The 144,179-nt window shown below is 38.8% G+C and overlaps 3 protein-coding genes and 1 long non-coding RNA gene across 7 annotated transcripts; 3 read left to right on the top strand and 1 right to left on the bottom strand.

The window, feature by feature from the left end:
* The first annotated feature begins 20,450 nt into the window (after window positions 1-20,450).
* LOC148051439 (uncharacterized) lies at window positions 20,451-28,144 on the top strand. The gene is made up of 3 exons (XR_015699703.1): window positions 20,451-20,610; window positions 22,726-22,810; window positions 28,017-28,144. It is a non-coding gene; the product is annotated as an uncharacterized LOC148051439 (long non-coding RNA).
* Window positions 28,145-43,545: 15,401 nt separating this feature from the next.
* On the top strand, window positions 43,546-51,685 carry APELA (apelin receptor early endogenous ligand). 3 transcript variants are annotated; one of them, XR_015700145.1, is made up of 4 exons: window positions 43,546-44,009; window positions 44,513-44,623; window positions 44,768-45,163; window positions 46,967-51,685. XR_015700145.1 is itself a non-coding variant. In XM_087737990.1 (3 exons), the coding sequence occupies exons 1-2, from the start codon at window positions 43,928-43,930 to the stop codon at window positions 44,599-44,601; spliced, it is 171 nt and encodes a 56-aa protein (XP_087594116.1). In that variant the 5' UTR covers window positions 43,546-43,927; the 3' UTR covers window positions 44,602-44,623; window positions 46,967-51,685. The 3 variants fall into 3 exon arrangements, 1 of the variants encoding a protein (XP_087594116.1); XR_015700144.1 differs by having other exon boundaries at window positions 44,513-45,163; XM_087737990.1 differs by lacking the exon at window positions 44,768-45,163.
* Window positions 51,686-53,318: 1,633 nt separating this feature from the next.
* TMEM192 (transmembrane protein 192) lies at window positions 53,319-71,355 on the bottom strand. The gene is made up of 6 exons (XM_087737927.1): window positions 71,221-71,355; window positions 68,293-68,439; window positions 63,956-64,220; window positions 61,802-61,936; window positions 57,354-57,456; window positions 53,319-54,979 (listed from the first exon to the last, which is right to left on the bottom strand). The coding sequence occupies exons 1-6, from the start codon at window positions 71,260-71,262 to the stop codon at window positions 54,856-54,858; spliced, it is 816 nt and encodes a 271-aa protein (XP_087594053.1). The 5' UTR covers window positions 71,263-71,355; the 3' UTR covers window positions 53,319-54,855.
* Window positions 71,356-83,004: 11,649 nt separating this feature from the next.
* On the top strand, window positions 83,005-143,513 carry KLHL2 (kelch like family member 2). Of its 2 annotated transcripts, XM_087737432.1 has the most exons (15): window positions 83,005-83,170; window positions 86,167-86,292; window positions 90,738-90,844; window positions 95,398-95,519; window positions 120,098-120,260; window positions 130,743-130,852; window positions 132,277-132,393; window positions 133,433-133,582; window positions 134,481-134,598; window positions 135,239-135,436; window positions 136,181-136,282; window positions 137,207-137,335; window positions 141,627-141,767; window positions 141,932-142,075; window positions 142,721-143,513. In XM_087737432.1, exons 1-15 carry the CDS (start codon window positions 83,148-83,150, stop codon window positions 142,747-142,749), a joined length of 1,779 nt encoding a protein of 592 aa, XP_087593558.1. In that variant the 5' UTR covers window positions 83,005-83,147; the 3' UTR covers window positions 142,750-143,513. The 2 variants fall into 2 exon arrangements, with proteins under 2 accessions (XP_087593558.1, XP_087593560.1); XM_087737434.1 differs by lacking the exons at window positions 141,627-141,767; window positions 141,932-142,075; window positions 142,721-143,513 and adding an exon at window positions 138,243-138,573.
* The last annotated feature ends 666 nt before the right edge of the window (window positions 143,514-144,179 follow it).

Below are 144,179 nucleotides of genomic sequence, written 5' to 3'. Positions count from 1 at the left end.
TGTAGTCGGAAAGTGAGGGGAGGTATGCTTAACTTCTATTCAAAGATTTTTCCTCCCTCAGAAAAAGGAGGGCTTGTTCTGTAAGATCATCCTACATTTGTGAAAATACAGAAATCCATGCAAATGTAAACATAACAGCTTCCTTCCAAAGTCTGTTTCTAACTGAAGAAGATAAGCAGATGGTTTGGAACAACCAGGGTTCCCCTGTTCAGGGAAAAAAAAAGGAAATCCAAGAGCATTAATTGACGCCCTAGTAAGACAAATAACATGGCAACTGAGATACTTGAAGAAGGACACTGAAAAAGTACAGGATAGGAGTATGTCTTTGCATTAAAGATGGACGCTACTGAAAAATTCAGAAGTGCCTCACTAGATGTGTCATAAGGAAACTTCTGTAGTCAAAGCCTGTTCTGCACCTCTTTTGTTGTCAAAAGATTTCTATTTCCAAATCATAACCCTAAGGCACATGAAAATTAATTCAGAAAATTAAATAAAGCATGTATCATTACCATTATACTAAGCATAATAGTAGCTTTTGGAAGTACTACAAAATCCTACAGAAAACCTATATGCAAGATCAAGAAAACACTCATTGCATGTGTTACAAAACCCTTTTTTCTGGTATTACACGTTGTTCCTTACAATTAGAGGCCTACAGGCTAGCATCTGGCACAACCAGAGGTACAGGACACAGAGCAAAAGGCGACAAGAATGCAAACTGCTTGGAGATTTGTAATAGATGTGTCACTCTGAAGGAGGCTGCAGCATGTGTTTCTGGCTGCCCTTTTAGAAGAGGCTAAACCCACTGTCACAAATTATATAGAACATAATTTTCATGCCCCAGTGCCGCTGCTGCTAGGAATAACAGTGAGGAAGCAGTCCTCTGGTTTCTTTCGATTCTTTCTTGTGTGTAGCAGGTAAGCCTTGACTTCAATTCCTTTAACTATTTGACCTGTATCCTCTCAGGAACCAAACCACAGCTCCTTGAAGCAAAGCGCGATGTGCTTTACAGACTTTTGTTTTAAGAAACGTAAAAGATAACAGATTTATTGTAGAAAGGTAAAAGAGAGCAAGACATTAATAGCTTGTGATGCATTTGCTGCCAAAGAGAGACAGTCATTAGAAGAGCACAGTTTCAAGCAGAGTTCATGCAATAAATCTCCCACTGGAGGGAGTTCTCTAGTCACCGTGAGCCACTAGCTGTGCTACTTGGAGAAGAATTATCTTGCAAAGACCAGAAACAACACATGAATTCCTGGAAGCCTAGCTCTCAGCAGTGTCTGTTAGAATTGAAATCTCAAGTCTGAAGATTAAAATGCCTGTCTTGCCATTCACATCTCCATAGCATGACAAGATATTCCAAACAGAGGTGCATGCAAGGGAGTTCTTCTATTTACTTAGCAGATTTTTGCCTCAGGGAAATTTGATTTCATATGCACTAATTGAATTTTGGTGGAATAAATTTACTGGATTGCTCCACTTACACAGCATAATCCAAATGGCAAGACAGCAAGGAAGATACTAGCAAGAAATACTCCTTGCCCCATAAAATTTGTTTCTCCTTATCTATAAATATATATATTTTTTTCCAGAAACAAAAACAACTGTACATATAGAGGAAAACAAGAAGGATTGCCTATAATAAACCACTATTTTAACAAGTTACTTAAATTAAAATGACTGAAATTCTTTAAGATGCCTTTTTTCATACTGGCACCCCGATGCCTCTCCCTCCCCACTGGTACAAAGTCCATAACTCTGCCATTAATACAGAAATCTGGGGAAGGATTCTGTCTGTATTCATTAAGAGTGAGTTGTGGCATTCATATGATAAAAACAATATTTCAAAAAGCTCTAGCTATTATAAGGTAAATACCACCCTTCTGTGAAAGTAGAGATGACACACTGACTGTGTTAAACACCATACCTCAGTTTTTCAATGACTTGTTCTAGCCTGATGACTCAGAATACCCTGAACTCAATGCCTAACTATCTCTACAGGAGAGATGGTGGCTGGGAGGTTAGTCAATAAGAAATGTGAGTTACAAGCGCAGCTCTGAACTTCAGTGTCTCTCCGGTCTTAACACTTACGGTCTGCTGGGGTACATGAGGAACTGAGCCTCTGTGGCCATGCAGACAGAGAAGGAGCAGCCCTTTTTCTACCATAGGCAGTCAACCAGGATTTAGGAGGTATGGGTTGGCTTAAAGCCATTCTCAAACCTGAGAGGATTTGAATAAAAAGATGCCCTTTCCAGGAGGGTCCGTAATGCCAGACCGTGGGACAGGCTCTGATAGCTGCTGCTGGGAGTTTGCCACTGTGCAGAAAGGGTGCAAGCTCCGCTCTATGAAAGAGAGAACAAGCAAGAAGTAGCCTGGCTTTCTAATCACACAAGAAAAATACCTGAGGCTGGGGAATTTTGAATCCGATCTCTGCTTTGGAGACTGCTTAGGCATCTTGAATAAAATTTACCTGCTCATCAAATAAAACCTATACACATATACATAAAAGGTAGAAAGTGTATAAACACTAAAACGCAAAGTACTTTTGATGTCCTTGCTGAGGGAAGTGAGTTACCATCTAACTTTCCCTTCTGGGATGGGAAATAATAGGGAATAAAGCCCTTGCCACAGACCAAGGCATCAGTGACTGGTATGTCTCACAAGTGTCAGCTAACAGCATAAGTTTCTGGAGCCTTTCTCTCCCAGGGGGTGATTCCTCTTTCTGAAATATTTGACAAATGCAGCTTTGAGGCAGGGAGAGGTTGCTCTTACAAGAATACCTCAGCTCTTCATTAAGAGCATTTTCTGGGACGTGGCATGAGCCATTGGCCTACACTTCCCAGGAAAGGTAGAGACAGGGAATGCTATATCCCCTCAACATACACTAAACAGAGCAGTGCGTCAGGCAGAGTTGTCCTGCAGGGCAGATCTTAAAATCAGAGTGGAGATCATGCAATCTACATCTTAGGAACCCTCTATACAGTCAGAGCTTAAATAAAATACATTGGAAGCCAGGGTGGCCACATTGGCTATGAATACAGCTGACTAATTGAACTATACATTATGCAGGAAGACACAGAGCTTCTGCCTACCTTCCATGGATGGTGACAAGAAACAAGATGTATTTGAATTTGCCCTATCCTTTACATCATAAGCAATACCAGAGGGTACTGAAGTATGCCAGCAGTGCACACAGTTTCATCGTATATGTCTGGCTAACTGAATCTCAGTTTGCTCACATGGGGTGCAGAGACTTATAATGGGTTTTGTATTGACAAAAAAAGCCAAAAAGGAACATGAGAATGAAACCATATATTTTTAAGACCTTTTTTAACCTTGATATTTAGGAATAGTGACCATAGAAGTTGAGGTTGTCTGAGTTGATCACTTTGAAGATTCCTCTATAAACCCCTATAATGATTTGAGTACTGCTGTACTGGGCAGTGATAAATGCAAACAGTAAGTGCACTTAAGAACTTGTTATTCTCTGAAATGTTTAGCGTACTGTTAATATTTTTAATATGTTGCATATTAGGAAAGTTTAATGTTTCCATGATTTCTCTAATGAGAATTTTTTTTTATTACAAACTGCTGGTAAGACTTTTAAGGCCGTGGACTCACATGGTGTATTGGAAGCACGCAAGTCTGCAGACAAAAACCCTTCTGTTTCTCTTTCTTATAAAAATAAAGGCTCAAGCAAGCTCAGTGATCACACATTTACAAAAAGCAGATTATTTCTAGAAAAGTGACATGAGCCAAAACTTCCAAAATCCAGCCAAAGGGAACAACAAATGTTGTGTATCAGCTACTACTTTACAGAATGAAAAGGCTAAGGGCCAAGTCCTGAGCACCGCAAGAAATAAAAAAAGAGTAACATTGAGAGCATTGTTTTGTACTAGTAAGTAAATCTGATTACACCAGAGAACAAAATACTGAGGAAAAGGAAAGACTTAATCATGTAATACAAATATTCTTAACCAATTACCAATTCCTAAATAATTTTTACATAAAAAACTTTGCATTACACAGTAAAGTTTTCCACACATTTCCATGGAAGCATTCGAGCTTCATCAGTCCCCACCTGTATGTTACCTACAAAACCTGGAAAGTATAATTTCGGGAATAAAGAGACTTGGCTGTGCACTTGTTCTTATTAGGGAAAATCAAAGCACATAACAACAGGGTTAGATCTGCAGAAGAAAACCTAGGGAATTAATGTTTAACTAAATGCAATTAGCATTTTGTAGGCTTTGTTATGATCACCTCATTTCTTTAACAACTATGTTCCTTCTGTCTCTAGTGTTTGATTTTGCCCTGTGCGAAAGGTCTTTAAAAAATGTTCAGTATCTCCCTAATAAGAAGCCAAAACTCTACCTGTATTATAAAATATTCAGAAGCATCCTATCTACTTAAGTAGTGAGGCAATACTAAAATTTTGGTTAATTTGATAAAAAAGAATTTGGAATTTTGGAGTTTAGATTCCTTGTTTTAAAATCAACCATAAACGTGAGCTCATTACCACTCTGATAATGTAGCAATAAAATAAAGGTATTTTTCAATAACTTCTTTAAACACTGCAACAACACACTTATGCAACTTGTAATAGAAGTTACACTACATTATGGACACCGAATGTAGAAGTATTACTTGGGTTTCACAACAGAGATATTAATAATGTTTTTTAAATGGAATAAAATTACCTGAATGTATGAGACTCCTCAGTATGTGGCACATGTCCCTTTTACTGCTGGGAGTACTTAGAAATGAGGTTTACTGAAATCAATGGGAAAGACTCACTTGGGCTTCAGAATCAGAATCCATTCAGAGCCACTTTTAGGACTGACCACAGTCATAGCATGTCTCATTTAAGAATATTATCAGACCATAAGTGGCCATGACATCACTAGATATATTAGAGGATGGAGGCACATTCCAGCTTTCCCTTATTTCTTGCTTTATAATTGAAAGTTTCCTTATTACTTTCCTTCTGATGCAGTTTAAAAAATGCCAGATATCCATTTTACAATATCTGAAGTCGAGAGGCAGCTTTTGTTGACCTGGATGTCCCTTTCACAAATAAGTAATAAAACTATATGTGATTCATGCTCAAAAGAACAACTTTTAATCCTAAAGCCAAAATAGAAAATGTATGTTTAAGACCAGTATTACACCTAGTGGAAGATTAACGCAAGAAGAGGATATTCTCAAAATTTAAGTACCCCACGCATTCAATTGTTTGAAGATACTGAAAAGTGGGAGACTATATTATAATTATGTTCCTAATTTCATGATTTAAAATAAAGCATTTAAAAATGGTAGATAATGAGACCTGTCGATGTGGGAGGATTTTTATATTTAATATTCTTCTCTATACTATGTATATTTGCACATATATATATTTCTCTTAAAACTTATGGAGATTTGGGGAGGGTGAGCATAGCTTGCAGTAGAATTTGCAGACATACTGCTAAAACCAGGCTATCACTGCATAATGGAAACATAGGGTCTTTTTACACTTTGAAAAAAAAGCTGTATGGGACCACCCACAGTGTAGCTATTTAATAACAGTAGAGCCTACACTGGATTGAACTATAGGAGATGCTGCAACACAACCATCTGTATGGCAATACAGACATGGCCTTAGAAGTGAAAATTTGCAGGTAATTGTTGAATAATTAAATAAAAGATTGTATTTAATCTGAAATAATTATAGTGATTCCTTTGGCTGAATGTAATTTATATGCAATTTTAGTTGCTAGGAGTGTGAAAGTCTTTAAAGGTATAGAGGCCAGAAGAGGAAGAGATGGATGAAGGTGATAAGAAAGAAGACTAGAAAAGTTTTAAGATCATACCTGAGGAAGGACTTGGTTCCCTTAACTTTCTCTAAGAGTTTCTCTAAGAGATTCTTTCTCTAAGAGTTAATAAGTATTTGCTAATGGTCACTGTCAGAGAGCATACTAGGTAAGATGTACCTTTTAAGCTGATCCATTATGTCCTATACCCTGTATGCCGAGCACGAATCTGTCTACATCGGGTCAAATGCAATGCTGCGTGTAGCATTGAGTCCCAAATCCCACCATATGCTGGTCCATAGGATCCATCAGGGCTGCACAGGAGGCACAATCTGCCTTCTTAATGCTTTCCCAGCGGTACAATGTCGCCAGAGTAACATAAACTAACTCTTCTTTTCAGAAGACTCTCTTGTGCACCTTCCTCTGGGCAAGTGCACAAACCACAGCAGAAGCCTACTGAATTTTAATTATTTTCTGCACACTTGCCACAGGATAGATTGTGCCTTCAGCTTAGGTCATAATTTGGTGGTTAGCACTTTCTTTGGTGTATTTAGGCTCCCTTGAGGAAGGCACTGAAATGAAGTTTTCCACTTCCTGCATGAATGGTCTTAACTGCTAAGTGATCGTAAAGTAAGCGATGGCCGTGCTTCTGTTTCACAGGAGGACCTATGCCAAATTGCTTGAGGGTAGGGCAGAAAGCGTTGAAAAAGGCACACTACCAGGAAGGAGAAGATTCCCAGGGCAGCAAGGAGAGAACCAGAATGGATGCTTGGCTAATTATATCATTTAGCTGGCAGGAGGAAAAGCCATAGCAACAAGTGCTTTTCCTCCCTGCCTCCCATTCACTCAGCGTAGGCACCAGGGAGATGCTTCCATTCATAAACATCATCTGCCACTGCTCTTGTCAAGTGCAGATTGAATTCAGGATTTCAACTCAAAAATGGCACAATGAGCAGACCATGCAATGCCTTGTGCTGATCAGAATGAAATGGAGGTATTCAAAGACAGTTATATCAAAATCAAATACAAAATTCAAAGGGTCTGGATCATTAGCAGCAAGATAGTTTTCTTGTCTTGCTTTTTTTCTGAGAAAACTTCTGGAGAAACCTAATAGGCCTACAGCAAGTCTCTCCCCCCACAAAAACATTACCAGGGTGCTTTCATGTCACTCCTTTGCCTCCCAACATACAGGCTTTAAAGTTTACTAACTCCCTTGTGTGGCAAAACTCAGAGAAAATAAGCCACCTTTGAAAAACACTACAGGGGAGGATAGAAAAGAAAGAACAAACAGCCCTGTGTTTTCAAACTGATGATGTGGGAGTTAGAACTGAACATTAAGACTTTCCCAGGAATCCCTAAAGAATTGATATATATTATTTTAGGACTAAACTCAATCCATATTAGAGTCATAAGATTGCTTTTGACTTGTTGGCCAACATTCGTGGATTGAGTGACTTTCTTACTAAACTCAGAAGTATACAACAGTTTTCCTCTCCCTGGGAGGTAAATGTTGCTGATAAATTTATAGCAGAGTAAGTGCCAGAGAGGTTGAGAAGTCCTTCCCAGATTAAAAAAAAAAAAACTAACAGTTTGGGTTGGAAGAAGGCAATAAATAAGATTACTCCACCAGCTCCCGTTCTTTTCTGTCTACTAATTCTACTTTTCCCTTAGTAATATGATACACTTGCACCCCATCTGTGTGAATGGTGTTTAGAAAGGGCTTTTTGAGGACTATGTTTTGCAAGTAGGATAGAGGCTTCCCAGTTCTCTCTGTGTAGGAGAATTCATATCGGAAAGAATATAGGAAGAAAAAAGCTCACTTATCTCAAGGATCTCTCCTGGCTTTGTGCCCTAGAAAATTATTAAGAACTTGCAAAGCTACCTGTATGAGCATGTACTCAGACTCATTTTGTAGCTAGAAACATTTGCAATGTGAGTGTCTGAATTAGTTCACACTTCGTGGCTCTCATGTTCCTTTTTGTTCCCCTGAACTCTTGTTCTACCTCTGCCTTCACAGAATCCAGGCAGCTCTCGTCAGGCCAGTACTTAACAGTTCCTGTGAAGTACAGGCAGCTATAGAAGTGTAGATAAGTGACTTTAGGTAAGCTTTTGCACAACCTGGCTGGAATCTTGGAAACAGACCTCAAAATAAAATTTGTTTTCTTTTAGTTTCCTGTAGTCTTCACTATACAGCCTTGAATTTCATATATCTTTTGTTTGTGGCTGATGGTGTGGGAAGGAAGGGTGGATGTATATTTCTGTGAAAACACAATAAATCTGTGCTCAAACTGGTGTATAACAGAGAAGAAAAGGTTTTGGTGCATTGATTAAAAAAAACAAAACAAAACAACTCCCTTTCTCTAGATATTTTCACTACTAAATAAGACTCATACCTAGGGTGAAATAGAAAAATTATTTATAAACCATGTTTTAAAATGTCAGGTCTTTTAAATCAATATATTTCCTCATCATGATTGGATTTCATGCAGTTCCCATCTAAATACAATGAGGAATCTGCTAACCTCTAAGTTGAAGAGTTCTGTGTTCCCTGTTCCATGGCAAAGGATGCTCCTGACTTCCATAAACCTTCTCAAGAAGTCTTTCCAACCTGAGGGAAGCTAATGGATTTCTAAAAAAAAACCACCTCAAAAAAAACCCAACCCAAAAAACAAACCCCAAATTTCAAAAGATTCAGAGATTGTTGATGGGATTTCCATAGAAGGTAATCTAATGGGTCAGGAGGTGCAGGAGAAAGAGAAAATACTAGCACTCGGTGAGGCGGAATTAAAAGTGCAAAGGCAAAACAGGGCAAAATTAAGATAAAAAACATAGCTGCTTTTCAGTGACCTCTCCATATCAAAAAAGATTTGTAAAAAATGGAGACATGGTGAGGCAATTAATACCAAAGGCATCAGAAATTAATAGTGACTAGATAATCCCAAGCACCCCCACTCCATTCTACATTTCTATAGCTCTGTGTCACCTAGAAACAGTCTATGTTGCCAATTCCTCTATGTATGAACTTACGCTTGTGTATCTTAAGCACAGGGGTTTTGAAAACTTCTTTCATTGAGATGCAAACTAACAGCACTTTCCTTGCATGTGGTGCAAGTTAAGAATGCTCATAGGAACAGGTAGGATGGCTCATCTGTAACTTGTTACACTAACATAAATTGGCCATGTTTGATAGAGGCCATAGCCTAAATGAGACTCATGACCCCAAACAGAAAGAACAATTCAAAAAAAGATATGTTACCAAGACAAGAGCAAAGACCCGAGTCCAGCAACAGTGCAAATATAGGAGAAGACAATTATAAGGACAGGTTAAACAAATATTTTAAGTATTGGATAACTGTATTTCAGAAGGCTGTAAAAACAAAAGTGCATGTTTTAAAGGTAAGAAGACAGATGCTTAAGGACTTCAAGACCAGTCAATTATGGAGAAAGTACGGAGGAGTAGATGGAGATGAGGGAATAACAAAAAAAGAAAAGAAAAGAAAGAAAATCAAACTAGACTTCACAACATGTAAAGGCACCAGCATTCTTCTCAGGGAATGTAATATTTTTCCTAGCTGCAAATTTATGTAACAGGTCAAATATGTGTCGGCTTCATTTTCTTTGATGGTAGATTGTATAGCTCAGATATCAGAGCCTAAGTATGTTCAGCTTATGCAAAGACTGTAAGCCAATTTAAAAACAACTAATGGTGGTCCAAGAGAAAAGAACTGGAAACGGAGTAACTCCCTAATGATGAACTTCAGGGTTTGGATGCTATCAAAGCAGAAACTATAGTGTATTTTATAGAGCTAATAAAGGTCAAACATCTGAAAAGATGGACCAGGATGCATATGAAACTGTAACATGAAGGAAATTAATAGAGCTTCCCAGAGGAAAAGAAAAGTGGAAAGCCAAAGAAGTAAATTAACACTGGAGATTGAAGAAGTGAGAGCTTTGCATAGAAATGGTTTATGAGTGTATTTAAACACCTCTTACTTCCTTCTGCTATTAAAGAAAATTAAAAAGGCCCACAACAGGCTGAAGTTAAGATATTGCAGTGTGAAAATAAGGCCAGTGAGCTCCTCACCTATAGATAAAATGCAGGAAAAAAGTCAATTTTCAGACAAAAATAAAAAAGTGTGGCGAGACTGAAGACTAGAGATGCTGTCAAATAATCCATCAGTTTTCATCTCTGTTTCATGGTCTCAGACACATGGATACTATGGAGAAAACTGCAGCATTATAGTTTAATGATCTTAGCATGCCATGGCAAAATCGGGATCAGTTAGATCCTGACTTCGAATAAATAATAGAAAAGTGGAGGCTGTAAAAGAATGAAGGTAATGCTGATATGTAGAGCTCAGAATGAAATAGTGAGTTTATACTGTAGAGTGGCACCAGATTTTTTGGAGAGAATGGGAAGATTCTTTTAATAAAAGTCACAAGGCATACTGAAATATGGGTAAGACAGGCTGTTTTAAATTTGTTATGCATATTGTATTTCTTAGGATTATAATTAAAAGAATTAAACCACTGCTCAGATAATAAACCTGAACAAACATAATAATACTGTGCTAGCATTCATAGGTCATATAGATAGCTATACCCAAGTGCATTTATCAATTAGTAAAGTGACTTTTTTAACAAGGTAACAGAAGCAGGAAGTAGGGTACTCAGTTTATCTGTGACATTTCTTCCTATTTTACAATACAAGAAATATTTTAAAAGAAACATAAATGCCAATAGGATTTTGAGAAATCAGTATCAGACAGTTCTGATAGGAATATCCCATGATGGTGGCATTCTGAAGGAAAACAAATTCATTATCAAAAATGGAACACACTTGAAAAAATATAATAAAAAATAAATACACTTGGAGATAGTTAATGTTGGTAATACTTCTAGGAAGTTATCTGTCTGCTAATAATGGCAAAATGGATTTATAGGAATTTTTTTCAAAACTTTAGGGCCTACACGTATAAACAATTCAACAGATTTAAAACCAGTAAGATGAGAAGTGTTATAACTGTTTCACATGTTTACAGTTACTTGCTTATTTTATTCTGGCACAGTATATCAGGGATATAAAATTAAAGATTTTTGAATACTTACAAAAACATTAACAGCCAACTAAAGACAACCTTATGGAATCTTAGATTTTGATTTTGTAAACTCAGAAAATGTGTTCAGACTTACAGTTCTTATTTCTCTTGATTTCAGAAAATTCCCTACGACCAATCATGCTAATGAAATTAATGTTTAACAACACAACATTATTTATTTACTTATTTTAAAAAAGAGTACTTAACAGTACTTAAATCACACTGAAAGCCAACCAAATTGTAATCTTTCATAGTTCTGAAAGATTATTCCTTCTATTATCATGACATGAGGTTTTAGTTATGCTTTGGAATTAGACTTGGCAAATAAATCCCAAGTTCTGAAAAATTTTTGAATATTTTAGTTCTGGTGGGGAACACAGGTAGTTCTGTGCCCACATAAATATATTTTCTGCTAAAAGAGAGGTGCTATTTGACAGTGGTCTGAAAACAGTAATTCCTTTTCTTAGGACACCAAACAATCATGACATAACTTTCAGTCATAAAGAGCTTGAAATAAAGGGAGGAACATTCTTTACTTATTCCATATCTTTTCCACTGCCCATAGAGTTAATGTTCTGCTTTTGGCACACAGTTAAGTCTAATAAAGAAACAAGAACTTGGAAAACACACAGATGGCCACATACTATAAATTATGTAGTTGTCTTACGTGGGTGGTATGTAAAACATTGCTTCTTCACTCCCTCATATCAAGCCTGAAATCAGAAGATATTTGGTGCTTGATAAGGCTTTTACATTTTCTATTTTTAATGTATGTAAGAATTTTCCGACCTCCAAAAATAAGTCTTGTCAAGTAGGAAAACCTTTATGTAACATAATCTCTCAAAATTTAAAATGCTTATAATTAATTATGGCTCTATTCTCTCCAGAGGAAAGCTCCACACAGGAAGTGGACAAGAAAAGGATCAAATCCAACAAGAAAAAGACACGTTCAAGTATGACTGAAGTGGTTTAGAATATTACCCAGGCCCACTGTTGGAAATACTACTGAAAGAGGTAGCTCTGGAAGCTGGTCACCTGAAGATAGTGAGAAAAAGGATATGAGAAAGGAAGGACCTGATCGTCCATCAAATGGAATCCAGACGTGACAATTAGAGTTAATGAACCAAGACCCATGAAGCTGCTTCAGCACCTTTTTACAACCCGACTTCATGGCCTTAATAAAACTACCAGGGCTTTTTTTACAGAGCACATCTGCTCTAAATTCCAAAAGGACAAACTTTAAATTCAGAAGCTACGTTTGGTTTCTTCCATGTTTTTCAGTCAAGTATAAAGTATGTTTAACAGCCATGTATTTACTTTTCTATCTGTTTAGTCAACAGAACATCAGCATTAGAAGATAATATTTCTACAACGAAACTGTAGAGTACTATAGTAGTTACTGAATTTACATTAATATTAATAAGCTGCTGAAGCTGACTGAAAAGTATCAGGCAAATATTTTTTTTTAAATTCTCCAGTATAATGGCATCTATATTCAAGTATTGCTTTTGATTTCAGATATTTAGAAAGTTTATAGTATGCTTTACAAAAATTAGGTTGATTTGCTGCTCTTGAAAGGTGCCTCACTCAACCTTGATACCGAAGTCCTCCATTTCTTCATAGAGCAGGTATGGCTAATGAAGCAATGCCTCTTTCTCCCTAAAGTCTGGAAGATCTGCTGAACTTCAAAGGCTGAGGTTGGAACTGATCCTTCTTGACTCGCAGACAAAGCATTTCTGCAGTTATTCAGTTTTTGGATCCTACCCATTTGCTTAGGTCTCAAATACCAGTACTACACCAGCACTGCCTCTTCTGCCCACAAGTAAAAAGAAGCAAGGGGAAGGACAAAGTAGTTCATAGACGAATTGTTAGAAGACTCCCTTTTGCATATTAGCAGATGACTGCAAGAGCTCTGGGCTGGGCTACAAGGTATAACATATACAGGAAAGGAGAACTCATTTCATTCCTCACCACAGTGACAAGACTAAAAAATATCAAGCAATTGACCTTGCTGTATGACAAAGCTTCAGATGACCGTTGCTGAGCAGCCTAATTATGATGCATGCTTTCCAGATTGTCAGTGTTTTTCAGGAAAGTAAAAAGAATGTCTTATTCTGTCAGATAGCTAACATTAACCCCAAATCCCTGTTTTATCCCATATCATACCATATCTTTTTAGAAAAAGAAGACAAGTGCCTTTCAGAGATTTTCAACAGTTTCCGAAGATCATCAGAATGCATGCATTTGATCTTTTGCTATTATATGGAATGAAGGATTAATGCAGGGCCCAATAATTCTTGTTTTTCCATATCAGGCATACTTTTCCCCCGCCTTCTCCTAAGATGTTCTGCCAGCTTGCAATGTTCTCCCTACCTACAGCAGAGAGCTCCAAGTCTTGCTGCATGCTAAATTCCCTGTCTTCTCCAGTGATGCTGCACACTGGTTTGTCTTCATCCCTAGCTACCTTTCCTGATGTTTCCTGACTCCCCTGCTTGTCCTCCCCACAGCAGGGACATTGAAATAGCAGGAGGGACAAAAAGGCAGATCCTTGGGAATCCCAATCTATTTGATCTCTAAGAAATTAAACTCTCTCTCTTAGATGAAACTGTTACCCCCTCCCAAATGTATGTTAATCATTAATTTAAAAATTAATCAGGCTGCATATTAATCCATGACCAAATCAATGTTAGAGCTATTTGCTAGAAAGATAATTTCATATTTTGTCAAGACATTTTTTGTCAGCCTGAGGTCTAATATGTATACAGCTTATGCTGCACAAAAATGGTTTTCTCAAAACAAATCAATTCACTATGAAAACTGATATCTAAATTACAATTGCTTTTTGGTAATGGTAGGCAATTCTAGGAACACTTTTCCAGTTTAGACCTTGTCAAAGCCTCCTACAGTAAAATACATTATTCCACTCTTTTTATAATAAGCAGAAAATATTAACAACTTTGGACAACATGTTGCTTTGCTTGCAGGAACTCAGTGGGAGTTGGTGCTTCACACAGAAGAGCTTCCCACTGCGTTCCCGCAGCCTGGTTCAGAAACCCACGAAGGCCAGATATTGAGTGCAGAGCAGGAAGCGTGCAACAGCTGAGAGACAGTGTCTCATGGCCAGCTGCATCCCGATTCCCTTTTCTCACCGAGTTAAAAAGTGATTGGTCACATCCTGCTTCTGGGGAAGACAAAGGTGTCTCAGTAGTCGGCACCTCTTTAACTCTGACCTGGAAGAAAACCATCATTCAGAAGTAAGAGTCCAGTTTGGTCTTGCACATGGAAATGTCTGTGGTATGTGCAGGACCTCATTGGGAGTCATTGCCTCTCAAGAGAAGTGGCTCATAGAGATTTGTATCATAAAATCTTTCCATATCTTAATTAACGGATTAAATAATAAACCACTTCGTTTTATTCCAGCAAGTTCTCTCAATGCAAAAAAAAGTATTAACCTTCCGAGAGCTCATTAAATGTTACTAGTAATGAAAACATGGTCAAACAAGTGAAATAAAATAAAACGGGAAGTTAATTTAAAAATTAGCAAAATTTAAAAATTAGCAAAATATAGTGTTTTTGCTGGAAATACCTTCTGCCTTGCTTAAACATCAAATTATTTTTTTAAAGTGTGTTCAGAGAACACATATAACATAGTCAATAAGCCACCCACAGACCAGGTGAATGACATTTTATAGGTCCGCTATTTTAATATTTTCCTTCAACTCAATAGTACTTCAGTAAGGAAAGAACATATAACATTACATTAAAGAAATAATTGTTTTTATCTTCAGGTGTCATATCAACATATTTAGTGGAATATCTCTATGTAAACAAAGTTTTCTAAGAGAAAACACTCTACTAGACATTTGTGGTTTCATGAGCTGTTTACAAGTCATTCTGGAATGAATCAACCTAACAAGGATCCAGATTCTAGCACTTCTTATTTAAAAGCAAGAGTAAATGGAGTTTCTTCATAAATGGAGTTTCTTTGGTCTTTAATTAATTCAATTATTTTTTTAAAATTATTGCTTTGAAGACATTTAATCTACAAAGCAATTATTTTGATTAAAAAAACCCACTTTTCCTCATCTGATGTTCTCATCCAAAACAACTCATGTTTGCAGGGAGATACATCCAGGAAAAAAATATTCTGCATTGACACAGAGATAAGAGATCACTTAACAACTCAGAATCGTGTCTTGGAAGATCCGAATAAAATACACACATTCAATCCTTCTTGTGAATTACAGTCCAAATTTTTGCATATATTCTAAACAGAACTACAGTGAATTTTCCAGTCTTTTAACTAATAGAAGATATATGGGACCAACCTCCCAGCACAGTAAGTGTATTTTCAAAAAATTCATGTGTACTAATTAAATTACAGAATTAAAAAAATCTATGTCCATGTTCTCAATCCATGTTTTCGGTGGGCTGTGTCCTACTTTGCATGCTAAGTGAGACATAGCTATATGAAGATTTATAATCCCTCTTGCAAAGGGGGAAAGGATACCAGGATTTGATACCAGGTAACTCTGGTATAGACAGTAAAATGCCCCACAATGAGAAGAGGTATAACTGTGTAAAAGTACCGTGTTCTTCTTGCTTATGAAGTTGCTATTGCAAACAGAAGATGCTATTAGACAGGGATTAATTTCAACTTTCTCTTGAAGGCTGTCTTAACACGAAAAGTAACATTAAATACTGCAAAGAAATTTCTTTCCACATGAAGAGAGCCTCTGAACTGATCGTCCTACACTTTGGATCGTTTTTAGTTAAGAATCTGATTGCAAACATGTGTAAGCTGAACTGTGAAGAAACTACTTTGAAATAAGAATATCCACACAGGAGTTGTATTACTTTAGAAACATTTCATAGTAAAGCAACTTAACCTTCCTGTACAGGCAAAGACTGAGTCTTTCACAGATGTGTTGGCAGATACCACAGTGCAGAGGTAAAATCACTTCTTACATTATTGCCCAGTCACAACAAAACTAATTTTAATGGTCTGTAGTTATAAAAGCCACTGAAACATTAAAGGTACCATACAATCCTCACCTAATTACTTGCCTAACCATTAAGAGACAGGAAGCAACCATGCATGCACAGTAAAGAAGAAAACCTTTCACTAGTGACACGCAGTTATACTTTACCAGGCTGAAATTCTGTGCTCTCTTCTACTGCTATCCACAACTCAGAGATATTGTTCTACTTATGCCTATTTTTTGTGCTCTGTAAGAGGACGACACGCTATCTTCCACCTTGAACAGTTGTAAACCTTCCTGCAGGTAATTTCTGCACTTCTTGAGTATTCTCCTTCTCCTGCCAGACACAATGCCATTTTCTGTCACATATGGTACAGTTTTCCAGCTGTAGAGAACCCAAGTAGAGATCCTGGCTTTAGACAAATCTTTCCTATAATGTACATCTGGTTCTATCGAAGTCTGGACATTTTTTACAGTTGAATTCAGTTAGGGGACAACTTAGGCTTAATGGCCTGTTCCTGCTCCTGCTCACAGCATAAGTTAGAGAAGAGGAACTGTAATTTTGGGAGTGACTTATTCAGCCTAATGGCCACATCCTCAGAGCTGAAGTTAATTCATTTTTTACTAAAAACTCCCATAAGAGTGAATCCAAAGGAGAAGCAATCCTTTCCAGTACAGACACCGTATAGGTGAAGTAATTATTTTCTTATTCTGAGATTTAGTGGCTATTGCTCCTTAGTTCTATCCATAAAGTGTACTATTTCTGCACTGACTGATAGGTGCAGTTCCTGCTGACTGTTGTTCACCTTATTAAGCTTTAGTAGGTTATTAACAGTAAGAAGCAGAAAAGAAAGTACACCATTAGTTGAGAAAGTTAATTTTAAAAAGTGATGGAAAGTACCTCATCAAAAATGTGGATCCAAGCCATAAACTTTAATGAGGTAATAAAAAATAGTTAGAAAGAAAACAAATGTTTGTGAACAATTATTTTATGTGAAATTGCATAAAGAATTAATCATACCAGATCACCATTGCAGCAGTATAGAATTTGTATATAGTAGGCTAACAGTTGAAATCCATATGAGATAATTATTTATACGTATACCTGAATATATGTTTTACTATAACAGACAGTAAATCTTCCAAAAGTTCTTGCAGCTATAGACTTCTACTTCATTTTGAATTGAAATATTTTTATATTATCAGGCAACATATTCAGGTTTTGATTCTTAGTACTGAGTCATTTAGTAGTATCTCTGACTCTCAATAGCAGCAGGTAAATTTATAGTAGCTGGTGATCCAGCCATCAGCTTCTAGACAAATGCAATACCTTTAATTTATTATTCTTCTAAATATTATATCACACATATATATATGTATTTCAAATTATTTTGCTGCAGGAGAGCAGCTCTTATCCATCATAATCAGAGAAGCTATAACATGAAGAATGAGTGCTTCACAGCACAGATATTTTTTCTGCTTTCTAATACTCATGTAGATTTTTAGTTTTGTGATTTATTTGCATCACAGTGAAATATCCAACCTAGTTCAAAGCTAATGATATGTAAAGTATTAACCTTGACAGCTGAATAAGATCTTTATTCTCAAAAAAAGTGAGGAATGAGTAAAGGAAGAGAGGACAGAGGTGCTGACAGACACATCCATGATTCTTAGCAAAACATACTTAAAGAAGGCACATTACATTTCTATGCATTTCTATGCAACCAGGCTCTTACAGTCTAAGCTACAGCTACAGTAGCTGTTCTACACTAACTTTCTACATGGGCACTCTTGTACTAGAAGAGGGGTGATTTTAACATTTTAAGCTTAACTCACTTTCAAAGAAGACTAAAAACAATGGTCTTGGTTCAACATAAGATTTAAAGGTAATACATTTTTCATACTATTTTCTTGCACCTGGAAATTCTTAGTCAGCCATCTCCAGCCATTTCCAAAACAGATTACTGGTGACCATCTTCCCTTTCACTTGAAGGTGGTTCAGAAGCCTAGCCTGCAGGTACTAATGACATGCAGCCATGTCATATGAATTGATATTTGACCAAGTCTTACATTCATCTTAGTATTTTCTGAACAATTAGCAAACAAGGAAAACAAACAGGAAGATCCTGTTTGGAAAACCCTCACTTTGAAGGACTGACAAAAGCTACCTCACTACAGTCACTGCAACCAAATGACACTTTCTACAACTGGCAGAACAGAGCAGCACACAGTATTCATAGGCGATCCCTTTGATCCCAAGAGTATCATTTACCTGTGTTACGGGTCATTTAATTATTTGTCTTCTCAGTCAATATCCTTTGATGTAACAAATTCAGGATGCCAGTGCTCTAGTATATGGAGAAGTGATTAATTCCAGCAATAGTATCTTCTAAGATGACGTTGCAACACAACACAGAAGAAAGAGGAAGCCACAAAACAAGAAAGAGCTTAGACATAAGTAGTATAACTCTCTAATTCAGCTAAGAACCAAACTCTATATGTTAGGCTGAGTGAGTTTTTTGGAGGGTTTAGCTACACAGTGTAGCTTTTTTCTTTGTTTTATGTGATACATGTAAATCTTGTATTTATTAAATTATAATTGACAGAAGTAAATTCATGGGACTATACGTTTACATATTCTAAAGAAAGGTAATATTAAAATGCTAAAAATAGCATTCACTTATTTTTAAATGAAAGAATTCAGGGTGTATTCTCATTCCTTTCCTAACAACCCTCATAAAGTACAGTGATACTGAAGCCATGCAACACACAGTCCACACAAACACACATATATACTGGCACTCTGTGCCATAATCTCTAACTTTATAAACTGTATCATTTTTTGAGGTTGATCAAGGCAGACCAATGATAAAATGAGTATTCTGTATGAATTAAAAAATCCACCCTTGCTGGGCTTTTCCTATCCCTTTCTATAAGGTACCTAGGCTCCTCGTTATTTTTGAAATTTCTCTGAGGCTCACTCTTGAGGTGCCCTGGACTATAAGGGAATATGCTCACTTTTGTCCTTAAATCCTGAGAACTAGACTGACTGCCAAAAGACAAAGTTCTAACTCAGAAGACTGAGGTTACACCTGCATGAGCAAGTGGCGCAGCCCAATGGGAGAAGGCTTATTGAGCAAAACAGCTGGTGCTGAGAACGCACCAACATACGTCTCCGGAGCGTTTACTCAGACCAGTTGATACCAGCTTCCGCGAACTGAATGCCCATTAGCAGCTGGACTTCATCTGTTGTACTAATCTTCAGTTCATAATTAGTTAAAAAAGAATCCAGTTTGCAATTTCTGATACTGCTTCATGACATGAAGTAAAGCACATAAATGGGAATGATTGCAATATTCACTTTAAAAGTGCACTCCTGATAAAAAAAAAAAACCACTAAGTTCAGCAAGCTGCTGGACAGTGCATGATTTCGTGAATGTACGTAGTTAGTGTAGCTGCACAAAAACTTGAAGCTTAATATGCTTACCTACTTTGTTAGAATTCAGCCAAAGTACTCAGCCCTAAAATTTGACATTTTACTCTGTTTCACATACTCGAACTCTAAAGAGTTGAATTCATATCAGACCTGGAAGCAGTCATGCTGAAAGATTAAAGTCTGTTTGCGTATTCCTTTTGGGCTACTACTGTGCATTTAGACTTTGAGATTACTCTTTGATGTGCATTTTCTAATTTTTTTTTAATCTATCCATTATCTTCTTCATAACAGTTCTCCCTGAAGAAGTAATTTATCAGATTCAAAGGTATGATCTTTTCAACTGGGTGAAACGAATTTGAAAAGCATGTGAAACCTGATATTTTTTCTGGGTGGCAGGGTTTGTTGGTAAGAGATTGTCTTTATTTCTCTCCATGTTTGCTCATTTCTATAATGGGATGATGACTGTAGTAAAGGTCATATTGTTTTAATATAGCACAAAAAAGAAGCATAGAAAGTTTTGAACTGTACATCAAAGAAATGTCCTTACCATTTCAATAATTTTATCTTTGTTTTATTAGATGTACCATTTAACTACCTATTAATGTGGAAACTGCATAAAACATTACCAATTTACACTTGGATGCAAGCCCAAAGTAGTAACTGAAATTATAATTGATGAAAACATAGCACTTCAACTGTTGGCTCTATGCCTCAGTGTATTTTTTTCTCAAGCAGAAGATTATTTGGAGTGAAATATTATGGCTTGAGAACACAGTAATGCTCCAGAAGAGCTGCACATCCATTAGTGAGAAGGGAGTGAAGAACTGCTCATAGAGATGGAAGATTTTCATCTTTTCTGCTTTCTTCAGCTATCCTGGGGAACCAGGAAAATAATGGATATGTAGCACACAGTTCCCATGTGGCCTCTGCCAGGCCTTCATATCAGCACCTGTCAAAGCTTGATCTACAAGTTGATTTAATGTGTAGTCACTCTGAATGGTTGCTTTCACATGAAACCTCCTTATCTACCTGCTCTGGTTGTGATAGATGGAGGAGGTCATGGCCTTGGGAGGAGTTATTTGCAGATTTTCCCTCTCTCTTTTTCATTTAGGTTTCTATTTTAAAGGGAATCTGAGCGGTGTTATTTACAGCCCTGCTAAGGAAGATTAGCAGAAGCAAAGGACAATAATACAGACAGAAATTTTATGATGTTATTGCTCTAGGCTGAAAGAGATGAAAGTACAGTGCTAATGACACAGCGTTTTGGTGTCTGCTTTCAAGTTATGGCGAGGAACGTGAAGGTAAGAAAAACATATTTACAAAGGTATTAAAGGGCTATGATATGGATAGGTGCTTTCAGGTACCTAGTAATTCTTCTCCTCTTCCTTCCTCCTCCTCTTCCTCTTCCTCCCTCCTCCTCCGCCTCTTCCTTCCTTCCTTCCTTCCTTCCTCCTCCTCCTCCTCTTCCCAAGACCCTATTAATCAACAAGAATGGAACTAGCGGTGCACATAACACATATAACAGGCACAATAGCAGGAAAAAAAAAAAAGCAAGCCTTGTAAAGGTGAGATTGCAACAGAATTGCAGACTTCATTTAGAAACACTACAGGTATATTCAGCATCAACAGACAGACTGAGCTTTTAGAAAACAGCCTAAAATATAGCACAAAAACATAGCTACATAGGGGACAGGATGGTGATATTAGCTCTCAGTTTGTTTTGTAGTAGCTGCAAAGAGAAAAGAGGAGACCAGCTATTATGAAGTAGGGCAAACCAACTATTTTTGTTGTCTTTTTTGCCTTATTATTGAAGACTAGGAGCAAGTAGAAGAGGCAATTGTCAGATCCAACATTCCTTGGTTGATATTATTACTGAAGAAAGATCTCAAATGAATGCACATTTTAATGTCAGCAATCAACACAAAACTCTGCTGAAACACCTTCTCAACCAAGCTTGATTAATGTTAAAAATCTGAGAAAATAACTGTTCTGAATGGAACATCCATTTCATTCAATGTGCAATCACTGCTCCTTCCTGGAGAATGACCCTGTGAATTTATTGCCCTTATAAGGCTTCAGTAAACATTTTGTATTATTCATCATTACTCCTAGTCATTAGTTTTACAACTGTATAAGCCTAGATAATAAAAATACTATTGTTTGGGAGAAAAGAAATTGTGACTTCCTTCTGCACAGAGGAAGCAATCAACAAGGATGCATTTTATTTAACATTTAGTAAAATTTTCACTATTTCCAGAGCTGATATGAAAGACTTCAGTGGTTTTTGCTGTGTTATATATTTAATACAATATATTTGTTTTACTTTACCAAAATGTTTATGAAATTTTAGATAATTTTCTCATCCTTTAATTACTACTCCATTCTTGCAAATGTATTTTTTAGAACCCTTTAGTAAAAAGTATGGATTTTCTTGCCATCTTTTAAATTATTGTATGCGTGCTTTATAATTTTGAGACTGTTAGTTTTTCTGCTAAAATATGGTATTTGAAACAAAGGTTTCTCTACAGCAAATATCCACGTTTTTCCCATACTACATGTTTTTCCCATGCTAGAACATCAAGCACCTCTTAAAATTACCCATCACCAGTTGTTTCAGAATACTGCTATTAACATTGTAATGCGTTGAACCAATTATGCATGCACGTGCAGAAAGTCCTTTTCAGACATGAAGTCTTCAGCCAGATACATTTGTAGTCGTAGTTTTCATAGCTAACCATCTCAAAACCAGTCATAGCATCTATGAATCATTAACTTTCTGCAGGAATGAGTTCCATAGGATGCCTACACACTCAGGAAAACGTTTCCCTATTTTAACAGCATCTTTTCCTGTTTTCTACCCGTCTCAGACAAGCATTCAGATCCTTTTGCATCCTTGAGTTTACATGAATTGTATAGCTTGAATGATAGTACAGGGTAACACTGTCTCTCCCTTTTAAAATCCAAACTGATACTGAAAGAATGTAAATTACTGTATTTTTGTATATAAAAAAAGAGTTGTGGAATTGTTATAACTACTGTATTTATTAAGATGTGTCAAACTGTTACAAATTACATCTGTTTCATTTATGGTTTTCAAGAAAATTTGCTGATATTTAAGTAACTAGCTTTCAGCCACTATTTGATTTAAACTCCTTTTTTTATTTTGAACACTTTTTGGTTGTAGATTTAAAAGTAGAAATTCAAGGACTGACCTAACTTCAAAACAAAAACTCCAAAAATTGGCTCTTCCTAAACATTCTTTAAACTTCCCTTCTTCTTGACATTTATAACACTGCTCATCTTTGAACTATAACACATGAGTTTAAAGAATGAACACTGAATGAAGTACAAATATCTGCATAGCCACACGGCAAGCTGGCACAAACTTGGAGATTTGTTTTTACTTCTTCTTTCAGGACCCTGAAGCAGAGCTACTGGAGATAGCATAAGCTACTGTGGCTGCTGTGGCCTTTGTATGTTCTAACTGAGTTACAGAAAATGGTAAGAAAACAAGGGCATGACTAGAAGAATAAAGTCTGGAAGGAAGATGAGAGATCGAGTCACATAATAAGGGACAGAGAGGAAGGATAAAATTAAAAAAAAAAAAAGAATTATGGATAGAGGGATTAGGGAAGGAAAAAAAAGCAGGATGAAGAGAAAGCAGGAAATCAGGCAAGAAAAATAGGTTTTGGATGCTGTTTTTTACTCAACTGTCTATCTCTTTTATCAGTAGTTACTCATGATCTTGTACTAAAGAAGGAGCCATTACATTGGAGTTCTTTTGTTTAGTACAAGAACTACGTCTCTTCATTGCATCACTTAAATGAGTCTTAGATGTTTAAGACTTCTTTTTCTTTCCAGTTTGGCTCTTAGTCTGTCTCTCTAGGTTCTTAGACTTTTTTTTGAAGTCTTCAGTGAAAGCTTTTGTACTGCCATCCTTGGCTAAACAGTTGCTCATAAACACATGCAACAGGCAAACGTTATGCTTCTTTGGTTTGCTTTTCATAAAATTCAGCCAGGCATAGCACTTCCCTGACAGTGGTGCCATTATTATTGCCACCATCAGCATTGAAGAAAGCACAACTGGCAAGCAAAACAGCTTCCCTTTTTGTCATGTGAACAAAACCAACCTCAGCAAATCCAAGAACACAAACTCAGCAACACTAAAAAACATGGAAGAAGACATTCTAGCAGAGAAAAAAATCACTATAAAGAGAAAGAGAAACTGAGAAAGAAGAAGATATCCCTCTTGATTAAAAAGCAATTGATGTATACATTCTGCATGCTCAAGTAAAGCCAGTAGAGACATAAGCATCCAGTGCTGCTCATTCATAGCACAGTGAGCTCAGTGCTTGAAGAAAGTAAAACATCCCCTCATTCTTTAGAGCTCATCAAATTCTCTACCCTTTTTTTTCCTCTCCTGTTTTTGGCAAAAACCTGTCTATGGGTGTTTTAGTTATCTCCTTTCATCAAAGTGTCAATTTCTTTATCTTTTGCATTCATAACATCTCTTATCTTATTGCACTTCTCTTCTTCCTCTCAAATATCTCCTACAGACTTGTGAGTGGGAGAGGACATAAAAAGTGCAGTGGGAATACAAATGGCATTTCTCAACTAGTTTTCTTATATTATGTGTCTTTATCAATTTCCTGTTGTAGGGAAAGAAGTCCATGGCTCCTGTTGTGAGCAATTTATATTCATGTGTTGTTTGCTTTTAAAGTATTTATTTTGTTCAGGTGGATATCTAAAAAACAGTATTATTTCAAGGAGATAGCTTTTGGTGTTTTGGTGACAGGTGGCCCCACTACCTAAGTGTTGGTATGTATTTGCTTAGCTGAATTGGCTGTAGATAACAGTTATACTGAATAGCCCCCTCTTTCCTCAGAAGGTGGTTAAGGCTCATGTAATCTGTGATAAAACTTTTCCACTCTCTCACTGTTTCTCTTACAGAACCCTATTCCCTTTCTTCATAGCATTACTACCTAGGAGGGTGACCACCAGAAAGGTGCATGGACCTTAAAAAGTCTTCCCCAAGAGCCTGTGTCACATATTTGACAATGCCTCCATACCTTTGCCACTGAAGGGAATTAGGACTGGTCAAAACTTTGCAAAGGAAGCCAGATCAGTACTTGCAGATTCAGACTGAAAGTTCTCATACAGCAAGGCTGTTAAGCAAGTGCTTAAACTGATCTCTCTTCAGCAACCAGCCCTTGGCTACATGCCTTAACAGCCTTATTGAGCAATGCTGGCCCACTGAAATGAGGCCTGAGAGCAACCACAGCTCCACTGAAGCTGGACAGTTCCCTAGTGACCATGACAGTATTGCACACCTGTAATTGAAATTGTGGTGATTTCCAGCAGTCTTAGATTTTGAGTTGTTAACCTTTTTGGTTTAAATTTTTTTTCCCACATTTAGACTCTTTTTGAAGTGTCCTTGTCTTTCATCTGCTACTGTCCTTTTGTCTGAATTAGTTGCCTATGCTGAGTATTAAAAAAGAAAAACAAAAAAAACACACAACCCCCCAAAAAAGTTCAGTGGGCTGCAAAACAGAGGAAATGCAATTGTATAAAAAATTGTAATCCATTGGCAGTTACCAGAAACTGATGCCATGTAGGTTGCATACAGTGAGAAAAAAAAGTTCAGTGCCTTAGTAATTCAACACTTGTTGAGAAATCTTTGCAAATGTACAAATTTTACTTTTAGCCAAGTTCTGACTTCCCTTTGCTAAGGACAGAAGGTTGTTTTAAACTACCTCCAGTTCCAAACATTCAGTTCAAATGGGCATTGATTTGTGAACCTAATAAGATTTTAAGGGTTGCTTTTAAGACATCAAACCAAATTTTTGAGTATGCTGAACTACAACTTCGAATTTTAGCAGATCAAGAATTTCAGGATAAAGACATTGTCTTCATACATATTCACAAAGTACTAAATATATGCCTTGTGTATGTGAGTTATTAACAATATAATAAAGAGGAATCTAAGACAGAATCGCAGTGCTCCATAAAAAAACAAAACAAAGAAAATTAGCATGTAATGTTTTGCCTCAAGTGTCTTCAGTGACCTCAGTGATAAGAATGTAATAACTCATGACCAAGCAGTAACAAAAAAATGGACAAACTAGAATTCTGCCCTTGATCCTCTAGCTTATTCTGGTGTGCATAGCCTTGAAATTGTAGAGTTTCACAGATTAAAGTGACTGTATTTGCTCATTAGTAACACCCCTCCACAGCTCACATGGCTGGGGACTGTCTGTGATAAGCCAGCCTTTACAACACCTTCTGTGGCCCACTGTGGTTCTGCTCACCTTACCTCCACCAAGATGGTCAGTGGTTATCAGTTGTCTCCAGCATAACCAGGTGCTATGACAAGATGGCCTTACAGCTAAGTCCATTCTCACAATTATTTTTTTTTCTTATCTGCCAGCCACCGTCAAACAAGATGCTTAGACTGAAAATCTAAAATTTAAAATATCCAACTAATCACACATACAACAGTTTATGACACAGCCACAAATTCCTACCCTACTTGAAATATAGTTTTGGAGAAAGCATTTCACATATTGGCATGGACAATGACTACAGGGCTGCTTTACAGAGCAGTTTTTCCCACAATTTTTAATATCTCAAGTACTTAGAAACCACATTGCAAGAGCTGTTTAGAAAGCTGTTCAGCAGATGCTGCTAAAATTTACCAATGCCTAAATTTTACTGCTGTATTTTATTTTGACTGACAATGTAACTTTTTATCAAAATAGCTCCACTACAGAATAATGAAATAGCAATGTCATTAGAAAATACTTCTCTGCTGATAAAACTGCAGCCATGTTAGAAGGCTAGCAATGCTCTTTAGTATGTTGTTCTGGAGTAGACAGGTCTAAGTGACAGCAGCTGAGAAAAGGTTGAAGGGTAGAATATGATCTCTTCAGCTAAAAGCATGTTTGCCCGGCGCTGTGGAGCACCATGCAGAAGTATCCAACCCAGGTCTGATCAAGAAAGCACTTGAACTACAAGTAGCGAGGTCGCATTAGCCTGGTTGAGTGGCAAGGTTTATTAGCTGGAAAGCAGAGCCTATATAACCCAAGCTATACTGCTTTCTGGATACAAGCCACAGAGTGCTGCCCTATATTACGCAGAGGAAAAAGCAAAGCTGGCACTAGTTGTAACAGTACTGTTAGGGAGTTCTTTAGAAAAAGCAAGCAAAAAAGACAACTCCTGAGGAAAATGAAGGAAGCAGCAGAGAGCGCCTTGTGGGAAAACAGTAAAATGAGAGACATGAACTCAAGATAGTGAGGGCAGATTGGGAAGAGACCTTATCTATTCAAGAGAGGATTCAATGGTCTGGAAGCCAGGGAAGCTTGAACTCCCTTACCTCTTCTCCTGAGGGCACTTCTAGCCCAGTAGCTCAAGGCACAAGTAGCCCCTGATGAACTGCATAAAGGACCGACGTGGGCAGCCACTCATGTGTGCCTTGGCTGCATCCAGCCACACTAGTCCGTATGGCTGCCTCTGTGTGATCATGCTTATAGATGAGCAGCACATCTAATTAGAAGGGTTAGGAGCCATATTTCAATACTCAGTAATAAAAGCCTAAGCTGAAGAGGTACTCGGCTGCTAATATAATCAGGACTTTTGACCTTGCCCTCTGAGCTCTTATTCTGAATGAGGTTTTATCACAGTATAAAAATCTCTTCACCTGTCTTTGCTAGGGCTTACACAATTGCTACACCAGAGCAAATATGCCTCTGATAGTCATTGAATGTATTCAGCCACTGTTTTTTTTTTCAATGCACACAAAACTGACGAAAACCACTTTCCATCTTTTTGCTTCTGTTTGTTTTAGAAAATGCCAAACAAACTGAGCTTTGGGAGTTGTAACTCATGCTGTTTAAAACAAACTGCCATTGGCAAAACATAAATATCTAGTTTTGCTGCGTTTTTTTCATCCAAAACTGATTGAAGAGGTAGAAAATCAACAGAATAGACTGCTGGTCACTGCCTTTTAAACTTACTGATATTATTTCATCATCCGCCTCATTTCTCTACTGTTTCTTGCACTTGCATTATAAAAAGATAAGGATTTAGGAAAGGATGATACCTTTTATTAGGCTGATAGATGTACGCAGGAGAAACAGGCAAGCTTTAGGACAGGTTTGAGATAGAAGCCACAGGTTGAGAACAATTTCCTTTAAGTTTATATTAATTATGTTAATGATTAGACAATCTGAGGGAATAAAAAAGTTGGAATAGGTATAGCAAAAGAGGTTATAAGTAAGCAGAGACAATTCAAGATTGTTAGTTCTTGTGGGACAGAGACTAAAGTGCAAAACTGTTAGGTGATGGTAAAACATATGGGAAAAATCACATTGTGCTATAAAACCAATACTCTATTTCATTCCTAGTATCAAACATTTTGGCTTCCATCTGAGGCCTAAAGTAGGGCTTGTGTGCCTGAAAACTCATGTCTTTCCTCAGAGACTGGGTTGATCTAAAGAGAGATCCTTTTCCCTGTAAGTCTTGCCTTATACCATCCACAGCCACAATAATGCTATGATTATACAGTGGGTTTTTGGTGGGCTTCAACTTTGTTTTTGTACAGTACCTACAGCAACAGGCAGTGACCATGTCCAGGCTGCCTGGGTGCCATGGTGCCTATACAACTAATACTGACTGATCACTTCTCTCCTGCTTCTTATCGGTCTTCCAGATCGAGGATAAACTTCTGATGAATGTGGGGCTGGATGGACCACTGCTATGTTAGGTGGTTTGGTTGTTACAAAATTTGTGCCATCTTCTAAAAAAAGAAAATTTCTGAGTTTGTATAGCCAAGGACCAGCAACTGTGACAAAATCAAAGCCTAATCAAATGCAAAATACATGGAATTGTATAAATTAGTACCCAATTGTATTGGGTTTGCATGGCAAGGTTTTGGTAGCCAGGGGGGCTACAGGGGTGGCTTCTGTGAGAAGCTGCTAGAAGTTTTCCCTATGTCCAATGGAGTCAATGCCAGCTCCAAGTCGGACTCACTGCTGGCCAAGGCCAAGCCCATCAGCTACGGAGGTAGCACCTCTTTAATAACATGTTTAACAAAGAGAAAAAAAAACTGTGCAACCGTAGCCAGAGAGCAAGTGAGAATATGTGAGAGGAACAACCCCGCAGACACCAAGGTCAGTGACAAAGGAGCGGGAGGAGGTGCTCCAGGCACCGGAGCAGAGATTCCCCTGCAGCCCATGGGGAAGACCATGGTGAGGCAGGCTGTGCCCCTGCAGCCCATGGAAGTTAACAATGGAGCAGATACCCACCTGCAGCCCCTGGAGGACCCCACACCAGAGCAGGGGGATGCCCAAAGGAGGCTGTGACCCCATGGGAAACCTGTGCTGGAGCAGGCTCCTGACAGGACCTGTGGACCTGTGAAGAGAGGAGCCCACGCTGGATCAGGTTTGCTGGCAGGACTTGCGACCCCATGGGGACCCGCACTGGAGCAGTCTGTTCCTGAAGGACTGCACCCCATGAAAGGAACCCACACTGGAGCAGATCATGAAGAACGGCAGCCTGTGGGAAGGACTCGTGATGGAGAAGTTAACAGAGGACTGTCTCCCATGGGAGAGACCCCATGCTGGAGCAGGGGAAGAGTGTGCGGAGTCCTCCCCCTGAGGAGGAAGGAGCAGCAGAGACGACGTGTGATGAACTGACTGCATTGCCCCCCCCACCCCCGAAGGTAGAGAAATCGGGAGTGAAGTCAAGCCCAGGAAGAAGGGAGGGGTGGGGGGGAAGGTGTTTTAAGATTTAGTTTTTATTTTCTCATTATTCTACTCTGATTTGATTGGTAATAAATTAAACTAATTTCCCCAAGTTGAGTCTGTTTTGCCCGTGACGGTAATTGGTGAGTGCTCTCTCCCTGTCCTTATCTTGACCCACGAGCCTTTCGTTATATTTTCTTTCCCCTGTCCAGCTGAGGAGGGGGAGTGGCAGTGCAGCTTTGGTGGGCACCTGGCATCCAGCCAGGGTCAACCCACCACACCAATCGGCATTAAGTTGTTATGAGAAAACACTGAATCATCCATTATTGTTACAAAAAGGAGCAGTGCCAACGCACAGCAGAATCTAAATAAATTGATTAAGTCAGCACAACTCCTGGGTATAAACAAGGATCACAGCAAATGGACACATCCTCCAGCTGTGTATGAGCAATTAAAACAAACTGAAGCAATACTGTAGCAAACTTACTTTTAAAAATAAGTGATGGACAAAAAGAGATCGGGTCCCATTCTCAATAAATCTTCACAAAAATTCACACTTAACTACTTCCTCAGTGTTGGGTTGTTTTTTTTTTTTGTTTGGTTTGTTTGTTTTTTTTTAGTAAAAGATTTGCTGCTTTTACATGTTGGTTAGAAGATCTGGTTTAAGGTTTTTATTTCTTCCTAACTTTCCATTTACACAAGACTATCAAATATTCACTTACGGTTACTTTTTAGGGGCAGCTCACTTCTGGCATTTTTTGGATGATTCAGTAAAGAATATTGGAAAGGTCTTTTGCTATGTATGTAATGGGTAGATGCTCAGAGGGCAATTTAACATACTAGTGTTAAATCTGTTTTAACAAAAAAAAAGTTTACATATTTTGAATTAATTCAAAACAGTCTGATTAACTGGGTTACTCTCATCAGTATGCAATGCTGGGATCCCCCACTTTTGTGAGACAAAGATAATTCTGGACAAAGCAGTGACCGTCTAATGCTAAAACAAGTGGACACCCTGGCTCTTTTAGTTTTTCATAACAATAGAGAAAAATGCATTTTGATTTGAACAGCCTTTTTCTCCATACAGGATGATCGTTAAATTGATCTGGATAAAACAGAAATACAAACACTATAGCTAGTTTTGGGATTAATAGTTCCCAAGTATTAGGGACTGATGCTACCCTTTGCACAAACCTAAAAATATACAAAGAAATGGAAATGTTTCTAAAAATCTCTTAAATGTTTTTAGAAGGGATATAATTGTCTGATATCTATTAAATTGATAATTGTCTATAACTACTATAACAGATAGAAACACAGCCAAGGCCTTTCAAAGTTTACTCTGTTAAACACAGTGGGCCTTTCTTTATAAGTTACCCTACCAAGCTTTTCCTCCCTATTTCTTTTCTCTGAAACACCACCTCATTTTTAATACAGGACAATACAGGTGTCAACTTGCACTGACTTTGAAAATGAAGATGTTTGCTATACATATGATTAATCCATTAACTCTAAACCACGCTATTTTACCAAAGGGTGGTCAAGAGGTTAGAGGGAGAGAATATTACTCTTTCTCAACATTAACAAATCCATTCCAAAAGGGACACTCTTCACCTCGTTTGTAAGACACATAGTCCCATAAAGCCAAGATTTATAAGGCTGTATAAATTATGCGTACATGTCAATGAGACAAAAGCAATCTCTGTCAGCACTGGGGTGTGCTTTCCATTGCTTAACAAAAAAGAAAGGAGCATGCAATTTTCAAAAGGTCTTCTTTCATCACCTGGAAACTAGATAGCTAAAGGATAAACTGAAATCAGAAACAAAGTTATTATGTTATCTGAATATATCCATTGGGCTTCTGGTTAGACAAGGAAAACACCACGAGAAAAAAAAAAAAAAAGTCAAGAAAAGAATTAGCAGCTTTGCTGTGAAAATTTGAAATCTGTAACAAGCTGGATCTTAGATGCCAAGTTAATGGGTGAGCAACTATGTCATCTTACAGAAGTAAGATTCTTTTTAATTTACAAGTGTAAAATAAAATATGCATTTTTTGTTAAAAATCACAATTCTCCAAATGTTCCTACACACTCCTTCAAGTAAAGGGACAGTCTTACCGCAGTCAGTGAATATATGATCTACCTCACATTTGATTCATTTTCTGCTTCTGCTGGCCTTTCTGTATGGACGAGGGAGCTACAAGCAACTAAAAAATATTAAAATATAACTATAAAAAAACCCCAACCAAATTATTACAAGGATTTTGCTTCGTCTTGAGCCTTTAAAGCAGCACTACATCATGGTTGGTACTCAGTATGGGATTATATCTACATATTGAACGTGGGAGAAATTAGTTATAAAAAAGGTCACTGAGATTTTTTTTAAATTATTTTGTTGGTAAAAAGCATTTTTAAGTCAACAGAATTTTTCGTAAGGGTTGGTTTTTTGTGTTTTTTTTGTTTTGTTTTGTTTTGTTTTTTACCATTCTGGATCTTCATCAAGAAATAAAACCCGAATTTTAACAAAATCTATTAAAAAAAAGGACCATACACTGAAGACTGTTCTCTTTTTCTTCACAAAAAAAACCCAAGCAAAAATACCCCACCCCAAAACACATTCCTAAAGTCATTCCAGTTCAAGATATTTAACTTCAGGTGGCTAGGTTTTGTATGTTTAATAATACCATTGGTGTTACCATAAAGCTAGTATTGCTAAACATGGTTCTGACATCACTGAAGGCAGGGTCCCTTCTGAGTAGCGATTATATTTTCTGTAAGTGGAATCCTGAACAAATTGAAAACCAGGCCACTTTTTTATCAGCCTCAGTGAGTCGAGAATAACCTTTTCTGTCTTCACGCAAATAAAATAACCAATGGTGTGTAAAAGTGCTAAACACAGGCTGTCTCCACCTGCTTCTTTCAGAGCTAATCAGTCTGTGAGATACTAGAAGTGGAAGAAACTTTGGGGAGCCAAACGCAAAGAATGGCTGGTTGATAAGCCTACCTTTCAGGGGCAGTAAAGCAAAGACAGGATTTCCTGTTTGATAAGAGAAGAGATAATGAAACTCTGAATAAACTGATAGTATTTCAACAAAAAATTCAAGAAAACACCTTTCCTTTTCTGTGTTTTATACCAGTAATTCTTAGTGGTCTCTACCACTCACTAGGAGAGGGGCCTCATACAAATGTCCAAATAACTCACATTTTCCTTTCTGTTAGGTTTGCTCAATATTACGAACTGGTCATCAGTTTTCCAGTGCAAAGACTTTGAGATCTTCTCCCCTATTTATAAATACTTCAGAAGATATTTTTCCTATAAATTACCTCATTAAAGAATGTACTTCTTTTCTTTTATGCATTTCTACTTACCGTGCCATTCCAGTTAGTGGCCACTGCAATGCAGTCAATCCATCAATCCAAATTATATTAAAACTACTGGAGACAATGGGGAGTGAATACAAACTATTCCCTCTGAAATACAGGGCTAGGGGGGTGAATAGCTGGCTTTCAGTTAAGCCTGACATCATAAGAAACATGCCTATTAGCCTAAAATCATTACTTTCATGGTTCTGCATGCATCACGTCAGCTATAATGATAATTTCTAGTCAAGGATAAAACAAGAGTACATTAAATGTATTTATGATCTCATGAGCTGCAATCAAATAGAAAACAACACTTTTTGTAGAGAAAATCAGTTGCTGCTCACATACATTAATGAGCAGCAACTTAGCATGTTGAATGAAGATGTTCTCAAGTCTTTCACCTTTTTATACTGAAACTTTCCCAACAATACTTATTTATTCTATCACACTTTGGTCTAGCAAAATATTCATTCCTGTACATAATTTTAAGCAGACAAGCAGCCTTAGTGAAGCTCATGGATCTACTTACTAGCTTAAAGATACACATACACTCAAATGCACTACTGGATCAGAGCCTGCAAGTTGCGAAGGATGCTTACTAGCTACAAAATTCATTGAGCTACACAGGAATTGTAATCTCCCAGGACCTCTCCATATCTTATGACCTCATTTGGAGCTTCTGATCAGTTGCCAAACATTTACTTAGCTGTTAGCACTCTGTTAGTTAATGTGTAACAACTGCAACGAACCCTGAAAATAATGTATTTCAACCAGCTAGCTGTAAGTCACTTTATTTAAATTCTCTATAAAAATTCTATATAAAAAGTATAGTCACAGTTCTATAAATATGACACTATAAGTCATTTAAGCTTAATTTAGAGTGTAATAAACCCCAGCTTTCTATTCAGGTTCTTCTCAGGTCTTCTCGGAAAAAACAACAAGAAAAAAATATTTTTGCAGTATAAACATTACTTTAACAATTCAATTATTACTGATACACACTGAGAAAATTATACAGTATTCTCTTCATCAATAAAACTGTGAGCTGAGTTTGTTGCTGTTGAGGTTCAAATAAAAGGTTCTAGTAAATCCACATTAATCCTTTGAAAAACGGGACAAGGAATAGCAAGTTTGTTGGTGCCTTCCAAAGATGACTGCAGTCAATTTCTGTTTGAATTCTGAAAGAGTTTTCATATGTCTAGTATTGTAAGTATTTAAAGTCATGAAACCCTGCTGTTGGTATAGAAAAACATATGAATTATCTTACAAGAATAGATCATGGTCTGTTTATACTGCTACATGCCAGAGACAGACAGTAGATGAAAAGAATAAGAGCTGTAGCTGGTGGCCTTCAAGCAGAATGCACTTATATTAGTACATTATTATATATACCCCTCATAGAATTTATTTAACTCTCTAAGTACACAGCATTTAATGTTGGTTAATGAGGTTGAAATTAGCACCAATTCAATGATGGCCTTAAATCAGTTAGCTCAGGAAGGCTACCCCTGTCACCATGGCAGCATGGCCCTAAGAACAGGTTGTAAACACTTCAGAGGACGTGAGCAAACACTCAGGAGCATGGCTATTTCACTATTACACCACTGTGGTTACCTGAACTAACACATCTAAACCTGGTATGGGTAAATCACTCCAGTGATAACACAGTCTTGTGAAGAATACCTCTGATGCTCATTCTATAAATTCATCCTTCACTGGGATTTCCAGTTGAAATACCATCCACAAGTTTCCCAGGCTACAGTGCTCAGGACATTTTCTGTCTGCCTTCACAAGCTGTGGAGCTTGTAACCTGTTCTCAACTGCTCCCAGCCTTCAGGCCACACGACCCTTTCCACATCTTGTAACAACTATACATCCACGATATGACAGATGGGAAGCCAAAGGGCTCCTCAGGAAGGACAGCAGAAGCAAGATGCTACTGCCACAAAAACAATTCATCCAGCTGGTGTTCTCCATCCTGACCATTCCTGAGAGCGAAGATGACTAGGAAATTGCTGCAAGAAATGCCTGGACAGTGGCGGCCCACATCGCTGGCCACCTTCTCTCAAAGCAGCTTGGAAGCCAAGAGGCACTTGCCTGTGTCATGGGTAGTGCAGCACAGGCAAAGAAAGCCCAGTGCCTCCAAGACTCCATCCATGAAGACATGGACTGGCAGACCCAAACCTCTGCGGTAGTCCCAAACACATGACAGAGGAGTGCTGAGACCTCACCAGGCTTTCAATGCTGGATATCACTGAAATCTACTGTAGACAAAGCGTAAGCCTGTGAGTGCAATCTGTATCGAGAACATGAGACACGTGTAAACACTTTGGGTTTCTTTCTTTCATTAGGAAAGTTATAAAAGGGAAACAAAAATACTGCAAATAATTGCAGTCATACTGAATCCAAGCCCAAAGTTCTTGAAAAGACAGCTTTTCAAAGATGATGGTGTGTGAGTTCATATTCAGTGGACCTTTGCTACAGTACCCTTGTAGCAGTGTGACAACACAAGGGGGGCAAGGGCGAGAGGGAAAGGGTTACTGAGCCCCTGTGAGACAGCTGGAGACTCACACAGCCCAGAAAGGGCAGAACTACTGATAGCTGCCTCTGCAACTTCACTGCCCACTCAACCTCCTTGACAGAAACAAGCCTGGACTCCTGCATCTCATTAATCCCCGCCTGTTGTCACTACAGCTCCCTGGAGGCTTTTAAAGGCAGTTTAACCTAAACCTAAGTAACACAGGGGCTAAAGCATCCCCAGGCAGCTCAGGCAGCCAGGGCACTGCACAGCTATTTCACACCCACTGCACTCGGAAGGGCTACGGACTGGCCAGAGGAAGCTTTCCGATTTCCATATTTAATTTGCTCACTGTGGAAATGAAAAACTGTGTTTTACTACCTATCAGCACCACAATATATACTTGAGCTGTGACATTCATGGTGGGATTTTTCTATCCTGCATGTACCTTGCTGGAAAACTATTAAGCCTATTTATAATTTTAACTACAAAGGTAGAAATCACTTTGTCTCCAAGTATATCATGTAAGCCCACTGCTAGCTATCCACTACTCACCTTAGTGGCTCATTAAAAAAAAAAAGGCAAAAAGTAGCTTTAGTATGCATACATATGCACAATAGCATCCAAATGTGAACGCCAGTTTTCAAAAGTCAGCCCTCAGTGGGATGTACTTCTACAATTACTTTCAATTTCAACTTCTTTTCAACATAGAGCTCTTCTTGAAAATGCTTAAAGAATACATAGCTGTTTTCATGAGCATTAGAAACAGCATTTCAATCAAGTTTGTTTTTTGTGAGAAAACATTATGTGTATAACCGTGGAAAACAAATGAGATGATTGTCTTACACAACTGAGCAACACGACTTGAATTTAAGCTGTGCAGTATCAGTCCACAAAGCTAAAATAAAGATTCTTTAAACTCACGCAGTTAAGAAATTCAACAAAATCACTAGTTACTCCTTGACCCTGTATACATATTTACATACATTAGCATCTTCACCTCTGTCTCAATAATAACATCATCTTTGTGTTTTTAAAGGATTCAAACACTGCAATCAGGAATAAGTTGAAAGGAGCAAGGACCACATCTCCTTTTGCAAAACAGACTTTATAAAATAGCACCCATCAAAAGGAAAGTTCCTCAGGGTCTCTGGTAACAGAGATTTTTATGACTGTTTTGTAGAAATTTGCAAGCTGAAAATATTTACTAGCCTCAAAAGCAAATAAAACCATTGCCAAATTCAACTGAGTTTCTAAAGCTGTGATGCAACACATGTTATGAACTGCAGCTCCTGACATTAGGTTAAGTTATGCACATAACCTAATGTAACCTCCTTTCCACGAAGCATGTATTTTGTCTGAGAGCTAGTGTTTTTGGCTGCTGTTTTGTTTCCTGGATTCATCTATTTTTGAGCGAGTACAGTATCCATTACAAAACTTTGGTGAGCCTGGAGTCTCAAGACCTTCTTTGAGGGCTTAACACAAAGATCCTTGTGGCAAACACTGAGATCAATTCAATTTACTTTGAGCTTTGCTTTGTGCCTTTTATTCACATCACAGATTATTATTATTTAATATATATATATATATATCGCAGAAGCAAAACCAGTGCAAATCATCGTCACCTTTCAAAACCAGCAAAATAAACCCCCAAAACTTTGCTGAACTGCTGCACAGGTGCTTCAGCTTCTACAAGATATTCTTCCATTATATCCCATACCTAATGTCAGGCATTACAAAAATTTCCACTACATCATTCTCCTAATTTGATCTTTGGTCTTTCCATTGATAGGGATAACCCTCCTCCATTAAAAAAAAAAAAAAAAAAAAAAAAAAAAAAGACTGGACTGTATTTGGTATAGCTATAGGTGTTGTACAGCCAGTAATCACCCTACGGGATTAGAAGGGGGTGACAGGCTACAGCGCTCTGTCTTGTAGTAGGCTATTTTCCTCAAAATTTCCCACCTTTCCTATCAATGCAGCTTCAACAGTAGGGAGAAATGCTAGGATCATTAGTGTACGAGATCTACGGCAAGCACTGATCAGAGCAGTCTGATCTGCAAGTGCAGCAGTTAAAGCATTGACAGCTTCTTCAGAGCAGTCTTTTCAGTGGGGTGGACTTTGTTACCACTGCTTAATTATCCAGAGTATGTAATTAAAAAAATATGGTGGCACAGGTAGGTCTCAAGTCTACCACATAAATCTTGTCCCTTGGAAAATCTGTTATTAGTTAGAAGTATACAATAGCTAGACCAGCCAATAGAATACTCAAGGCTAGTTATCATGTAGGCACTATTACCCTAACTAAGAGTAGGCATGGCAAAACATTTCAACAGGACTATATAACATGCAACTGGAAAACACTGGCCTTTCCCACACAGCAGTCAAGGGACAAACAATGTAGGAATTCAATGAGAAAGTCAATATTTTCCTAAATAAAAGCTTCACTTTCTTGCCTTTGTTCTTTTCCATGTGTTGATATCTTTTATTTGAATGTAAGCTTGCAATTCCTGCTTTTCAGCTTGCCTGAAGATTGGAAAAGTGAAAAATCATACATACCTTCTCTGCTTTTGCACCTCCCACCAGTTGTGTGGGCAACAGAACGGCTGACCTTCCTGACCACACCAGATAAAGAAATAATTCAGATAGGAAAAACACGAAAAGGCAGTACCACAGCCTAGCTGTTGATGAAGAGCAAGGCAGAGCTGCAATCTTTCTGCCAGGAGGCAAAGTTCAAAGGACTATACTAGAAAGGTCCAAACCTTCATGGGAAAACTCATACATAAAGTGCACATTTCACCTTGTTGCAAGTTGATGACCGGGCTTGCAGAAGGTTAATATTAATGGTGACAACTATCTGGAATATTAAAACATCACACTAGACCCTCTTATGGGAACTTGAGCTCTTTCTTCCTACAGAGCTGCGTCATGCGACACCACATCCCTAATGATAAACTGCAAGCAACATAGAAAAAACATCTACTGAAACTGCAAACCAAATTTACTACCCAAAGTCAGAAGTATAAATATGCAAAGAGCTGGAGGGTCATCTGAAATTCTCTCTCAAGTAATTACTCATCCCATCTCTACAGAAATTCGCCAAGCACGTCCTAACACTTCCTGCATTAAAATTTTGCGGTGGCTAGTGGCTACCCAGATCCAAAACAGAAGATCAATTATGTGGAAAATTATCTCCAAGAAATTAAATCTTTCTATCTGAAAAATTCACTGACCTTCGTACAACTAAATGGATAGATTTTGATAAAACCAGTAATTTTCCAACCTCATGTGAAGCTCTAAAACTTAGAGTTTAGGGCAAAAATAGATCTGTGTTTCTTTACTGAACTTTCCCTAGCAAATATAAACAGTAACATGTGTGTTAAATACTGCAGCAAGCACCTCTCTTTCCTAAATGTGTATGTTAGAAGCTGTAGCAGAAAGGTAACCTTGTTCGCCTTACTTACATGATCACTTTTGAGAGTTTTCATTATAACATGAAAAATACACTTTTTAAAGACTTTGCCTGCAAAACCTAGGTCACAAAGGGTCTAGATATGTAAGGCAGTTACATATTTGAAAGTTAACCGGCAAATAAAAATTAATTATAGCACCTTGTGCTTTGCAAGCATTGCGGTTTTTTTCTTGAAGTCATTAATTCAAGACAACATAAATGTCTCTTCAAATTAAAAAAGCTCTGAAATTTTGACCGGTGCCAGAGAAGAATCTGACCCTAAATGGGCTGCCTGAAATGGAACATGTGGCCGCTCTGGTGGGGATCACAAGCACTGCTGCTCCAGAGTTCGCCTCTTTGTTTTCCTATTAAAAAAAAAAAAAAGTATATATGTATTTCCTAGATGAATCTTAGAATAAAATTTATTTGTTAAAGCTGGAAAACAACTGAAAAATAAGTGCAACTTCAAGCCCATGTAAACGTGTTTTCCTTAAATAAAAAGGAAAATCCATCAATACAGTTTTGTAGGTAACTGATCAAATCAACATTTGTCTAAGAGGGACTTTATGATTATTCAGATGCATGGCTGGTATTACTTTCATTGTATTTAATGAAATCAACCCTACAGATTGTAGGGTTACAGAAGTAAGACAGCCTGAAGTCTACCAGAGAATGTTTTTCCTTTTTATTATTATTCTAATAATTATAATTATGACTTGTACTGCAGTAAGACTCTGGAGATGCTGCCATGGACGCAGCAAACTTTCTTCCCAGTTTAAAATAAAAGAAAACATACTTTCTAGGTTGTGCATCTCTGTAACACAAGTGGAAAACCTGTCAAACAGAGAAAAAAAAGTCAAAATTATACAAGGTTTAGCCTAGTCTGAGCCGTCCCCCATTTCCTTCCCTTGAGCACATCTGTTTCCAGTGTCAGGTTACTGGTGCGCATTCCTCCCGCCTGATGACCACCATTTTCTTCCGGAGCACTGTCACCCCCCAGGCAGGAAAGGCAGCTGCGCACAGGCAGGCAGGGAAGCGGATTTTTTTTTTTTTCTTCCAGAAAAAGCATAAAATGCAAAAGAGGAGGAATGGGTTTTAGTTTCTGAGTAGGTTTTGATTTCCAAGCACAGATTAAAAACATGACAGAGCCCATCATTTTCTCATTAAATCGTAATTTTCGAGGTAATGAGTTTTGTCTAGAAAAAGTAGTCTTCACAATTATAGTCAATGAAGAAGGCAAACATTATATTTGGCTTCTGATGCTGTACCCTGGGCTGAAGAAAAACCATCCTTTATATTCGTGGCTGGCACACAGACCCAATAAAACCACGGATAATAATCCCAATGAAATTTGTGGTGAAAAAAACATATCACAGACACCTAAACAACATTTCAAAATGTGTTCCTTTTAGCATTTCTTTGCCAACTTTTTCCCCTCAAGCAGTGACTCAAATATTTTTTTTGCATTTTTTCTTTCATTCGTTGCATAGCTCTTATACCGTCTTGCAATGTAATAGAAAGGAACTAGGAAAAGCCTACAACTTTTCCTAATGACATTTGCCATTGGACTTGATTATTTGCTTCACCAAATTCTTCTGCAGTAAACGTTTTGATCCCTGATCTTGTCTGGTTAGCAAAATAATTCCTCCAGATCAGCAGGATGGATGAATTTGGGGAACACAAAGTTAGAAAATCTGATTAGAGACTCTGATATTAAATCTTATCTGACACTTCTAAGCCAAAATAAACAAGAATTTTCATAGTTATCATCACTCTGCTGAGGATTTGGCATGTCTTCTCATAGTACAGTAGAGATCCACAATGAGCAATGTATTTTTACGGAGGGGAAGAGATAGTATCCAAAGATTGAAACCAGTATTACCATATATAACAATTCATTCCTGTACTTGAGAAGCTCTATTTATCATTTGATATTGATAGCATTCCAAAGCTGTTCTCAAAGATTAGTGACAAGCACTGTTTTTCACTAGAATTTACAGTTATGTGCTGGTCTTCAAAGGAAAGGTAGGATTCAACTTCTGACTAGCAGTCCAATAGGGAATGCTAATTAATCCCTTACTCCTTACTAGGAGGTGCCCAATTATCTTTCTTTCCTGTTGTTATCATCCAGCTCTGTCTATTCCACTTCTTATTGCTATTCACTGTCCTGCTCCTACCTATTATTTTATCTTTTGTGCTTCCGATCCTCTCTCGGTATAACTCCTGTCATACACAACATCTGTTCTCAGAAAAAGGCATCTTTCTGTAAAAAAGCATCTACACTCAGTCTTTCCATCTCCCTGCAAAATTTGACATAAAAACGTAACATCACTCGCTCTCTCATTTAAATTATCAAAAGTTTTATATTTTTCTATATGTGGCCAAACAATTTGATATTCCCTCAGTCACTTTTCCCCTGTTTCTCCCAATCTTATTCCTAAAAATGGCATAATGATTTCAAATTATTTTTCCCAAATAAATAAATAGGCTGTAACAGACACTCTGTACTGAAAATGTCATGCAGAACAATTTATATCCTGTGAATTGATACAGTACTGAATATAATTTACCAGAATGTGTCAAGCAAAAGACAGTGCCACGTGTGTTGCTTACAGCTAATCTTTGATATCCAGGAAAGGCAGTTCTAAATTTTCCTTGTTGTAACTTTTGAGATTATTTCTGCTACGTGTTAACTGTGTTTTTCACTTTCTGGAAGTAAACTGATAATTTGACTATTTTGATCCTATCAAGGGGGTGGTAGGGAACGGGGTACCTGCTGGAAAATGAGCAGTGATATAGGTAATAAATGCTGAAGCCATCATTCTTTCATCATGTTCTATTCAGATTATAAAAGAGAAGGGAAGCTTTTGATTCAAAGAACTACCTCTTCCAGCTCATAAAGCATTATCTACAGACCTCCAGCTTTCCTATGTACTTTACATTCCCTTTCCTCTAAAGTCAATTAAAAAAAAAAAAAAGAAAAACCAACAACAAAACCAAACAGCAAACCATGAAAAAAGCAGAAACATTACATTGTTACATTTTGTCTAGCTGTTCTTTGCCTAATTTCAAGTAGTGGTAGTCATACGAAAGTAAGTACCTGAAGGAAATCTGCTTGCAAAAGAACTATAAATTCTAGCGTGGGACTGTAATAATACATTTTAGAAATTTCTTCAGTGGGTAAGCATAAAAATATTACTCTAGCTTACACAAAGATTACAAGGAATCTGTGATGCTCATGTTACAGTGGCTTGGATTCATAGAAACCTTTGTAAACTTTTGCACAGAGTAAGCGTGGATTGAATAGCTCAAAGTAAGCTAAGGTTAAATATATATATATATATATATATATATAAAAATATATAAAAAAATTGCACTTAAACATTGTATCTTACTCAGTTCTCTGAAAATGTAATGTCTCCTCAGAATGCCTGTAAACTTCACCAAATACAGGTGCAGAAGAGGCCTAGATAGCCTGAGGGACTGACAATGGTCTATGCATTCTTTCTGCCCTTTTAGCTATTTACAGAGTCCCTATCACTTTGAAGTCTGTACTACTTTTCACCTTAAGGTTATGAGTCTGAACCTTACATAGCTCGCCCCTGAATGAAAGTCATCATCATTTACATGGCTGTATGAACGAGGCGGCCAGCGCGTTCTCATTCACAGTGAGCAAGTGAATGCATCCCTAAAGGCGTACCTGCGGAGATGGCGTTGGAGTGAGATTTAGCATATTGAGAATGTAACCCTGGTTCTGCCACAAACGCCCTGTGTGAGCTGGCCACACCACTTCTCCACCACCTTTCTAATTGAAATGATACACTCTTTAGGACAATTCTGTCACTGGCACCATGGGATCCTGATTTCAGCTGAGCTAGTGGCATCAATATTAAACAGAAGTCTAGTTTAAAGACCAGAGATTGTACAGATGAACGCTGGGAAGCGTGTGCTGCTTATGACAGATCAATGTGATCAATCAGCAGAGGATCTCCTTCGTTGCCGTTTTGTCTGAGACATCTTCCTGAGCAGTCTTGACATCGTTTTAAAATAACAACATTCATAATTATTTCCACCACGTATTCAAGCTGCGAGTTGTCTTTTAATTCATACAGACATACTTTACCTAGACAAACCAAGTAACCCAGTAATGATGTATAACTCTATGAGGAGGGACTAGCATGCACTATTGAGTTAAACAGGCTTTTAAAGAAAATGGGAAAACCCACAACAGGGGAAAAAAATACGGGGGCAACTGAATTAAAAACAATCTATATTCCACTCTTTAGGGCATTAGGAAAGGAACAACTTTAGACAACTTTCTATAATAGTTATCTATTAATAACAGTAGCATTTCGTCTATGCAGAAATGTACTGTTTCCTGCTAGTTTAAAACACAAACTTTTTCCAAAAACTGACAAATTTTCATTTTCCAAATCACTGGGTGCTATGCCATCCCAAGAAATCAGCAGGTTGAAAACAAGAAAACGACCAGTCGAATTTTAACTGATGCCAGTAATTCACTGGACTTCAAAACCGTCACTGCTGCTAGCACATTTCTCAGGGTTTGTCTTTCTTCTCTTCAGGCTTGCATATCTGCACTTCTATCACACTAGCTGGAGTTTGTTAAAGCGAGCTCTCAGCATAACCTTGTGAAAATATAATACAAGGTACAGGTGGGTTATGCAAACGTAACGTCCTCTCCGAAGCTGCTTTCCCCAACATGGCACTGTTGTAACAGTTACATCGAGTTAATACTTCTGGTTTACCCGACATGGTTAAAAAAGCCCAACCAAAGTCGCAAATTAATTCCAGAATATTCTGATCCTTTAAAAATACTTGACGGTACAAAAGACGCCCATTAGCCTTAACTGCTAGCAGTTTCACTTTGAATAGCCACAACTTGGCGGATAGTTTAGAGAAGAGAGAAAGCAGTTGAGCTGGGAGGAGGGCAGGGCTCTGGGGGGGCTCCCACAGCCCTCGCTTTTAGGAGGGACAAAGCCGGGGGGGGAGGACGGGGACTTCCTGCCACTGCCACCAGTGCTTGCTGCATGTGGGACCAATATGGGCAATGCAAAGTTTAAACAGTTGCAAATGGGGGAGGGAACACCGGGGCTTGTTTTACATATTTTTTTTCCTGCCTAGGATGAATTTAAAGTGAAGTCGCTGCATTGTTCAGGAGGCTCCTTGCCCCTAATGCATTGACAGAAGCTACTGTGTACACGGATTTTTCATTCCTGCATTGTTTGCTTATGGAAAATAAGGGGGAGTGACAGAAAAAAAAGAAAAAAAAAAAAAAGGAAAAGGAGAAGGGAAGAGGGAGGCACTGACCGCAGTGCAAGCCGAGGACCTTGCTCCTGCCTGATCGTTAACCTTGCTGGAGAACGCCGCGGGCGGCTGGCTCCCCAGCTTGTCACCGGCCCGTGAGCCGGGCGGGGTGAGGGGGCTGCCCGCCGCCCTCGGACAGCCACGCCGGCCGGTGCTCCACGCGTTGCTTCGCCGCTATACCTACACGCACCCTCCGAGCGCGCCCCTGCGCTGCCCGCCGACATGAGGCTCCAGCTGCTCCTTTGTATCGTGTTTTTCCTCCTGGCGAGCCTCCTCCTCCTCCCTGCCGACGGGCAGAGGCCAGGTAAGCGGTGCCTCAGCGCGACTGCATGTGCCGGGGGGGTCGCGGCTGCCGCGGGCACCCCCGGGCTGTTTCTCTACCCGCATCCCACACCCGCTTTCTCCCCTCCGGGACGAGGTTGTAGCTTCCTGGCGTCCGCTGCCACGCGTTTGACCGAGGGCTTTTGCAATCTGGGTCTGTGCGCTTCATCTCGATTTATACCGGCAGCGTGAGATGATGCATGAGGTACCTCAGGAGTCTGGCAACTTTAGGGGGGTTGGAATAAATTAGGACTCAAGGTCGGCAACTGTTGCAAGCCTGCTCCCGGGGAAGCGCAGCCGGCGCGGGAGGAGCAGCGGAGGGCACCGGTAGCCCACGGCGAGCGGCGGGGCCGGGACCGGGGCCGGGACCGGGGCCGCCCCGTCCCGGGAAGAGCAGGACCGCTCGCCCCCACGCCGTGACCAGCGAGGGGGAAATCCGGCGACCTCCCCTCACGCCCTGCCTCCCCTTTCTCTCTCTCTCCGCAGCCAACCTGGCCCTGCGCAGGAAGCTCCACCGGCACGGCTGCTCCCACCGGCGCTGCATGCCGCTCCACTCCAGGGTGCCCTTCCCCTGAGCCCCCGCGGAGCCCGGGCGAGGTAACCCGTGCCTGTCGGGCCACACCCGCGCCCACAGGGCGCAGCCACCGCCGCCTCCCGGCGGGGCTGGTCCGCAGGCGCTGGGCGCGCTCTCCGCAATCAGCACGTTTCCTAATTTACACCTGGCTTTCCGAACTGTTTAAGGGGCATTTGACGAAGCAAGCCACGCCACGGGTGTGATTTCATCAGGTCTCCGGTGGTTTGTTCTGAAAACAGGGCTTCGGGCAGGCGCACGGCGGGCGCCCAGCTCCTCACGGGGCGCGGGGCTCGCTTCCCGCCGCCCACCCGTTTTCCCCCGCCGGCCACCGCTCCCCGCGCAAACGCCTTCGCCGAGGCGGAGTGGGAAATTCCCGAGCCTGCTAAATAGGACGAACTACCGCCCTGCAAACCCTTAAGACTGTTGGCAAAGCTGCGGGGCGAGCAGCGTGATGAGCATAAAGCGGGAGCTGGAGAGGATGCTCCGGGACTTGAGGCACTGACACTTCTTTCGCGTTGGGTGCAGGGCAAAGTCACCTCGCTCTGCCCGTCAGTAACATGAAGGTAGTAGCATTTACCCACTTCAAAGGGGACTGTAATTCTTAATCATTGTCAGCAAAAGACTTTGAGCTCCTTGGATGAAAGGCTATACAAGTGCAAAACATTAATGCTTTATAGCTGATGAGGGCATATACATTCCAATACTAAGTGACTGCAGAAGCACACAGGTAGCATATGCAAATAGGGTAGGCATCAAAAGGAAACCAAGGCGCTCTTGCAATTTAAGGATGAATAAAACATGCAGTCAGTAGTTTTGCATCTTGTAAACTCATTATATATTAAAATAAAGTTATAGCCCCAGGCGTGACAGCATCATCAATAAATGATGGCAGAACCTGCACTCTGTGGACCAAAGATGTTTCAATTCACTAAACGATTAAAAGTGAAAAGGAGACCAAAGTCAAACTTTTAACAACTCTATACCAAGAATCTTGTCGATGTATAAACTGCCTTGGTGAAAAGAGACGACGCCACTCCCAAAACAGCCATCCAAAAAGGTACCATTCCGCTCTATAGTGCTGGCCTATAAATGCGTGGAATGTGCATATGGGATGGTAATCTGGCAAGTTGGTGAGGCTGAAAAAAAGATTACCATATCTTAAGTTTAATCTCAGGTGGCCTGCATACTGAGTGGCAGAATTGAGCTGCAAGCAGACAGAGGGACATGCCAGAAGGATGCTTTACTACTGAATGCCACGTCTCCTCACTGCGTTCATTTCAGTAAGAGACAGATTAAATGAGTTTAAGCATAAACCTAAAAAGATAAGCAATCAGATCAATTCACTCAGCATGCAGAGACTGTACGACAGGGACAGTGGAATTTAGGTCCAGAGACTTCTTGAATCACTTCTGAATGGCCTGCTTCAGTTCCTGAGAAAAGTAAATTTAACTCCCCTTCCTCCAGTTTGGCATCTATAATCTGGAGACTGTCTGTGCAGAAAGCATCTACATTTTCTCTAATGTACTGTGTCCGAAGCAGTATATAATGCGTTTTGCTTGAGACCGCAGTAGCTGCACGATACATGTGCACTTACACTGGAATTATTTTCCCTACAGAACATCAAGACAAAAGCTATTTTCAGTGTTATCTCCTTTTATGTGAGGAGCTGATTTCTTGTAACAAAAGTCAATGATGAAGCAAAACTGTGTACTTATTAATTCATAATATATTTTCTAGACATTTAGCTACAGATAATTCTGCTTCATAAAGCTGTTTAGAAATCCATAAAACTTGACTGGGGAGTAAGGGGTGACAGGCACCTGAACCAGCTCCAGTCATCATTGGGGGTGCTCAGCTCTTTTATCTTAAGTAAGATTTACCATTTACCTTTACATTCCCTTCCAGTTTTAGTCCTAATTCAGCAAATATTTACATGCCTGGGTAACTTGACTCATGTGAGTAATCTTATTGATCTCAATAGAGTTGTACATATGGATAAAGCTATTTGCAGATGCAAACAGGATAGACCCTTAAGCCTGAATTTCAACAGGTGGTTGGAAACTGGGATGAATGTAGCAACATTCTTTTTCGCAACAACATTTGGAATGAGGAGGGGATTGAACTTGACTTTTCATCAGTTGCATAGGCAACACATGGGACAAAAAAAGTGGGAAAAAACCCTTATATTAGAGGCCTTCTTGCTTTTGGCTTTTTGATTGTTTTTCTTAACCTTTTTAGCTGGAATTTCCAAATTAAGAAACATTATCCCAAATTTCAACCATGTATTTCATAAATAATATATTCTCTTTTGTATGAGACAGGTTACTAAATCTCTCATTAATGGCTATTTCTCCTTTTTTTCACAGCAATTTCATAATGGGCTTTTCAGTGTTTTAAAGGAGCAATAATTAAACCGATAGAGCAGTTAGTCAGAAGTCCAGATCGACAACAGCTGACCTGATAGAGCCACCACAATCCCATTTTCAGCAGTCCTGTCTGTCACATTCTGGAAGACCTGGAACAAAGGCCTCTGGCTCACACCCTAGGAAGGGGGGAAAGAAACGGAGGGTGGTGATGGGAGGACGTACGTGAAACTCAGCTGGTTGAAACATTCTGTATAAAGTCTTTGGTTCTCGTAACGACCAGTGAAAGTTAAAGACCAAATCAAACATCAGGTACCTGAGATGGATTTCCAGTGGCATTAAGAAGGATCTGACCAAGGGGACTCTTAATGGTCTGTACTATTCAGACCGAGAGAAATTGGACATGCTGTTGACTACTCAATCAGGCTGTGCGCAGGGCAGTATTTAGAGTTAAATAATGTCAGACTCCAGCACAGAACTGTGAAAGCCCATTTTTTTATTATACTTTTATATATTGATAATATATACATATATGTTTTAACACCTAATGTTGCATCTTTATGGAATTACCTTAATAATAACATAGAATGTATTACTGTAATAGTACTGAAGTCAGCAGCAAACTAACGGTCCTACTGGTTTCATGTATAGTAAGCATAGTAAGAGTTTACAACATAAGAAAGCAAAGGGAGTATTATCCCTCATTCTATAGATAGAGAATTGAAGCACACAGAGATAAGAGATTAGCCAAGGGTCACGCAAAACTGATAACTCGGATCTCTCAAGTCAGGCCTTAAGGTCAAGCCCATCCCCTGTCTAATGAGCTGTTACTGCAAAGCCTATCATTTGTTTTCTTAAACCGGGCTGCCAAACCAGACAGCTAAAACATACTTGAAAATCCAGTACTGTAGAAGTATTTGCTTAATAGTAGTTTTCCTAAAATACCTGCTACAGTATTATAAATAGAGCATAAAAATAGACCATTGAAAAGAAACCTTTGTTTGGTCAACCCCAGTGTTGCACAGTACTCTATTCCTGTAATTTAAATGAATGGGATATTTGGAACATGCCACTACAATGAATGAGAACTTCAAACAGAAAACAGCCTGTTCTTTTCAGCACTGGAGGTCACGAATACATTGAGCTTTTATTTTACTTTTTGTCTTTAAAAATATATGCTTCACATCTCCTTTTTATATCATCAGAAATTACAAACCTACATATAAAGCAAAACACAGTAGCCCTTTCACCAGCGGAACTAAAACAAACCTGGAAATAAGTCACACCCAGATTTTTGAGTCACTACACTAGTCTTGAAATGTCAACATTGTTTGTAAATTGCATAAAGATGAGCGAAGATTAGCAGTGTCACAATTTAAATCCAGTATTAGAATTTTGTCCTGCAACACATAGTTTCTAGTAAGTACAAGAACAGCAATCAAGAAAACAATCAAAATTTAACATTACACCCTATTCTGGAGCTTTGGAAAATAATCAGTGCCATAAAAAGATGGACAAACTTGTCTATACCAACAAACAGCCCCGCAGGTAAACCTTTGGAGTTTTGAAAAAAAGCAGTTTTCCAAAATTAGAGGCATACCACCACTAATTTTATTTTTTAATTATTTATTTAACTTAGCTTTCACATGTATCCATGGCTATCTCTCTTAAAAAGTACAGGCAGAGTATGGAAAAGCAAGAAAGGTGAAGAGTAACTATTTAACAGTTATGTCTTATAAATGAGTATACGGATTTAGTGTAGCACTGGATATTTTATATAACCATAATTATTCAGTTAACTTTGATAAAATTGTAAGAAAAACATAATGTATCTATCAGAGACCTATATATGCGTGTTCCCTTACAGATGTTAAAAATAAATAAAACAACATGTACCGAAGTGTCCTAGGAAACCCATTGTCCGTCTACAAAATTATTGTAAATGTCTGTTCTTTTTAGACATGCTGATACCACAAAATCTTGTTTAAAAAGGCATTGATTTTGATTTTTGATAGGTATGTTTATAAACTAGCTGGTTAATTGTATATTTTGTAAAAAGATAGTATGCACTTCAAATAACAATGTCTCATTTTGAATAAACTTTGTATACATTTCAAAATTTATGTTCTTCAGCTGTCAAAGGCAATGAATCTAAAGAAAATGGAGAATTTGTGTTATTTCCTTGTGGAGTCATAAGGGATCAGTGTGTAAAACTTTTTCTTACTCAATTTCTGACACAAATAAATAGTAGCTACTAATGTAAACATTTTCCTCACATTTTCTATCTTTCTAAAAATGTGGAATTCTGATAAAAGCCATATAGAAAGAACTTAGTTTAAAACTACTGGTTGGTGTAGTCACAGCATGCTCTAACGTGACATCATGATATCTTGATAGGATTACAGCAGAACCCAGACTATGCGTTGTCTTAGTGCCTAGAAAAAGCAATATTTTAAATTATCTTGGAGTGGTAGGTCGTGAAATCTGAATGTTCTCACAAGTTTAAGAAAACAGTCTTTCCTTATTTCAGGACAAAAAACAAGTTCAGAAGTAGCCTGAAGTGTAGCAGAAGCTAAAATGTGTGGTAACTTCTCCCAATACAGGTTGCATACTATAAATTTCTAAGTGCTAGATGTCTTGCCCATTAGAATTAGAGAGCCAAGTGAAGCTACTACAGCACAACGCTACGTTGACATTTAACTTCAGTGGGAGCAGGGCTTCAAGAGACCTTGTTTTCAGCTGAGCTGGATTTGCCTTTGACTTTGTTGAAATTACCCATTTTCATTTGATTTGCACAACATAAGCTTCATCTGGTAAAAACCATTTTGCCTGATAACGGTGTGATTACATATAAACGTGAAGCATTTGGACACAGTGCTACAACAGCTGAACTGACTGAACTCTCCCTGTGCTTGTATGAGTGTATGTTTAAAGGACGTTTGTACAAATACAAATTGCTGTGTATCAAAAGTCAAAATTGACGTTTGCATGGATCAAGTTTCAGAAAGGTAAATTCAGACCTCAAACTCTGAAAGCCAAAGTGCAAGTTTCTGAAACTTAGAAGTAACTCCTTGTCTTGTAGAGTTACATAGGAAAATTTTAAATTTTATTTGAAAGTCGGTTTCATTAAGTCTTTTAACTTATCTTGGCTATTTTAGAGTGAAATACAAAATGATGTAACAGCAGGTCAACAGGAAATAGAGGTAAATGTAAGGCTGCAGTGAGAAACAGCAGATTAGTGTGTTCCCAAAGGATAATAAACAATTCACCTCTTTCCAGTATGGAAAAAAGGAAATTATAGAAGAATAAAGACTGGAAATATTTCCCTTACGCCACATGCATGTGCTATAAATATCTCAGTGTCTGTACACACAAAGCCAAATTTTGCTAAGGGTCACATAAGATTATATATCATATCAGCATCAATCAGGAGAAGCATTAGTATGGTAAATGTTTCAAATGTTTGACTATGATCAGACAAGTACAATTAGCATACTGATCTCTCACTGCTGTCAATGGCCTTTATCTTTCCTGCTAGTCATCAAGCTGCAAAATATTTGTGCAAAGTGGGAACACTCCAACAGCACAAACAGCGCGACCTACGTCTTTAGTTAGCAATAACACCTGCAAGCCTAACTCATTCCAATGGTGAGGATGCTTTTTCTCATCTCTTCAGTTACCTCAAGGTTAGATTGTTGTCTGCCCAAGTGCCTTTGGTCCTTGATACTTTCTTTATTACATTAAGAATGACCTTCAGTGCACAAGTCTGCTTAACTGCATATTCATATAGAACCCTAAAGCACGAAAATCCCATTAAAATCCTTTGCAATCAGTGCTTTCCTTTGTGAGGTGAAATACTGAAGTGTTTATATAGAATTTCCACTAGGAGCTATTCAGAAACAGAAAACAAATATCAACAGAGAGTTTTTCCCTTATATATGATGTGCATTTGTAAGAGATCATCACAATGTCTTTAATGTGTACAAAATACTTTCCACATTTCAGCCTTTCACCTAGAAATTCTTAAAAAACCCACAGTGTGAACAGTTTTTGGGCAACCCTGAATCTTTCCTGTTTCTTAGGTGGTCTGAAATACTTGTTTTCCCAAACCTGAAAAACATACACATTGTTGGGGCTATTGGGGTACAAACTGAATAATAATAAAAAACAAAATAAAAAAATAGAATACTTTTTTTTTTTAAATGTACAGCTGCAACATATATTAGGAAACATTCCTTCTTTTTCATTATCTTCTTGCTGCCCTGGTTGCAATCCACTAGATCTTAACAAGTTAACACCTCAGACCTGCAAATATTTATGCATTTCAGCAGCTGTAATTATATAAAGAGCATCGGTAATTTCTTCAGCTGTTCAGATTCACGTCTATTCCCCCACGTGCAGGTTTGCCCCACCATGCCTGAGAAGGGCTGCGCCAGTGCTTAGCAGAGCACCGCTGGGCGGCAGAGCACCCGCAAACCACCGTGTTCCCAAGGCGGAAGGGACGGGCACCAAGCGCCCGCGCTGCGAGCCCGGAGGCCCTGCCAGGCGTCGAGAGGGGGTTAGGTCACGAGGAGGGGCCTAGGGCCACATCTCTTGATTTGATGGGCGTCTCAGCCACTCCTGGAACTGGGAAGAAAGAAGGATCCCGAAGTCCAGGAGCTAGGGCCAATAAATAGGGGCATGTGGGGGTGTGTGTGGGCTCTCTACAGCAAATACCCCCATTGGCAGCTGAGGCACTGCATCCAGGATTGGTGATCTCTCTATTTCTTCCCCACCCCCCCCCAGTCGTCGAGTAACGCAAGGCTTCCCCTCATTTCCCATAAAGCTGCGTAGCTTAGGTCGGTATAATTGTTAGAGGGCCAGTGTTTACACAATATTCGTTCTATAGAAATCTCCCATTAAAGCTGATGTTTACGTACGGACCTTGAGTGTTATTTCACCTTAATCCACACCGAGGGGATTTGCGAACCTGAGTCCCTCCCTGCTCCCCACAGGTGGGATGTGACACAAGGCGATACTTTTTTTTACTGAAACTCATCCCTAATGCTTTACTGCTTACTGAGTGTGCAGCATGCTATGGATTTTACTTCGGAGAGCAAGGGTCCAGCCTGCAACCCGGTGCTGATGCTGTGGGCTGCAGGGACAGCTACTCAGGCTCCATCGACGGTGCTGGACCATGAGTTGCTCCAAAGGTGACCGGGCAGCGTTAGCCACCGCCATGCCCAGCTGGCAGAGGGTAAGGTTAAGATAAGATGCAGCTTAACCAGACAAAACAGGATTGGGCATCTGATTTCAGAGCTGCGGCCTGTCAGATGCAGCGAGGCCACAGCTGAGCACCACCGCCGCCATTTGCCCCTTTTACATTGCATTTTAAGCGCCAGCTTATGGATCGCATCTCCCTGGTCAGCTCCGCCGCAGGCCGATGGGCTCGGTCGGGAGAACGGTGCCAGGGCAGCTGCGGGCGCAGGCGGGTCCCCGTCACCCAGCCGGCCTACAACACCCAGCCTGCCACACCGCACTGCCATGACACCACAACACACACGTAGCATCACAGCACGCCTTGTGGCCGGGCAGGCCACCGCGTTGCCTCTCCCACGGAGCCGGTGGCAATCGGGGGCCTGGGAGCAGGGCAGGGCCTTGCCCTGGGCCCTCTGGCACAAAGGTGCCAGCGAAGGCGCTTGGGGCTGATGCTCACCGGTGCACGCAGCCCTTGCCATGCTCCGGTAGCTCCTATGGACAATGGGGTGTAGCCCTGCCAGGGCCGGAGGTTAGGAAGTGTTTAGTACAAGTAGTAAATCTTTTTCACAACTGTGAAAAGCCTTTTTTTTTTTTCCCCCCAGAAGCTTAAACATACTACAAAACCAAGATACAGTGGGGGTATGATAAAATTGAAAAATGGGGAGTGTTTGTTGCAAGTTGTTAATCATTTATGTCCTTATGGAGAGCTGTAAGTTACAAAGGGCAGGAGATGTGCATGGTCACACGTGACAACTTGCACTTTGCTTTCCAGCTGCTGTGTTCCATAGAGAGCAATGCTGGTTTTACCTTAAGCAGTCATGAAGGGGAAGAGGGTATGGGCAACACCCTCAAAATACAGTGAAGTAGTTCTGCTGCACTATGCAGCCTATTCCTTTATGTTGGAGAGAAACAGCAGTCTGAAGTCTGATGGAAGAACATTACCCAGGAAAGAATAAAATGAAACTTAAAGCTTCAAAATGAGCACACAGCTACCCTTGCCATAACAGGTTAAGTACCAAAACTGCTGCGAGAACTTGAGCATAACAGAAAATTAAACAGCTTACCCATTAGAACAGTCTTCACCAGCTGTACATGAGCTTAGAAATGACAGAATTCACACTTTTCCTTAGTTGCATTTATTGTGCATGAACTTCACAGTCACATTTTACTGCTTTTCATAGAAATTATATAAATTGATATACACAACCACATCAAAACCTGAGTTCTAAAACCAAAACATTTGTATTCCTCACATGTATACTATAAAATCTTGGCTGCATTTTCAAGAAACATCAGTTAAGGAGAACAGTTTAGTGTTGGATAGCAGCAAAACCTCTAATCTTTATTGTTTTCCTTTAAATGAGACAATCCCCGTGTTTGTTGCACACTAAACAGTTTATTCTAAAGATGTGCCCTAGAACCAAAATAGGATGGCTTAATTTTCTTTTTTCTTATATACAACTACAAGATCACTCCTCATGAGAGCCTTCTTCCCAGTTTTGACTAGTGATTACCCTGCTTCTGTACAGAGGTATTGGCTTCTAAAATAGTTCTTGGTCTACACTGGTAGACCAAGTAGTACCCAGAACAGTATGTTTTTTTTTTTTACCAGCCTTTCCATGAAATAAAACCAAAAATTCTAATTTCTCCAATTTCTAGAAGACCTTTCTGTCTTCTGCTGGTTTTTACCTCCCCACATACACCATTTTAGCTTTTGAATCAAGATGCTGGCATTTTTTTTGAAGAGTCAAAGAACAAGGATGCATGTAACTGATGCATGTTTAACAGGCTCCTTAAACCCATTCAACACAAGTTAGTTACTAGGTCAGTGAAAAAAGCTTACTCTCAAGTATTTTTGTATTATGTTAGTTCAGTTGGCAGAGTAGGAATCTTGTTGATTATTAGCTGACACAGACTCCTAGTAACAGGAAAGTCATCAGCCCTGAAGATCCCTCTTACACATTTTAAAGCCAGAATTCTAAGCTGCTCGCATTGCTTATCATGACATTGTTTGTACCACACACTTACGCAAGATTTGCCATTCTAGGGCACCCACCACCTTTTTTTTTTAAATCCCAGACTGGATGCCAAATTTTCCCACTGGCACAGGCAAGTTTCATTCCTTTTCTTGACAAAGGAGAAAAGGAGACCAATCTAGAAAGGAAGTATCACTTTTATAGTATTATTGAAGTACACCACCTCTAACACTGGAAGTAATGTCTCAGTGACAGAACATGTTTAGTCTCAGCTTCTGCACTAGAAACTGAAGCGATATCCTTTGCAAAGTCAGATTTTCTAGAGGAAAAAAATTGTATTGTAGAGATATAAAATACTTTGGTAGTTTGACACTTAAAGGTTACAGCAGTACAAAATAATAGCCACAACTGAACAAAGTTAAACCATTACCTCAGGTCCAACTTTAACCTATTAGGAATTAAAAATCCTTGAAGCTCCAGAACTTTTTTCAGAACTCATGATTTGAAGGGAGCCAGTGTCCAGTTGTAATAGGTTTATTGTGTATGCAGAGCTCATCCTTCCAGCTTAACTTCCATTTCAAAATGTGAAAGATGATGAAGAGATGTGTACAAATCAGTCTGGATATTCCATTACCTTGTGTTCCCTCCAGAGCTCCAGCAGCAGTTTTCCAAATACTGTTAAGTTTTGATTTGCTGAGATGTTAGTGCCAATAGTCTCTTGCTGAGCAGTGCATTATGTCTCTGAAGATATTCTATTACATCTCCTTGCTTCTCAACTATCTCTTCTAAACTTGAATTTTCCCTTGAAATAACAAAAGTGAATATGGGTTTCAGTGACAGCAGCTTTCTAACATACAAAATGTCAGAGCTAATTAACAAGTATTTAAACAAGTTGCTTCCTTCAGTTTTACTGTTGTTCGTTTCTGCTAACTTTTGAGGGAAGAGGCAATCTGCACCACCTTTATGTTTAACCTCCATTTTGCATGAGAAAGCAGGAAGAGAAAAAAGTTTGGCTAAACTTCATGCTGTGTCTACATAAACAAGTTACATGTTTCCTGCCTGGCAGTTACCGAAAAGTTGTAGTAGTATGAGGGTTCTTACTGTTTAACAAACTTAAAAGTTAGTGAGCCAGACAACATGCTAGAATTGCACTAAGAAATCCATGGCACCTTTTCCAAATGCATTAGGAAGCTTACTTTAAGCAGGCATGGTATTTTTATTCAGCTGTGGGGATCATAAGCTGTTTAAGACAGAAATTTCTTGATTAACCTGCAGTAGCATACATGATGTACTACTATATACAGTGACATCATCTATTAAAACCATTAACAGCATTCAGTACCAAACAGCTGTGCTATTTCAGATCTACCTCATGTACAGCTAACCTCCCACTTCAAATATCTCCAGCTTTCAGATATCCTTCATTTTAACTAGGATAGTAACACTGCAACATTAAGTAAAGCCAAGTTAGTTGAGAAAAATCTGTAGAAGCACAGAATTTTGTCAAACCTATATTAGTACCTTTTAAGAATACAGCAAGAAGTACCAGTGCCTGAGCATATTCCAGTCTTCCCTTACACATTATTTCTTCCTAGCTGACTTGGGAATCTGCCTTCTTAGTACACACATGAGCATCTTGGAGCTTATAAAATTGCTCCTCAGCCTTACAGCATTTTGTGGAGGAACACTGTCCTTTTCATAGTTCTTAGAAAGTGCTGAGGAGGATAGCTAGAGTGGAAAAAAGCTCAGGTCCAATTAAAAACCTACTGTAGTTAAGCTGGAAACAGTAAAGAGAACAGGTTTTGTAGACAGAAAGCTTGCAACCTTAACCAGTAACCTGCACTACCAACTTAAAGCACCAGAAGAGGTCCTGATCAGTAGCTTAGGTTGTAGAGGTCATAATATTCAAAAAACAGTCTTATAACCAGGGTCAACTGAAGGGCTGACAGGATTCACTTTTCAATAGACCTTAACTCTCAAGGGAAAGAGAGTCAAGAGTTGTATAGAGCTGAATTAAAATAACTGTTTTGCAATCAGTTCTCACAGGAAGTTTGCACTCTTTAATCAAAAATAATCAGTCTTTTCCTCAGCTGGTCATTGTTGCAGGCTTGTTCTCTGGGCATTTGAGAATTCCTCAGGGGAGAAGCTGAATGAGAAAGGAATGAAGTCCACTATGCATTCACCATGGTGTTTGTATCAAAATGGAAGTCAGACATTGTATCAAAACTCAAGACAACTCTAAATCCTTCCTGTATCCTGGACATCTACTTCCAAGTTCCATAAAAGCATGTGCAGGCTGCATTTGTGACACCAGGGGAAGTGCCAAAGATTAGTCATCTCTGTACTTCAACTTTTTACTAAGGCACACATACAGAAGAAAAATTTTCTAATACAGTATGACTAAATAAATTCTTATATGGAAATCCACATTAGTTTTGATGATTGGTTTTTGTTAAGTCATACCAGACTTATTTCAGCAATTGGAAGATGTTCAAGCAGTCAGAAGGTACACAAAGGACAAACAAGCAATACATCTCAGTGCTTGTGAGCTTCATGTTGGATAGCTTCTCTGTCTTCTCACTGAGAACTTCCTTACCTCTTAAGTGCCCCACCCACCTTTAAAGTTCTTTCCCAAACTGGAAATATATTCAAAATCCTTTGCAAGAATGTCATGTCAAACTGCTGGCACAGAACAAAGCTGCTAAGTCTTCTTCAACTATCAACTGCCCACAATACATTTCCTTGCCTGAGACTGGCTGAAGAAGCTAAGCTTCTGTAGGCATAATTTAAGTAACAGTGTAAGACACCAGTATCTCTCCTCAAGCTCCCATATACAGTCAACTAACACAGATTAAACCCAGTTATTTATAGCACATTAAAGATTCATGCAGCCAGCCATAAATGGTCAAATCATTCCTGTCCATGTTTGAGGATTTCTTTATCATAACAAATTACCATTACTACATAGAAAGTAAAGCCTGTGCTACTTCTCATCTGTGCATGTAAAACAGCAGCCTTAAGCATATAGTTCCCTTCAAAACTATTATTCCACCTCTACTTTGCTTGACAGATTTAAGATTATATGTAAGTCTACAGAAAGTAATACAGTTACATTAGTCAGTGCTACCTATATACCATGGCTGAACACAGCACAAGATTAATACAGAAAGTCTTACCTGAATCCAATTTCTGAGGTAATGTGACTAGGGTATGCATACATCTTTTCTTCTTCAATTATGTCAGGTCTTGGCTTCGCACGGTTGAAATTGCTTATTTTCACTGCAACAAAGTTTTATGAATTAGTTGGAAAGCAACCAAAAAAAAGCATTATCACCAGGCACCAAGGTAAAACACAAAAAATCTGTTACAGATGATTACAAGATTGCCTTATGATAGGAGATGGAAAGATAATAAAGGAATCTGGGGAGTGGGAAGAAGGAAAGAAAAAGCAGAATCCATCTCTGCTCATTTCTGGAATGGCTTTGATAAGTTAGTGGTGGTGGGTTTTTTTCTGTTTGTTTGTTTTTTGTTTTTTTTTCTTTTTTCAGCCCTACTGCTTAAAAGACTACAGTGAAGTGAAGACCTGAATGGGGAAGCTTGAACACACTGCTTAACATCTGCAAAGTTTCATCTGTCACCTAAGAGAGGGTGAAACCTTAGTTGCCTTTGAGAGGGTACTGACATTCCGTCTCCAAATTCAGGCCATAAATTAAGCAACATGCCATAAAAAGTTGTAAAAAGTTTTGATACTAGTATCTAGGTCAGAAGTTCTAACTTAAGCTCTTCAATAAATACTATTTTAACTAGACTACCTGCAGTGAAGCAGCAGCTTGTCTGCCTGCTCTAAAACTAGGGCAGACTTGCTACAGAAAGCCATTAAGTATTCAAACCAGAGTGGCTCTGATCAGCTTCACATTGTGAACCTTGCAATGTTGGCTATCAAAACCAGAAGTCATTCCTGGGCACCTGTGAATAAAAGTTTAAGTTTAAATTTAAACAGATATGGAATGGGGATGGGTGGGAGAAGCTGTAGGCACCCTCTGCATTATTTCTGGAAGGAAGCTGAAAATATTTGAAGCCATTCAACATCAGATCCTGATTAAGGGAATGTACCAAGAGATCTGGATACTGCAGTGAGGGCTGCTTGTGAAGCAATACATCTAATGCCACTTAAAATATTACAGTCTGGCTCCATGAGAAATCCACATTACTGCAGCAGAAAAAGACTGTCCTTACAAGTCAAGAATATGATGGGGTTTATTACAGGCCACCCTGCTAAAACAATGCTAAGACCCCCCAGAGGTTAACTACTACAGGTCAGGCTCAAAGGTTAGTTATTTCTATGATGGTATTCCTCTACAAATAAAGCCACAAAGGAATGGATGTGGAATTCCCAACATGCATTGTTTGTGGGAATGTTAGTCTTTTATTCAAGTGATATTAGAAGTATGTAAGAAAGTCATTAAATACATATATTTAGTAAACCTTTTAAAGCTTCACTCCCTATCCTATCAATAACAAACTTACTATTGTAAGTTGACATTTAGAGCTGTCTATCATACTTCATTCCATGCACATTTACCTCACTTGAACGATTTATGTATGTCAAATTTATGTATGTCAAGTCTGCTATAGGTTAATCACAGCAATTCCTTGTAGAATTCCAAATCCCTGCCTCTGCATCCTACAGCTATATATACCTACACTGCTGAATAGAGATTTTTAAGAAAGGCAGTAGTACTTCCCACGACATTGTGAATCATTCAATTCATAAAACACCTCCAACAAACAACAAGAAATATCTAGAATTACAGTCAGGTATTCCATGCTACCACTTTCATTTGTGAGGCAGTAATATTTAAATGAAAATAAGTCAGGTACATGAACCCTCTATAGATAAGCATTTATACCTCATTCTAGTAGTTAAGAAATAAATTATTCCACAGTGGAGAAATGAGGTATGAACTAGGGCTACCTTCCCTCCAAAATTCAGGAGTAATATGGTCACACAAGAAAGGGGTTGATCATGAGTTGCTAGTGTAAAGTGACCTTAATCTCCCCATTGTTGCTCAGTTACATTAGCTGATACTATCTTAACAGTAAGTGGTATCTGCTAAGTGCTTGCCTTGGAGGGGGCACTCTAACCCTGAGCAGAGGACTGCCCTTAAAATTATCCTACTAAAGAAGCTTCATGCTTCCAGTCAAAGTCTGCTCTGTTTGAGAGAAAAAAAAAAATTACGAGTGTCACTGTTGCTACAGATTCTCAGGCTATTTTCAAAACTGGCCAAATACAGTTGTTTTGCATCAGCAGAGCTTTAGTTTGATGCTTAAAGTGTTAAAAAAACAACAAAAAAGACCACACAAGAGACAGACATGCAGGCAGTCTCTTGGCTTACCTCAACACATATTGGGATGGAGAACAAGAAAGCAAGTTACACTACCCACTGGAGAAGGCAACCTAGGGTGAATGGAGGTCTTCCCCACCTCGAGGTAAGTGTTAAGTTACATAAAAGTTAGCCCTGGGTTTGCACACCAAGCTTTAGAGAATGAAGCTTAGACTGTTGTTTTGGGGAAGCTCAGGAAATAAGGTGGCTGTTTGCCTAAAGAGACTGCCTTACTCCTTCCTAGCAATGTAGCTCTGTCCCTCCTTCACCTTTGTTCCAGGACTCACTGGACCCTTCATCAAGCCTCCTTCAGTTGGAAAGTGAAACATTGCACCCCACAACTTCCTAGTATAAGTTCGTCAATGGATTTCGTGGGCACAGGAACTGGCACAGTACAAGCTAGGAAATGAGACCCTTTTAGTGACAAATATGCAGAAAAGTAGTTTGAGAGCTCTTATGGGAGTCCAGGCTCAGACCTTAATATTGTGAAGGTCAACTTTCTTGCAGTCACTTACCCTTTTCTGCCAGGGTAAGAGACACAATGTAGCTCTGAGCTCCAAGAGGCCTCAGGGTAAGAAATAACGTTTCACAGGAATTCCTGACGTTTTATTAAAGTTTTGCAATTTATCTCTTATTTCCTGAGTTTCCCAGGAAAGTAAGTATGCGTATGCAAAGAAGGGATGATCTCCAGCATTCTTGGAATAGTTCTCTAGGACTGCCATGCTTGTGTTCCCTCATCATTGCCTTTATTCCTCCAGAGGACAGTTAGCCTACTTGAGTCATGCTGGTCCATTCAGGGGTAAGCCTGACAAGCCTACAGCATTCAGGCCTCAGCACAGTTGTAAGAGGAGGACACAGTTTAGAGCTGGGACCTTACTTCTTGGTGCACTTTTATTTCAGTGTTGTTGCAGGAAAGTCAAGAATACATTTCATTTCCTAGGTGACCAAGCTACTTGGCAGCATTTCTCTGTGTCATTACATTACTAAGAACACAACAAAGTTTTCTTCTCCAAAAAAGGACATCCTATATTAATTACTAATTATGAAATCACAAAAGAAGTCAGATTAACACAAATACTGACTACCATAGAAATGGCTTTTACTTTAAGCTTCATGCAGTCCTGAAGGAGGCATTTCCACCATCCTTCCTCCTGTTTGATTAGAAGTCAGAAGCAAATAAAGTTTTGCATATTGTTTTTTTTTTTCCTCCCAGAGAAATCAGTGCTACTGAAGCTACTTGGCTAAGGTGTCATCTCCTTGTCTGTAGCTGTAAATAATCAGAAAGCAGCATCTCAGAAGCAGGAGTATAAACTATTTAACTCAAGAGCAGGAACTACATGTCATTTAAACAGACATGGACTTCACAGTAAACATCCCTGGTTTTCTTGGGATGAAAAAAATTGAGTTTTTTAGTGTCTTGTACCTTTTCAATGTTTTTTTCAATCTAGTTATTTTCATTTGAGTTAATGCAAGCCATAAACCCAAATAGTTTTTAAGATGAGATTAGAGAAAACTATTTGGTTCAAGCATTTATCAATCAACATTTTAGATACTCCTGCAATAGTTTAATGGAGATTTATCAAGTCTTCATAAATTATACCAAAAAGCAGATAACCTCACAAGCCAACAGTGAAAGTACAAAGCAATGCCTCACAGTTTTATGATGCAGTATCTTATTTTGGTATTAGCACAGATCCCAAAAGCCACAATTTTTTTTTTTTAACTTTAGAGGGAATGTTCCTTTTTAGCAACGGAGAGGAACTTAAGCTTTTGAGGTGGAACCAGGGAAAGAGGAAGAGTCTGAAGAGTAAGGCACATTATACTATCAACTATGCAAGTCCCACATGTAAATCCCAGCAGCAGTTCTGATAAAGCCAGTTAGCTCTTACTGCTTCACAGCTTGTGGTGCATGTATTTGAGAACACACTTCTAAACAAACAAGCCTGTTCACGGGATGCTTTTGCAACAATTATGCATTTATCACCACTTCACTGGATCAACAACTCTGAGGTAACACGGAGCTTTCATTTAGCAGCACTTGGAGATTAAATCAAGCCTGACAACCTTCCCATTTATTCTGGAATTGCCTTAGTTCTCCTACAAGCACAGAATTATTCTGTATTTATAATTGCAGTTAAGTGTCTTGGGGTACACTAAGTGAGCTACTGTGAGGGCAAACAAAAGAGCTGAGTAGCAGCTGTAACAAGTCTCACTCAAGAAGGAAAAATTGCCTCTCTCACCTGTGTAAATCACTAGGCATGTCAGGGAGCTAATCAGCTCCAGGCCCAGGACTCCCAGGATAAGATACAGGTACACTCTACTGTGGTCAGGAAAGGAATGCTGCATTGACAGAATCAAAAGCAGGGCTGCATTACCTAGAAAACAAAGGTTATACTTTACAGGTGTAACAATGGCATTAGCTGTTGAAAATAACTTAGTACTCTCTCATCCCCAGTATCTGCATTAGGCTGCAACATTTCAGTAATGCTTTTCCATTTCATACTATACTTGCCTCTTTGGCTAATTTCCTTACACAGGTGATGCAAGCTTACAACTGCTAGCAGCAAAATGAGGTTTTCAGCATGTGACTAATGGTAGAGAATTACAAGTTTTCTTATAGATTGTTCTGACTTAAAAACAAGAATGAAAGAAACGCACTAGAAATACCTAAGATACATGGGTGGGCTTAAACAGTTTCTAGCCTTATTACTGCTATCCATCCCCAAATCTGCTTGGACACTATTCATTTCTTTCAATTCCTAAGAGGTCACATCAGTCAATTCAAAGTGAGAGGGTGTTTTCCTTCAAGTGGTGGATTTGAATGTATTTAAATGAGCAAAACAGAGCAAAAACCCAAACACCTTCCTTTCACAGGGAGATAATTGCACAGGCTTCCAGTTGCCTGGCTATTATTTTAATACTTGCAAGTTACTGAAAGTTTAACTGAAATGAACACAATTAGTCAAGGAGAGCAAGTGTTGAATTACAGACCTAACAAGCATTCTTAATTCTTTACACACCCTCTTCTCCTCTGATACAGAGTGTGAAATGTTCTTTTCTTTCCTGTGGAAATGCTATAACCAGTGTCTGGATAAAGCACTAAGTGTGTTAGACCATTAATGTAGCTAGGGGACTGGACAGTTATCTTTCATACTGCTTTAGGCAACTGAACTGTCAGGATGGAAGTGGTATCAGCAGCAATCAGCATGGCAGGGAGTTTGCAGTAATGGAGTTAACCACCTTCTGAACTACAAATTGTTTACATCAAGAGTCCACAGCACCCAACTGAGTGCACCTGAACATTTACACAAGCCCTGAGTTTGTCTGGTAGGGGAGAAGTACGCTTCATCTAAGACTGAAGACAAGTCTAAGTACTCCAGATTACATTGCAATAGGCAGAAATAGTCCTTTACCCTTCTGAAACATCCTTAAGCCTGCTGTAGCCTGATTTTGTCACTGCACTCCAAACACATCTTTATCTTCAGAGCTCTATCTAGTGGCCAGAGCCTGAAGTTTCGCACATTCATCAAGTTGACTAGCTGTTTTAGTGACTGGATGGAAAGAAACCTAGGGTTTTATATAAAGCAGGACCATCTAACTTATCAATTCTGGTGAAAAAATTTCTACTACAGCTATTCAGAAGATTTACAGAAGGGAGGTGGGACAAGAGGCAAAAATACTGTAAAAACCACCACTGTTCCCTTTTCCCCTGATATTTCTGTTTGAAAAAATCCCCTCAAGTTAGATAGATTTTTGATTTCTTCAAGTAGTTTGTTAGAAAAGCTACACCAGCTAATTGTACCAACGCTTCTTTCAGCTTCATTGGTCAGTGATGTAACTTCAGATATATAAAGTTAAACCACTCCCATACACCACCCTTTGTCCGCACAAAAAAGCAGTCAGAAGTAGTGCTGAATGTTACACATAGCCACACTGGAGATTAGAAAATTGCTTATTTTACTGATTTCAGACAGCTGTTGAGCAAGAGGCAATTCATCTGTTTCTACTTGAATTGCTGAGCTTGAAAAGAAGAGTAACACACTTCTTGGAAGGACTAGCAGTCTTGCCACATATCCAACTAGACAAATGAGTATGCAAATCAAGATCACTAGGAGCCAAACACAGACCTTGCTGGCTGAACATTCTAAGACTAGATGTTTTACTCAACTTCACACTTGTGGGCATTTTTCCACTACAAAGAGTTCTTTACAACATGCACCTGGTAGGCTAGAAAGGTCAGTCAGGAGGTCCACCTGACTAAAATAAATAGCACTTATAAATGCTCACAGGCAGGTTTTTAAAAGTTCATAATATACATTATATATAAACTGTTCAGTCTATTATGTCATAGTTTAAAGCTTTAGAAGAAAAACAGGAAAACAAGTTCACTTCACCTGTGGAGTGTATCAGCAATGGAAGCCTTTTTAGATGTCTTGTTGATCGGTATATTGAGAAGTAGCCTCTGCTTCTGACTTTACTGTGGTGGTGCTGGATGTATCGTTCAAAACAAATATGCAGGATCCACAGAATTACTTTAGCAGTGATTATGACAGTCTGCACTTTAAGTGGGTGAGTATAGTTTCCAGGGCACTTATCCTGATTGGGATTGGGGTAAGAACAAAACATAGCTGCTAAAAATGCTAGAACAACAAAAGCAACCTGGAAGAGAAGGGAAGAGAGAAGAAAACTCTTAAAGTCAACATCTAATGATAAAAAAAGATAGGGTTATATAATTTATTCCTTTTGCATTACTTAATGAATTGATTTTATTAGAGTTGAGATAATGTATAAAAAACTTAGCCACTTACTACAACCACTACATGTCATTCTGGGAGCATACTGGTGATTGAAACTGCGAAGTAGTAAAATTGTCTTCCAGGAGCACAACCAGTCTCCAGCTGAACAGAGCTGAGAATCACCACTCTTCCCAGGACTTCCTCTAAATCAATGTCATTGTTCCCCGAGTCTCCCCTTTGCAGTGAATTTATCTTATTTCTGGACCCTCTTTACTATGTCTTTTATTTTAAGGGGACCTTGATTTATACTGCCCCAAAAAAAAAAATCACATCTTCTTAGACTCATTCAATTACACTTGTTACTGCTTTGCAGAACAGCCCAAGATTAAGTGAAAATCAACCCTTTATTATACACATTAAAAATAATCTCCAGGTTTTGACATTAGAAAAAAAGTGAAACATCATCATAGTAACTTACGAATTATTAACACTGGGTAGGCATCTTTGCCAGTTGGTAATCATTCTTTAGTATATTTACTATCAGGTTTTTCCATTTTGCTCAGAACTTATGTCAGAATGATCAGACTATAATCAGATTGTACTTGTCCTTTCAGACTAGTGCCATTATGCCATTTCTCCTGTCTTCTAGACTTTTCTCCAGATTTTCATCATCAGCAAGTGTGCATCAGCAATCTTTTGGCCAACTAGAAGGCAGAGTCTTGGGTGCACATTATCTGGAATATATGTATACAGACAGGGCTTTTTTTTAATGCTTATAGAATGTTTTTGTCACAGAAAAATACTCTCTACTGTTTTCATTAAGTGATCAAGAAAATATGGTACTTTCTCAGCCTGTTTTCATTCTACAGAATACGAATATTTTAAAAGAGAACTGAAGACAAAAAATGTCTTACCAATACAGAAATAAATTGAGCTCTTCTACATACAACAAAAAAAGAATTTGCCTCAAGTATGCAGAAGTGCAATACCTCTAATATACTTAGCTTAAAAATGTGTCTAATGTTCTGCATCTCATAACTGCTAGAAATGCATCAGAACTGAAGGTGGAAGAAAGTGTCTTATTTTCATTTGCTAGCTTTGTTGCCATACTTAATTCTATGAATATCCAAAAGCCCACCAGCCCCTTGAACTTATTTTTCATATTTTTGTCATTTCTCAAGCAACTTCCTTCACAGAAGTTAACTTCCCAGAACCACTTAATTACTCTTGATATGAACTGCCTTTATCTTGCTCTGGTTGCAAGTAGAGTTAGTTAACTGGAGGGAGGAAGAAGGGGGAATAACTAACTGCCACACAATCATGAATACCTAGAAGAGACATTACACAGCACAGTCGGGGTAGAAGGTGGGAGGGGAAAGAAAAGGAGTGTGTATTCTGTATTATCCAAAAGACTGCTACTTCAAATGCAAATTAAATCCCAGATTACTTTGAGATGGGTTAAGTAGCTAGATTAAGAAGTGAAATAAGAGGGAGTGTTATCAACAAAATATTCATTTAATCTATTATTTTACCACCTCCTTTTCTTACAAAGCTAAGAAAAAAATCCAGCTAACCTGTATTTTACTTGGTCCATTTACTGTTTGGTTTGCCATTTTAAAACAGTAATGCATCTAGTTCTACTCCCTCCAGGTGTTAGGAATGTATTTCAGTACAGAAAACAGCTATATTTAACTCATATGAGCAGGACCGGCCTAGCATTGCAGCTCTACTGACCTATTACAGCAGTGTATATAAGAGGAAACAGCTGGCATTAAGGATGGCATTTATTAAAGATGCTTTGCTTACATTTTAGGGTAGTCCAACAACAGGTGCTTCACCCCAATACAAGGTATTTTTAATATACAAAAAGTTATTCTTGGAGTAGTATTTAAGTTCAGTTTTGTGTATGGGCATAAATAGAGAGGATTAAGGAAAGACAGGGTTTATATAAAGAAATTATTTCTAGCCTGTACACTTTACACTGCTCTCCAGAGTCTCCTGATAGGAGCCAGAAGCCTGCAGAAAAGCAAGGCTTGGCAAAAGGAAAGCCACTCAAAAACCCAGCCCCACCATACTCCAGCATATCCTATGCACACACTCCAGAATTGTATGTAACTAGGCAGCTGCACTGAAGCAGCTATTTGCTGCCGAACCCCGTTTCTTGGCACAGGAAGGTGGAGAAGAAATACTCCAAGTTACACACAAATTACTTCCATGACACATTACAACTCTACCGCATAATACTATGGTGGCTTAACTTCTCCAGGAGACTTGCCCCTTTGGCAGGCTGTGCATCAGAGGCTAACCTGGTGTCTCCATGTTCCACAAGGTTTCTGCACATTTGCAGAAGCAGAGGGGAAGGAAGTCAATAAGCTTGTTTTCCCCATCCACCTTTTCAGCAAGAGAGAAAGCACCATTTTATGTGGCAATTATAATACTGTATTTCACTAACTGAAAAGGATACTTCTCCATTTTGCTCCAAGGACCAAGTGGCCACTGCAGCAGGTTGAGCAACAGCAGCAAGACTTTACCTGGAAGAGTGTGTGTTGATAGAGGCCTCAGCAGTTTTCTTTCTCTTCACCTCCCCATACTTCTCTCCATTGCAGGAGAGGGGAAGTGATGGGGACAGAAGAGTCAGCAGTTTCCTAGTGACTGATATTTGGCCACATCCATTATGGTAGTAGGCAGTAAGGCCCCAAGGCTAGGTGGAAAAACATTTACTGCTCTACTACCAATAGGAATGTCTACCTTCATAATGCAGATTTCAAGTGCCATCCTAATGGGATGGCACCAGCATTCTTCCGTTAGTGGAAGGGAATAAAGCTGAATATGCAGTTTACATTGGGAATTTTGGTAGTTCATTCAAAGGAACAGCAGAAGTCTTTCCTAAGTCTACCTGACAGACAGGGGGACATTTCTTGATATTACTAGGAAGTCCACAAAACATTTACTTCTGAAATTAGAAGGCCAGGGCATGTTGTTAGAACAGCTTTATGCAGCTGCCCAAAGAGAAACCTTGGAGGTTGGTATGTGCTTTTAAAGTTCTGGCAGAGCACTGGGCACAGCATTTTTTGTCAGTGATCAAATGAAGGTCTAAAATAGCCAGCGACACATACATGTCTTGTGCACTCTCTGGCTTTATACACACACTATCTTCACATCAGTGTTAGTGGCATTATAGAATCATAGAAACATTTAGGTTGGAAAAAACCCTTAAGATCATCAAGTCCAACCATTCACCTAACACTACCAAGTCCACCACTAAACCATGTCCCTAAGCACCATGCAAGTACCATTTCAGTTACATCTTCAGATCAGAACTCTTCACCCTTTCTTCATGTTTGGTTTCCACATGCTCACAAGCAACAATAAGCCTCTTCAGCTTACCAAGGATAAACTCACTACTAGGCAGGAGTCCCTCTACTTCTGCTTACCAGTCTCAAAAAGGTCTTCATACTGTTAGGTACAAGATCTGTCCTTTATCTGTACTTTTCACCCTTAACCCCCAGGAGTCAGAGCAGGAAGTAACATGGATTCCTTTATCTCTCCATCCACTACCATGTGAAACCCCTGGAACAAGTGCAACTTTACCTGTTTAGTTACCGTAACAAATACTTTAAGTCTTCCCTGTGAAATTAAGTTCAGCCTCCAGAAGGCATGGCAAAGTTATCTTAGCCCTCTGTAACTAGTCTAAGCACTCCTACAGCAGTAATATTTTACAAGTACATTTCCAATAGCATAAAAGAACTACTACTTAATAGGTTTTTCTTCCTAACAAGACATATCATAGCATGTTAGCACCAACAAACAATCAGAATGAGAACACAGCAAGTATTGTGTAGCATATACATTATCAAAATTCATTGGCAAGGAAGACTTCACTGGTTTGGAAGAACAGTGCATACAAGTCTCAGGAGAACTGTCTACATGACCCATAAGAATTCAGAACAGAGACAGCAAATTTTCATAAGGAAATCACGCTTTTTTAAACTTACATGTATTAGCAACAGAAAATTGGCAAGGAGAACTGCTGGGATAGCATGAAATCTTGGCCTCAGTTGGGAATGCAATGTATGAGATGAAATAAGCGGTGCATCCAGTAGAGGATCATCTTCTAAACTCTGTGTTATTTCCAAGGAACCCTGGAACAGAAGAGGAGGGCAAAGAGTAATAACAGGTAAGCTCTAAAAGCAAAGTACAAAGTTTTAGCAGTTTTCTGTTAGCAAATCAGGCTTTGGGGGAAAAAAGCTAGGTTAGTATCTGGAGACAAGCTCTTAAATTCTAGGTAAACTCTTTGCATCTTTACATAAGAACTCAGCCCCTGAGGAATCTGACACTAATCTACCTGCCAGCATCACACTGAGTCTTCAGGAACTTTAGTCTTTAAAATTATTACAAGTATTTGAGCATCAGTCCTGAGAGAGGCCAGAAGTATTAGTATGTCACTTTTTCCACCTTTTCATGTAAACAAAGTCTTTCTCACGCACTTTACACAGGTACTATAAAACCCCTTGTTATTCTTACTTCATCCAACTCTAGCTGTCTTTGTTATTGCCTCTAACCGCAGTGTACAGTAACAGTTTCAAGTGATCCAGCCACCGACACTACTGTCATGTCAAAAACGCCTGCAGCAGTAGTTCAAACTGAACCCAGACAAGAAAGAAGCAGCAGTTCGGAGGGAAAAAGATGCCACCAAGTGCTGGGCAAGACATTCTCTGCTTTCGCTAGAGCATGCAGCCCTTACTTCTCACGTGGGCACCAAGTACTGGGGCTTTGACTTCACATTCAGCTCAGATGTTTTGGCTATGTAAGTTTCTAGAAGTACCTTTTACTTTTTTTTAAGTAAAAGGCAAAAGTAAGTATGGGTGGAGGGAAAAACCTTTCTTTGTGGACAAGGAACTTGCCCCAGTGTTATGCATCTCTGCTTCTTCCAGGCCAGGACACAGGCATTCACTGCATCTTAAGCTGAACATAGACAGCCACTATGAATGCTCCAACTGCTCAGGTCCCCCTCTTAGCATCCTGTTATGTCCCATGCTATGACTTGCTTCAAAAGATAAAGAAACTCAAGATTCCCAGTTAAGTTTGGGTTGCTCTGCACCTGGCTGATCACAGCCCAGAACAAGACAAGGGCAGGCCCCATCCCACTTCTGACTATTCAGAGAGACACGCCAGGGTTCACTGGGATATTTACTGTTTTTAAACTGAGGACTTCTCCTCACCATGACAGAAAGCAGCATAAGCCTCAAGAGAAGTGAGGCACATCATTCTTCTAGACACTAGCACAAGAAGAAAGGTAAAGAAGTTTTTGTATTAGACCTAGGTTTATACTTCATATTAACCAGGACAATGTAGATTGACTCCCCAGTGTTATTTCACCTAGGGACAGCTGCTTATAGCAAAGGAACTAGTCATCAAGGCTCGTTTCAGTCAGCAATCAGTTTTATTTTAGTACTGTGAATGCCACACTTGCCCAACCATAGAAGAGTGTGTACAGGCCTCCCTTACCTATTTGATGCCTTTTAATTAGCCTAGCCTTTGACTGTAAACAACCCTTGCTGAAATACCTGCCTGGTAAGACAACCTTTTACTGCAGGCCTAAAGTTTTACAAATGGCACTCCTCTTATGTCACTGATATAAAACCCAGAAGCACAAGTACAAAGATGCCCTCTGTCCCTCATCCCCCATTTTCAGGGGCCAGGTATAGTTTGAAGCTCTGAAAGCAAGTGCACAGGACCAGCACTCCAGCAGCCAAGCCATCTTGCCTCATTCCTCCCCAACACAGAATTAATAGCAGAATTAACAGCTCGCACCTCCCACAGAGGCAGTGATCCTCCTTAGGACAGTATCCTCGGTCTCATGGGAACAGGTGAACTCATCACTTCTGCAATACCAGGACAGATCAGCACACGCCTTCACAGACAGAGCTTTATCAGAACATGTTTGCCCATGTTCCTTACTGCAAGACCAGCTACAATTCGTCTTCGCATCCTGAAGTACAGCTAGTTAGGAAGCGCTGGATGACATAACCTCCCTGAGCAGATATTATTACAGGCAACATGGGGAGGAGGAGAATTAAAGCAAGAGAGATGACCATGCCGTGCAGTCAACCTGACATTAAGAAAAATCTAGTAAAGTGCCCCAATTAGATCAAACACAGGTTTCATTAATTCAGATGAACCAAAACCACAGCTGTTAAAAACCAAAACGCCTTAAATAAAACAGGCCTTCTGTTAGGCCCTGAAGTTACCACAAGCACGGGGTAAGGCTTCAGCCTCTCGGCTCCCTGACCCATTTCCAGCACGCGACCACCTCGGCAGAGCCCGGCACCGGGGGGGGGAGGGGGGGAGGAGGGGGAGGAGGAGGAGGCAGGGGCAGGCGGGAGCAGGCAGAGCCAAGCCCGCGCAGGCTGCAGCTGCGGGGGGCGGGAAACACCCAAACAAACAGAAAAAGGCCGCGGGCACGCCAGCGCGCAGCGTGCAAAGCAGAGATCGCACCGACGGGATCCGGCTGGGGAAAACACAACCCACAAGACAGAAACAAGCTGCACGACCAGCCTCGATTAAATTAATAACCTCGATTAAAAAGAACCCCACATCCCCGTTACTTGGGGGTATTTCAAGCACGGCTGGGGAGGGGCAGCGGCCCCTGCCCGCAGGCAGCGCGGGGGGCGGCGAGGCCCGGGCAGGGAGCGGCCCCGGCGGCCTCCCGACTTCCGAAGCGGCCGTTTCCGAGACTCCCGGGCCGGGGGCTTCCCCCGGAAGCAGACACAGCCCCCGGCGCTTAGCGTGGAGAACAACGGAGAGGAGCGAGAGGAAGAGACGAAACGGAAGGCGAGGCGCTCCCCCAGCTGCGCCCGCCGCTAACGGCGGCCCGGCCGCCCACCCCAGCGGGAACCGCCGCCGCGCAGGCCCGCACTCACGTTGTCCAGGTCTTGCCGCCGCCTCCCCGCCGGCAGCGCCATCTCCGCTTCCGACGTCAGCCGCCCCCGCTGTATTTAACCGCCCTCCCTGCCGCGGCCCGACCGCCGGCTGGCCTCGGCGCAGGCCCCGCCGCCCCGCCCCGCCCCACCCCACCATTAGCGCCCACGGCCGCTATTGGGCCCGAGCGGCGCCGCAGCGCCGGCCCCGGGGCGGGGCCTTGTCCGCGGGCGGTGGCCGAGAGGCAGCCCCCGCCCCGCCCCGCCCCGCCCCGCCCGGTCGGGGCCCAGCCCCGGCCCAAGCCAGGCCGTGTGTGTTGCCCAGGGGACGGGGAGTGCCCACCGCAGGGAGCGGGGGCGGTAAGCCAGCAGCCGGGGCCCAAACTTGTGCCCCCCGAGCCCGCCCCGTCCAGGTGACTCAGCAGCGGGGGGCCGCCGGCCGTGAATGCAGGCCCAGGGCCGGTGTCCCTGCCAGGCAGCTGGCTCAGGTGGCGCGGCGGGCAGCGGAAAGTAAGTGAGAGTAAACAGCAGCAGGCGCCTAGCAAAAACCACGGGGATAAAGGCAGCGTAGTGCTGCCTTCAGCTTGCTGTGCGGAGCATTTTCCCGTTGCCAGCTGTTTGTCTGCAGGGACTTGGTGAGGAAGGGGCAGAGTCTATGCACTTAATTATTTCCAGTGGATCTCTTCTGCGTGATTGTGTCTGGTTGCCCCTTCAGACCATGGAAAGTTTTGGCATGCACAAGGCACATAATAAGTCATCAAAGATATTTCTGGCCCAGTTGTATATTTTGTGAAGAAACAAGTTTTCTTTAAAACCTGCCCGCTGCTAATTTAATTTTATAACCCTTTCTTCTTGAGAGAGACTATGGCCGCTCATGGTGTCCATGCTACTCACTTTATGGATCTCTGTCTTATTACTCCTTGACGCCCTTTTGTACGCCAAATACTCCTTGACCACTTTAGTTATTCTTTGGTAATCTTTGTTAGTTTATCTGGCCTTTTTCAGCTATATCCTTTCTGAAACAGGAACGACTGGAATGCCGCAGTGATCAAGCATGTGCATAGCATGAGTTTACAAAGCAGCATATTTATTATCTGTTGTGTGCTCCATTCGTCTGCTCGTGTTTCTTAACCTTCTGTTTGCTTTATGAGACCGTCCCTGAGCCTTGAGCTGATGTTAGTGGGGACACCGAAGAGGATCAAAGCTGTGAGAGGGGCTGGAAAGACAGCAAGATAGTATCATCGCCAGGTTGGAATTGTTCTATGTGTACTATTTAAGAGAAGCCAGGGCTGTCACCCTGAACAGCTGGCATGGCTCTGCCTCTCGTGAGAGAGTGCAAAAGTGCCAAAGGGGAAAAGCTGCTTTTGAGGTATGGGTTTCTTCAGGCTGTCCCAAGTTTTTCATCTCTGTTTCTGTGACTTCCCTTGGATATCTTTTTGTAGAAAAATACCCAACTGAAACCTCCCACCCAGAGCATTTACATTTGTAACTTGCATTCATTTTTTCTTGTTTTACATAGATACACATATTTAACAACCTGGGCAACTAACTTAAATGAAAAAAAAAGCATTAAACTTGCTGGTTTCAGTAAGACTAAGTCCAGCTCCCATGATAAGACCCTGCTCAGTTCCACTTTCTCAGCCCAAATGTTCTTTTTTCCTCTTCCTTATCGCGCTTCCTCTTTTTTCCTTCCTCACAAGAACACAAATCCTAATGACCAGCAGCCAGAGGACAAAGTTTTTCTGTGACAGTGAAGTGAGGCCACAATTCACTGGTTGCTGTTCAAGTAATCGGTGTTACTTTTGTAAAGCGTTCTGCCTTGCCAAGTAGTTAGCTTGGCAGGTGTGGTCTACATCTACACAGATCTAATAAAGATCAAAGATAAGGGTGGTTCAATAAATCATTCTGAAACTTGATTGTGCAATTTTTATGAAGATGCTGTGTGATTGCCAGGACTTCCCATTTCTTTGTATAACTATACAACTTACCCTCGTAGTGCCTTTGTCTGAGCTTTTCCTCAGCTTGAAAAGCATGAAGCCTTCACCTTTTGTTTGTTTTGCAAGGAGCAACAATGTCTGTGTTCTGGTTAACACGTCTGTTCTGGAAAAAACAGAAGTGCTCGTGCAGTGTATTGTACCTAGTCACACTGCCAAGAAGCTAACAACAGTGCCAGTTAATGACAATGGCTAGAATATTTATTTTTTTTACTAGAAATACATTTATATTGATTAAAAATACTTTATAGCAGTTTATTTTTTAAAATAATTAAAATAGTGTTAAATGTTTTGAAGAAACAAAAAAAGACAAAAACCCAAAAAAGTCTTTTACAAAAAATAGTCACATACCATCTCATGTTGTTTAGCTGCTATTGTTTTTATTTATGACCAAATAAAATGCTGAACTGCACATTTATTTCTCTTGTTTCCTCACATTTTGTTTGCTTGCTTACATGCATGCTTAGGAATGCATCCATGGCTTTGTTCTTTAATCTGAGGGGTTTGGATTCTGAATTTGGCAAGGATGAAGGCAAAACAGTAGGGGGCAAAAAGATACGATAGGAAAAAACGAAGTGATTTAAAACAGTTGTTCAAAGACATAGGAACCAAAAAGCCTAAAATCAGGGATTTGATTCATCATTTGGATACCCAAGCTCAAGAAACTGCATTTTTTATTAGCATAATAATTTCAGTTGTGGAAGTACTCCTCCTCCTGTTGCCAGTCTCCGTAAAATACTATAGGCTAGATATAATCTTGGTTTTAGCCTGTTTCTTCAGATATCCAATACAATCAGGTGAGAAACACGTACTTTGTCTACATTATATCAGCAGCATACTATTTAAAAATTGGACACAGTTGCTGCTAAGTAGTTGCCATTTCTCTGTGCTTGTTCACAGATAATTTTCTGACAATCTCTGTTCAGAGATTTAGAAATTTAGTCTAATATATAATCCTTTACTGCAAACTGCTGTGTACTTACAAAACACTTCTATTCAATGGCTTGCATACATATGTGCAGTGTGCATGATACATGCCATTAGACAAGTGTTTGAGATAAAAACAAGTAAAAAAAAATTCTTCTAAATATAATTTTAGAATCCTAAAGTCCCAGGAAGTTTACATTTATCAGCATTCACTTGAATATGTATAATTTTATGTATAATTGTAAGTATTGTTTCTACTGAATGAAAAACGAAGGGTTCTCAATAGGTTACTGAAGAGCACAGTTGGGGAAAAATGACAAGTTTGAAGTGCATAAATATTTACTGTATGCAACACCAGTTAGCATTTTTAGAAATATGTCACTGCCAATTTCAACTGGTTTACCTAAAGTATGTATGTAATCTTTAAAGTAGTAGTCTACTCTTGTTCTTAGTACATCACCCAATCTGTGTTTTGGTTTTGAGATATTGTTTTAATTACTAGATTCACACGTAATTTTTATAGCGAGAGGTTTTAATGATGTAAGTAAGGTTTTAATGAAGTAAGATTCTCTTCTGCTCAGTTGCTGTTCCATCTTCTGGCAAATTTTGCAGACATTGTCATTTTAGTGCATGTGACTTGAAAGTCTGCTCCTGAGGGCTGATCCTGTGCTGGGGAGTCTAAAACAGATTAAGATATGGCCTGTTCTTAAATTACTTCCTCTGCAACTCCATCAATAATAATGACGAAGGTATCCGATAAGGGTATGGTAAAAAGATGTGGTATGGCGCAACAATGCCATGCTCTGATGTCGTTATTTGCTGGCTGCCGTTAAGGAAAGCTAACATAGATTGGATATCCAGGATTAAATCCTATACTTAGGCATAATCTTTTCCATATCAGTAATAATTACAATATTTGGGGATTAACTTTCACAATTGTATCCTCACAAAGAGGCCTAATATCTACTTTTCTTCCTCTCAGTTTTATTTAAAACTTGCCATGAATGGAAACAGGATTGGGGTCATGACCTTTTTCACATTCAACTATAAGGTGTAATTATTATTACTGTTTCTTATTCATATTGCAGGTACAATTAGTACTTAAACTGTATTCACCTCTATGTAAAGAATATAGTCTCTGCTCTGAGAATATGGGGTTGTGACAGACCCCAGCACGACTAAAAATACAAATGGGAAGTGAAAAGGTAAAAATAACAGTAAAGACAATTTTATTTGCATGAATTGGTTGTAATAGTCCTGACAGTCATACTGCAGTAAGTGCAGTCTATATTCTAGCCTTAAATTACAGACACTTCACAGGTACTTGTTTTATTTCAAGCTTCTGTGAGTTTTTAAAATCCTATGGGGATTAAAAAACAGTTCACTGCCGAATACGTTTAAAATAAAGGAAGCTTTCTCTCCATGTATAGTTTCAGATTTTCACATCATGCAAGTGTAAGCTTTTTGTGGTGAACAGCATGGGGCTGTTTATCCATGGTAATCATGTAATCAAAAACTGCCACTTGCTATGAAGCTTTGGCTTCATAAATAACATGCCCATTAAAAATTCTGTGGCCTTTAAATGCAAGCTATTGAAGAGAGAAGAGCGAAACACTGGTATTAATAAAAACTCTTGCAGTCTTTCAGCAATTAATATACAAATTTGAATGCTGGAGGCTTACTGTGGCCATTGGTTAATTCAGCTAATCTACTAGTACAAATCATTTAGCAAAATGTCCTATGTGTCCATAATGAAGTCCTGAGACAGGGCTGATGAAAACAGGTAGATAAAAGTTAATACATCTGTAGAGAGAGAATTTGGACTGCTTAGTGCAGATGAGATAAAGGACGTAACGTAACAGTGAATGGAAAAATGGTGAACAACAGAATGGGCACTCTTGCTTACTTTTTTAATTCTGCTGAATTTCCAGCTATATTCAAAGGGAAATAATTGAGATTAAAGAAGGGATACAACTCTTGATTTCATATTTATTTTTAGGAATATACACTAGCACTATAAATCAAACTTCGAAACAGGGTATAACAATGTATCTTATTTACTTTGAACTAAAGGTGAGAGCTTTAAATGGTTTAGGGCTTAAGCACGTGCCTAATTTGCAGACTGGAAAGTTTTCCCTCTGCAGTGTAATTTTAAACTATGGATTTTATCAATTTCTTCTGATTTTTCAAAATCACATTTCTGTATATATTGTTTTATAAAGCCATCGCAATATGACAAGCATGTACTTTAACTGTATAAAAGGAAATGCAGAGCTGTTTCATGCAGAGCTGTTTCTGAAAATATTTGGGTTTAGATTATATACCACCTAGGGTGGTTTTGATTGAAAAAGAGGAATATTTGAGACAATTTGCCTCAAGAAAACTACTGATAAAATTAAAATAAAGACAGAGGATGACATTTCAAGGAAAAATTAGTGTTTTTTTCCCGTACAGTTCCTTTTCCATTTTCTAAGTGTTTTGTCTGAAAATCATAAAATGAACATGTCAAGAACTAGCTTGCATAAACTAACTTTTTAGGCTGTATGGTTAAATATTAGCATTCTGACAAGGTAGTCTTTTGAATATTTTAGATTCTGAAGATACCTATTTTTTCCCCAGTAAGTTAGTCCAGATCACAATGTTCTCCTTTCACATAGAAAAATTGGCAAGAGACTTTCCCTGATGCCCGTGAAAACTGCACTCCAGGAACACCATAGCAAACTACTCATTATATGAGCATCTGCTTGTACCAGAATTATTGGAAAAAACCTTTTCATACTTTTATCTTTGACATAACTTTCCCCTTCATTTTTTTATTTACTAGACATTCTGCATAGTTAGGTGTATTGATCCTGAGCTCTTTTCTTAATCTTTACAATGAGTTTGCGATACCTTCTAGTCTTTCTTACACACAAAAAAGATTATTCCAAACAACGATTTACTAAATATCTTGAATAGAAGCATGATATGCTTTTCACTTTCTATGAACAACCTGTCAGTGCAAAATTATATGCAGTGACTACACCTATATGATTGTGATTGCTATGACTCCCTGAATATAATCTTTTAATATTTTAATGTCTTTGATTTAATTGCCTTTTTGTACAATGAAAGAATTTGTACAATGTGTGAACTATATCCCACTTGCTCTTTCCCAGTCTACAGCATTTTTCATTTTCATGGAATGCCCCCTCAAGTGCCGTAGACTCTGCAAACACTGTTACTCCAGTCTTACTTATATGCATATGAAACAATACGTATTCAGATTGATTCTTTCAGCATACTGTATCCCTTTTCACCGTGTAAATTGCTCTCAATTACTGTTCTTAGGTAAGCTCACTATATGCATGACGACATGCAAATTGGTGAGTTTACCTATTCTTTTGCTATAGGCCAATCATAGATACCAAGAATATTGGAATTAATAGAATTTCTCTGTATAGTTGTGCATCCAGTAAGCACTAGATGGCAGTATATCAATTGGTTAAATGTAATGTTAATTAGCTGTACCTGTTTTCTTCTCAAAAAGATGTGTAATAGTTGATTGGATTGGTTTGGACTATCTTATAATATTGCTGTTAGAATGGAGAATAATTATGATGGAGCAGAAGTACACTGACTTTGATGGACTTGCACTGATAGGTGTAGTACTATACCTTACAGTTATTATCTATGAAGAAAATTACTTTTGCTTCATTTTTCAAGAAAATAATGTTTTGACAAGTTAAACAGGTATGACTGAACATAAGAATAATTTTCAGTCTTTTAAAGTGAAATGATCAGGAAAAAAACACCAATGACTGGCTACCCTAACAGTCCTGCTTATCCACATGATATATCGTTTGCTAAAAATTGGATCTGGTAAATTCTTTTTTTTTTTTTTTTTTTTTTTTTCCTTTTTGGTGTAGGCTGTACACAAAAACTGTGCAGAACTTATTCCAGTAAGGTATCACTCTGTGTTGAAGGGTGGAGCTCCATCATCAGCTTTGCCTGCAGCTGATTGGGATGGTCCAGCTTTCCCCAAGAAATCCCTGCTGTGGGTTTCTGCTGCTACCTTTACATCTTGTCTAAGTAATCGCATGGCTACAAGGTGAAATCCAGTAATTTTTAATGGGTTTTCTGCTGGTTCAGTGAATGCAGCCCACTCTGTATAGAGACCCGATTGCCTTATCCAGTGCACCAGAAGCAACACAAGCCTGAAAGCAGGAGCTGGTCCACCTCTTCCACAGTCATCTCAAGGATGAGAAATCCAAACGTACGCAGCACTGGGCCTCAGATCTACTCTGCTTTGCATCTTAGTAATTTGCAGTACTAATATGAATCAAAGCCATGACCTATGCTTGCTTCCATTTACAATGCTTGCTTGAACTAGGACTTCCTTTTCCCGTGGCACTAAAATGAACTTCTAATCTACAGGAACACTGTGCTGTTCAGCACTGACCACAAGGATCTGACCGCTCCATTGAGTAGAACTCAGAAGCTTCATACTGTTTGCATTTTATTTGGCCCTTCTTTTACAAGACGAGGATCGGAGTATTTAAAGCCTCTTTACTAGACTGTGTGCCATATCAAGTCTTTTTTGAAATTACACCATGTCTAGTTTTGAAGACTGAAAAGCCAGTTCTTAGTTACTAATTTTCATCATCATATAAGGTCCATGAACTTTACAGAATAAATCTTACTGTTCACCTGTTTTCATCAAGTACGTATCATTCTTAGTACTCCAGCAATTGCTTCCACAGAAGAATAGTGCTAGAAAAGACTAAATATTTTTATCCATGCTTAATTGCATTTAACTGATTTTGGTTACAGTACAATTTATTTTTTATAGCAGCTGCTTTGCTATTCCTTATTTCACATTCCCAGTTTACACATCTTATTTTTTCTCTCTGCCCACTCTCCAGTACATATTCCTCTGCAATCTGGTCCTTTTCTCAAGTCTGCTGCATGCACTTTCTTGCATTTCCTTTTCACATTACTTTTTGATGTGATTCTTCTCAACTGCATTCATGTCCTTAGCTCAATGGTTCTCTGAAACTTTAAATATTCCATTCTTCTGGGGGAAAAAAAAAAAGTCTCTTACACTAGAGTAACGCCTTTTAAGATTAGCTAATGTTAGATTAATTCTGATATTAGGGCTTAGACAAAAGAATGCAGTAATAGCTAATGTCTGTGTTGACCTCAAGTCCTGTCATGAATTCTATATAGGTCCTTGTGGATCTATTTTGATGCAGGGGCCTTGCCTGTATAAAAGTCTGTTGCTGGATGGTAATGTTACTGGGGATGGAATGCACAGGGAAAAAAAAATAAAAAAGGATGTGTGCCCTGAATGATTCTGGATAAAAACATGCTTATTTTTACATAGATTTTATACATAAATTACCCACAATGAAATTCAGTAAGATACAAATATTGGATAACTACTAACAAAGTGAGGAAGGACCTTATTTTTCTGTTAGAAGCAATAGCAATACAGAGGGGTATTTAACTCTTCAATTCTAGCCCCTTCCTTTATTCTTCCTTTTTCATGAAAAGAATCCCAGCCTTAGCAGCAATTTCTCATAAGCATTCTGCCAAAATCATTAAGAAGCTATGAATTCTAATATCTTAAACAAGAGTAAATGTTCTTACGAACTGATTTTTTGTCCTTTTTGGAGAGGTCTTCCTAACCTGTGTTTGTCAATTAAAAATACTGGTAAGAGTTTATTTCAGTGTTCTCTGTGGCTAAACCTAATACAGATTTCTTCTAACATGACCACATCAATGTGGTGCGTGATCCCTTAAAGATGCTTATAAAACACCATGTATGCATGCAGTTACATTGACTTTTACCAGGATTGCTTATTCCATTTGTAGGACTGTGTAACTTGTAGAACTGTCTTGCTAGAAAGCAGAGCTTTGCTGGCATAGCTTCATTTGCAGTGGATGTACTTCACTGATGTACAGTATCAGGATTTCTATATCAGTAAAGTACTTCTAATGTCAGTATATCCAAAGAACCATGCAATTATTAGCAAGTGTTGGCAGCATTCCTCTGGAACTCTCTAAAGCAAGTGGGAAAGGACCAAAAGTTGTTACAGGGGCAGTCCTAAACATGATAGGGAATTTCCTCAGTAAATGCAGTGATTTGAGTTGCTGCAGCATAAACAAAGATGGCAACTGTTTCATCATAGGTAAGAAACGTAGCCTATTTCCTTTCAAAACTACATGTATATGCCCACACACATATATAAATAATTTTTTTGTCTGAAAGTTCTTTTCGCAGAAGAAGTATTGGATCAAGCAGAATCCCATAAAAATCCAAACATTGTATTTAAAGGATGTGTTTTCTCATGGTTAGGTATATAAGTTGTTTTGCCATAACCACATAATGTATTTTGGATGCAGTCATTTTTCTTTCAGCTGTTTATGATTCCTTTCAGGATTACTGAAATACAAAGACATCATTTTAGAAAAAAGATAGAACCCTGCCCTATTTGTGTTTCCTTTTGGTGTTGTACATCATGGAAGTTACTTCAACTAACGTTAAATATTTGGCTCAAAAGCCAAAACAACACTGCAAGAAAACGAGAGAAGTCACAGGTTGGAAATGCTTAATGTTCATTTAAGAATGAACATTATTAAACAGTTCTGCCGTGTTAGCAAGGGGCAGAATCTGCAGCTGCCTACGTGCTTGCAGGATCTATATGTGAGTAGTGTACAAAAACCCTCATCAGCTTCCGGACAAGCTTGCAATGACTGCATAGTCTAACATGGACCCTTAAACACAGCGCCGTCTATTACTAGTAGGATTCGCTTCGGTCTTGTGGATCGGTAAAAGCTTGGATCCTTGTCTTACAAAGTAACATGTACAGGAGTTTACTCTAGGGTACAGAAACCTGAAAGTACGATGTGACAGTCGTCAGCACCTCTCTGATCTACCCGGGCCAGACCTGCTTATGAACTCAGAACTCGCTGTGACACACGGAGCCGGCTGAATTCTAACCCTCTATTTCAGAGCGCATTATTGCTAGCTGGGCCCTTCGGAGCAGACTGCCCTGCGAGCAGGTTTTGTTGCGTCTTTCAAATCTTTAACAAGTAGCTTGTCTTCTCCAATACAAGCCAGAGGCAAGTCTGGTTGTCTCTTGAGAAGAGACAAATTCAGCTGTCACGAAGCACGGACTTTGTAAGAACAGGCACTGACAATTGCGATTATTTAATTTAGAAAAACCTCCAGTGGAAACCCATTGAAAAAATTTTGAAGTGTTCCGAGACCAAACATGACAGTGTAGTGAAAGAGGATTGGTAAACAGAGAAAACTAAAATGGCATTTTCCAAGTGAGGAACACTATTAGAGATTAGCAAACATGAAATAATAAATTAAAATACATTTAGTTTTAATAACTTGTGATTTTATTAGAAACATTGGTGAAGGCTTTACGTATCCATCTATAATATTCTTCACCCAAAACGCACCTGCCATCTTCTGTTTTGCCTTGTACTTAAAATGTGCTATCCTCAAACTCCTCTCACTCTTAGAAAAATAGGGTTGGTCAGTTAGTGACAGATTTATTAGTTTTAGAGTTACTTTGTCAATATAAAATCTCTTAGTCCGGTGAAAAGGCGTTTCATTTTTACAGGCACTATCAGACTTAAATACGTGAATTGTGTTCAGCTTGCTAAACACATCTTCCACTGCACAATCTTCTAAGATTTAGAAGTAACTTACAGAGGTTTAAGTACAGTAAATTCTTCTCAAATGCCCCAAGCCAGAGGTTGCTAAACGTAGTATTCTTCATTACTGTCTGAATTAGTGTCGCTTACAAAGAGACGGGTTTGAAATAGATCCCTGTCCTGTTCGTGTTCCGTTTTGCCCTTCTGCATCACAGAGGCTACTTAGGCAAACATTAAAACACAGCTCAAGTACCTAATGCTAAACGTCAGCGACGCTGGCGGTTGTAGGGCTAGAGGCGGGAGGGCAGCTGCTCTGAGCGGCACAGTCGCTCTTCCGCTGGACTGGATCAAATGGAGGCGAACGAGGTGGGGCAGGTCCCAGCGGACGAGAGCACCGGCGCTCGGCCGCGGCACCCCCTCTTCTCCGCCCCAACGCACTTTCGGGCTTCGCCTGGGGCCCTGCTCGAGCTGCAGCCCCCTGCGCGCGCCGGTGTCCGGCCAGCTCCTCGGCCGGCCTGGGACGGCGTGGCAGCCGCCCCCCCGCGGCGTGGGTCTTCTCACGGGGGAGACCCGTGACCACTTGTCATTTTTTTTCTAAAAGAAGAGCGTCCTGGCTCCAGGGCCTGGGGCGCCTCGGTGTCCCCACGCCACTGCCCCGAGCCAGCCTCCCTGCCGCTGAGGACGCCCTGGCGTGGGCGCTCTGCGGGACGCGTCCCCGTGTAGGACAGCCCGGGGCTGTCGCTCCCCGGCCCTGCCCTGAACCACCGCTCCCCTGGGAGGCGGGAGACGCGCACTTGGGTGTCCCAGGACCGAGAAGGGCATCGGACCCAGGCTCGTCCCCTGGAAGGAGACGCTTCTTCCAGCAACGGGGCACAGCACCGACCCCGCCTCCTCCTCCTAAGGGCCAGGGGCGAGCAGCCGCTCAGCCGCCGCAGCGAGAGGCAGCAGCCTGCCCCGCAGCCCCGGGGGCACCCAGCGCAGTGCCCGGGCGGGAGGCTCCGGCGTGGGGCAGCCCGCCCGCCTCGGCGACCGGGGCCGCCCGAGGGGCGACGGCCCCCCGCGCCTCACCGGAGCCTCCCCCTCACAGGGGCGGGGCGGGGCCGGGCCGGGCCGGGCCGGGCCGGGCGCCCCCCGCCGCCGCGCCTGCGCGCAGCGGCCCGTCCCCGCCAACGCCCTCCGGCGGGCGGGAACCCGGAAGTGGGCAGCGCCGGCGGCTCCCGGCGGGCCGGCGGGTAGCGGGGGCTCCGCCGGGCGGGCGCAGCCGGCACCCCGCGGCGGGGGCAGCGGCGGCTGGCATGGTGCTGGCGGCAGCGCGCCGCGCCCGCGTTGCACGGAGGAAGCCCGAGCGGAGCCGCGATGGAGATGCTGCTGCCGCCCGTGTGAGTGTGGTGGCGGCGGGGCGGGCGGGGAGGCTGACGGGCTCCCGGAGCCCGCCGGGGCGGCGGTGCGGAGCGGAGCGCTGTGCCGGGCCGGGGGCGCGGGGCCGGGCCCAGCCGCGTGGCAGCGGGCTGAGCCGGCGCGGCGCTCCGCAGCCCGCCCGGCCCGTGGCGCGGCCGGCCCGCGCCGGGCCCCTCGGCACCGGGCGGCGAGCGGTGCCCGCGGGCAGCCTCTGCCCCGGTGGGGGGGGCCTGGAGCCGGCCGCGGCGGCGCTGGCGGGAGGGTCGTGTCGGCGACCCGGCGGCGGAGCCCGTCAGCGACGGCCGGGGGCGGCAGCCGGTGTCTGGTGCCCGGCGGGCCGGGGCTCCCCGGGGCCGGCGCGGCCGCCCGCTGGTGTGAGATGCTCCGCCGTGCCCGCTGCGGCGCCCGGGTCGGCGGGGCGCTGGGCGCCGGGGCGGGCATCGGGCGGGCTGGGCCGCGGGGGAGCGGGCGCTGGGCTCCCCGCGGGCGGGCCGGGCTGCCGGCACCCCCGCCCCGCCGCCTTCCCCCGAGCCTTCCCGCTTGCGGGGACAGGCTTTTTTTTTCTTTCCCCTCCTCCCCCTCGCTCCTTCTGCTTCCTCCATATGTGGTCCCAAATTACTCCCTGTTTGACTCAGCAGTCATGCTCATCACACTCTCGGTTTTCTGGTTATTTAGTTAAGCATCTTTTTTAGCAGCAGTGTGTTAGGCAAGCCACGTATTTCCAGCTGCACTTCAGTTGGGTTCATCCAGTATTTTCTATGCTCCAGTTCAGTGTAGCTTCGTCCCGCGCCTTCAGGAGGTTGTGTTTTCAGGGTATGCTGTGGGTGAGGCTCTTGAGAACAAACCAAACGGAACCAGTTGCAGACAGCTTTGACCCAACTGGTGAAATGGTGAGAGAGACTCCAGCAACTTCAGGCAGACTAGCGGTTCTCAAAACAGAAGGCATGTGACTGATGGTTTTGTAGGCTTCATTACCTGAAAACAAAGTCATCCTTTGTGACAAACTAATGAAACTTCAGCAAATGAACGTACGCTTCATAGGAACTCCGCCATCTATCCAGGTTGCTTGGCAGCTCTTTACAGGCAACTCTGAACACTTTTTTTCCTTGCGTATCTGTATGTGGTGTGTATGTAGTCTGTATACGTATGCAGATATGTACACGTCGGTATCTGATGCATTGCTTTGGGATGTAAAAAGGTGCCATAGAAGAAGTGTTCTTATCTTGGACTTGATAAGTCAGTAGTATAATTAAAAGCTGGGTCTCTTCCTCACGGTTAGTCTTTAGGGTTTTGAGTGTTTCCTGAAGTCACTAATTTCTGTGTATAACTCTTTTGAATGCTGATCACTACATATGTCACATAATTTAAAAGAGTAATATTCAGTCTAAAGGAGTTTGCTGATAGGATGTCTTTTTTTTTTTACCTCCATACATGCGTATGTGCTCTATAACATGTAACCTGATTTTTTTTTTCTGATTGATGCAAAATTGCTGTCTGTTACTTGGGTCCTTTCAGTAATGAGTTGTATCATTTTCAAAATTGAGCGTGAAACTTTTAATTCCTAGCCGTTTCATGGTACAATGTAGTAAGTTGCTAGTAGTTTGCGTTCTGTAGATGGACCTTACTTCGTTAGCCAGTGTTTCACAGAGACTTTTTCTATTCCTTTGTTGCTTGATGCAGTTTCCTGCTGTTTTGCTCCAAGATTTTGTAGCTAGTTTTGGAATCATGAAAAGTAGAGCCAGCTACTTTGCTTTGCATGTTGTTGTAGTGCACAGAACATAGAGTTCTAGGTTAAAATCTTAAATTATAATTGTATTTTTCTTTTGAACTTCTTTAGACATGCCCAAGTAAAAAGTTTTAGGTATGGTAGAAGAGAAGCTGGAATTATGGGAGTCAATGCGTACGTTCAGTTTGACTGTTCTTACCTAAAGCAAGTAAGATTGAGTTTTCGTTTGAAATCAGATGTACCGGGGTCAGTTGCTCCACCAGGTGACTTCAGCGACTTTGCTTAGTTCCAGCTCAGAGGTTCCAGAATATGGTTACAATAGTGTAGGTGAAAGCATCACTGATGCTAAGCATTTTCTAAGTACTACAACAATGTAATTTGCCTTGTAGGAATAACATTGTGATTGTAAACATGAAACTCTTTGGCTTGGCTTGGCATGAAAAACCCACTTGCTGTTTGGACAGTCCTAGCGACTGAGGGGTGTATGTAATCACTTTTCTACATAAGTTAGTGTCTGTAGAACTTGGGTATTCTTTATAGAAAGAGATAATTGTAGATAGAGCTAATGATTTTTCACACTGCTTAGTTTTTCTCTTGCTATTTTCGGTGGATTTTTGAGAGTAAGAAAAATTAAGAGGTTGGTCACTTTTGCTTTTCAAAACATTGATCTGCAAAACTACCCAGTTCTTCCTCATACTCACTTATGTCTCATGCTGCCGCTAGGGGAAAGCGTGGACAATTACAGTAGTCATCATGTGGTCTTCCTGTCAGATGAACTGGGAGCTGCGTAAATCAGTAAGAGAGGTCCTGGTGGAAGGGCAGAGAGCGGCTCTGGTGTCGCAGGCAGTGAAGGCATTGAGAGACCAACATGATGGATGCTGCGTTCTGCCATCAATCTGTATGGGTGCCAAGCTAAAAGATCCCAAACCTCTGCTTCTGCCCTCACTGCAGGGCTTATTGGAAATATTCTAGGGCACCACCTTCATGTTTTCCTTAGTGGAGATTATTGTTAGCCCTGAGTGCCTCTGTCAGCCTCGCTAATGTTGGTCACCAACTTATTGCTTCCTCAGGAATTCTCCCTACTCCTCCACACTGTTGGTAATAGGGAAACCAAAATTGCTTGGAGCAAAGAATAAGTTGAAGTGCAAATCTTCTCCTCCTCGCCAAGATGAAGGTGGGGAAAATAAGAGTGACAGAACTGGAGATTAGATAGAAGTATTAACTCTCTTCTTTTTTTCTCTTTCTTTCCAGATGTACCAAACTTTGCCATCAGAAGCCCTTGGATCTGAAAGATGATAACACTGAAATTCACTGTCCTGTTACAGTAAATCCATGGCACATGAAGAAAGCTTTTAAAGTTATGAACGAACTAAGAAGGTATTACTTCACTGTATACATCTGCCTGGAATCCATAATACATTTTTACTTTCATTTGCACTTAAGTTAATAATAATAGTTTATTTATTAAGAACAGGCGATTCCAGAAGTGTAGCTGATGAGAAAGATTAAATATACAATGAAGTGGTAGCTGAATGATAGTCATGTGATGATAGCTCTAATGTGTGCAGTATGTTTTTGCCCCTCATAAGTTAATCAAAACTAGGTTTATGAAACTTGAAAAATACATAGAGGTTGTATTTAAGGGGTTACAGCTACTGATCCTGTCTTGTATGGAGTTGATCCTGGATAGATGAAAAGTGACTCTTTAGCTGAGCCTGAGGCTCTTCATATGCCTGTTGTTGATTTTTGTGGAAGGCTGTGAACTGGAAAAATGTTAAAATTTTCTAGTCTGGAAACATAGGTCACAGACTAACAAATGTAAACCAACTGACAGTCTGCTTTCTTTTCTTAGTTGTGTTTTGCTTTCCCCTGGGAGAAATCGATGAACTCCCAAATCAAATGTTGGAAGTAACTTTTCTCAATAAAGTTGTTTAAGACCTTAAGTGATACTACCATCGGTTTCAGCAAAACTGGGAGACTGGTGCTGATGCTGCTCATAGCACCCATATTGATTTATTTTCTACATATGAGTAGGTGAGATGGTGTTGAAAACTGTGACAGCTGGTAATTAGAGCTCACAACTGAGCTCTGGTAATTAGGACTCACAACTATCACTGACAGTAATTCAGCTTTATAACTAACAGCAACAATGGAGAAATTAAATAAAACACTTCTCTAGCATAGACTATACTGGAGGGTATGAAAATTGTGTAGTCCTTTGTTATTTCCCATATACAATTAAAAACTAGAGAGATTTCACCTGGAGAAAAGACAGCAACTGATACCCTATTAAAGTATGCCTCTGCCTTTGATCTTTGCTGTTCCATATGGGTAAATCTTAAATACATTGATCTGATCACAGGATCTGCCATAGTATTAATCTGGCTGTGACAGTTTGTACTGTACTGGAAGATTGGAGAAAATCATATGCTGACTGTAAATTACTTAAATCCAGCTCAAAGAGTTCCATAGTCCGAGGATAATGGGATAAGAGCAGAGACTATTTTTCTAGTATGTTAACAGCCTGGTTACCTTATGCGGGAAGGACTGATACTTTTTGCTTCACCCTACTTACACCCTTGGCTTTTTCAAGGATCCCGGTAACCAGATTCAGTGTCTCAAGGAGTGTGCTAGAGCCAGTAGCCATGACTTCCTAAGGGTGAGCAAGAGTTTAGATGAAGAAACAGTTTCCCAGAATGAATCTTACAACAGTTTCACAAGTCAGAAACCTTACCTGCATTTTTTTGTGTGGCGAGTAAAAGATACATGGTCTTCTAGCAGAATGGATTGTTGAAGGCCGTGGATTATTTTCAGAATATACTGTGGTTTCCATGGTTACTTAAATTCGAATTGCTGTAGAAGCAATTTGAGCAATTTTGTCTTACGTGTAGAAATAGTTAAAGTTGGAACACGGGCAGTGCCATGCAAACCTTAACTGTAGTTCTTATTTAATAAGGCAGTTGATGCAGCATTGTTTACTATTTAAGATGGGTACAGCTTTTAAACTGGTAAGTGCTAATTAGGTAAGCTTATGAACATTAATATTTGCATTTATTTGTTTGAAATAATAAACTGAAATATTTTAGAAATGTTTCAGACTTCATTACTCTAAATGAAGACCTAATATCAATCAAGTAAATGATATTTTCAATTTTATTGACTACATTTTTAAAGTGGTTTCTATCTCAGTTCTTTTCATTAGTGTAGCACAAGCACGTATTTGCCAGAGGTATACTCTCCAGAAAGTGCATAACTAGTGAAGAAATCATCTGCTTAAGCATCTAAAATATGTTGGTTTTGGAATGCTTAAGTCTGTGAGTTTATATTACATTTTTGGCTGCTGTCAAGTTGCCTGGTTCTGTTAGCTCATAAGAGGGTTTTTCTGTGCCTTCAAATTTTGACAAATTTGAGTAATTCTGTCCTTGGTAGTTTTTGTCATTTCATTACTCACCATCACCTCAACACTGAGTCAGAGAGATCATTAAGATAGCTAATTAGTTCTTGACATATGAAGAAATTACCCTCTGATGCCTATCTTTCCTCTTCATTATAATTTGCTTTTATCACAGTGGAATTTGACCTTACCTATATTTGTTAAAATACTCATTCTTACAAACAAGACTTCAAAATCTTTTGAAGATATGAGTAATGACCTTTCTCTGTATAAGCCAATGAAGAATAACCTGCAAACTGGTAAACAGTTGTTGTTCTTATCTATACTTTTTTGCCCTCCCCCCCCCCCCCCCCCCCTTCTCATTTCCTTTACCAAGATGGTGTACTCCCCACGGCTGTGTTCATTCGGTCGCTCTATACAAGCAAATTAGTACAATATTGCTTCAGAACGCAAGCTTTTCTAAAATAAATTGGTGTGCCCTCATGAAATGAAGGTGCTGAATTGCTGTGGAAGCCACAAGATGCTTGCAGCAGAGTACATGATTAAGTTTATAAGCTTGTTTCTTTATTTAGTAGTTTATTTAGCTTGTCAGCTTTGTAGTAATGTGGAGCATATTCATTCACCTAATGCAGTTCCAAACTAGAGATGTATCTGGACTACCTCTAAGTTACTATGTCTGCACATGCACAATGTAATTAATTAGCTGGAGTTTTGCATTGATGTGATTCTGTTCCTTCTGGCTTCATTGTTATCTTTAGTATTTCTGTGCAGCTAAGTATAAAACCTTTTGTTCCTGTTGTCAGGATAAGTGCAGATGTCTGAAAACGCTGGGTGTCTGACCTCTTATGTGTAGCTTTCTGTTTCAATTTTTGTGTAATAAATGTAGTGGTTGTTTTCAAGCTTCTCTGCATTGTGTGTTTCATCTGGGTATGGTCATTACCTTGTATTATACATCTCTTTTAACAATAGCAATATTGGAGGCTAAACTTATGAGATTTAGATAGTTCCTGTAGGTATTAAGAGCCGAAAGGGGGAAAATATTCTAATTCCAGGATTGCAATATGGCCCCAAAGGTTAGTTGTGGCCACCAACATTTTTGGTGTGTGACCTGCACAAGGCCACTTTACCTGAGGCTGTGCTCAAAGAAATTGGATGATTGCAGAGGCTGAGAGATCACAGGGTTTTCTTTGGACTGAGGTGAATATCTGAGCAGTTTGGCTGAGAGCTCTAGCTCTGTCGGAGCAAAATGCAACTGCTCACCCCAGTCTCTGCTACAACTCTGTGTGGTAGTTGCAAACTATCAGAAAGTCTGCATTCTAACTGCAAGATATATATACAGGCAAGGTAAAATTTTATCTTTTCAAAAGTACTGAGAATGGAGATCACTGGATTGATGTACAGCTCTAGCTCTGTCCCTAAGGAATATGTTCTATTAAATCGTACTTTCCCCTCTTCACTGTGTTGCCCTGGCTCTGAGTTTTGTGGATTGTACACTGCTTCTACAGGGACAGTGCTAGCATGAGAAGGAAATAAAAGGCAACTGTGACTATGGTTATTGAGATGCTGGGAAAGTTCAGCCTTTTGGTGTTGTGGTGTGGGTTCCCTCCCTTTCCATCTAGAAAACTGGATTATAAAGAGTACACGGTGTGATGGGTTTAACTGGAAGGGGTATAACCAATAGCTGTAAACTGCATTGGAAACACCTGTATTAGGAATGATTATAAACAAGATGTTACTTTATTGCAACAGAAGAGGGAGGAAATATGTATCACAGTCTCAAAGGACAAGAATGCAAATAGATGTAATGAAGATAAAAAGTCAGGCAAGATATGAAGTTAACCATAATAAGTTGTAAGCTGGTCAGAGTGGAAAAAATAACTGCTATTGTGTGCATGGGCTGTGTGTGAAAAATGCTTGGAAAACAGTAAATACAGAGATGATCGAGTAGTGATTTTGAACAATTAAGTAGGCATGAGCTTCCAGCGTAATGTGACACAGGCATCACAATTGAAATTTGGATTCTTCGTTATCTGTAAAGTCTTATTTCTTACCTCAATTTTTTAGTGTTTGTGTGTATCAAATTCTTTTTTTCTATTGTAGTTTTTCAAAGAGGTCCAGACTTCCAGTGAGAAGGTTCATAAATTGGGGTGATACAAATTTTGGTTATTCAATGCAGAAAACTTCTGTGAAAGAAATCACAATTCAGTTGTTCGATTTTTTTTAGAAAGTTCTGTGTACCGAAGCACCATCTGTAATCCAACTGAGTAATAGCTATGTGGTCGTGTAATGCATTTAAAACCAGTGCTTCATCAGCATTGTCTGCCTGCCTCCTTTGAGGGCATGGGGAAAAGAAATTGTGTGTGATGATATATGCTTTTCTGTTGTAGTTCACTTATGTGAAATTGCCTTTTCTGATATTTCTAAATAGTCAGAACTTGCTGTGTGATGTGACGATAGTAGCTGAAGACATGGAAATTGCAGCGCATAGAGTTGTGCTAGCCGCCTGCAGCCCCTACTTCCATGCCATGTTTACAGGTACCAAATGTTTCGATACTTACTATGTTCTACTCCAATCCAACTATATAAAGCACAAAATTAAATGACTTTTGCTTTTTAGGATCTCATTTAATTTCTAGATAAGCCAATAGGAACATTTGGGTTTCTTAATGAATTTTTTTTGCAGTCTAAGGAAGCACTGGCAACTTTGTTAGCATGATGAATGCTTTAAAAAGTCTCCTTCATATAAACAAATGTATATGTTAAGAAAGCCAGGAATAGTAAAGTTGTTATACCCTTTAAGGCTCTAGTAATCTCACTTGTCCAAAAGAAGGTTAAAATAACTTCCATGTGAATTTTGGAGTAAATTATGTCCTTTAACAACTACTGCTATGTTCTTCAGACCCTGAGTACTCTAGGCTGTTAGTAGACATGAAAGCTTTCTGTGGCTTTGGCAGCCTATAGCTGGAGTGCATGTTTCGGTATTTTTAGGGTAATTCCTTGTGACAGATGTACTCGGCATCATTGCCACAACTTTTCTGTGCAGGCTTGATTCTGCCTTTGCTCTCTCCATGCTGGCCAAGTTACTGCTTTGCTGCTACAACGGGAATGCTGAGGGCTTGTGAGGCCAAGGTAGATTCAGGTTCAGCCTCCAGCTGAATTCCTGTGCTGTGGGTTTAATTCCATAATGGTTATAAATCACACTGAAATCATGTGGAATTTGGTGTCAAAGTGAGAATGCTACTAAATGCATGTTAAAATTAACATTTGAAGTTTTGTCTGTTTCTTCTCAAATCTCATGCCAGTTTGGTAGTTAATGTTGACTGTCTGAAATTAAGAGTTCTCTGTAACATATTGCTTCTGACCACCCACTCAGGTGGAGGCAGAAATGTGACTCTTGGCCTGCCAGTATACAAGCAAATTGGAGATTTAATAACTTTAATTGTACGCAACTGGAAGATTGATGAAATTTGAAATACTATTGTGTCCTGGGGAAGCAGCTGATTGTTCTTGATTTTATATGCAAATATTTTGACACAACCAAAGCTAGAAGTGGAGTCACTACTAGCAGCAACAATGCTTTAAAGTTGTGTGTAAAATTAAGTATCTATTTCTCTAGTAGTTCTTCAAGTCTGCATTTGTGGTTGAGATGAACATTCTAGGTGACTGTTACATTCTTTCTTAATTTTTACTGCTTTCTTTAAAGTTAGAATGAAAATAGCTGCTTCTACATTTCCTTTTCATCACCTTAGTAACAGAGAAACACAAGTCTCTTACATTAGTTCTGTGTTAAAGATTAACTGTGGTTGACTGTCACATTGAAAATATTCTTTACTCAGAGTATAAGTTTTATTTTATGTTTCTGTGGCAGACAAGACATTTCTGCTTGTCCCGACTGCCCTTTCTGTGGAGAAGTTTGACTCGTTAGGAGTGCCAGTGCAGCCGTGTCTGTGGCTGCTTTCCAGATGGAATTGCTGAAATCTTGGTTCTTACCTTGCTTCAGTCCCTTTTAAAATTTTTTGCTTGTTTTGTTATTAAATGTAGGTTGTCTTTGACCTCCAGTGGTGTGGGAAGTGGGAATGCTCACCTGAGTAATGGGTGGGAAGTGTTTAACCCATACATCTGTGGCAATGTTTGTGTAGTTGGTAAACCAAATTGGTGGGAGTTTAAATAGAATTCAGCTGTGGCTTCGAGATGTATCACCAGGTTTTATACTACTATCATGGGCTGCTTTCAGCAGGGCCCAGCTATGGTGTTGGTGCATTTCAGTCATTCCCCACAGAAAAAATCCTGAAGTTCATCCTGTTATCTCCATGAACCCTGCAATTCACACTTCTCAGGTGGATTTGTATTCTCATCCAGTAATCTGCAAGTTCAAATAAGCAAGTTTGATCCCTTAACTAGCTACAACCAAATGGAAAAGTATCTTCCTCCATCCAGAATAAAACAATGACTGAAACGACAATAAAAAATTTGCACTTTTATGCTTCAGGGTTACTTCTTGACTAGAAATTAGAAGCTTATATTTGGACATATGTTTGCAGGTTACTTCCATCTTTCTCTGAGTCATTAGGTACTGACTGCTGTGCAGGGTGGAGTATGGCATTAACTGAGATCAAACCCTCTGCCTGTTTTTTTTTTTTCTGTTTCCACTTGTTGCAATGGTAGAAGTAGCCCTGTTAAATACCGACAAAGAAAAAGTTACTGCCTTTGGAAGTTAGCAACAATTATAAGTACAGCTGAAAAGAACGATTAAACATCTGGGACTATGTTACCAGGAATAATTCTTCCTTCTGTATACAGTGAAATTCTTCAGAAATATGTATTGTGATCTGAATTAAATATGCTTAAATGATTAGAGGAAGGGATTATAAAACACCAGTGAAGGGACACTTCAGTGACCCTAAGGCCTGACTTGGGACAAGGTTTAATTTTCTCTTCTGCCAAGGCAGCTATCCTTAGGGAATTGCCTGCTTTCTTTGCTTCCGTTCTCCATTTGTAAAATTCTGTTTAAAAAAAAAAAAAGAATAAAGAAAAGCCTTCCTTACATTACTTTGTGAGGAACCATATAAGCTTTTTAGATAGCCTTTTAGTAACTTCAGCTCAACTGGTGCTCTGCTGCTCCTGCTTGGGAGGTTGGATCAGCTCAGTGCTTTCCTTTATGTTCATGATATGCTTTCCTGTCACTAACAACTCTGCGGAGATCTGGTGGTGCAACTTCCCAGTCATGAACCGAGTTCTTCAGCAGGTTGAATTCTAGATTGAGACTGCCTAGCAAGTGAATCTATGATTTCCTGCATATGATCTCTCAAACAAGTCTGGATCACAAGAGGACTGGTCTAGAATTGTAGTAAGATTGCATGTCCCTTGAGCATGAAAGGTAGAAGCAAGTCTCTGTTTTTTTTTTTTATATATATTCTGGGCTCTGTTGTTAAACAGAGAAGGTGCCTATCCGTGGCTCTAGAAGCCTTGACACAAAATCTGGAAACAAACCTAATGTGCTTGCAGAATATCAAACTCTACTCTCCCACACACACAATTTTCCCGAAGGACCACCTCCACAGCAGCTTGCATAATAAATAACTTGCAGCATGCACGCTCTGAAGAGCAATAGGTTTAATCTGTGTCAAACCAGAAGCAGAAATTTGGAATACAGGGCCCTGCAGAGAACACGCTGCAATCATCCTTCAAAGGTGTAGGGATATGTTTCAGAAGAGCAGGTGAAAAAAAAAATTCTGCAGGGGCTGGATTTTGCTGATTTTGACATAGTTCATAATCATTGCTTTCTGGAATGCTAGCAACCTGTGCTGTCATTACGTAGTAGTATGTTGCTGTAGATGGTCTTCTGCACTTCCTACCACTTAAAGGGCTGATTTAAAATGCATTCCCTACCCTTCAGCTGAAAAAAAAGGCATGGATAACAATAAATTTCTCAGTGATGATCCCTTTGCCAAATGCATTGGCTTAAATGCATTGTTTGGTGCCAGTCCTGGAGACCACAGGGTAACAAACAGTGAAAATGCATATATACTTCATAAGGAAGTATCAGCAATGATAAGCATCTTCTGCTTCACTTCCCCATACTGTCTGCTTCTATTGTTGTATACATTGAATTCGTTACCTCATCAATACCCGTATCTCTAGATGCCTAGAGGAAAGAAATAAGAATACATATAATATAGAAGAATAAGAAATGGATATATCCAGAGACTGGGATATACTCTTCCAAAGTCAAAGTTGATAGATCTACCAACATAACTGGTGTAGTTCATGTTTCACTTCCCAGCGCAAGTCAATGTAAAAAGGGTTAAAGGTCTGAGATGATCAGATGTATGGTAACCATGGAGAAGGTTATAATCATTACTTCAAAATGTATCTTTGGGCAATTATTTCAGATATAAACAAAATGTTGCATTTTGAGAAACATCATATTTTAGAAGGCAGAAGCTATTTTGCAGGGCTTTCTATGAAGATCAGTTGTGGCGTATGGCCAATATGTCAGCCTCCACAAAATGAGGTCCAACAAGTTTTTCCTTGCTTACCATTTTATCCTAGCTTGAGTTTTAACTGTTAAATCAGATGTATAACAGAGGTGAAATCGCTAAGGGAGTAATAAGTAGGCAAGCAAAGAAATATGTATGTTAATTCTTCTGTGGGGATATAATTTTTCTTTTTTAAATAGAATGACTCCAGACTGCATTTGGTATGCTCCTTCAATTAAGAAATTAATAAAGATAGAGTATTTTAATAGCTTGCTCTGCCAGCAAAATGTTTTTGTATGCATTTGAAGAGTCTTGTTTAGGTCTGATAACAATATTTTCCTGATATTGTACACTGGAGAAAATGGGTCACCTGCAGTACAAGTGTTAACTCGGGTAGCATTCGCATGATGGTAACAGCAAAGTCCTCCTTTCTCATTGGAGGGAGGAAGGAAAGAAATTGAATTATTATTGTTATTATTAAAGTTGTTTTACTGTCACAACTGATCATACACAAAAAGTTCTGCTGCTGGGGGGAGCAACTGCTGTTACATTTTCACATATGTGCTATATTTCTATCTAATTTACTTGGCTAATAAACTGTATTTGTAGGTGAGATGAGTGAAAGCCGAGCAAAAAGGGTTCGAATAAAGGAAGTCGATGGTTGGACTCTAAGGATGCTTATTGATTACATTTACACTGCTGAAATTCAAGTTACAGAAGAAAACGTGCAGGTAAGAGTGAGGATATTTTCTGCAACTAAAGAGATGTAATGTGTGGAGTCATTTATTTTGTCAGTGTGGTTCAGCTCTGACACAGGAAATCTCATCTGCAAGCTGGAATTTTTCAGACCTTGTGCTTACAAAGCAAGTAGTCGTGCTGTTTAAATTCTGGGTCAAATTCAAAGACTGTTGAAGTAAATGAAGAGTCGGTTGACTTTAATGGGCTTTGCAACCAAACCTTATGTAATGCAATAAAATAGATGGTCTACTCTGCTTAAAATTAATGCTGACAGCTACCTCTGTACCACCCCCTCTCTGATACTTTAGTGCAATTTACATGAACAAAGCAGATTTGCTCCTAAATGTGAAACCATGTTCTCCAATTGAGCTGTTCTGTTTATTTTAATGTATTTCTTTTCCTGCTAGCCTGCAAAATAAATTACTTTCTCCTGCTCAGTCTCTGTACCTTGCCAGTGGCCACTTGTGCAGAAATGTTTAGGTGCTGCTGTTTTTTTAAAATCAACTGATATCTAGCATTGAGGTTTTGCCCATCTCACACAGAGCTAATCAGTTTTTCTAATCGGCTGTACCTTAAGCTGTAACTTCAATTGGAATAAAACAAACACAAGCTTAGAAAACGTAGCTTCCTGCCCTTAATGTTTTCTAACCACAAATCTGAAGATGGACAGGGTAGATTTTCCTTCCACTATCTTTTGAGATTTGGTGTAGATTTTTGGTAAGTTTAAAACTAGTTGCATAACAGGTGATATATTTAATTCTCTTCTTTTTCTTCTTGCTCCTATGCCCTTGTTTTTGCTCTTGCCCAATGCCAGATTACTAGCAGTTATTTTGCTGCTTTTACAGGGCACAAAACCATGTTGCTGTATTTGATATTGAAAACTTCTGTTGCAATTGTGTATTCTGAAATTAATTGCTTTTATTGGGCATTAGGCTGAAATTAATAGCTTTTTATTGGCTGCTGAATCCAATGGGGATACTGCTAGTTTTAGCTATGCTTGGCTGAAGGCCTAATAATGAGAAATATTACCAACTTGAAACAAAATATCCTATTACTAAATCTTCCATATCTTAGGTCACAAGTCTTTTAATTCTACTTACCTACTTCTTAAGGAATTGTTTACTTCTGGCCTGATGATAGGTGTACGTAGTGAAAAACTGTTTGAAATTATGTTGTATCTTGCCAGTCTGGTGGTTGCACAAATCTCTGTCACTGTGGAAGACCTTGGGCAAAATCCAGAGGTGTCAAATATTATCTAATAGACCTCTTCTTGCTTGATAATGCTGGCTTTTCATCCTTGAAGCGGAATATTCTGTCTTGCTGATACACCTTAGTGACCTTAATCTTGTACTTTTGATGCATAATACCAGACTGGACTTAACAGGCAGCCTAATGTGCTTTGGCTGTAGGTGCTGCCTAGAAGGATGCATTTTAGCCCATCGTTGGCAATACTGACTCTTCTATGTTTGTGGGGAGGAAAAGTCAGTGTTATGTTTCTTCCTCATGCAGGACTCATTAAAGGCCAGAAATCTCCAGGTTTAAAGCTCTCGAGTCTGATAGGGCTTTCATTTTCACAGCTCCAGATTATCTGTCTGAAGATATATCTGATGATGTTGGGAATGGTAATATAAATAATGTAGCCTGGTAAGTGATATTACAAGTTTGTGATTACTTGAGTACTGAGAAGATGGTCAAGCTTTTGAGTGGATTTGGATTCAGTGCAATATAGTTGCACTTTAATGTTGACACGGAATATACTTGTGATATGACTGGTAATGAATGTAAAGCTATTCTTACTTTGTCACTTTCATCCTTTTCACATTATTAGTACTAGATATGTACTGTTTATTTGCATTATGGCAGAACCAAACACTATGGATAAAAACAAATACACTAATGCAAGTCCTTTAAGTTTGAAAGCCAAGGTGGGAAAATTGTTACTGTGAATTTTTGGAAACTTAGAAACCTAGGGCAGACTGTCAGGCCTCAGTTAAAACTGTATTCTCTCTATGAACGTGTTGCATGGTCTTGAGGTTAATTCTAGCTCTCAACTTCTTGTCTATATAACAGGAATAAGTATTGCTAGTAGGTATTGTGAAATTTCAGTAATGGTTAAGGATTTATCTTGTAGGAATATAGAAGCATGAAGACCCAAGATGCTGTGTAATATGGTCTCTCTAACTTTTTTTTTTATAGTTGGGCTAATGTGCTGAACTGGAGCTTCAGCTTGTAGATAGCTGGTTATGATTCTTATTCTGATAACTTTCATGGGATTTGAAGTGCATTATTCTGTCTCTTCAGGTTATATATAGTAAGAATTGCTATTGAATTAATTTCTAATACGTGATACAATATTGGTTTGAAAAGGGCATGAGTGCTTCATGTTTAAGTAATGAAGAATTGCTAAGTACTCTTTGGTATTAAAATAGCTACATTGTATATTTATGAAACTAATTATAAATGAATACTTAACGGTATAACCAAGCTCACTGGTCTTGCTCAAGAGGCAGGTAACTATGAGCTTCTTTCATTGTATCTTACTTGATCTAGACATGGACAGGAGATTGCTTCCTTACTGTGCCTTCAACAACTTCTGAGGAAGAGCCATTCATTTCTGCTCCCTACTGTCATGTTCTCACTTTATGTTTTTAAAGGGCAAGGAGGGGAGAGATGTAGAAAAGTCAGGTGTAATCAATGACTGAGGAGAAAAACACATTACTTCAGTGCATAAACTAGCAACAGCTGAGGCCCTCAGCACTGGTTGTTATCACTACATTAGTTAAATATGAAAGAACATTTGTTCTTTTCTTTAGTTTCTGGTTCAATAGGTTCCCCCCAGCCCCCAACAGTAAGACAGCTGGTATATGAACATGATGAATGTACATTCTTGATTTTCTTCTAGTATTTGTCCTTCATTTAGAAGGAGTTATTTTATCATTCATCTCTTATGGCACTCACTTCACATAATGCCATACCGGTGTTTCTGTCATATTTATGTATTATGTCACGTCTTCTTACGTTCTGAACTCTCTGCTCTTCCTTTTTTCCTTTTTTTCAGAAATGAAATTAAATGTCAGACTTAATGCAATATGACATTTTTCATGTTTTAAGAAGGGAACATTAAAGTTAATATTTTCAGAAGGCAAATCAGCTTTCTTGCACATCAAATTTTTTCAATTTCCATATAGGTATTAACTACACGCAGTGCACAATGTGGGAGAGTTAGTTACTATAAGAAGCTCATGCGTGAGGAACTCTCCCACACTATGCCTATGCATTTCAGCACATATTTAATCAGCCTTATACCTAGGGCCTCTGCTGAGCACAAATATATCAGAGGAGAAATTCCTGCGGTTATTTGCGGCCTGTGGATTTGTTATGGGCTTTAGAGGTCAGCCTGATACAAGGTGAGTGGGATGTGATTGGGCTAAACGTGGGATAAAGTTGGTTGTGTTCCTTTCCGATTCCATGCTAGTTCTCTGTTCCTGTAGTTGTGCTGATGCAACTGTTTGCTGGACTGCATTATAAACCATATCACCGAACTTATATAAAAAAACCAACCACAACACTCCTTTTCCCCTCCCTTCCCTTCTTCCTCCCCCTGGCATTTTTTTTTTTTTATTTGTTCTTAACTTAGATCACTTCAAGGATCTGGTTTATAACATGGCCCTGCCAGCTGTTGTGTTCACACAATATTGTGAGTTAGTGTGTCAAAGTGTGGGAACATACACTTGTGTTGGGAGTGGACGTTTCCCTGCTGACTGGGGAAAATATTATGTGTAGCTTCACTTTGGACCTACAGATAGACATGCTATCTTACTTTTGAACAAGAAGTGTGCATGAGAGATAGCAGAGGAGAAAATCACGAATAATGGTATTTTTACAAAGCTCTATCCTGGCATATTTTTCCCTTTGAAGAATTTTGTTAGGTACAACCACCACAAAGTCCAAAATCCTGAACATGATCCTTTTTAATATGTATCATTTTTTGTGTTCATTTTCTGAAATAATTCAAGAACAACGGTTGCATAGTAATAAGCATACTGTAAACACATGAACACACAATATGTATGCATTTTTCCTTTGTAACTCTTACTGTTCACGCAGATTACCATCTAAAGTATAACACACGTGTATTTGTATGGTGTCATGGGGCATGGGCGTAAGAGTTGACAGCACATTTGATTTGAGGTGCTGTTAAAAGAAGGTCCGAAAAAGCAGCCGATTTCCCTAAGAAATCCTCAAAAAAGATGATCCTCATGTCGTCCAAACTTTTTACGAGGGCAGTCATTGTACAGTACAACATTTGACTGTTCTGCTGCACCTCATCACCTGTAGGGTCTGCTTGTTGAACAGCTTTGCAGGGATATTGAATCCTGAAAAGTCCTCTAGCTTGGAAATGAACAGATACCCCACACCAAAACCCAGAGAAGTCCTATGGCTTATGAAAACAGATGTGTACTTTTCAAGATGGCCAGCTTCTGAATTTTGTTTGTGGCATGAGCCACAAACAGTTGGATAGGCAGGACTGAGGGTATGTTAAAGGAGCACAAAGGAGAAGGAATGGGAGGTTACAGGGATACCATAAAAGGTAATTGCTATTGAACTCTAAAGTGAAACAGTGACTGAATGTATCTAGTCTTGGCAGAACATATTTAATCTAACAGTGGAAACTTTATAACAATCCTTATGTAGTTTGTTCTAGTTGCTTTAATAGCTTTTCTAGTTAAAAATATAGTATCTGACTTAAATCTTCTTTGGTTTGTACTAGACCAATTTCTGGTACTTCCTTCTGCTGTCTTGTAAAGCAACTTGTTCCTAGTTTTACTGTAATAATCATGTATTGAAAGACTCTTCTCATTCTTATAATCTCTTTTATTTTTTCTTCAGACCGAACATCATAGACTTTTCTTTGGAGGCAATACTTTCTAAATCTTTTACCATTCTTCTTGCTCTTCTATACTCTTTCCTTTTCACCTATATCTACATTTTTAGCATGCAATGGCCAAAATTGGACCCAGTAGTCCATTGAGGCCTTGTTAATGCAGACTAGAGGGAAATTATTATCCTGTGAATAAAATACAGGGCCTGTTTCTTTACGTCATTGTGTGGGACTTCTTTTCCAGTAATACGACATTGATTTTGAGTCACTTTCTCTTTATGCCAGTGGAGAGAGACAGAAAGAATGAGAACATGAAAGTGGTCATCATCCAGTGGGAGAAAGAACTTGTGGCTACCTCTTAATTTTTGGTAAATGCCAATTTGAGTGATTTGTTATTTTAAATATTTATGCTTATTAGTGTAATACTTCTAATAAACCAAAAGCAGAACCAGCAGAAGTCATCATCTGTTTTATAGTAGTAGAGTGGCTTTCAATAAGTTTAGTGGGCAAGACTTCAGTTTCACACCAGAAAATATCTGTTATGAAGAGGTGCCAATTTGCAAGTCTGTTTTCAGAGTACAGCCACATGTTAAAACTGGTTTCAATCATAAATGTAAAGAAATTATTTTCCTTTTGGAGAAATGTTCAATTATCTTTTCAAACTCAGGAAGAGCAGAAAAGAATGGCCTACTGAAAATCTTGTAAACTTACGTCAGATTTGGGGGTGGGAGAGCAGGGGAGGAGAAGAAAGATGTGTACAAGTAATTTTAAAAATGTTTGAAAGAAGTATGTAGAATATCTTTTGAAGAGACCATTACACAGAATAGAATGCAGAAGAATGAATAATCCAGACGTTTCTGAGGAGGACAAAAAACCTCCAAGGAGTAGATATTGGTTCCAATAAAATGTAGTAAAAATATGGGCCATTGGTAATATGAGGTCCATGTAAACATAGGGTCTATGTTTACCATGCCTGATCTTTACTGGATACTAATTTAAAGGCAAAAGTAAAATTCTGTGCAGCATGTAACATTCCTTATTTGTTCTTCTGCTGAGCACTAGGATAACCTCAGATCAAAATACTCAGAATAAATTGTTGTATTATAGTTAGAAGTGGTCGTCTTATGATGCATCATGTGCAGTTTTTTGTGGGTGGCACATGTGAAGTCACCTCTGTTTAGGGGCTACCAGTTTATTCTGAAACTTGTATTATCAGAATATCAGATTTGGCAATGAAGTTGTTGTTTTCCTCATGCCTGTGTCTCATGATGGTTTCGGATTCCCTCCTACAGTACCCTTTCCACTAAGAGATGGGTACACCAATTTACGGGAGTTTAATTAAAACGGGTGTTCGGGATTGTGATGGAATTACCAGTTTAACAACTTACCAGTTTAACAACTGAATAACAGCAGCTGTCTGTGTGTGTGCTTTTAGCTTGAAGAAAATATAAAATGACTTAGTGTAAGCCAGTTTGTAAGACTTATTGCCTTACTTAGTATTTGCCACAGTCTTTGAGCACCTACATGATCAAATTATTATAGCCTAAATTCTAGTAATCTTCAGAGCCATACTGTCTTTATTTCTGAGCTGAGAGACAAAATACTCCTAGGAATATTTTGATGCTTGTCAAGCATTATCCTCAAAGGAAATATTTCATGTATATGAACTAGTGACTAAACTAACGGTCTTTATATGAGTTAGCAACACTGTCGTGTGAAGAGAATAAAGCATGTTTTTTGAAACTAGTTTTAGATACCTAACTTGGAATGTTTTTCAATAGTTTCTAAAACCTACCAATAAATTATACCTTTTTACATTAAAGAGCATCTCTTTTCCTTTATTGGATCAAAAGATGTCCCTAACCTTTCAAAGGGGTATATTGAGTTTTCTTTATGAACATAGGAAATTTTCTGGTTTAAATGGGGTAGACTTTTCCTTTTTAGAACTGAAGGCTGACTGTCCTTTACAAATATGTGATTGGGCATCGTAAGAGGAGAGAGTTCATTTTGGTACTTGAACAGAGACGTGCATTCTGTGTCCTGGAAGTATGCCTGCTGCTGTGTAAGTAGGTGGGAGAGATAAAAGAAATATTTACTCAACTGAACTGAACGCTGTGAAGCTTTCACTGAATCTTATCATACAGTAGGTTCTGTTTAAATATAACATTATATATATTATATATATAACTGCTTTGAGACAAAGTAATGCTGAAATTGCTTCCATGGGAACTTGGCTGTTTTCCTTCAGAGCGCCTATGAAAGAGATGCCTGGGAAAAAATGCTACACTTGATTTAGGAACCTGAAAGGGCAGGAAGGGAATAAATTTGATCTCGATGCATTTGCAGATGTGCCTCTCTAGCCACCTCTTCTTTAAGGACTTTTTGATAATCAGGGAAAGTGAAAGAGCTTAAGTGAAAATAATCTTAAAAAGAGGGAGTGCTAGGTAGGCTGGATCTAGGCAATTACAGCCCTATTAGTCATGATTAACACCTTGCATGTCACCAAGAGACCAGCAGATAATTAATATAGATCCAGTACCTCCCCAGTCATGCACTCTGCTGAAATGCAGGGCTCCTTAAGAAGAGTTTATGCTGAATTAACAGCAATTGCTGAATGGTTTTCAAATAGACTATTATACACTAGACAGTGTAGTTTAGTGATGACAGTAGGGGTAACAATAGCCATTTTCCTGGCTAGAAGCAGTTACAATCTTCTAACAGATGCAGGTAACTTAATAAAACTATTACTGCTGTACCACAGGTTAAATTTGGCATCCCTTAAATTTGCAGTCTGGTTGTTGATAAAAGCCTTTTGTTTACTTTTATTTGCCTCTATTTACTGACCACAATTGCCTGGTGACAGCATTTTAAAATAATTCTTCAGAGAATACCTGTATTTCCCACTGAAGTCTTCGCTATATTATTTGTTAATTGAATACAATTTTGAGTTCCTAGATGCATGTTTTAAGCCAGTGGATTTTTTTTTTCCCCCCACAGTTCTTTGTACAGATATCCTCTTGCATCTCCACAGTACCTGGACAGCCACTTCTAACAACTTTTTCATCTTGGTTTAGCTTCCAAAGTCTTTCCTGCAATACATGGCCGCTTGCATGTTTGGTGCTGGAGGCAGAATGTTGGGCCATGTGAGTATCCTTCTGAGGTGGTTTCTTGCTGAACTCTGCATGCTTCTAAAGAAGAATGAAGTTAGGTCAGATAATACCAACACTATTGAATATAAGTGATACTTTTTTTTTCTTTCTAGGGAACATTTTTTTGGAGTGAAGGAGTTTAAGTTGTTTCTCTTACTGTCCCTAAAAAAGTGGAACAATATTGCACTGATTTCTCTGTCAATAGCTGCAGTAGAATTTTTTAATGAAATTAGCTCTGACTTTACATTAAAGTTTATAAATATCATTGACAGCGTCTTTTGAGCTGAAATCTGTGAATTCATATTTACTGTGACTTAAATTTAACTTGCCAGCAGCTCTCAGCAAAGTATCCTGGTGCAGTACATATTTTTTTAGACAGACTGTTAGGCCAAATGTTCATTAAAACATCTTTCAAGCTGTTCATATAGTTCTATTTTTCTGAGATGATATTGAAATCTGGTACCCAAATAGTCTCCTGTAAGCTTAACACTTTGGACAGATTTGGCTAATGACAATTGATACCAGAAAATATTGCTCAAAGATTAGTTTTCTCTCCACATAAGGTTAAATAACGTGAAATGTTAAATTGTCATACTGCATAATTAAAATTAAAAATAAAAGAAAAATGGTCTTTGCACTGTGTTCTGGTGCCTCAGATGGGCACAAATAAAACGTCATTTTGATGTTTTGACTTGTTAAGACTTGATAATCATCCTGCATGCCACAACAGCTTGTCATACCTGCCCCTGCAGCAAGTACATGTGTCTCAAAGTTTTTCACCTGAAGGGCTAGGTGTTAAACATATACCTGGGCTCTTTTATTACTTCTGTGAGTTTCTCTGGGGAGAAGATAATTTGTCAAGATATGATTTTTATAAATGAGGTACAGGTACATCATTTCTCATCAGGCAGAAGCAGGTTTTGCACTGACAGACTAAATTGTCAGCTGCATTAATTTTTAGATGAAATACTGTTGTCAAAAATGAGTAATTAACACTGTTGTCCATAACTACTGCTTTAAGTATTGGACCACGCACTTAGAATAAGGGCTAAAATTCAGGAATGCCAATACAAAACGTTTCTGCTCTGTCTTAAGCGCATTGAGGCATTTGAAGACTACGTGGTGTGCCCCAGCATGCAGAGCCATGCAGCTTTACTGGTGGTTCTCTTCACTGTGGTTCACAGGTTATGCCCTTGTGAGAACGTTTTGGGAAGAGAGGGAGGAGAAGGATTGAAAGACAGCAGTATATGTAGAGGTCTTAAGAACAGAGAGTATCTCAGCTGATGCTTTCAACTTTCTAGTTGATGTGACAGCTTTAGTGTTCCTTTAACAATCTTTTACATGATAATTCTTATAAAATATTTGCAGACAGCCCCCCCTCCTTCAATATATGACAAGTAAGGTGCTAATTATTGAACCCTGAGGTGACGGGTTACTATCCTGCTTGGTTCTGAGGGAATTAAAGTATTTGTCATGTTATTCAGCTCCTTCATCTTCCATATCTTCCACCAGCGGGTGTTTGCTGGACTTGGCTTTATCTTGAAACCTAGCAACCTTTCTTATGCTGTCCACCAACATGTTTTAGCTTACCATCACTTTATATGCTGCCTTCATGGAGACCTGGAACCTTCTGTTCATAAACTTTTTTTTTTGCTAATAGGTTTCAGGCAACTGCATTAATTCTTAAAAGCACTTTTCTTTACAAAAAGTGTTTTATGTAATAGAGCTATTGAGTGTCAAAAGCTATCAGCACTTGGTGATCTTATTTCCCTGACACAGATATTATTAAAGGTTTAGGAGGAGATGGAGTTCTTTATTGGATCATCTTTTAGAGCTGTAAACACAAACAAGCTTTTCGTCTTTCTGCTCATCTCTATCATGGCTGCAGTGGCATGGCTATTAAATACTGGAAGCTCTTGCAAATTCTGAAGTTGTATCCAGAATCATTCGAGTTAACATGTTTTATAAAACTGGCTCATCCTAATGACTTCATGATTAAAACTGAATTAAAAAAAATCAGTTAATCTTGGTGTGTGTTGAAACCACTCTTTATATGGTAATCCAAACGTTTACTTTTATTCTTTTATGGCAGCACAGCCCTAACAATATTAGGGGCTTGCTGACACTGCAGAGAGGTACTTAAGTCCATGCTGACATGAATTTGATTACAAACCCTATTCACGGAAACATTTTTAAGTCTTACTGGGCCAGAATTTAGTGTTGGACTAAACAGCCTTATAGTATACTGTTTGATTGTGTGCTGAAAGAGTACCAGTGGAGTACCACTGTGTTTTGCTATTGTACATATTTTATACGTTAGGCCTCAAGCAACCATCTGGTTACGTCTTTTGACCCATTTTTTTGTATTTGTGACAACAGCTTTGAGGATTTTAATAATATGAGGGCACAACTAATATGTGGCTTAGCTGGAGGAGAGACAGTGGCACACTTCTTGAATTTATATGCATTGTAAGACATGTCAGGCAACAGTAAATGATCTAATTTTTCCAGTGAAATAATCCTACTATGCATTCTTCATTTGCTTATACATTCCTGCCTGTCAGAAGAGTGAGTGTAGGAGGGAAAGGAAAAGAGGAATGTGATCTTTCTACAGGCATATTTAATTACCAATACAAGCTTCATTAATTTGTGCTTTAAATGAGTAAGCTTTGCATAAAAGATCTGCTGTCCAAAATACTAAGCAAACAACTTTGTGGGGAAACTTAGTATTTTTTTCTCTGACAGTTTTTAAATGAGTATTGAGTAGTGTGTATTTTTCTTTACCTACTTTTTTTTCATAGTGTATCTTTTGTGACTTTAGCTATTATGTACGTGCAAAGTAGAAACTGTGTGGGTTTTGGGGCACAATATTATTATCTACGCTGCAGAATAGGTATGGTTGCTATATTGTCGCTCCCCTTTCTGTTTGTTTTTCTTAAGACTGAGAAACTGGGGTTTTTTGCTTCATTGAAGGTGTATGCCAGAGCCTCACATCTGGCTGACAGGCGTTTAATGCCCTACTAAAAAAATTCCTTTTCTGATTTGGCTCATTTGATGATATGTGACAGAAGGAAATCACACTGTGTGTACTTAACATGAGGAAAGTGTTAAGGGTTGCTGAATCTGGAAGCCTGATAGCGGCAAGGCGGCTGCAACTCCATGTCCCCAAACTCCAGCTGGTAGTGAGGCTGAGCATGTATTTCCAGTAGGTACACACACAGTCACACGTGTACAGCACACGTACACGTGGCCAGCCACACAGATCGATGCAGATAGAAACACTCAGCTCTTGTCTCGATTCTGTCTTGAGTTGGGCTGTTTTCATCAAAAAGTCTCTTGGACGTGTCTGTTCAACACCATCTTTTGCGTTGTGGTGCTAGACCTAGAGCAGACCTTCCCAAATTATGTTTTATGCCAAGCTGAATTAATACAATTCATGCTCCTTCATTTAGGAGTAAAATTATTTACTCTTCTCTCCCCTTGGTTATAGACAGTAGGGTGAAGTTCCAGGAGGTAGGTAGCAAAAGGACTTTGTAGAGAAGGCAACTGCTGTTTCTGTACAGCCATAGCTTTGGTTAAGACAGAGAGAAAAATGGTGGCAGGGCCATCAGAACCAGGAGAAGCAGGTGTTGCACAGATATGGGAACTACTCTTTCGTAAGGTATTCACATTTTTACATTCCTGCCTTTTTTCTTTTCTGAAGGTATCTTGCTGCTATTTCGGTCTGTCCTCCAAATGATGCTTTATTCATATTTTGCTGGCATTTTCCAGCCAATGAATCTTTTTATAACATCTTTTTTTGCTATGGTCTTGCTGAATGGGAGATCCCAGAACTTTGTTCATAAAGAAAATTGGGTAGGCAGAAGGGTATGAGCTTTGTAAGAATGAAAAGATACCTGAATGGAAATTTGAGCTGTTGTACACCAGCTTGTAGTTGCTAAAGAGAAATATGTAAGGAAGAATGAGAACTGAGAATGAGCACAAGAGTTAAAAGATGAATGTAGAATTTGGATCAAAAGGTATAAGAAGTGAATTAAAATTGTCCTGAGGCTGTAAAAGACTGTCCTGGACTATCAAATGCCAATGTGTGTGGGAGGCAGAGAGCCTTGAACTTCTTCTGGAGAGAGACTGAGGTCTTACGAACTGAATCACAGATTTTTCCTATCTCGAAATCTTTGTTCCTTCAAAAGATGTTGTTTTTTTTTTTTTTTTTGGGGGGTGGTGGTGTAAAAAAAATGCTTGTTTCTGCTTATTTGGAAGAGAGACTTCTGGGCAAAGGCGCTGAAGAGGCTTGTAGCTTGGCTGTGTTAGCATGGTCTAAGCAAGAGCCAAGGAATGAATCAGAAACTCATGGAGGAGGTGATGGGGTGAGACAGAAGTGGGGTTGAGGCAAGAGTACATTATAGAAGAGATACTGATCTGTACTCCTGCACTTCAGAAGCATGTGATTCTGATGACTGTGGGAGGTGAATGGGAAGTCACTGAGGGATTTAAACAGGCATGTTTAATTTAAATGATAAAAAGAATAAAACACTTTTACTCAGCACCGAAGCTCTAAATATAACAGCTGTTCATTTCCTGCATATTGTTTTTTTAATGAGTGATTTAGGAGAGCGTGTAGGCTGCCAGAGCCACGCATGAGCAAGGTGCCAAAAACTAATTAAGGTAGAAAGTCCCATTTACGCCAACGGACTGTGCAAGGTGCATCCTCTTACAGATTGAGGACAGGATTAGAGAAAGGGTCAAAAGATGAGACACTGAAGCAAATGAATATCAGATCACTAGGACAAGAAGGATTTTATAGACATATGTAAAAAATAATCCTCGTATAACCACAGAGAAGAAACTTTTAAAGTGAGGTGGCTGAGACTGTATAAAAATGTTAAATTCTCTAGCTGGCTATTCCTTGCAGTTTCAGCTCACCTTTTAGTAAATAGGTACAATGTCACTAGTGATCCTGAGTATTAGAGAGACTATCAAGGATTTTTTTTTTTTTTTTAGTGTCAGGTAACATAAGGGAAGTTCAAACTTTCCGTATGTTTTAGAATTCTATTTCTGAGTTGTGCATAGCTCCTAAAAACCTTCTGTAATTCTTTGAGTGGTCTAGAAATAACCATATCAAAGGCTTTTGAAAGTCAAGTTAGTTATCGTCCCTCCTAAATTGTCACATGATAAGCAATAAATAGATCAAAAATCCCTAGGGAGCACAGGAACAAATAGGAATAAATAGTTGGTTTTCACTGTATCCAAGTGGTTGTAATGTGTCACAAGCTTCCAAAGAAGGATGGGTTTTCTTTAATTTTGAAAAGTAGGTAGCAAAAGATGTAGGTGATAAACTGGTTTAAGGATTTTTTTCAAGACCAGACAAAAATAGAAAATTTCACTGCTTTCTAGCTAAGCTAGATGTCGGGCTAGCATGATCGCAGACCAAATTTAATGTTGGAAAGTGTAAAGTAATGCATGAAAAGAAAAATTTGAATTACTCCTACGTATTGCTATGTTTTACATTAACTTTTCCTAGAATAGAATAACATACTGTAGTCACCTTAGAAAAACTTCTGCTCATTGTGAAATAGTGGCTTTAAAAAGGAGTGTTTAAAAAAAAAAGCACAGCAGCACCTGTATGTCATTGTATAAATCTATGTTCTCACCTGTAATACTCTACTGGATGGTCTAAAATATGACAGGAATAGCACACTGGGGAAAGGCTTAAAGCTGTTAAAGGCATGGAAAAGCTGTCATTTAAGAAAGGGAGAGAATTCAGGCCTTTTTTAGGTTGACTGAGATGACTGAACGAGGACTCTTTTTCCTCCGATATCTATTTGTTTCAAAGACTCCACATGCCCTTTTTAAGCATAAAAGAGCGAGTTATTTACTTTGCTGAAAGATAATAAGCTTTTCTTTAGGATACCTAGAGAGAAGAGTGCACAAAAACATACATGTGCATACTTGTTATTGTTGTGTTTATGCTTAGAGTGGATGCCTAATGAATAGAGCATGTTGCTGCAAAATGCATGAGAGGAGCTGCCTGGGATGCAGAAGGTGAGCAGTGTGCTTTTCTAGCTGCGCTGGTTGGTTTGGAAATTATTACCTGTGAACCTTGGGATGCCATTAGACAGACTGTGTTTCAAAGCAGGTATTTTCACCCTGTAAGGGGTACCTCCCTAATTAGGTGAGAGCATATGAGGTCCAGGTCTGAGTTGGGTTCACCCGTTCTACTTTTCCTCCATCCTAGGTTTCTTTTTTCCCCTTTTCCGTGGAATGGGGGAAAACAGAGGAAGGGATGTTGCTGATGGAAGCAGGGCAGTGCTGTGAAGCTTCATTTCAGTTAATACTGGGTTTAACCACATATTGGGGAAGGGGGGAGGACATGACAGATTCTGTCTTGAGCCAGCCACCAAACTTGCTTTGACTGCGGCTGAGAGTGTGGAGGAGATCCCTGGCTGGTTGCAGCGGAGCTAGACAAACACAGTTCTAAGGGCAAAATTTTTTCTTCTTCTTTATCTTCTACCCCTCTCCTACTCTTGAGAGCCTGCATCCCTGACCCACCAACCAGAACCATAGCCACCACCACACTCTTTTACTGTCTCCTTTCAAACCTGGAAGACCAGGCTCTTGTCCCATTGCAGCCCTTATATTTATTTACCTGCGCAGCACTGGACACTGCCAATTTTTCTCAAGTGAAGTTTGGTTTTAACTAAGTAGAAATGCTGTTCTAAAAGGTAAGGTGTATCCTTGTGCTTCAAGAGCAAGCTATTCCTTACATTTCAAGGAAATGTCCTCTGTTGTGTCTGATTTACTCCAGACTATGAGGTTTCATGCACCTTTCTCTGATAGTGGATGAAGATGGATGTTCGTAGACTACCTGGGATGAATAGGCTATTGCTTTGGTCTAATATATAGTTATCCCTGTATTTTCATTATTAACATGATTTAAGGTTGGTCTAGGAACTGATCAGAAGTGCTCAGCTTCTGCACCAGAAGGGCGTTGGACTTCTAAAAATAGGGTGGGAAGAACATGCAAATGGAAGAGAGATTACTCTCTTATTATGCAGTTGACTTGGGAGGGATGCATTGCTTTTTCTTTTTAGAAGACAGGAATTTTACCCATTATTTAAACATACATTTAGGTAAAAAAAAACTGTAAAGTTCTAGGCTAGCCTGGAAAATCTTTTTAACTGTTTGTTTTATGGGGCAGCTAGGATTGGGATTCTGTTGTGAGAGGTATTATAGCAACAAGCTATAAGTATGGTGTGGCCCAAAAGAGTTTGCAGACTTGAATAGACTATTTAAAAAAAAAAAAGGGGGGGGGGGGACACGACGACAGAGATACGATGACCCATGGTAGGTCAGCAGTAATCAGGACTGAGATCACAAGTTTTCTGATTCTAAGACCTGGTGCCTTTATCCTGCCTTGCTAGGATGTGGTTGCCCTTTTGTATGTAAACTGCCTTCTCAGACGAACAGCTTGTGCAACTTTTCTGAGTCTGTGATCTTTAAAATCATCACGCTGCTAGGCTGTGTTGGAGACTCTTTTCTCTGTCAAGTCAGATGAAAGCAGCTACTTTTGTCTCAGCTATGACCTTTACCATAGGCATCCATGTATCTAGTTCTGTGTATAACCATAAAGCTACCTGTGGCAAAACCTGACAAACAGCCCTTGCCGACCTAAAGTGCAGAGGTCATTTGCTCATTTTTAAAGCATTCTATGCAAATGAAAGCTTGTGTGTCCATCCACCTCCCTGTGAAATTCAAGGTGCTTATTATGAGTAAATTAAGCCACTTAAAGAAGAGACTGCATGTTTGACCTCTCTTGCTTGCAGGTAGGTTCAGCAGTGTTGTTACACATACGATGAAATTTCTGGAAGCTGAATAAAGGCTTTCTTGGAAACGTTTCTGTTGTCTGGTTATTGGTCATGCTTTAAATTATGAAAGGTATGCATTAAACCTTCATCTGAAAAAAATTTCAAATAGGAGGCTAGGGATGCCATTTGCTATGGGAATTCTGTCCCTACATACCTGAATTTTATAAGCACATCATCTAGATTGAAGTGATTGTGAAATTTGTTACTAAGCCTAATGTCGTCTTTTTTTTTTGTTGTTGAGGAGGTATTCCCCTGTGACATTTCTAGGAGGATATAAATATGGTCTGCTGTAGGAAACTGAATAATAAGTAAAATATTATCTCACTAAAATATAAAAACATAACTGTAATGCTAAAAGCTCTAAGTAATCAAATGTCTTTTGAGTCTACTAAAGGGCCATTTATTGCACACTAGATGTTAATGTTGACACAATTTTTGTATTGAAGATAAGCAGCATGCACACAAAGCATTTCTACTTCATGCTTTTTCTGTTGTCATTAGTTCCTGGTTTTGTATAATAATTTAATAATACTTTTAATAATTTAAAAATTAATAACAACATTGTATTTAAATATAAAACCAGGTAGTATGCATGCATCTTCTGTACCAATGAATGGGATAATAGAGAAAGCAGAGGTTCACAATCTACTATCCCAGTTATGCTGCTATTTGTTTGCAGCACAGGCTTTAGGGCTTTGCAAATGGTGTTTCAATCCCTCCCTTTAAGATTGCCAGCAAATATGCAGTTATACTAGGAGAACAAGCCTTGTTTGTTACAAGTCAGTCAGTCTGTAATGAAGAAAAAACCACCAACAAACAATTCTTCCCTCAATGCCCTGCCCCTCAGTCCCCCCAAAGTCATCTTTTATTCTTTAGGAAACATAGCACATGAATATTTTGATTCTTTTGTCAGCATTTTATATCTTTAGTTTTAGGGAATATTTTAAAAATATTTCTATCATAGTAATCTTTGGTATAACCAAACTCTGTATCTGTCAGTGGGGTCTGGTACTGAAAGTGTGAGATGTTACAGGTAAATCCTATAGCTGAAGCACACTAGCTAAAAGGATCGACTGATACAGTGGTTCTTTATGTGGGTCAGCCTTTACGGAAAGGTCGAAGATCACGTAGTGCGAGTTATGTTATCCTGCCTACTTAATTTTTGCTTTTAATCCTTCTGCAGGGGAGCTTTGTATATTATTTGACTGGCTAGCACTTCAGCTCCTGTAGTTAAAAAATAAATTTTCCAGTTTCTGAATGACAAAATATCAGCAGCAAGTGGCTTTGTTCAGACTCTAGTTAGTCTTGTTTAGATTATCCTGTCCCTAAGAAAATATGAAGGAATTTTTATGCAACTGTATAATTTCATAAGCACTGATTTACAGTATGATGAAGGATTCTGAGCTTTCACTTGAGATGACTTACTGTACATATACTTAAATTCAGTGACCAAACTTCAAATGAAAAACTCTGTTTCTATCAAATCAAAATGTCTACGATTTTTTTTCACTGAAAGAAAAATCTAAAATTATTTTAGGTTCAAGAATGTTTCACTCCAAGTGAGACAATGTTTCAGTTCTATTTCCAGTATCTTTTAACAGAAGAAGAGGATATGAAAGGCTAAGCTCATGACTGTTAACAAAAATTACCATCAGAATAGGAAATCAATCTGTCTCTCTGGTGTGGAGGTTTAAGCCAAAATGCGCTGTTACATGGTGGTTAGGGCACCGTTCTGGTAGAGAAGATGTAGGAGAACGTTCAAGCGAAACAAGACTGCATGGTTCTCCCTTGTTAGACCAGATAGACAGCATTAATTATAGCGTATTACTTGATTAAAGTGACCCTTCTGTTACTTTGTTTGCTTTGTGAATATTGTTTCTGCACTTCAGCAACCCCTAACTGCATCCCAAATTCATCCCAAAACTTCCACACCCACCCCCTTCAAAAAAACCCAAGACAACAACAAAACAACCACCTCCACCCCAAATGTTTTAACTAATAATTAGTAGTTAATTCAGATTGATCTTCTAAAGTGGTAGCTCTTCTAAAGCCATTTTTTGAGCAAATCAATGTATAAATTGTATATCACTGTAACTGAAGTGGACTCAAGTACAGACTGTGATGCTGGCTAAAAAGCAGGTATGTAGAACAGTTATTTTTTCCTTATACTCCATTTTAATCTGTCACGCTGCTTTCCAAGTTGGGAGCTGCTTAGTATTTTGTAGATTGTGTCAGTCATTCAAAATATTATATTATTGTGATTGTTTGCTTGTTTTCAACTAAAACAGTGCTCAACCAATTTGTGTCTAGCACTAGGGGAACGTGAAGGAATAGGACTGTATCTTGATTAGCAGTCCTATTCCTTCCTCTGATACTACAAAACTGCCACCCACACCTAATTTTTAATTGGATGGCACTACTTAAGCTAAAGGATAAATTTATACATCCAAGCCTTCACATAGCCTATAAAGTCAAGGATGTTAAGATACCCAGAAGGCATATTTTCTAAGATACATGGTATCATGTTCTAAATCTGCAGGTCATGCATGTCTTTAAATCCAGTGCAGCATCTTATTTGTGTGTATTTTAACACTGGAACAGTGCACTTAACTTGCACATGTTGTTCGTATAGAAATGCTAGCAGGGTTGAATTTTCCAAAATTGGAACTTCTACATTTTATTCCACAGATGCAAGTGTTAAAATATTTGTGTCTATTTTAGTGTTTTTGTATGCATGCTCCCAAATAGCATAATTTCAATGCAGTGCTGAATGATTTCACTAGGACTTAGACTACACTTAGTTACAAACCACAGTTTTAATTACAGCATAAATGCATGTAGATGAGAATAAAAAAAATAAGATAATTTGGATTATCTTTGACCATTATTTTCATTTTCTTCTTCCTTATGCCATGGTAGTATACACAGCAAGTGAAGGAGTTTAGTTTGCTGAAATCTTTATTTAAACCTTAGAAAAAGAGGTTAAGCTTTACTGTATTTCCTCAAGATTTGTTTTATAATAAGTATTAGCATAACTGCTGCTCTCTGAAATTGATGTCATTTTAATGTTGTAACTGAAAATATGGAATATCTGCAATTAACAAGGATGTAACTTGCTCTCTTGTGTGCTTCTGTGTTGCATTGTATTGTGTTTGGATTCTCACACATCTGCTTTTCTAGGTTAGTCTCTTTCCTAATGTTAAAGATTTGGGTTTTTTTTTCCTGTCTGTGTAAGAAAGAATTAAATTTTTATATTTTAGACAGCACATTATTCAATTCTCTTGGCATATACTGCTTTGATTTTTATTGGCTTATTTGCTTGCAAGGTACTTTAATGTTCTGAGAAATTTTCCTTTTGTTTATGCTGTGGGATCTTGCTCCCAAAACGGGCAATAGGTTCTTTCATTATTTTCATATTGGCATTATACTGATCTTAATGCATTGTTGGTGGATATCAGTTTGAATTTGGGCAAGAATACATGACAGAAATCTTAAAGAAATTCCAGGAAATTTAACAATAGTGGAGATGAAAATATTGCCTTAAGCATCTTCATGCTGCAGGTAGCACAATAAGTTCTGGCTAGGAGAATCTATCAGTGCAAAGAGGAGTGCAAAGATGGTAGCGTAGATTGATATAAAATTACTGAATCAAATTGATTTAAATCAGCAGGCAGGAAGCTTTAATCAATTTAAATTTTACTATGACTTGAACTTTTTAAAAGCAGGTCCAGTTAAAGCAAGTTGAGGGCCCTGTCCACTGAATTTTTAATATTTCCAAGTGTGGAGATCCTGCAGATTCTTGGGGCAGCCTGTTCCAGGGTTTAACCACCCTCATGGTTTAAAAACAAACAAACAAAACCAAAAAACCAGCACAAAATAACAAAAAACCACCTAACTTTTTTTTCCAATCAGATTTTCCTGTGTTCTGACTTGCCTCTTGTCCCACTGCTATGCATCTTCAAGAACAGTCTGGCTCAGTCTTCTCTACCCTCTCATTAGATAGTTGTGGACGGTAATAAGATCTCCCCTTTGTCTTCTCTTTTATGGCGGAACAAATTCAGTTTTCTTAGCCTCTCTTTTTAATATCATATGCTCCAACCCTCTGATCATTTTGGTGGCCCCTTCCATTGGACTTGTTCCTCCATTCTCAACTAGCAGGACAGGTACTAAAAGCTTGTGTTGCATGAAGTGGTACCAACTTGTGGGAGCAAGGGGCTGTGTGAAGGGGAGCGTAGCACTGAACTTTGTGAAGCAAATATACTGTGAAGGGATGCCCATTATGTCATCTAGCAGCTTTTGGGTAGGATGGACTCCCTCATCTGGTGTGGAGGCACTCCAGGGCAGCTTTTCTGACAAGCTGGTTCTAGATAGTCCATGAGGAGGGTTTAACGTTTATTATCAAATTTACTTAATTGAAGACACTTGGTGCTACAGGTATGCTATGTTTTGATTTAGCAGAGAGATATAGCAATATACTGAAATCACAACACAAGCAAAATATAGCAATTGCAACATACACCTGGATCACCATGCAAAAGTGATTCCCATTACTGATCTCTGTATGCCCACTGTCAGGAAGTTGGGCATCCCCAGTTCACTAGGAAGGAATATGTGGGATAAAACCAGCTCAAGGCTCTTGCTCTCTTCAGAGTTCCTTCTGTTGGTTGTTCAGTTTTTATACTTTGTGTTGGGCTGAGCCACATATACACCTTCCCCCCAGCTGGTCTGGCTACCTGGGGAAGACATTACACTCTACTAATTATCTCAGGTTGTGTTTACACAACCTGATGACTCACTGGTACAGCCATATATCTAAACCAAAGGTTATCCTCTAGTCCCTCTTCTGTTGACATAAGTTCTTCCTTTGTGCCAACGGTGGTCATTCCTTGCATTTCTTCCATGGGTTCAACTCCTCCGAGCCTTCTTCCATTGTAGGGGCTTGTTGGTCAGTCTCGCAGGCTGTACCTCCCTGAGACTGTTGTAAACGTGTTCCTTGTGAACAGATGGGTCACACGTAACTGGAGAAGTGCCTGCCTGTACCAGCTGCTCCTTGCTTCAGAGCTCAATACGTGTATGTTTTGGTCATGTGAGGTAAATATGTCCAGCTGCACAAGGGTGAACAGAGTCACGATGCTGTCTGGAAAAACAGAGGGAGAAAAGCTGCAGGCAACATCAGTACCCTCAGCCCTCAATGTACTCCTGGCTTCTATCTGAAGGACCAAAAGAGAGGGCAGCAGCCTCAAATATGGGTTGATGATCTAGCTAAGTTATTTTGAAGGGCTTGAAACTGCTCCAGTGAAAACAGCACCCAAGTTCAGGGCCTTAAGTGGATCCCTCCTGACTATGCAGGTGACCTTGCAGGTGGATTTTAAAACAAATACTTGTACCTGGTCACAGTCCTTTTTGTCTCAGTGGAGTTGGAAAAGTGTATTTGGCATGGCGGGTGCACACGGCTTTGGGAATAGGAGTGTCACTTCAGGAAGGAGAACCAGGAGAAGATAACCAGGGAAGAGTCTTCAAAGACTTGTAAGGGTTAAATGATCTGCTCTAGGAAATGTAGCAGTCATTCCAAGATTCATCACCATGGCTTTGACACAAAAAAGAGAATATGTAATTTCTTACTTGCCATCTGTAATAATAATCTGTTCAGTGTCTTTGATTATAGAAACAACAACCACTGTGATGAGGATACGTTTTCATAGAATAAGCAATTGGAGATTTTTTTCCCCCCCCTCTGCATTTCTTGCAGTACAAAGCGATATGCATATTAAAGTGTTTTTGATCTTTAAAGGAAAGTTAGGGTACCCTCTACTGGCTATTTTTGGAAGTAAATCTGAGTTATAACCTACAGTTTGTAGTCAGCAGCAGTTAAACTTAATCTGTACTGCAGTTTTAATATAGTTGTTTTTTTTTTTAATGGGTTTGAGAGGAGTTTGGGTTCCCCCCTGGTGCTTCAGTGAGTGAATCAGCCTGTGATGAAACTGTATTTTTAAATGCAGGTTGTTACAGCTTCCAGGTTAACAGTTCTATAGGTACAAATGGAAATAGCTAGATGTTATCACAGCTCTTGTTGCCTAGTAACCAAAGCCCAGTGTATAATTTCAGTGGGATAAATTTGATGCACTTTGCCTCTCTTTTCCTTTTTAGTAGCAGAACACACACAAATATATTTAGATTTAAATTTCTTATTGTCTGATAAGTAAAATGTATTGAGTTTGTAAAGTTACAGATTTCAATCACAATGATTTAAGAGCTGATGTAAATTTCCCATAATGAAGAGTGATCTTCTAGTTCTTGTAACATTGCTTTACCGTTCATGAGTGAGCAGGCGTCTCAATGTGACTGTTTCGTGCATGCAAATCTTGAATTCTTTTCTGCATACCATTCTCAAATTTCACCTTTCTGTTTCATTCACTGAGTTGATGATCATTTTACATATTTTTCTACTGAATCCATTTAAGCAGTCAAGAACTGTTCTCAGAGCAGTCAAGAACTGTTCTCAGAGTTACATGCTCAACTATACTGATAACATGCTTAAAATTATCTAGGACTGTGTTTGAATTAGTTACTGAAGTTGTAAGCAGGTGTGAAATGTTTGCTTCATTTGGGACAAGTTGTGTAAATAAATATTTGTAGTAGATTTCTAGCCCTTATTTTTGGTATGTAATTTCATATCTTATCCTAGAATTCACTATCAAATTAATTATCCACTCACCATTATAACTAATCATACTGTAGTTCTAGCAATAGGAAATGTTTACTAATATTATCTTCATATTTTCATAAACATATGCTAAAATAAAATTAGTTCACTGTACTGTTTCAACTTTGTCATTAGTAACCTTTAAGCTTACTAAATTTGTTTGGAATTGTGTGACTATCTGACACTTGTGCCTATTACATACAGATCTTCTCCATTTATTTTGTTAGACTTATTTGATATTTTCAAGGATTATCTAAGATTTAAACTAGTTTTTACTTATTTTGCATAGCAGCAGTCTGTGCATCTCGGTGCAATCACATTTGTGGTTTTCCTTCATTTCTCTTTCATTGACAGTTGATGTTCAAAGCAAACTCTTGTTAAATATATGATCCTTCTTTTTTGCTGTCTATATTGATAACCAAATGTGTAAAACAGGTTATAGTGGATTATTGCTTCAAATTAGGGATTAATATCTTGAGGAATAGAAAGATGGTTTTCAAGCAGGCTTTGTATATGGCAGGCTGAAGGGAGAGGAACAGCCATAAATAGTAGAAGTGGGACCAAAAAATGGAAGTTTAAAGCAGACATCAGCTTTACAAGGTTGTAAGTCCTTTGCTGAAGTCCTTTTTGTTTTAGTTAGGGTCATAATTGTTAGTTTTATTTCAAGAAAAAACTCTAAAGAGTGAACAATAACAGTAGCTCTTTAGAAGCCAAGTAGATAGATGCTTACAGAGATGATGGCAAATATTTGATTCTACAGACAGTTACTAAGATTAAAACTTCTTACAAAAAGCAATAATGTAGAAGTATACTCTGCAGCTTTCATGCAGTAAGTGTTACACAGGTTTCTAGATAGTTGTACTCTGCTCTTTTCTTCTAGTTTCCTTCTTGTTTGACTCTCTAATTCTACCCAAGTAATTGTTTAAAGAAAAGCAAACATTGAGTAGTAGTGCCTCCATTGCCTTTGGTGTATTTTTTGCTTGCTTATTATTGATGCAGTCCTATAGTATATGTTTTCTCTATATGTAAGGGAACAGTTGCAAGACTTCCGTGTTAAAATCTTGCCTGTTGTCATCCATTGAAGATGCAAGCTAACATTAATTTCACACTTGAATTTTCTAAAATAGAAGTCTCATTAAAATAACTGTCAAAGGCACAGAAAATGAAAATATTGTGAAGAAGAAATTCTAGATAGCAGTATGGAATTTCACTCAAAGGCACAATTATAGTTCACGGAAATCTCATGTTTAAGTTTTACTGGGCAAATAAAATGTATGTTACACAGGTTTTTAAATTCTTTACTTTTTGCTTGCTTTGTGTAAGTTGAAGGACAAATATGTCATTTGCATTAATTCCTTATTGATATGGATTTTTAATGAGTTATAGCATATTTTATATGCTCAGGCTTTTAAATGCCTGAATTGTCATTCTTCCAAGAAGGTTACAGGATTCTTTGGAAGCTGAATTGATTCCTTACTAGAATCAGTTGCATAAAGATGCTTATTATTGATGCTAAAAAATGGTACAATGTCCAGTGCTTGCATGCAAATAGGATTTACATATTCTATCATGATCTAGAAAACTTTGATTTAAAGAAATATCTAATGCTGAAGGTTTGGAAATGAGATGTAATTATGGAGTGTTGGGAACAGTAAGAAGGGAACTTGTGAATGAATATTGGGAAGAGGTTTACATGAAGCGTGAGAACTATAATCTATAGAATGATTTCCCAGTGAACATGGTGGTAAAGATGTTGCTTGTTATTTTAAATCTTAAATGGTATTTGCAGGGACATAAAATCATGTTAATGTTGGGGTTTAAGATCTTCAGTCACATAATGCTGAAATTTTCCTCTCTGTTTTACTCTTTTATTTTTTTAATGGATTATTTTGCTTTCTTTGTTAATATTGAGAATACTCTTGTATAAGCTCAGAATTGAATTGGGATATTAACCACCTGTTGCTTCTTACAGGTACTGCTCCCAGCAGCTGGTCTCTTGCAACTGCAGGATGTGAAAAGGACTTGCTGTGAATTTTTGGAATCCCAGCTTCATCCTATCAACTGCTTAGGGATTCGTGCTTTTGCTGACATGCATGCATGCACAGATCTCTTGAACAAGGCCAACACATATGCAGGCAAGTTATCATTAGTATAGAATATAGCCTGATATCTATGCCCACCCAACCCCACCCAGAGGACACTGAATTTTATGCAGGATATTGCAGACATGTATCTTCTGACAAAGAGTGCATTTGATACGAATGTCTTTAAGAGAAATAAAGTCTCCTGGCTGAAACATAGTTATAAGTAACACAAAAGGGCAGCATCTTCATGGCCTATGAGGGCCATACAGGCCAAGCAATTTGTAATCCAGAAAGAAGCTAGTTTGCTGTTTAAAATTTTGCACTGTCACTTAGGGGAGGAAATCAGGAAAGAAGAATTAAAATTCTGGCAAGTGCCACAAGCCAAAGTTTGTAGGAAGTACATGGGGGAAGAAAGAAGATGAGGGGGGGTGTGTGGAGCTATCTGTAGCCCCTGTACTGCACTGGCTAAGAAGCAAGAAACATGCCATGAGTATTGTATTATCAACTTGTCTTCTGAAAATCCTACTCATCTAGCCCAAGACTTGAAATTTCCTACTGTAAATGGTACCTGTAGTTTCATTCTTCTACCTTGACACAAAGTAGATAGAGGTGCATCTTTTAACTAACGGTATAGTTCAATCAAGAAAATTCTGCTTTTGTTGTAAAAAGCACTTGCAATTGGATTGTTTATCATTTTTTTTCTGAAAAAAATGTCCATGGAGTTCTTAATTTTATTACTAAAAGTACATTGTCATGGTGATCTTATAGACTGTGTTATTTGTATCTGTAAGAGGACTGGCTCATGTCGAGGCTTGACATTTTTGAAAATTAAATTCTCATTTTGCTTGCTGTTGTGAATTAAAAAGCAATTCTGATTCTGTGGTGAAGTAACAGCAGTGTTGTATGGGGGGGACAAGGGAGAATAATTATTTCCTTTTTCTTGATGCTGGTGAGGTCTCAGGTGGAAAAATGCTGAACCGAACTTTAAGACAGATGCAAACAGGCTGAAGTGAATCCAAGGAAGTCTAACATGAACATACTAAGAAAACAGACTAACCTATGACAAAGACTGAGACAAGAGTTTCAGTCAAGAAACTAAAAGGCTAGGAGGATGAGAAGGAATGCAATTCTTCCTGTGCGTAAAAATGACTGAGAATGAGTAAGCTTAACTGGTGAGGTATTTCTGAAGCTGCTTCGTATATTAAGGAAACATGTAAAAGTAACACAGATCAGGCAAGCTGTCTGTGGAAGCTATGGACTCTGCTGTTAGGCAGCTGTGAAAAAAATGGTTAGACTAACTTCTGATTTAGGTTGATCTAAATCACGTCTGTGTGCAAAACTAGGTAATTTGAAGGTCTTTCTAGCTTACATTTCTATGATTCTGTGAAGGCTAAAATCCTTTTTATATTCCAACATTTTCTGCTGTTGGAAACTGATATACATGTGGTTTCAGAGAAAGTATTACTAAATTGGTAATTTTTAACATAATGGATTAAAACCTTTTTTGCTCTTGATGCCAAGTAAGGTTGCATAATGTAGATAACTAAAAGGTAAACAAAACATTGTGTAAGCTTGTAAGTTTGTAGCATAATACTGTAACCAAAACTAAGGCTTTTAATTTGTTCAAGTAGCAATGATCTTACTGTTCTTTTGTGTGTAGAGTGCCTTGGGGTCTCGATGGTTGAGTCAAGACTGAAGATGTTACACTGAGGAATTATTTTTTAATGGAAGCTTTTTGTAATGAACACCCCCTCTCCCTCTTTTATAGGGTTTAACTTACTAGCCAGCAAAATAGTATATTTTGATTAGAGCTTTGGCAGTGAATATTCAGAGAGCAGGACAAATTTGTTTGGAAATTCAGAAGGCACAGGTTGTCAGAGGTTGAGAGTGACTCTCAGGTATGCCTCCTGATATGCAGCTTGCACTGTCTGCCCAGTCACAGATCTTTTCCTGTCTTTTCAGTGTCTTTTGGATGTTTCATTTCTACTTCAGGTTCAGCAAAACTGAATTGCTTTCCGTCTAATCATCTTTCCCTTCTTCCTGTCTTATGTGGTGACTTCAGTGTTCTCCCAGTCATTCAGGTTCATAAACTTGACAAATTTAACTCTTCTCTGCCATTTTATCTCAACTACTCAGTTGCATGTTCCTCTATTTTGTTTCTTCCCTCCCTACCAAATCTGCTCTACATCACGTTCCCCTTTTGCTGCAATGTAAATCTCTCTGCCATAATTTCCCTTTGGTTTGCTAAGGTCATTTTAGTACTTTCGCAATATTCCTTTTCCCCCTGGATCAAATTCCAACCTCTCATCCTTGGCTTTTCCAGTTCAGCAGAATTACCCTCACTTGAATCTTTTATTTCATATCTTTCTCTATACTAGTGTTGTGCTTGGAACTAACCTTCTCTTTCCTTCATAATCAAACCACCTTCCATTTCTGTCAAATTCCTCCAGAAAGCACTTTCCTCGTCTATACTTCCCTTTTTGTTATCGTATTCTTGGAGGCCTGCTGGCCCATACCACGAGCTGCCAGCTCAACTCCTACTGTGTTTTTGCTGTATCTGTGCAGTGAATTTTAAAGCAATGCACACTCTGTTCTTACTGTTGAGATAAATATGCTGTGCATAGTCAGGGTGTGAGCTACTTCATTGCATTGCAGTCTCTGTGCTGCCTTTCTTAATCCCTAGCACTCTGTCAGGCTTAGTACGAGAGCAATACAGAAAAGATAATTAAAAATTAAATATCCTGAGAAGGCTGCAGAAAAAATTCATATGATTGTATTGCCTTTCATAACTTTTCTAAAATGTACAGTGACCAATTAGCATCATTAGTACAGAGTTAAAAGTGAAGATTTTCCTGAAATAGAGCACTAAGTGCTTCAATTCATGTGTCTAGGTCCAAATAATAGGTTTTCTATTGCCTTGAGTAATTTTAGGCCTCATAAAAAGAAGGATTTTGATGAATGCTTTCAGTTGCCTTAATTCCTAGAAAATCTGTTTAGATTTTTTTTTTTTCCTACCCACTTCCAGGAGATTATAGTATCTCTAGCAAGAACGGATATTTCAGGAAAAAACAGAAATGCAGCAAACTCATATGATTAGGTGTCTGTCAACAGAATCCTTGGCTGCTGACTTAAGTGTGAAACTGAGGTATACAAATCAGCCGTACTCAGAAGTTTTTAGTCTAGTGAAATTGTATTCAAATTATTTATATATCAATTTAAAAAAAGATCAAAAGCTATTCAGGTTTCTTTTGAAAGTACTAGCTTTTGTAATGCATACCTTACTTGAAGTTCTAATGTGTGTGTGACTGAATGACTTCGTGATAACTGTATTTAGACTATTATGCAAAAAGTTTTAATTAAATGTTTTTGAGTAACATAATATCAAATCCAAAAAGCTATTATATTTTTCACCTTTTATGCAACAGGAAGCAAGGCGTACATTTATTAACTAGAGTTAATGTTCAGATGTTTAATGTTTTAGGGAACACATTTTGATATAGCAGTTGCTTAATTTTGAATTTTAAATTCTTTTTTCCCCACTTCTATTCTGACTTTGCCATAGTAACTTCTAAACTACTTCAGTTACTTCTAAACAATCTTTGTTCACTTTAGTAGTTGAAGCTAATATTTATGTAGATTGCTTTCTAGAAATATAAAATCTAAGACCATGGCGAGACCTTGAGTTGCAATATTGGTTACATGTGTTTGGGAGCACAGGAACTGTGTCCAGCTTGTAACCCTCCCTCTCTGGGTCATTTTATTCAGGCATCCTTTGCTGTGCTCAGAGCAAGTCTGCAAGCAGGATACAGACAAGTGAAAAGGAGAAGGAAGCTATTTGTTGGTCCTAGCTGGGATTGCAAGCTACTAGGCTGAGCACTGGCATGCTCGGTACTCCTGGTAAAAGCACCCAAGGAGGAAGGGTTGGCCTTCATTTCTCCTTGGAATGGGCTGATTATCAGTCTTGATGGATTTCTGTCCGCTGACTCCCTGGTTTTCTTCTGTACAGTTTTATACCCTTTCAGGTCAATGTTTTTCCTCTTGAATTTTCAAGCTTCTTACTGCCTGTATCTCAGCCATCACAGCTTCTTTTTCTCCCTGTTCTTATCTCAAATGGCTCTTTGTACTTTGTCAAGGCTTTTTCTTACGACTGAAAATATTTTCTCAAAAGTCTGAGCCAAAGATACGTGGCTGTGCCATTTCAGAATTAGGCCTTGTATCACAGACATCTGAACTCCCAGAGCAGACATTTCAGGATTAAGGCTCCAGAAACTAGAATAAGTAGAGAAGAGGATTATTAGATTGAAAAAGCAGTGAAACTATTTCCCTGCTAGAGAAAATGAAAAGCATTTGGATGTTTAACTTCCCCCAGTCTTTATTTTGTTACACTTGCTATTTTATATTTAGAAAAAAAGAGGTAGGGAGATACTTCTGCTAATAGACAACGATAGCATAAAAACAAATGGATACCGATGAAGATCAGAAGTTATTAGAAAAATGAAACTCGAACTTCCTTCCAGTGGGAGTGAAAACCCAACTTTAATTAAAATCGGAGCTTCATAATCCTATGGTGGGGTTGGTCCTCCTGTAGCTGAGTGTGAGTTTTCTATAATTTAGGAGAGTCAATTATATGCATCTATGATGCCTATGGAGAGATCTGAAAATAGCGGACAATTGATACAGATTGCTTGGAATGAGCTTCTGTTGCAATTAAACTTTGAGATGCTACCTGTTCTCGTGATGTTCTAGAAAGCAGCTCTGCTCTGGGCCTTATCACACTTGCATGGTCAGGGACTACGTACAGCTGAGGCCTCTCATCCTTCTTGTGCGAGGATTCCTATGAAGAGTATGTGGCATGAGCTCTGCTAGTCTGTCCTTGGTTTTAGTCTGAGATACATCTTACATAGTCTTAGAGGATGTTCACAAAATAACATTTTTTCCTGAGAATGTGGTGTATTTTATAGTTGTTGTCATGTTATGTACAACCTGAAGATAGATTGGTAAAGCCTTTTAATGAAGAGGGGTATGCCATCTTGGACTAGAGAGACACTTGCTCAGGGCTTAGGCCTTGACATATTTCTTAATTATAACCAAAGAATAATGTACTTCCACTTAGCACATAGGCTAGTACGGGGTTTGGAAATATTGGATTACCCGTGGAAGAAGTGTCTTTTGAGGACTAGCTTCCTCAAACCTTCCACAGCAAACCTTCTTGGCTTTTAGCATCGTGCTGAGGAGATGTTGAAGAAATTTTTGTTAGGGAATCTTGGCATATGTTGTGAAGCAAGGATTGCTGTGTTGTACTTAACTGTCGGATACAGCGTTCTTGATTTTGGTGCTCCAATTCTAAAACTTTGAGCCCTGACTAGACTTGGAAGCATGCACGTCTTCTGTAGACTATTCTTGTGTACATTTGTATGCATGAAATTGAAAGGACATAGTTAGCAGAATCGTACTTACGATTCTATTCTGAGTAGCAGTGTCTGTTGCTACGCTTCTGATACCTTGGCTGCTGTGAATTTCATGGTGTTCTCAAAAGTAGTTATTTAAGCATAAAACTGACAAGTAAATCGGATTTTTTTAAAAAAAATTGATTCTGCAATGTTTAGCTTTTGCTGGTTCTCCAGCTGGCAGAGCTTGTATCTATCCCTCTGTCATACAGCTGAGGTTCCTGCTTGACCAGTGCTTTATGTTAGGCCATTAGCAAAGATCTTTTGTCCCAAGCCAAAAAAATCACAGTGTGACATTGTGAATTGAAGCAATAATTTAAAAAACTAATTCTTGCTAAATATTTTTGTTTCATCTGCTTGAGAAATTGTTGTTGTTCTTTTAAGTGAATATAAGGCTTGGATCTTTCCAAGCTCTCATGCTCTGCATTGCTTTAAAACAAGAGGTTATCAATTCAGAAAGAAGCTACATTTCTGGAAAGTTACATCTGGTTTTACAGCATTATCACATCAGAAAGATGCAGGTACTTAATTTAGTTTATAAAAAATACCATCATCTGTTTTGTGGAATAGAAATAGTTGGCCTAAACAGGACAAAAGACACTTATGGACTTGATCTATTTGATTGTGATATTTTGTTTTGCCCACTAATATATGTTGCATTACTGTCATGAAAAGATTTAAGGAATATGAGGGGGTTTTCCCTTTTTTGAAGCTGCAGCCTCTGGCACTGATGAGCTCTGGGTGTGTTTTTCATATGTGTTAATGTGGCTTTGTGAAGGTCTTTGGGAGAAGACTTCAGAAAGTGTACAAAATGTTAAAAAGATTTCTGGAAATGGGTATTAAGTGTTATCAGCTGCTGGAACACCTCAGAAAAATGTTAGAAAGTGACTGAAGCCTATTAATGACGAACAGAAATTTAGGCAATCTTCAACAATGTCATACACAAACACAGACAACAGCCACTGTCATAAACCAAAAACGAGTTACAGGCTTTTATTTTTGGCCACCATGATTCTCTGAAAGGTTTTTAATCTGAGGGAACTTTAGCAGACCTTTGCTTCTGTATTTATCCCATTTAGTAAAGGCAATTAAGCCAGAAAAAGGTCTGACTGTAGGTATATAAATGAGCCAAATAATCCACAAATGTTTATAGCATAAAATGTCCTGTGCAGATTTCAGATGTAGCTTTCCTTCCTATGTAACTGAAAAATATAAAGTTAGTGTCAATATTTTATGGCCAGCAAGACTATGTGCCTTTTGGATAGAAGAGGTAGGTCAAGTACTTAGTGCTGCTGTCTGTCTGTATAATACACATCTCCAGACTCATAATGAAAAATACCAAAAAGTGGTACATTTACAGCTCCTATTATCTTCCTGTGCTCTCGACACTGGCATTGTGTTAATTACTTCCTTTTTGTCCTTTTAGTTTGTCCCTGAAGCTGAAGTCCCATCCTACTAGTACAGGGCAGACAAGGACAGATCTTTAGCTATTCAGATAGAAACAGTCTCTGTCGGTTGCGAAAATGTGAAAATCTGTTTTTCATATGCAGTTGGAACAGATATTTTCGAAATGTCCCAAAATGGAAGGGATTTTTTTTAAAGGCAGATTTCAGTTTTGATAATAAAGAAGTAGGATTCTACTTGCTTAGGAAGTGGGAATTTGGGAGCCAAGCCTCTGCAGCTCCTAAGCCAGCTTGTTTCCATGCTGCCTGACTGAAGCCAGCTGGCTTCAGAGTCTGGGTAAAGTGGCAAGAAGTGGGGCAGGATTCCAGTACAAATTTGTCAAAGTTGCACACTGTGTGGAAAATTCTGATTTGGAAAAAAATAAGTATTATATTCTCTCACGAAAACTTCCAGCCAGACAGTTCTATCATCTAGGAGATGTTAATGAAGAAAGAAGTATGTTACCTAATGCAACAAATAAAGTCAAGCTAATTTGAGATTTTGCAGGGGACACATGCATGAAATCTTTAATCATGTCATAAGTTTCATGATGATTGATGTTAGTATCTCCAGTTTATCACAGCTTTCAGGATGTGAGCAATAATATGGGATAGTACAAATCCTAACCCAGAAGGCAAAAAAATACGCCCCCCACCAATACTATTTTTCTCTCATAATTATTGGAAAAAGAGGATCTAGAGGGGATTTTTGGAACTCTTAGTATTGAATTGTATTATTTCAAAGATGCTGATACCCTTCTTGTTAAAAGGAAGCAAAAAGTTTGAATTTCATAAGCATTATTTTTATATATAATAAAATAACGCCTTCTGTCTTCAACACTTGAACAGCTTTACATAAATTGCCGTTGGCAGACTTAATTGGTGTTTTTGCATTTCCTTGTTCTTTTTCAGTTTCTAATTATTTTGAATAATCCATTTAGCTGTAATTTCAATTGGCTTCTGCCAAAAGATTTTCTATCAATCAGTTAAGATGGTCTCCTTGACAACAAGAGATCTGGTTCTTGAGACAAGTGATTTCACCTTACCTCTTTTTTTGATGACTAAAATTTATATAGCAATCTACTCTCCTGTTTCTCCTTTTTCTGTAATGCATTCAACTGAGAATTTGTTTCCAGGTGTTTCTTGAGAACCTGAGCCTGTAGCTACTGACTGAGTAGTTTATTTTAACTTCTCCTTTTTTTCCACTCTTCTTCTTTCGCTTGGCCCCATGCCTTATTTTATGCTTTAAGCACAGAGACCGACATCCAGTAAAACAGTCTTAGTTTTTGTTCAAGTGCTGTCTATTTTTGTCAGATTTTCTTCTACAGTTCTCTTCCTAGCATGAAGACAGAAGACAGCCTCACATTCATTGTATTACTTTGAAAATTCTCAACTTTCACTCTTTTGGTTAGGGGCTGGATCTCCTCCTATTTACAGCATGTCATAAATGTAAATCACCTTTTTAAAATAGAAAGCTTTTGTATATAAGTCTACAAAATCAACTGGGTATTTCCTGTTTATGAAGTGTATCCTGTTGGATGTGATCCACTGTTGGATCAGCTTTCTCAAGGGAAGATGAACGAGCCTTCTGAACCTCAGATTTGTTTCAGATTGAGATGAGTGTTGCTTCCCCTTTCCGCTTGCTTCTCAACTTCTGAGTACAGTCAGACATGCTGTTTTGTGGCACTGTCACTTGAAATTTGGAGTTTATCATAAAACTAATATATGCAAATTACCTTTCTGAATTTCTATTTGCCATACGCAAACAGTAAAATTCTTCAGATACTTATTTCAATAAGTGTACCTCAGAAAATTCTACTTCAGCTCAAGAAACTGCATATTTGTAGTCTGAAAAGCAAACAGACAAAGATTTGTAAGGGGTGGAAAGGTAATGGTGGTGCTATAAAAATCAGTAGTATTTCTCCTCATCCTTTCTCTCCCATTGCCTGAAATATGGCAGAAAATACTACGTGTCCATCATAAGAGAATGCTGCAGAATTGGAGGGACTTGTAGCAATGATGATTGCATGAATGAAAAGGCTGGTAGCATGAGGGACTGAAAAGGCGAGGGCTGTCTACTTTAAATAGAGATGAAGGCTAAAAAGGAATATAGAATAATGACTGATTTTGAGTAGACAGGTTGTGGCTTTCCCTATCATCGTATTCAGCATTAGAACATGGGAATATTAATTGCAAACTGATTAATGGTAAACTGGGTGTTAAATTTAGATGTGGGGCTTTTTGCTCACTGAGACTGTGGGATTATTACTATAGGAAGGTATTAAAGTCAAGAATTCAACAGCATTCAAGGGGACTGGACTGTATGTCACTAAACTCATTCTTTAGTAAAATGTGGTTAAGGTAAAATATCCTTCTGACTACCAATCTACTCTTTCATGGTTATAGTGACATCTTTATGGGAGGAGGTTTTATTATCCTACTTTTAATATATATTCTTGGACTTTCGTCTGAAGCAATCTGTGCTGCCTGTTTCAAGGAACAGGATGCTGAATTAGATAAAGGACAAGAATTATACTGTGTTAGATTTATCTTTTTATGCTCTCTAATCTTTAGGACAGTGCAAAAAAGCTGTTGCACCCTGAAAAGTTAACCTGAAAAATTTAGACTTCTTGATGTGGAAGCATTCAGCATTCTTTAACTTTTTTTAACAGCTTAGGACAGTTTGTCAAGCATGGAGTCTTAACAGTAGTAGCACTAGTGGAGTGATAGAAAAGGCTTTAAAAAGTTCTTTAGTTTGAACATGTTTGATGACCTTTTTTTACTTATTCTAATTTTGAGTGAATTCTTAAATTCCCAGTACAGTTGTGCCTTCTAACTTCTGCTAAGAACAGCTGAAGAGGGGAAAAATAACAATTAACAGGATGGACCTACTTTTTAAGCAACTGAATGGCTTAAAAAGCAATTTTAAGGAAGGGACAGGACAACTGAATAACTGAATGACAACTTAATAAAGATGCATGCTCAATGTTAAAAGAAAATGTCTGGTTCTCCAACTAAAACATTGAATTTTGTCAGTTTTAAGTTGAGGCATTAAAAAAATGAGGAAAAATTACACATCTACATGTTGTAGAGATTGAGATATGTAATATTTTTAGGACCTCGGAGAAGCTCTGAGAGATGTAACAGGATCCAGCCCTGTTGTTTGATTTGACCTACATTAGACTGCAAAAATGCTAGTTAGTTCTAATGAATCAGCCGTTGTTCATGTTGAACTGCAGGTTTAAAACATGTTTGTCAACAGCATAGAGGGCATTTTCTTTTTCTGGAATCTTTTCTGCTGTATTTGTCCGTACAGAGTTAGAAAAAATGAGATTTAAGTAATTGTCAAGGACAAGTACTGAGATGAAGTAATACTGAAAATGTTAAATTCCTATGATTGCTACTTTTAGTAAAATGTGTTTTTAATATTTCAGTTATTTTAAAGAACCTTTAAATATAAAAGCTGTTTGTGAGACCAAGCTTTAACCTATATAAAATGTTTGAAGTTAAGGTATTGCTCCTAGATATGATGAAGTAGCATGCATATTGAATCGTTTTCTTCTCTTTTTTCCTCTGCTGCTTTAATGCTTGTTGTGGGTTACACTTCACACTGTATGTTAGAGTACTTCTTTTCCTCCAAACAGAACAGCACTTTTCTGATGTTGTACTTAGTGAAGAATACCTCAATCTTGGTGTAGAGCAGGTGTGCAGTCTTATATCCAGTGACAAACTCACAATTGCCTCGGAAGAGAAGGTAAGACCATCTGTATCCCCGTATTCTTTTTATCCTTTTAGATCAGAGAGCGCGCTTGCTCTTAACTGCTCTTGTACACTTGTTTGGATGCATTCTTTGTTTCCTCGGTGAAATTAGGCATGTACTGTGCTCATGTTTAAAGGATTTTTCCCAAAAGTGTTGTCAGTCTGATGTTGAAAATTAATCTTAACTCTTAAAAATCCTAAAATTAAAAAATATAACCCTTTGTTCTTTGAAAAAATGGAAACTACATTAAATGGAAATTCCTTCTCATCTTCAAGCAGAACAAACAGAACATATGCTGTGAATCACATACACAGGAGTTTGGTTTACCAAGGGACAAATAACTCAAAAGTAGTAGTTTGAAGAGCAAGTATATGCCATCTACTAACTTTAACACCAGCAGTCCCACAAAGGTATTAAAACTCTGTATGTCTATGTCGGCTGTTTAGCTTAAGTGAACAAATGTGGGTTGCAAAGGAGATGGCTAGGTAGCTTGGTATAACCAAACCTGAATTTAAATGAGTTGACTCACCTTTAGCTAGATCTCATTCTTTTAAAGCCATTTTTGAAACTCTGTGATGTTCAGTGAGTCCAGTGCATCTCTTTGAACCTCTGATGGTTTTCAGGTTGTAGATGTATTAATTTTTTAATCCAGTTGTGATTAGTTTAAAATGTGTTGGTTTTCTTTTTTCCAAGGACTATATAGCTGTACTGACACCTCTGTTCAAATGAGGCTAAATTGTATTCAAAAGCATGTTTGAATACTGATTTATATGGCTAGGTAGTGTTTCATGTTAAAACCTTTTTGAAACTTTGAATCTAAGAACTATCTGCTTAAACTGCAACTAGCAAAGTCATGGTGCTGTTCCCATAATACCCTGAAGGTCCAGTTTTATCACTTTGATTTTGATTTTTGCTTCTGTGGAGTATAATTAAGGTTTTAACGCTCTAGCGTATGATGAGCTGCTGTGCAATAGAGGAGAAACTAGGCTTGGGATCACTTCTCCTAGTAAGACTCAGTGGTGATAAGTCATTTGAATGATGATGCGGCAGGTTGATTTTTCCAGGAAAGGAAGAAAAGTATGAGGACTGTAATATCGCTGCTGCTGTGTGGTTTGTTTTTTTTTTTACCTAGTTTTATTGGATTTTCAGTATCAGTGAAATTACTGTGTGCATTTTGTCAATGTAGCACAGCTATCCTTGAAAGGCCAGTAGAGGGGTGATATAAAAAGAGACTGGCTAATGCATCTTCAGAATTTTGTAGTGAATAAATACAGAAATAATGGGAGCTGTAACTGCTGTTGTCTTTTCTTACGTTAGGAATTTTTGTATAAGCAAAAACTATTTTTGGAGGCACACTGATATTTTCATACTTATGCACTTGTAAATCAAGGGACTCACATTTGTTTGTTTCCTGGAAGGTATTTGAAGCAGTGATAGCGTGGGTAAACCATGACAAAGATGTAAGGCAGGAGCTAATGGCACGCCTGATGGAGCATGTTCGGCTGCCTTTGCTTTCCCGGGAATATTTAGTTCAGGTAAGCAGAAAGGAATACTAATTCTTCTGCATGTGAACATTTCTGTTTGGTTGTTTTTGTTTTTGTTTTTTTAAATGCCAGATGGATGATTTTAAATTTAAATAACAGTTTAATGTAGTGTTACTGATGGTAAAAATAAACAGACGGCCACCACCACATATGCACGTGCACATAAACGCACACAGTGTAATGAGGGATTGCCACATACAGGATGACATATGTAAGTAATTTACCTGTTTGGCTGACTACTTGTCATACCACATTAGTAATTTGAACGATTTAATTTGCTGAGATCAGGTTAGCTTTCATTTGTAATACAATCTTTGATACAAGATTTGTTTTCGTAAGTGAATTTTCAACTTCAGAATTGTATCTATTGTTTATGTTGATTAGGAATTAATGACAAATGAAACATTCCTTTACCTGGTTCAGATATAATACATTTTTTAAAGTTTTATAAGCTCATTTTGAATATTTTGGTGTCAGGACGAATATTTAAGATTGAAAATGTGAGTTCACTGTAAACATTGGTTAGTAGGTGTAGTAATAGGTTGGTAGGTGTTTATTTTAGAATTTTTTTTTTTGTGATACGAATTTCCTTCACTTTGTGTGGGTTGTTTTGGGGTTTTTTTGTTTGGGTGTTTTTGTTTCCTGTTGTGGTTTTTTTTTTGTTGTTGTTGTGGGGTGGCTTACTGGTTTGTTAAATTAGTCTCCACTACTTCCCCCTTAAAGTGTTCTGTACTCTCTGTATTTGAAAAGTCAAGAAATGTGCCTGACTGTAAGAAAAGTGATTTACCTTGCCTAACACTTTCTTCCATTTACTAATTGAGAACCAACATCTCCTGATTTTTTTTCTTTCTAGTGACTGCATATTGCCAGCACATAAATTTGTGTCTAACTGTGGTTAAATGACAATCTAAAAAATCAGATTAATCTGCATTTGTGTGATATAACACAGGCTTTATTTCACTTCAGATTGTGATTTGTGTTTTACTTCCTTAACATGCTCAGACCTTGTTAAACTTCTATTAATAAACAGAGAGTTGAAGAGGAAATATTGGTTAAGAACAGCAGCGCTTGTAAAGATTACCTCATTGAAGCTATGAAGTATCACTTGCTGCCAACTGAGCAACGAGCGTTGATGAAAAGCACTCGAACAAAATTGAGAACACCCGCTAGCCTTCCAAAAGTAAGATCTTTATTTTTCCAGTGTACTTATTTCTTCAAACTCCATTTTAAAAGATTTCATGAGAGCATGACTGTCACTTGGGGTATACCAGTACAAATTTTTGTACCAGAATTATTTATCACAAAAAATATAACAAGTGATTAGCTTTATGCTCCATACTACTTATGATATAGATGTCTTAGTCTCCCACCCACACACACCACCACCACTACCTTCCCTCCCAATAAATATTTTTTAGGAAGTGCTTCAGCATTTGAGAAATATACAGTTTTGGGGAAGTAAGCCTGTTTTGTTTTAAAAACAATCAAAACAAAACAAAGACTGAAGCTTCTGAGTTGAGACATTTTATTCAATTTTTAGCTAAATACAGCCTTTCATTCATTTTAGGAGAAAACAAAACAAACATTAGATATTTTCTTCTTTCCAATGATGTAAAGAAGTTTTCTCATAGTAATATTATGGCAACTGCAATAATGGAATAGGAGATTCCATTCAGTGGATTTAGCAAATTTCTCTCACAGGAACCAGAGAAGGCTGTTCTGTGATTGATGGTCACAGTTCCATTGAACATAATAGGCCATGAATTCTCATACCTGAGGTCAGAGGATGTTGAAGATAGAGCAGGATCTGCCTTGTTCGTGGGAGCTCTACTTAGATTCTAATTGCTTCCTCCTTTTCTACCTCAGATATTTCCTCTGGACACAATAATTACAAATTGCATGTGTTTTTAAAAAAACAAATTTTGCCTAACTTGCAAGACTCAAATTTCTTCATTAGGAGAACCAGCCTTTAATTATTTCTTGTACAGAAGCTTGCTTTATTTTTTTAATGCTTTTTTGATATTTCTGGTGTACTCATATATGCAAATAACTAACAAATATTATTATCTCCCTTTTAGTTGATGATGGTAGTTGGAGGACAGGCACCAAAGGCAATTCGCAGTGTTGAATGCTATGATTTTAAAGAAGAACGTTGGCATCAGGTGGCTGAATTGCCTTCCAGAAGATGTAGAGCAGGTAAATAATGCCTAATTTTTTGTTGTGGTTGGTAATGCTTCAGAATTTAGGCGTCTGTATAGGCATTGTATGTTCTTTGGAACAGTACTTAAGATATTTATCTGTGAAGGGCTAAGCCTTGACTTCAGTGATCATCCTTAAAATTTGAATTACTTGCTACTCTGGAACAATACAAATTTGTTAACTTGGTCTTAATTTGTGCATTGGTTTGCAATGTCTAGAATAAACTGCTTTATTACCTACCATACATACAGAGGATAAATTTAAATATTAATGCATTATAATAATGAGTAATTTTACTATTAAAATACCCTATTATTATTAAATATGATGAAGAATGTGAAGAAGTGACCCACTGATACTAAAAATATGAAAATATGATCTTAAAGCAGCTGAGATATCTAACAAGAAATTCAGCAAGCGTGATATTCAGAAGTGTGAGGTATTAGTAACAAAAAGTGTCAGAACTTCTAGTGCTTAATCTGAGTGAAGTGTGGCTCTAGGACACTGTCAAAAGCCTGACAGCATAGTGAATACTATAAATTGTGTCAAGTATCTGCACACTTAGGACAGTACGGAATAAAATTAATCGACAAAAAGACTAAAACGCTCATCCTTCCTCCCTATTTCCCTGCTCTAGGAATGGTGTACATGGGAGGCATGGTTTATGCTGTTGGTGGTTTCAACGGTTCTTTGAGAGTTCGCACAGTAGATTCCTATGATCCAGTGAAGGACCAGTGGACAAGTGTTGCTAATATGCAAGACAGGAGAAGCACACTGGGAGCAGCTGTATTAAATGGCCTTCTTTATGCTGTGGGAGGATTTGATGGGAGTACAGGTATATTTGCCTTTATACACTGCTGATTAGCTTTGACTACTCTTGACATAATTGTATCAAATTCGAATGTCTCTTTCCTGGTAGCTATGATGAAACCAAGCATGATGGTAGCCTGGCACCTTGTTGTGGTGTGGAATGTGCTTTAGTGGTCACATCCTTCTACCTGAACAGTGGACTGACTGCTCCCATCTAAGAGTTTAGGCTTAATGACTAGTGAATGTTTGACAAGTTCCTTTTCAGTATTCCTTCTATGGTCAGAGTCCTTAACTCCTGGCAAATGTGAGCAGAAAAATTACCTGGTCTCTTTTCTCCTGTTTGCATATGAAATATACCTCTGCATTCTCATGCAATGTAATTACAAACAGCTTTCTCTGACCTGTGGGAAGGCTTTGGACATACACTGTTCATTCTCTTCACAGATGCATTAAACCATTTGTGCAGAGATGATCCTTGCCCTTAATAACTATTACAGAAGCTTATGTAGGAGAAAGCATTATGACTTAATTAAAAAGAAAAAAAAAATCCAGGGAACATTTTTTCAGGCCACAAAAGCTTTTATTAATTTGCCCATTTTCAGACACCACGAATGCGTTGACTGTAATTGGCTATCTAAAGGACATCAGTTATGCCTTTAATCCTTAAAATGAAATAACTTGAATTTTCAGATCTGAAGAATTTTCTGGGAGGTAGACAGTATGTTGTACCTAGATTTATAGAGAAAATAATGTTATATTGTCTTCATAGGTTTATCATCAGTCGAAGTTTACAACTTAAAGACTAACGAGTGGTTTCACGTAGCTCCAATGAACACAAGAAGAAGTAGTGTTGGCGTAGGTGTTGTTGGAGGTAAGTAAACAAATGATATTAAAAAGAAGGGGGGGGGAATGCAATTGTTTACCCTACTACCTTTTCTCACTTTTGAAAACATACTTCAGATTTATGGTTTTGCTCAACCTTGCAATTCAAATGGTATGAACCACACATAATCATTCTACTTGATTTTGACCAGCTTTTAGCTTAGTTGTTTCAAATTTTTTTTTCAGAGCTTCAATTGTGCCTGAGGCCAACTGAGGAAAAGCTTGCTAAGCATGCATGCTCTAGGTTATGCATGTCAGCAAAGCTAGAAAGCCTGATTACTGAAGCAATGACCTTATAAATTGGTCTTTAGTGATGTAGCACTGCAGTATTGTCAACTCTGTTATCTATGGCTGGCTTTGCTGGTCGCACGCTGGAGATGATCTCAAGGACAGTGCCAGGAAAACTGCTGACTTTTGAGTCAGCTTGGTCGTGAACAGCCTGGATGTTGCTTGCACAATGCAGACCTGGGCTGGCTCCTGGGTATTAGGACGGTTTTAGGTGTGTGTTTTAACTGTGTAGGAACCACTGCTGTTTCTCATCTGAAAATGCAGACCGTACACGTAATTTCCTCTGAATTTTTGATATTTCTATGAAGCTTATTTGCGAGCTTCCAGTGTTGGACATACTTGAATTAGCTTACTTTTGAACAATTCTTAATTAAAAACAGGGTAAAGTACCTTTGTATTTCAGCTAGGTAGTTCAAAATCTTTTGACTCACATTGTTCTTGTTAGATACTGGCTGCCTTTTACATCCTAAAAATGACAAGAACTCTATAGTGTACTATCTTAAGCTATTTACAAAGCAGAAACTCAGGTAGCTAATTCGGAGAACAATGACTTTCCCTAAGCCTGTGTACCAACATAGTCTGTGTGCATTAGAAATCTGTAGGTTTCTGTTGGTTACCCTTCTAGGTAAACTGTATGCTGTTGGTGGCTACGATGGGGCGTCACGTCAGTGCCTTAGTTCAGTAGAATGCTATGATGCTAATACAAATGAGTGGAGCTATGTTGCAGAAATGAGCACTAGACGGAGTGGAGCAGGTGAGTGGACAAGAATCAACTATCCTTGTAAAACAAACAAATTTGTGGTTTTAAAATGTATCTGAAAATATAAAAGGTAAGCTAAGTCTGAGTCTAATGGAATGTGTTAGTCTTAGATGGCTGATATATTGCAGGTTATAAATACGAAATCGTCCCACAGAGTAAGATTCAGTCTGTTAACAGTAAATATCTTTCCTTGCTTTTTCATACTTTTCATATTCCTCTTCTTCCCATAACTTCTGATGGTTTTAACATACAGAGTAATACGCATGGATTGTGACAATCAATTTAATATCATCTAAATACGGAAGTATCAAAATCTAGATGGCCAGGATGAAAAGATGTCATTGCTTCAGAGATGTCTCTTTGCCAGTGTAGGGCTGATTTTTCTGATAGCGTTTTCAGGTTGACTTTACGTGTGAACTGTGACTAGATTTCCACCTCTTTGGAGGACTTGTTCTGCATTCTGATTCACTGCAGGAAATTTTGTCCTTGTTCATTCTTAAGTTTGTATTACTGGTTTCATTCTATTACTTCCACTTACGTACCCTTTGTTTCATCTTCAGTAATTCTTCTCATCACCTGGTGTTTACATCCTTTGGATATGTATAGGCTACTACATGTTATCCTTCCTTATCGTTTAGCCAAGGTATATCCATTTATTTCTTTATAATCTTAGAAATCCCTTCTTTATTTTTTTGTGGATTTTTTTTTTCCTTCTTGTGATTCTGAGTATGTATATTTCTCTTTAAAGACATCAAAAGTGCCTGTGGTATTCTGCTTTTGTTTAATGAAATGATGCTTCCACAGCTCCAAATTGACTTTAGCATTTTCATTATCTATTTATATTGTGGACTCAAATCTCATTTACTGTTCACTGTCCTCTCTTTGTCTTTTGGTATTTCAGGTCTTTTCAACTCGCAGAAGTTGTTTTATTTCTCTAGACTCATTCCTATGGACTTTTTCAAGTCAAATTGCATGATATTATTTTTCTACATTTATTTTTTTTAGTTAAGTCGCTTTTTTGCCAGGTACTCAATGGTGCTTTTTAGCAACACCCTTCAAATATCTACTGGTGATTGCATTAATGTGCTTCATAATTGGAAGAGATGTTGCTACAAATAAAATTGGATGTACTTCTAGTATGCTCAGTAGATGATTAATAGTTATCCCAACTTTTCATCTTGCCTTCCATTATTCCTTATTAACTCTGAACAGTTTTTAATCTGTATAATGATGTTTAAATTAAGTCCAAATTATTTCAAAAGGATTATATAAAAATATTAAAATAATTACTAAAATTAAGATATTAAGTTTGTGATATTTCCATTATACCATTACAAAATCAGCAAGTTGATATGTCTCTTATTGCTGAAAGTAATGTTTTGATTGTGTCCCTAAACTAAAACTGTGACGTTAATGTAGGAAATGTGATATACTATATCTCAAGAAAACAGTCATCTTGTGAAACTTCTAGTTACTTAGTCTGTGCATCTTGGAAGTAAGTTCTGGGTTAAAAACTGGCCAGAGTTACAGTAAGGGTACTGTTAAATACCTAATAATAATACCTGTCTAATATTTGCAAGTTTTGAGGAAAATATTTATATAAAATGGGCAAATTACAAGTGTCTTTATAAAGACAAGCAGTGTTGGTGGGTTGTGACAAAGCTTCATTTTGCAATCTGCCCGCACATCCATTTTATCTCAGCATTTTTTTTTAATATTCTGTTTTCGCAACTATTGTTGTGCTTGTTTATACACTTATACACTAGATATTTTCAGTTGTTTTTTTTTTTTTTTAAATGTTGAATTACTTCTACAACTCTGAAATTTAGTGCTTTAGATACACTAACTACTGGGATCTTTCTGCCCCTCTCCTCTCTCCCCTTGTCCCAGAGTTCAGGACTGTGTTTGTTTACTCAGCTCTCTGCTGCCTTTTACCTTGTTCTCTGATTAAAAAAAAAAAAATTGGAGAGGAAAAGTAAATGTAGTCAGTTATTTCAGATTCATATAATTGAGTAAAATAATCAACATTCTTCTGTGCCACTCTGTTAAATACATGGAAAATGATATTTGTGCGTGGGGGAGGAGTGGGTGGTAATGTGAAGATCATGACTGTTGATTGAGCTTGGCTGTAGTGGCCAAATATCCAAAACCACCAGAACTGTTTGACCTGGCGATCAGTCCTGGTGGTGGTGTGGGTGCTAACTAAAGACAATTTTGTTCCTGTATTAAACCTTTGGATCTCTGGTCATCTCAAGGAACTTAAGCCCATCTCTTCTGTTCCTACTGCTTCAGCTTCAGAGGTTAACCCTCAGTTACTCTTCTTTAGTACCAACTGCTTCTCAGTTGATCAATACGGGGACAGATCTGTTTCCAGCAACATGTTGGGATGAGGAACTTCAGATCCAGATATAGGCCATTTGGGAGGGATGAGAGATATAAGACAGGGTCCTGAAAAATGGGCAGGAAAGAAAAATAACAAAGGAGAACTCAGAAGACGGCAACAAGAAGATACAGACGGAAGGAGCAAGAAATAAGGTAGGACTTGGAAACTGGGTGTGGGATTAAGGGAAAATGAAGCACCAAAGAGGAACGGACGACATTATTAAAAATAAGGAGCTATCAAAGAAAAAATGGCATTGTAGCAGAGGGAAAACTCTACACACTGAATAGGAAGGTCGGTAACTATACAGAAAGCATGGGTGGGGGGATTTATATCACATCACATATTTAAACTAAAAATCTTAGCCCTCCTTCTAGCTCTGTAATGTTTAATGCTACAAAAGATGAATGTTGTATTATCCTGCCTAATAAAGTGTGATCAGAGTGGGAGAAAGAAAAGCTGTCACACTGTACTGTGACATGATAGCTAGAAATAATAGCAATAAAAGAGGAATTAAATTAACTGCGAAGGATATCGGGAAGTGTTAGTAGTGACTATCACTGATAAAGCATTAGATAGCATGATTCATAAAGCAGTGTCCTATGAAGAAGCTATTTTTCAGATTTCCAGTACCTATTAACTCTTCCATGTTTCCTTCCCCTCTTGCTTTAATTATTAAAATCTACCTTTTTAATAAGAAAAATTAGTTATTTCAGCAGGAGTTGTTTCTCTCCCCATATAGGAATGGCTCTTACATACAATATTAGTGATATGTTTTCAAAGATATTTCAGCTGGCTATTAAGGTCTCAGGGTTGGTTTTGGTTTTTTTTTTGACCCAGCATTTATTTTTCTCTGAAGGACTTAACTTATCTTTTGCATTCATATTTGCTGTTTCCCTTTAATAAAGATTTTAAACTGTGCCCTTTCCATGGAACCCTTTAAGAACTATATTTGCAAATCTGTATCTCAGCTTTGAGTCTCATAATCTTAAATGTGACATATATTAGATTTCCCAATGTACTTTCATAGTAGTGTTTTTTCAGTTGTCTTTACGGTCCATCAATCACAAGTTTTAATGGAAAAAAAACCCCCTACATTTCTGAAATCTTATGTTTGGGTTCTAATAGTGCATTATAAAGTGAGGCATAAACAAACAGGCCTTCCTTTCTGCTTCCCCTATTACCACCTTATCAATGCGTGCAGCCCGATTAGCAAGTAGGCATAGACTATCTTTATTTATTCCTTCATCCCAAGCTTACAGATTGAGAAACTTTTGTTGTAAAGAAGACCCTTTAATATCCTTTTGGATATTTTGATAACTGAAGCTTGGTTCACGGAACCTTGGTGTTCTCCTCCAAATCCTGGGGGAGGAAGGTGCTCACTCTGTTTACTTTTCTTTCATATATGTTTACAAGGTATTCCAACACTTCAGTGGAAACATCCCTATTGTATAATGTCTATCCATTCAGCTTTTATCCTCTGTACTGCACAGTTTTTACTTTCTAAAAAATTCACTTACGCTTTATCATCTTGTCAGATTTCCATTATGCTGGCTGAGCACACTGTCTCATTTACTGTCACTACTAATTAGTCCTAAATTTCAACAATCCTCATTTTCCTGCACATCATTTTTCATCCAAAATTTTCTAAATCTTCTGTTGCAGAACAGCTCTGGTCTTTGTATGCTGCAATATGGTAGATGGGCATGCAAGACATTTTATCAGTGTCTTGCTGTAGTTACTGTCTTTTTGCTTTAATGCATCCTGACCCAAATGTTTTCCAAAATAGCTCCTAACATTGACTGGATGGAGGATTTATATTAGTGGACATAAGATTTGTTGTTTCTCCTTTGTATCTGTCAAACCATTCTCTGGTTAATTTTGAGTATTTTCATATGTTCACAGGTGTTGGTGTGTTAAACAATTTATTGTATGCGGTAGGTGGTCATGATGGTCCTTTGGTAAGAAAAAGTGTTGAAGTGTTTGATCCCGTCGCCAGTACGTGGAAGCAGGTTGCAGACATGAACATGTGCAGAAGAAATGCAGGTATACACAACAATTACTTTAAAATAGTGGTAATATCATTTGGTGTAAATAGCATGTTCCTGGGTTTCTGCTGCTTTCATGATGCCGCAGAATGGAAACCATACTTTTAAGGGGTGAACAAGCCGATTGCTAATTTTCATCTTGGTTTCCTGTCTTCTTTTTAGGTGTGTGTGCTGTAAATGGTCTCTTGTATGTAGTTGGGGGAGATGATGGTTCCTGTAATTTATCAACAGTGGAATATTATAATCCAACAACTGATAAATGGACAGTTGTGTCATCTTGTATGAGTACAGGAAGAAGCTATGCAGGTAATGTGTATAGATATTTAACAGACTCTGCAGTATAACAGCTAGGATTAGAAATTTGACACAGCATCCAAACAAAGTCCTGTCTAAGGTAAAACCTAAGATACTAGAATGCGTATGAAGAATCTGATGGTATGTTTTGAATGGTGACTTCAAACAGTTGTTCACTACAAGGAAAAAATGGTATTGAACTGTACTCAAGAGGGATTTAGCACGTAAGTGGTGAGTCAGAAAGATGATTCTGGTATGACCAATCCTCTTTTTAACAAGAGATTTGTGTCTCAATTTCTGAGGATCCAATTCTGAAGTTCTTTGGGATTTGAGACTTAGAGAACAAGAGCCGTTTCAGGAATCTTTTCCTTCAATAATTGCAGTTTCTCAAATGAGTTATTTAAGTGAATGTTAAGGACATATTTCACTGATAACAAAATTAAATGAGTAATGGCAAATTTTTTCAAGTCATAGAAACTTTCAGAACTTTGCACTGATTCAGACAACTTTGTCAAAGAGAAATTAAGGGAAATATGAACAGTGGTGCTGGTGCACAGTTTTTTGATGTTATACTAGTTGCAAGGTATTATCTTAAAACTTAGTCTTGACTTTTTTTTAAATACTACAAGATTTATGCGTGTGTTTTCCTCACTTTAGGTGTTACAGTTATTGACAAACCATTATGATCAGTAAAGGGATTTTCAACTTGATTATGCACTAGAAGCAGCCTTCAACAAGTGTATTTGAAGTGACTGAGTATCTAAGCACTTCTCTACTTGTAGCTGCACCTTGAGTCACAGTGGAAGATGTGACAGTCTACAATTACAGATGACAGATGATGAAGATTACTCTAGGTAGAAGCAATGCATAGGATTATTCTGCAGCTGAGCAGAAGGTGATTGAATTTTTGAAGTCTAGTGGACCATTTCTTTTTTACCGCAAGGTCTTCAAAAAAAAAAAAAGGCAAGCCACTTTCATAAGGACCGACTTATGTCAGTCATGACTGAGAAACGGATTGTCAGTGAAGAATGGTGTGTATTCTGGTGAAAGTAAATTTTTGTCTTATTTTTTCCAGAGACTAATAAATATATTTAAAGAAATGAACTGTCAGTCTTCATAGTAGATATTGAATCCCACCTCAGTAATTCAAGCTGGCATGGGGTAAATGTTACCTTTTATAAAACTTTTGTTACATAACTATAATATGTGCATATGTTTGTGTGAGCATAAGTTGCTTTCTATTGAAATACTTCAAAACCTGATTTTACTATTTATAATTTGGCACAGTTCTTTGAATATGCCAGTACTATGTTGTAAAACAGAGTTGTATTTTTTGATATGTAACAATGCTTAACACTACTAATTCCCACTGAAGGAGAGATCAGAGATGGTATAACACTTCTTGAACAGGTGTAATTTCAAGATCTTTTTAATAAAAATATTGTCTGTACTTATGATTTTTTTTTTTTCTGTTCAATTTTGGTCACATTTAGATGTTACTTCTTTCTTACCTTTTTATCCAAAAGGTGATTTGGCATGAAAATAACTGAAAATTTATAATGAATGTATGAAACTGCGTTCAACTTGCATGGTACTAAGGCCTATTTATGCGTGTAACCTTAGCTTCTATTAGCTAATATCTGAATATACTGTATGTGGCCATGCTTATAAAGCAGCTCATTTTTATTCGTTCTTGGATGGCCTCCTTTTAACATGACCAAAGTTATTGTCATATTTGAGAGATTTTCTTCAAATAAAAGTTTGTATATTGTTTCCTAATGCCAACAAGTCGCTTAAAACTTGTGTTTCTCAATGCAAGTCTCAAACCAAATAACCTTGACATCGGTGAAGAAATTTCTTTTTTTTTTTTTTTGGGGGGGGGAGGGAGGGGGAAGTGGAAGCTGGTGTTCTAAAGGTCTGAATGCAAGCAAATAGAAAAGAATTATTAAAGTTTAGGAACTGGTCATGTAAGTATCACTGGTTTGCTGTAGGTTTGTTTCTGAAAGCTTTGGTTTTCGGGTAGTTAAGGTAGTGGCCACCTCTAAGTTCCAGTGAAATTATTTGAGCTGTGAAATTAGTACGATGGCAGAGAATACCACACTTTTTTTGGCAGATG

This window comes from Nipponia nippon, unplaced genomic scaffold (genome assembly GCF_047370975.1).
Source record: "Nipponia nippon isolate SJK-2023a ecotype South Korea unplaced genomic scaffold, ASM4737097v1 scaffold_6, whole genome shotgun sequence".
Classification (NCBI taxonomy): Eukaryota; Metazoa; Chordata; class Aves; order Pelecaniformes; family Threskiornithidae; genus Nipponia; species Nipponia nippon.
This window is presented reverse-complemented; position numbering and strand designations above follow the sequence as displayed.

Excerpts from the sequence above, each read along its gene's own strand:
- APELA (XM_087737990.1), top strand. The coding sequence starts at position 43,928 with ATGAGGCTCCAGCTGCTCCTTTGTATCGTGTTTTTCCTCCTGGCGAGC. Across the intron at positions 44,010-44,512 it reads TGCCGACGGGCAGAGGCCAG|CCAACCTGGCCCTGCGCAGG; the intron begins GTAAGCGGTGCC and ends CTCTCTCCGCAG.
- TMEM192 (XM_087737927.1), bottom strand. The coding sequence starts at position 71,262 with ATGGCGCTGCCGGCGGGGAGGCGGCGGCAAGACCTGGACAAC. Across the intron at positions 57,457-61,801 it reads ATGCCTAGTGATTTACACAG|TGAAAATAAGCAATTTCAAC; the intron begins GTGAGAGAGGCA and ends ACTTTGTTGCAG. Across the intron at positions 54,980-57,353 it reads ACCTCAGAAATTGGATTCAG|GGAAAATTCAAGTTTAGAAG; the intron begins GTAAGACTTTCT and ends TGTTATTTCAAG.
- KLHL2 (XM_087737432.1), top strand. The coding sequence starts at position 83,148 with ATGGAGATGCTGCTGCCGCCCGT. Across the intron at positions 86,293-90,737 it reads GTTATGAACGAACTAAGAAG|TCAGAACTTGCTGTGTGATG; the intron begins GTATTACTTCAC and ends ATTTCTAAATAG. Across the intron at positions 130,853-132,276 it reads CAATTGCCTCGGAAGAGAAG|GTATTTGAAGCAGTGATAGC; the intron begins GTAAGACCATCT and ends GTTTCCTGGAAG.